This window comes from Erinaceus europaeus, chromosome 9 (assembly GCF_950295315.1).
Source record: "Erinaceus europaeus chromosome 9, mEriEur2.1, whole genome shotgun sequence".
NCBI lineage: Eukaryota > Metazoa > Chordata > Mammalia > Eulipotyphla > Erinaceidae > Erinaceus > Erinaceus europaeus.
In genome coordinates, this window is record NC_080170.1 from 88723826 (window position 1) to 88853898 (window position 130073).

The following is a 130073-nucleotide window of genomic DNA, read 5'->3' on the forward strand; positions in this document are numbered from 1 at the left end:
CAGCAGAAAACTACTGGAAGTTATTAGGCAATATAGCAAGGTGTCATGCTACTAAATCAATGTACAAAAATCAGTGGCATTTCTTTATGCAAACACTAAATCTGAAGAAGAAGACATCCAGAAATCACTCCCATTTTCTGTTTCAGCAAAATCAATCAAATACCTAGGAATGAAGTTGACCAAAGAAGTCAAAGACTTATATACTGAAAACTATGAGTTGCTACTCAAGGAAATAGAAACTGATAGCAAGAAATAGAAAGATATTCCATGCTCTTGGATTGGAATAATAAATATCATCAAAATGAATATTCTCCCCAGAGCCATATACAAATTTAATGCAATAACCATCAAAGTTCCACCAAGTTTCTTTAAGAGAATAGAACAAACACTACAGTCATTTATCTGGAACATGAAAACACCTAGAATTGCCAAAACCATCTTGAGGAAAAGAAACAGAAATGGAGGCATCACACTCCCAGACCTTAAACTATACTATAAAGCCATCATCATCAAAAGAGCATGGTACTGGAACAAAAATAGGCACACAGACCAGTGTAACAGAATTGAAAGCCCAGAAATAAATCCCCACACCTATGGACATCTAATCTTTGATAAGGGGGCCCAAAGGATTAAATGAAAAAAGGAGGCTCTCTTCAATAAATGGTGCAGGAAACTGGGTTGTAACATGCAGAAGAATGAAATTGAATCACTTTATCTCAACAGAAACAAAAATCAACTCCAAGTGGATCAAAGACCTAGATGTCAGACCAGAAACAATCAAATACTTAGAGGAAAACATTGGTAAAACAGTTTCCCACCTACATCTCAAGGACATCTTTGATGAATCAAACCCAGTTGCAAGGTAGACTAAAGCAGAAACAAACCAATAGGACTACATCAAATTGAAAAGCTTCTGCACATCCAAAGAAACTATTAAACAAGCAAAGAGACCCCTCACAGAATGGGAGAAGATCTTCACATGCCAGACATCAGACAAGAAACTAATCATCAAAATATATAGAGAGCTCAGCAAACTTAGCACCAAAAAAGCAAATGACCCCATCCAAAAATGGGCAGAGGATATAAACAAAATATTCTCTACAGAGGAGCTCCAAAAGGCTAACAAACATATGAAAAACTGCTCTAGGTCACCGATTTTCAGAGAAATGCAAATTAAGACAACACTAAGATACCACCTCACTCCTGTAAGAATGGCATACATCAAAAAGGACAGCAGCAACAAATGCTGGAGAGGTTGTGGGGACAGAGGAACCCTTTTACATTGCTGGTGGGAATGTAAATTGGTCCAGCCTCTGTGGAGAGCAGTCTGGAAAACTCTCACAAGGCTAGACATGGACCTTCCATATGATCCAGTAATTCCTCTCCTGGGGTTATACCCCAAGGACTCCATAACACCCAACCAAAAACAGGTGTGTACTCCTATGTTCATAGCAGCACAATTCATAATAGCTAAAACCTGGAAGCAACCCAGGTGCCCAACAACAGATGAGTGACTGAGAAAGTTGTGGTATATATACACCATGGAATACTATGCAGCTATCAAGAACAATGAACCCACCTTCTCTGACCCATCTTGGACAGAGCTAGAAGGAATTATGTTAAGTGAGCTAAGTCAGAAAGTTAAAGATGAGTATCGGATGATCCCACTCATCAACAGAAGTTGAGTAAGAAGATCTGAAAGGGAAACTAAAAGCAGGACCTGACCAAATTGTAAGTAGGGCACCAAAGTAAAAACCCTGTGGTGAGGGGTAGACATGCAGCTTCCTGGGACAGTGGGGGGTGGGAGTGGGTGGGAGGGATGGGTCACAGTCTTTTGGTGGTGGGAATGGTGTTTATGTACACTCCTAGTAAAATGTAGTCATAAAAATCACTAGTTAATTAATACGAGAGGGGGAAATTAATTGTATGTCTCGAAGTTTTTCAAAACACAAACTGAATCTTTTCAATATATAGGCTGTGTAATTGATATGCAGACTCACTCAAAAGCCTAGTCCAAGTATATTCGAAGCAACCAATATCACAGCTATATACAAGATACTGGGTACTGTACAGCAAACCCTAACAAAAGGACTTTTCAAAGTTAACCCAATTACCAAATAATGTGATGATAACATTAACTATCCATTGTCTTTTTGAACCCTAAGACAGCAGGAACCTCACATCTCCACTATAGAGCCTCTACTTCCCCCAGTCCTGGAACCTTTGGATAGGGCCCACTTTCCCGTATGCCTCTCCCAATCCATATCAAATAATATTGCATCTGCCGATTGCAACCTAATCAACACAACGATTGCCACCTCAACATGCTTCACTTCAGACTGTGTCCAGAGACTTCACATGTGGAATGACAACCCTTCAGCTTCATTACTCGGTGATACCTTTCCTATCATAGTATACTCTAATTCCATGTCAGGTGGTTCACTTTCTAACAAAGTCCCAAAACCTAGATATACACCAGTTTCTGTGAGAGAGAGCATATGTTCACACGTATCCGTAAACTACTGCAAAATATATACCTGAAAGCAGAAGTACACTAGAGTTTGCAGTGAGTACCGTGCTAACACTTCCTCTCCACTATTCCAAGGTTTGGGTCCATGATTGCTCAACAATTTGTTTGGCTTCATATCTTAACTCTCTTTTCAGTCACCAGGTTCCAGATGTCATCAGGATGCCGGCCAGGCTTCCCTAGACTGAATACCCCACCAATGTGTCCTGGAGCTCTGCTTCCCCAGAGACCCACCCTACTAGGGAAAGAGGCAGACTGGGAGTATGGACCAACCAGTCAATGCCCATGTTCAGCGGGGAAGCAATTACAGAAGCCAGACCTTCTACCTTCTGCAACCCACAGTGACCCTGGGTCCATGCTCCTAGCGGGATAGAGAATGGGAAAGCTATCAGGGGAGGATATGGAGATTGGGTGGTGGGAATTGTGTGGAATTGTACCCCTCCTACCCTGTGTGTTGGGCTGAGCTTCACTGATGGGACCAGGGATTCATGGTTGAGCTGTGCACAGTACCTCTTTATTCATGCAGGATGCAGCGCAATCTATACCAAGCTAGACTAAACTAAAAACTAACTAAAATGAACAATGTTGTCTTTATATATACTTCCCAAGTAGGGTGTGAATAGGATGTGACGCAGAGAGGGTGGAGAGAAAAGTGACTGGTGAAAATCAGGTTGTGACAAGGAGAGGATCAGGGTGTGACAAGGAGAGGGGGTGGAGCAGGTGAGAATTCTACCACTAAACCACCAATGCCCTGGAGGGAAGGTGGTGCTTTATGTAAATGTAAAAGTGATTTATGTAAATAGATAGCAGTGGTTATGTAAATAGAATACAGTAGTTATGTAAATAGAATGCAGTGTTAAGCAGGGGGTATTTAAACCAAATGAAACAGAAGGGGTTTTTTAAAGCAGAATTAGAAGATACCAACAATTACCAACACCTATGGTTTTGTTAATTTATCCTTTCTTAAATAAAAAAGAGGAAAAAAAAAGTGTTGTCTTTAGCCTTTTTGAATCCTAATTGCTCTGTTCATCATTTCAATATACTGTATTTCAATATATTGAGCATATTTTCCTCATTTTGAATTGTCAAACCTGAAATTAAAACTATCTAGATTATTCAACCATAAGGCCAATAATTTTTTAAAAACCATTTCATAAATTATTACTTCTCTCTGACAGTCTCTTTAGTACATGAGTAATAAAGGCTGCCAGAGAATTTAGTTCATTTGCTAAGCTGGTGAATAATTTAAATAGCTCCATAGTGTACTGTATTTTTAATTTGGAGATTAACAATTTACATCAAATACAATTATTGATGTATGGGTAAAATATCTCAATTTTCTGCAAGACACTTTCACCCCCAGCTTAGACTGGCATTCTGTATTTTATTGACTAAGTGCTTGCAAGCATTTAGCATTGCCTCTTTTTTTTTAATAATTTAATAATGATTAACAAGATTTTAAGATAACAGGGGTATAATTCCATACAATTCCCATCACCAGAGTTCCACATCCCATCCTCTCCATTGGAAACTTCCCAGAGACTTCCAAGAGACATGGCCATGGAATAACTGGGATTTAATCATCTCTACCCCCAAAACAACAAATAAATACAAGAGACTCAAATGAACTCATAACCTACAGCTGAGAGATCTGCAGTATCAGGTGAGTGCTTGCATGTGGTTGGAGGAAAAGGGGGTACGAGTTGAAGAAGAACACAGATCAGAGCTCTGGGCAACAAGGCACTGAGCTATGCCATTTTTGTGATTTTTCTTTAAGTGCAACAAGCAGCAAAGGTTGTTTCTAGTGCCTAAAGAAAAGAGAAAGGGGTTAAAACCTCTCAGTCTTTGACTAGTGTTTTTTTAGCCTTCTAAATTAAAGGTAAGGACACAACAAAAAGCAGAGCATTTGTGACCACAGACATCACAAAGCAACTACCCCTGCACCCCATCCCAACCACCACAGATCATACAAACAAGAGAAGCCTAAAGATCACAAAAACACCATCTGCTGGCCAGCAATAACCAGCACCATAAATGTGCAAGCTGAGAAACAGAACTAAACAGCTAACCAGGTCATATCAGCCAGACAGAAATGAAACAGAGGAAATCTAAGAAATTATAGATTTAGAGAGACACTGAGAGACAGACTACAGAAAGCTCATTATGAGGACTCTCCAAGAATCTAAGCAAGAATTGAAAGAGCATTCTACTATGGAATTAAAACACACAAGAGAGGCACTCAGAACAAAGTTCACTTCCTTCACTTAGGAAAACCTCAGATCATTCTCTTTCAAGAGGCAGAACAATCACCCAGATTTATAAATTCAAAAAGACCAACGCCAATGCACATTATTATAAAACTATCCAAACCCAACGACAAGGAAAAAATTTTGCAGGCTGCTAAAGAAAGGAAAGAAGTTACATACAAAGACAGAGCCATCAGCCTTTCAAATCTAGAAAGAACTTCAGTCAGAACTCACTAAGCAGTTAGGAAACCTGAAAGAAAAAATTCAAACAGAACTCCAGGGAATAAAAGACACTCGAACTGCAATCCATGCCCAAGTAGAAGGCTTAGGAAGTAGACTCACACACACATCCAGACGAGATAATTTCCAATCTAGAAGATACAGGTAGTCCACTATTTTAATTCAAAGTTGATGGAGAGGAATGGTTCAGAAAGTCTGCATGGGTGATTCAGTGGTAGAACACTCACCTGCCATGCCAGAAAAACTGAAGCAACTCTGTGAAATTGCAGGCTCCATCAAAAGATTGAATATAAGAGTGACAGGTATATCTGAGGAGGAGGACAAGGCCAAAGGCCCAGAGTCCATTTTCAGAGCAATTTTAGCTAAGAACATCCATCACTTAAGAAATCCTCAGGGGCCAGGTGGTGGCACACCTGGTTGAGTGCACATGTTACAGTGCGCAAGGACCCAGGTTTGAGCCCTTAGTCCCCACCTGCAAGGGCAAAACTTCACAAGTGGTGAAGCAGTGCTGCAAGTGTCTCTCTGTCTCTCTCCCTCTCTATTACCCTCTTTCCTTTTAATTTCTGTCTCTATCCAACAAATAAAGATTAAGAAAAAAGTTTTAAAAAATTGTTAAAAAAAAAAAAAAGGAATCCTCAGATTGGGGGCTGGGTGATAGCACAGCAGGTTAAGCACACTTGGCCCAAAGCACAAGGACCTGATCACAGTTCAAGCTCCTAGCTCCCTATCTGCGGCGGGGGGGGGGGGGGGGGGAGGTCACTTCACAAGCAGTGAAGCAGGTCTGCAGGTGTCTGTCTTTCTCTCTCCTTCTCTGTATCCCCCTCCTCTCTTGATTTCTCTGTCCTACCCAATAAAATGGAAAAAAATGGCCTCCAGGAACAGTGGATGAGCTGAGCTCCAGTGATAACCCTAGAGGCAAAATAAAAAGAAAAAAGAAACCATCAGATCATTCTCATTCAAAAGGCAGAATGATCACCCAGATTTATAAATACAAAAAGGCAAATGCTAAGGCACATCGTTATAAAACTATAAAAAAAACAATGACAAGGAAAAAAAATTGCCAGCTTCTAGGGAAAGAAAAGAAGTTACATACAAAGGCAGAGCTATAAGACATTCATCAGATTTCTCTTCACAAACCCTAGAGGTAAGGAGAGAGCAGAATGGCATATTCAAAGTTCTAAAGGAGGGGGAGTTCCAGCCACAAATCTTGTATCCTGCAAAATTATCCTTCAAATATGAGGGAGAAAAAAAACTAAAGGAATTTGCCACAAACAACCCCACCTTTCAAAAACTGCTGAACTGAGTCCCACAAGAAAGGAGGAAGCAAAGGAATACACATTCCAAGTGGAGTGAACAGCAGTATACTAGAAGTAAGAACACACTAAAAATAGGAAAGAACAAGCAAACGGGAAAGAATTAAAAGACAAAGCAGTTCTAGCAAGTGTTTGGTGATCAAGATCAATTTTAAAAAGACTTTTTTTTTAGGTACACAAAGCTAGTTATTACACTTATAATAACCACAAACTTCAGCAAGGAACAGAGATTTTAGACTGTGGAAAGCTATATTGGTTACCAAGGGCTTTGGCAGAGTGGGCACAGATTTTCAGTGACATATCAGAGAGGAAATAGATGTAAGTTCTCTAACTGCCAACCCCATAGCTCTAAGTACAAACGTTTGCTTTAGCCTAAGTAGCCAATACCTCGTATTTGTAAGATGATCAAACTCTAAAACTGGGCTTAAACTTCTCAAGGAGCTCTAAAAATATATGTGTGTAAACATCTAAATCAACTACAACTTTAGGCAAGACAGATCAAGACCATTTGGCCCTGTCAGTATCCAAAATACAAAGATGTTCATATATTACTAAAGGCCACAAAGCAAAGATCTAATATATTACTATAGATGCTAACTATTGGATTAGCATAAAAAACAAACCCCAACTAACCTGGTTTTAATAACAGCTGATTATTCCTATTTGAAATTCTTTCTAAAACTAAAAGAAACCCCTTGCATTCTCTTTGGGTCTTCATTTCTCCTAGTCCTAGAACCTCTAAGACTATGCCCACACTTCTCCATATTTCTTCTGTCTGATTCCTTACCACCATAACACCTATGGTGACCTCAACCAAATCACTACTAGTGCTGCCATCCCACATTATGCCACTACTGAATATTTACAGTGGACTACAACCAGAGATATGGAGCTTGAGATATCAACGTCACAAATCTTCAAACCTGGTAAGATCTTTCCTAACGCATGGGACTACCTACGTCCACTTTAGATGGCACACCATCTAACAAAGTTACAGATACTAGACACCAAGTTGCAGATACAACCATGATTACACCCTGACTTCTCTGGGCAGATGACCTCACCAATGTGTCATGGAGACTTGCCTCTCCAGAGCCCTACTTCACTAGGGAAAGACAGGAACAGGCAGGGGGTACGGATTGACCTGCCAATGCCCAATTCCAGCATTTAACAGAAGCAATTACAGATATCAGAACTTTGATCTATATTCCCAGTGAGGGAGAAGTGATAGGAGGAAGAAGATGAGAGGGCTCTGAACCCTAGCTCCATCAGGTCCCAGAGAGAGGGGATGAAAAAGAGAGAAATATTCTGATGTAGTAATAAGGTGACATGTGGGTTGGAGGGAAGAGAGGAGTGGACCTGGAAGAAAAAGGGGAGAAATATGTATAAATGTAGATAGATAGTTGTAGAGATGACATTTAACCCATATCTGCAACCTTGGGAGAACCATGGCGGTTTGCAGTGGGGGGACTTGGGATTCAGAACTCTGGTGGTGGGAACAGTGTGTAATTATAGCCCTGTTGACATGTAATTTTGTAAATCAATATAGAATTTCTAATACAAAAATTAAAAAATAAAAGAAATTTCCCTATTCTTTATCCCTCTGGGAGTATGGACCAAAATTCTTTGTGGGGTGCAGAAGGTGGAAGGCCTGCCTTCTATAATTGACTCTCCACTGGGCATAGACCTTGTCATTACCTCTTTTTATGTTTATACCATTCACTGAGAATGATGTTGGGATGTGCCATGTAGACCAGTTCACTGTTTACTTGGCATTCCTTAACTAGACTAAGACTGCATATACTTAGCCTTCATTTTACAGAGACTTCTGGAAATATCCCCAGTTACTGCAAATAATAAAGCAAATGTAACTGGATTTGGGAAATGGCACAACCCATAGAGCATGAACGTGTGCAAGAACCTGAGTCCACCAAGGCCCCCAATCCATTCCTACAGGGGTGAAGCTTCACAAGTTATATCTCTGTGGGTATCTCTCTCTCTCCCTCTCTTTATGCCCCCTCCCATTAACTTATGTCTCTATCAAACATTAAAAAAATAAAAGTTATTTAAAAAACTTAATAACTTATATGAAATTAGTCTCACCCTGAGAATTCAGAGAATCTTTCTCTATAAAATGTTTTCCTAGCATTTAGCAGCAAAGTCACAAGCTCCTCCACAGCCCCCCTTTCTCCCCTACCCTTCCTGCTCCCCACAAGGCCTAAAGCACTTGACAGCCTCTGACTCAGCCTCAAGTGTTTCCTTTTGAAAGAAAATCACTGATGAGTAGATTTGAGCTGATTGGAGTTACCTGCCTGGGGGAATAGCCCAAGAATTGAGAGCAGACAAGCTTTTCCCAAGATTTAAGGAAGTTGTTCTCCAATGTGGATAACTATCAGAAGCAGGTTTTGCTCTGAAATTAGTGATAAACGACTTAAAAGCAGGAGGACTGTTTTACTTCAGTGATTTTAAAAGAAAAAAAAATTGTGCTATTATGTTCCAAGACTATGTCAATCTTTCCCATGGAAGGAGGCAGAGTAGGAAGTAACTTTTCTGATACATGACAGCACGCTTACCATAAAAGTAAGAGAAAAGCAGGTAACACATTCGAGACTGTCACATGGAAAACTGGTGACAGAATGCACCATGGCTTATAAGATCAGGAATATTGATGTTCCTGACAAATCTTTAGAGATGCGGAGGGTAGAGAACATAATGAATTTAGGATTCAAAGGGGACCTGCCAGAGAGTGCCTTCATGATCAACTAGAATGGAAAACCACAAAACAAGACAAAAAAAAAAAAAAAAAAAAAAAAGCATGGAAAACCACTAGTTTGGTGGAAGTTGGGCAAGGACATTTAATATAAAAAGGTTACGGGGGTGGGGCAGGTGGTAGCGCACCAGATTAAGCGCAAGGACTGGCATAGGATCCCGGTTTGAGTCTCGTGCTCCCCACCAGGAGGGGGATCACTTCACAATCTTTCTCTCCTCCTCTCTATCTCCCCCTCCTCTCTCGATTTCTCTCTGTTCTATGACAGCAATGACAAGAATAATAATAACAATTATAAACAAAAGGAAAAAAATAGCCTCCAGGAGCAGTGGATTTGTAGTGCAGGCACAGATGCCCCAGCGAGGCCAGGTGGTGGCACACCTGGTTGAGTGCACAAGTTACAGATGCCCCAGTGATAACCATGGAGGCAATAAATAAATAAATAAATAAATAACTTAGAGGAGGGGCCCAGGAGGTGACGCACCTGATTAAGTGCACAGTGTGCAAGGACCCAATTTCAAGCCACTTGCAGTGGGAAAGCTTCACAAGTAGTGAAGCAGAGCTGCAGGTACCTCTGTCTCTTTCCCTCTCTACTTTCTTCTCCCCACTCAGTTTCTCTCTGTTTCTATTCAATAGTAAGTAAATAAAATTAAATAAATAAATAAGGCTTTAAAAATATAATAAAAGTTACATTTTTTTAAGAATTTTTATTTATTTACTCATGAGAAAGATAGGAGAGAAAGAACCAGCCATCACTCTGGTACATGTGCTGCCAGGGATTGAACTCAGAACCTCATGCTTGACAGTCTAGTGCCTTAGCCACTGCGCCACCTCCTGGACCACAAAAGTTACATTTTTAAAAAGTGACTTAGAGGAGTACAGAAATCACATCAGCCACATTATTTTAGTATGTCATTCAGGGCATGATATAGCCATTATTGAAATGAACAGGAATAGATTAATACCTTACTCATATTTTAAGAATCAAAAATCAGAACACATGATCTGATACATAAGAATTTACTTATAAGAATGTGGGTTTTAATGAAGAATAGGTCAGAGCGAGGCAGGTAGTGGCACACCTGGTCAAGCGCACATAATAACCAAGCATAAGGACTCTGGTTTCAGCCCCCACCCCCAATCACACCCTCTCCCCACCTGTAGGGGAGGATGCTTCACAGGCGGTGAAGCAGGTCTGCAGGTGTCTATCTTTCTCTCCCCCTCTCTGTCTTCCCCTCCTCTCTCCATTTCTCTCTGTCCTGTCCAACAACAATGACATCAATGGCAACCATAACAATAACGACAACAACAAGGGCAACAAAAAGGGGGTGGGAAAATGGTTTCCAGGAGCAGTGGATTTGTAGTGCAGTCACCAAGCCCCAGCAATAACCCTGGAGGCAAAAATTAAATAATTTTTTTCAAAAAGAAGAAGAAATGTCCTAGTTAGGATAGAAGAATATGTGTTTCTCTGCTCCCCCCCCCTTTTTTTTCAACTGCTCTGCGTGACAACACATGAAAGGTTCTGAAGCAGCAGTTGTGCTTCTGTGAAAGAGATCTAGTGTGTAACCCTGATTAACTCAGGATTCTCTCTGAGCAGTAAAGAAGAGAGAGCCTTCCAGAATGGAATAGCAGGTCTGAATTAGATCAGCAAATGTCTCTCACCCTACATGTAAACATCAACTGACTGCTTTCCTCTGAATTCCTCTTCTCACTCCAGTTATTCTAGTTCTAGCCACTGGATGGAATCTAGCACGGTCCTTCTCAAATTTTATGTTATCAAAGTGCAAATTTTTTTTCTTAATTCCCAATGCATACACTGGCAAAATTTGCAAAGTGAAAAAAGAGTACATAAATCTAAAAGCTAAATATTAATTTTGACAGAAATAAAATAGTTTGGCAAATATCAATGACAGTTTTTAAGAAAATTGGACAAATAATTCAAAAATTCTTGTGAGACTATACAAAAACGTTTTTTAAATGTAAATAGCCACATCACACCTGAGGGAAAAAATAAAGGAAAAAAATAAAGGAAAATGGAGTTATCATGATGCCATATTTCAATTTATACTAAATCAGTTGTAATTAAGACAGTGTGAAACAGAATAGAGAGCCCAAAGAGTCTGGCTCACTTAATAATGGCCTTTTTGGTCAATATCATACCACCTCATCAGCTGGGGCCCTAATCAGGGAATCTTTGGATTCCCACTCAAATATGATGGGCCTAGACCTCTAATGGGTCCCTCTCTTCTCCATCAATGGTCACATCCATCAAGAACATCATTAAAAACCCTCTTGCGGGTTTTCTCAGAACCTTGCCCTCATTATAAAGCAGCAGTGGTAGGGACTACCCCAATATCCAAAGGAAGGCTGGATCATCCTGCCCTGCCACTCAGGGAAGTCTGGTCCTGAAATGAGTGCAGCCTGCAAAGTTCTCAGAGGTTACATAAGCCCTGGTGCTAAATATATAAATGGGCCCTGAGTCAGGTGAATGGGGTAAACAGTTTATTTTATTCATAGTTTTTTTTTTTTCAAGAATGGGAGCTGCTCTTTGCCCTAACCCAACTTCCTAGCCTTTTTCTCTACTCTGACACCATTTTCTCAGTCAATATTTTTATCCAACTCCATGTTAGTTATCAAACTCAAGCAAAAAATACAATAGCCATGGGTCCCAAGGAACATGCCTAAAATGGGCTTCCTAGCTTCCTTCCACCCTGAGATCCCTAATCTCATCTGCTCTGTTTCTATTTTTTGTTTCCTGTCCACTAGTCATTTTGTCCCACTTTAAATCTTGCTGTCTTTCAGCCACCAACTTTCAGATGCTACCATAATTCCATCCTTACTTCCCTTGGCAGAAGACCTCACCAGTGTGTCTTACAACCTCAGAGCTCCAGAGCCCTACCCCACTAGGGAAAGATAGAGACAGGCTGAAGTTATGGATCAACCTGCCAATGCCATGTCTAACAGAGAAGCAATTACAGAAGCCAGAACTCCCACCTTGAGCACCCCCAAAAATAATTTTGATCCATACTCCAAATGGGGAGGAAATATAGAGGGAAAATGACCAGAGGGCTCTTAATTCCAACTCCATCAGGACCTGGAGAGAGAAAAGGGTAAAGGGAGGGACATTTGGATGTAGTCATAGGTGTATGTGTGACTTGGAAAGGAAGAGAAGACGGGACCTTTAAAAAAATGGCAAATATATAAAAATATGGACAGGTAGTTATAGAAATAATAGTTAACCCATACCTGCAACCTTAGGAGAACTGCTAAAGCTTACAACAGAGGGATTGGGGATTCAGAACTCTGGTGGTAGGAACAGTGTGGAGTTGTACCCCTGTTATCTTGTAATAGTGTAATCAATATTAAATCAATAATAACAAAAAAGGGCTGGGGAAACAGCATAATGGTTATATAAACTATTAAGCCTGAGGCTCTGAAGTCCCAGTTTCAATCCCCAGCACCACCATAAGACAGAACTGAGCAATGTTCTGGTCTCTTTCTCTCTCTTGGTTTCTTTCCCTTTGTATCTACTCTTTCTCACTAAAATAAACTAAATAAAAATAAAAACAGAATAGAGAGTCCAAAAATTAATCCAGACATACATAGATACCAAATATTTGACAAAAAGGCCAAAACCATTTAATAGGAAAAAGACATTCTGTTCAATAAATAATGATGAGAAAACTGGACAGCCACATACAGAAAGCCACATGTAGAAAGCTAGGCCACCAGTTAAAACCACACACCAAAATTAAGTCAAAATGAGTCAAAGACCAGAATAATAGACTTGAAACTATAAAATATGTAGAATACAACATTGGTGAAACACTTCAGATCTTTAATATCAAAGTTGTATTTAAAGACTGAGCCCCATCATCAAGAGAAACTAAATAAGATTTTTTTTTTTTTCTCCAGTGTTACCGTTGGGAGGCTCAGTGCCAGTATTACAAATCCACTGCTCCTAGTGGCCATTTTTTTCCCATTTTACTGAGATAAATTAAGGACAGAGATAAATTAAGAGGGGAGGAGGAACTAGGGAGGGGGAGAGAAAGAAAGACACCAGCAGACCTGTTTCCACTGCCTGTGAAGTGACCCCCTGCAGGTGAGGGGGAGCCAAGGGACTCAAACCTGGATCCTTGCACAGGTCTCTGTGCTTCATACTATGTGTGCTTAACTCAGTGCACCACCCACCACCTGGCCCCGAAAACAAGATTAAATATATGGGACTCCGCCAAACTAAAAAACTTCTGCATATGAAAAGCAAATTACACAAAGATAAACTGCTTACCCAGTAACTGGGAGAAGATATGTGTATATCACACATCTGACAAAGGATTGATATCAAACATATACAAAGAAATTATGCAGTTCAACAACAAAAGAATAGCCCAATAAGAAAAGTAGACAGAAGGTCTGAAATACAGGTTTCTAAAAATGACGAACATGGCAAACAGACATGAAAAGATGTTTCACTTCACTTACTAGAAAAGTGGAAATTACATGAAATTGAAAAAGAAATTAAAGCACAAACTGAAAACTATTGTCAAATGACTATCTGTATTTCTGAATTTTTACTTTCAATTTCTGTATTTCTTATCTCAGACTAGTTATAGAGATTGCCTATCTTCTTCATTTGGTAAATATATACTTTGAACCCTTCAAAATGGTCTTCTGGCAATAGGCGTAGTCCACATAAAAATTTCATTCAGTAATTCTGGATCTCAGGATTGTAAACTCAACAAATATACGTCTTGAGATACTCACATAGGAAAGGTGAGGATTATAGGAGGTATTGAAAAGAAGTCTAACTTCTAGTGGGAAACTTAAGTTGCAGTAGGGCTAGAAATAAATTACTATGAGAAGGTGAAGAGAAACAGATTTGTACGAGCTTGGAGAAGAAAATATATAGAAAATTTTGACCTTCTCTGAAAATAAAAGCAATCATTCTGAAGACATTAAAAAACTGAATAGTTAATCAGACAATGACTATGCTATATACGGAAATGGGCATTTGCTCAACAGCCTGAATAACCTGCTCAGAAAAAATAATAATAATAATAATTTCAGATAAAGCAGCACAGTCTTAATAACTGAATCCAACTCTGTTTTGGCAACTTCATTTATCTTTGGTCTACCACCAGCCTACCAGTAAGAGCTGTCAAATCTAGATCCAAAATATAATCTAAGTGTAGTCACTTCTCCCCCATCTGCTGTACCACCACTAGAGTCCAAGGAGCCCAGATTTGCTTCTGAATTGCTACAGTGGCCTCTTCACTGTTCTCTGCTTCCTATCCTCCTACAGTGACCTATTCTCATACCGCAGGGGTGGAGAAATATCAGGAACACACATCATGTGTGGCCCATGATATCACTGGGTCTGGCCCTGCCAGCCAAGGCAACCACAGACAGGACTCAAAATTCAGTAGACCCTTGACAAAAGAAAGAAAGAAAAAAGAAAGGAAGTTTCCCTACCCTGTCACACAGCAATCAGAGGGATATGTGTATCAAATAATCATTGCTCTCTTTAAGCTGCTGAATGATTTCAATTCCACTTAGAATAAAATCCAAGCTCCTATAGCATCTGGTATAGTCTCTTCCTGATTTCACCTTGTTCCACCCCTCCTATCATATACTACACTCTGGTGACCCTGGTCTTCTCAAATGTGCCAAACAAGTTCTTTTTTCAGACCTCTGCACCAGCTGTTCCTTCTGCTAAGAATGCTCTTCCCCTGGCCTTTACATAGCTGACTGCTTTTTGTCATTCAAATCTGAATGTAAATGTAAACACCTATTCTGTCTAGCCACCCCAATCACTGTCTTAACTAATTCTACCTCTCAGAATAATGTTTGCCATTACCTGAGACTTTCTTTTGTTAGTTGATTGTATCCTCTGACTTCATAAGAGCAGGGTTTTGTCTGTCTTGATTATTTTATATATTATCCCAATACCTAAAACAGTCCTAGTATAGAACAAGTGATCAATAAATATTTGCTGAGGAAAGAAAGGAAGAAAGGAAGAAAGAAAGAAAAGAAAGAAAGAAAGATAGGAAGGAAGGAAGAAAAAAGAAAGAAAGAAAAAAAGAAAGAAAGGAAGGGAGAAAGAAAGAAAGTGAATGAGTGAATGAGTGAATGGTGAATGAATGATTTGTCTGAAATTTTGGACTCTGAAGGAGAAACTATTCTCCCTTACCATCCTCTAGTTAACTAATACCTCTGTACTGTGAGGCCCAAATTAATTCCCAGCTTTTCTGGAAAGTCTTCATTTTCTATTCACATGATGTGCCTATTGCTCTTTCTCATACATGCTTTGGCTGAAGGATTCATTTGGGAATGATCATATACTACTTTGAGGCCTCTCTTGTGGCCTGATGCCTAGTCCTCTTAAGCTCTCCTTTGGCTTCTTAGTGTAACACTTATGCACAGCCTATCCCCCAACACACTTCTTTGTACTTTCCAGTGCCGTGAACACTGTAGAAACTCGATAATTAATTGTTGAATAATTTTAAGTGCACATCAGGTAAAATTAGGATAACATGGTGCTACACTGTGTAAGCTAGAGCCAACAGGGAAATGAGAGCAGAATCAAGACTTTCTCTAGGCTCAGATGAATTCTCTATTGATGTAAATGACCCATGTCCCATTGCTATTCTTTGTTTGTACTATTAAAAGTATATTTCATCTCTGTTTTCCACTCTAGGATGTATTCTGTGTTCCAAAGGCAATACTATGCATAGATTGGGACAGCATTCACTGAGGACAGGCTTATATGCCCAGTGGGCAGCCAGCCAGGACTTGCAGCTTGAATGACATTTTCTTACTTGGCAAAGAAAGAGTTGCTTTACCACCCCAGAGCTCAAACACCAGGTCACCTGCTTGGTGAATGCATCCTGCTGTTTCATTGATATTATGAAAAGAAAAAAAAACTCATATAGTAGTTGCTCCCCTAGAGTTTGTTTTATGATACTGGCTTTTCCTAAAGTATGTAAAAGAGCTAAAATAACGTTTTTAAGAGTGAATTTTCAAAAAGGGATCAGCAATTCCACAGGTTATTCCGGCTTTTTTCCCCATCTGCTGTGACAGCAGGTGTGATTTCACAAGCCCACTCCCATCAATCATCTTCTCCAACCTGTCTCTAATGCGTGACAAGGTGTTTATGTGTATAACATAGAAGCCGTCACTAGATCCTGTGAACAAATAAGGCTGTCTCTCAACAACATTCCTAAAGAAGACTTCCATGGTAACCTAGGTAATCGGTTCAGGTGGGTGATTCATTCAATGACTACAGTCTAATCTATCATGAGCCACAAATTCAAGGCCTTTCTAGTGTGAAAATGGAGTAAACAGTGGCCAAGATGGATAGTGCATTCTCTCTCTCCCTCTCTCTCTCTCTCTCTCTCTCTATCTCTCTCTCGCACGTGCTTGCATTCATTTTATGTTAACATCCAAGTTTTCTACAAGCATAATAGAACTGGTGAATACTGATGACCACCAACTTTCAATCTCTATGATCTAGTCAAGTCTAGACCCAAACACTTAATGTTTCTCTAAGGATAATAGAATTCATAAAATTGGTCTGGAGAACTCTGGTGAGACCATTCCTAGCTCATAGGACTCCTCAATTCCATATTGGGTGGTACAACTTCTAACAAAGCCACAGAACCTAGATATAGATCAGGGCCCATGAGACAGAACATATGTGCCCATGTACCCATAAGTTAGGGGGGAAATATACACCTTAAAGCAAAAGTGCACAATAGTTTGCAGTGACTCAAAACAGCAAGAAAGTGGAAAGGCCTTAAAAAAAAAAAAAAAAGACACTATAAAATGATACTTATATACTTTTCCCATATTTGGGAGCTACTCTCTCTCTTGATCCAGTTTCTAGTCCTATTTCCAACTCTGACATCATCTCCTCTGGATAATACTTTTGGTCCACCTACATATTAGCTGTCAGGCACAAGCAAAAATTAGTAAAGTTGTGGGCCCCTTGGAATATACCTAAAATAGACCTACTAGCTTTTTCCAAAATGGAGACCCCCAAAAGTCACCTGCTATATTCTTGCCTTTAGGTTCCTGACTATTAAACAATTTATTCTGCTTTATATCTTAATGCCTTTTCAGACACTAAGTTGCAGATGCTACAATGACGCCAACCTGACTTCCCTGGACAGATAACCTCACCAATGTGTCCTGGAACCCCACCTCTCCAGAGCCCTACCCTACTAGGAAAAGATAGAAACAGGCTGGGAGTATGGATCAGCCTGCCAACACCCATGTTCAGGGGAGAAGCAATTACAGAAGCCAGACCTTCTACTTTCTGCACTCCATAATGATCCTGGGTCCATGCTCCCAGAGAGATAAAGAACAGGAAAGCTTTCAAGGGAGGGGATGGGATATGGAGTTCTGATGGAAGAAATTGTGTGGAATTATATCTCTCTTATCCTATGGTCTTGTGATATTTTTTATTTTATAAATAAATTAACAGAAAATGGGCTGGAGAGAGAGCATAATGCTTCTGCAAAATATTTCCATGCCTAAGGCCCTGCAACCACAGGTTCAGTCCCCAGCACCACCATATGCCAGAGTTGAGTAGTGCTCTGGTCTCTGTCTCACTGTATCTTTCTCTATATATCTCTCTGATTAAAATAAATAAATAAAATATTTTAAAGGATTTATAAAATTATGGACAACTGAACCTAAAAATAATCCTGGAATGTATTCACGTCAACTTCATATTTTCCAGTAGGGAACTGATACCCAAAAGACCAATAAAATAGTCAAAGTCTACATAGTAAAAAAATATCAAGATTAAAACTCACCTCCAGCTCAAACTAATAATTTTTAGTTTCTTGCAATGGCTTTTACTACAAATGCACTGGGGGATGTTCTGGTACCATGATCTCTCTCCCTCTCTCTCTCTCTCTCTCTCTCTCTGAAAAACATTAGCAAGTTGCAGTGAAGTTGTACACATGTAAGACCCTCATATGAAACAGAAAGAGAGAAATTTGCTGGTATCTCACTTCAGGGTCGTAATCAGAATAGATATAAGCACTATTTGCCTACGCAAAAAACACCCCAATGTGAAAGAAACTTGGTGAACATGTGTACTTTTACATGACATCTTTTTAAAAATAATTATTATTTATTTTTATTTTTAATCATATCTTATATCTTTATTTATTATTGGATAGAGACAGAAATTGAAAGGGGAGAGGAGATAGGGAAAGAGACAGAGTGACACCTACAGACCTGCTTCACCACTTATAAAGTTTTCCCCTTGAAGGTAGGGACTATGTGCTTGAACCCGGGTCCTTGCACACTGTAACATGTGTATTTAACTAGATGCGCCACCACCCGGCCTCTAAAATAATTTTTATTTGTTATTAATAGTTGGTTACAAAATTGTAAGACACCACACATCACCAAGGTTCTATATCCCCACCCTCCAACCTCCCAAAGATAACCACAGTTATTCTCATAAGGTCTTTGCTTTTTGGTTTTTTTGTTTGTTTGTAGAGTTTCTGGTCTAATATCTAGATCTTTAATCCATTTTGATTTGACCTTGGTTCTCATAAGTCTTACAAACAGTTTGCTTGCTTCTGTTTTGTTTGGATTTTTTTTTTGGCAAGATCATGTAAATCAGATATCTAGATTCCACATATGAGTGAAGCTATCTGGTAGCTGTCTTTCAGCTCTTTACTGATATCACTAAGCATAATCACCTCCAGTTCTATCCATTTTCCCAAAGGGCACAATATCTTTGCTGATTGCAGAGTAGTATTCCATAGAACATATATCCCATAACTAATTTAGCCTGTCGTCCGATGATGGGCATTTAGCCTACTTCCACTCTTTGGTTGTTGTGAATAATGAAGCTATGAACATAGGGGTGAATATGTCCCTTCTAATTAGTGTTTCGGTGTCCTTTGGATAAATTCCCAAAAGTGGTATTGCTTGGTCATGAGGTAATTCCATCTTTATTTGTTTAATGACTCTCCATACAGACATTCAAAGGGGCTGCACCAGTTTGCATTCCCATAGCACTGAGCAGAACTCCCTTTTCTGCACAACCTCTCCAACACCTGCCATTTTCTGGTTTGTTGATGGAAGACATTCAGTGTAGTTTTAATTTGCATTTCTCTAATAATAAGTGAAGCGGATGATTTCTTCATGTGTCTATGGGCCATGTGTATCTCTTTAGAAAACTGTCTGTAAGGGAGTGGGTGGTGGTGCACCTGTTTGAGTGCATGTGTTAAGAAAGTGCACAAGGACCCTGGTTTGAGTCCCTGGTCCCCTCCTGCACAGGAAAAGCTTTGTGAGTGGTAGACTGCAAATGTCTCTCCCTCTCTATCACCCCTTCCCTCTCAATTTATTTTTTGGCTGTCTCCAAAAAAATAAAGAAAAAAAAATTAAAAAATTAAGTGGTCTAGGAAGTGACACAGTGAATAAAGCATTGGACTCTCAAGCATGAGGTACTGAGTTCAATCCCTGGCAGCACATGATGCCTGGTTTTTTATCTCCTTCTATCCCTATAATTAATAAATAAAAAATATTTTAATAAGAATAAATATAAAAAAATAAAACTGTTTAGTTCTGTGGCCCAGTTTTTATTGGGTTATTTTTGCTTCTTTTGTAGATATGCACCAACTCTGTATAGATATTTCATATCAGTCACTTGTTTGATATGTTGTACAAATATATTTTCCCATTTACTTGTTTGGTTGACTGGTTATCCTTGTGTAATTTGCTTTTGATGTATAGAAGATTTTTAGTTCCATGCAATCCCATTTATTTACTCTTCATCTCCCACACCTGGGGGTTAAGTCTTCAAATACATCTTTGATGTGAAGGCCCTATAAAGTTTCACCAACATTTTCTTCTAAAAAATTGTAGAGTTTCTGGTCTAATATCTAGATCTTTAATCCATTTTGATTTGACCTTGGTATGTGGTGTTAGGTGGTGGCCTAAATTCACTTTTTTACATGTGACTGTCTAATTTTTTAAATATTTTTAGCTTTTTTCTAATTTTTTTCTTTTAGTTTATTTATAGAAAGGAAATACTGACAAAACCATAGGATAAGAGGGGTACAACTCCATACAACTCCCACTACAAGAACTCTGTATCACATCCCCTCCCTCAATAGCTCTCCCATTCTTTAACCCTCTGGGAGTATGGACCCAAGGTAATTATGGGATGCAGAAGGTGGAAGGTCTGGTTTCTGTAATTGCTTCCCCGCTGAACATGAGTGTTGACAGGTCAATCCATACTCTCAGCCTGCCTCTCTCTTTCCCTAGTGGGGCAGGGTTCTGGGGAAGCAGAGCTTCAGGACACATTGGTAGGGTTGTCTGTCCAGGGAGGTCTGGTTGGCATCATGCTAGCATCTGGAACCTGGTGGCTGAAAAGAGAGTTAACATATAAAGCCAAACAAGTTGTTGACTAATCAAGAACCTAAAGGCTGGAGTAGTGCAGATGAAGAGTTGGCAGTGGGGGGAGGGGGGCTCCTCGTTTTGTAGATAGCTAACAGACATATTTTAGTTATATTCCAAAGGACCTGTGGCTATACTTGTTTTGTTTTTTGTGTGTTTGTTTGTTTGTTTCCCTGAGCCTGAAATCTGATATGCAGGTGGATCCAAGTTATTGTCTGGGGAGATGATGTCATGGCTGCATAAAGGACCAGAAAGGTGGGTCAGGGAAGAGAGTAGCTCGCAAATACGGTAAAGGTGTATAAATATTGTTGACAGTAAACCCAATTGTTTGATGTCATCTAGGGTCCATATTCAGCTTAGGAGCCTATGTGACCTCTGCATCCCTGTAGATCTGAGTTCACATTCTGTGTTCATGAGAACATTTCAAGCTATCCCAATATCAGGACCCATCTTCTTCAGGTATAGCATAGAGTATGCTGTCCAACCTCCCTTCAGAAGATGGAACATTCTCTATTGTTGTTGATCCAGTTGAGGGCAAGGTGCTATGGGGACCCACAACAGGGTCTGTTTTGTTGTTTATGATAGAGATGACCAGTAACAAAGGAGAGAGGGATTTATTTGATGTCTAGGCCCATCATGTCTGTTTGGGAGTCTCAGGACTCCCCAAATAGGGCCCCAGCTGATGGGATGGCCTGATAGTGACTAAAGAGTCATCGTTAAAGTATGTGGCTATCTAACTTTCCCAGTACCATCTATTGAATATACCTTCTTTACCCCCATTGAGAGGTTTTTCTTCCCTTTGTCATATATTAGGTGGTAGTATATGTGTGGTCTAAATTCTGGGCTTTTGATTTTTCTCCACTGATCCAAGTGTCCATTTTTATTCTAGTACCATGATGTTTTGATTACTATTGCTTTGCAATATAAACTCAAATTGGAAAGCATGATACCTCCTTATTTTCCTTTTATTCTCAAAAGTGCTTTAGCAATTCATGGCCTTTTGTGGATCCACAAAAATTTTGGACAAGTTGTTCAATTTGCTTGAAAAAATGCCATTGTAATGTCGATGTGGATTGAAATTGTAGATTGCTTTAGGTAGAATGGCCATTTTAATAATGATTATTCTTCTAATTCAGGAACAAAGAATGTTCTTACACTTCCATGTGTCCTCAATTTCTTTTAGCAATATGCTATAGTTTTCATTGTAAAGGTCCTTCACCTCCTTCATGAAATTCTTTATCTTTTTTGGTCTCAATTGTAAATGGGATTGAGTCTTTTATTTCTCTTTCCACTGATTACTTTTTTTGTATACAGAAATGCCACTGATTTGTTTGTATTAATTTTGTATCCTGCTACTCTATTGAATTTATTATTTCCAAGAGTGTTTTGGTGGAGTTTTGGGGTTTTCTAGGTATAATATCATGTCATCAGCAAAGATGGATAGTTTATTTTCTTCTTTTCCAATCTGTATGCCTTTCATATCTCTTTCTTGTCTTATTGCAACAGCAAGAAACTCCCGAACTAGTTGATAGTGGTAATATACTATGGAGATAGCGCACATACTTGTCTGGTTCTCCATTTTGGGGGGGAAATTTTTCAGTTTTTCTCCACTGAGAATGATGTGAGCTGTGGGTTTGTCATAAATGGCCTTCATTATGTTGAGGAATGGCTCTTCTATTCCCAGTTTCCAGAGGGCCTTTATCATAAATTGGAGTTAAGTCCTGTTGAATGCCTTTTCATCATCAATTGATATAAAAATGTGCTTTTTTAGACATCTAATCTTTGGTAAAGGGGCCCAAAATATTAAATGCAAGAAGGAGGCTCTCTGACAGGCTGGGAGTATGGACTGACCTGTCAACACCCATGTTCAGTGGGGAAGCAATTACAGAAGCCAGACCTTCCACCTTCTGCATCCCACAATGATCTTAGGTCCATACTCCCAGAGGGCTAAAGAATAGGAAAGCTATCAGGGGAGGGGATGTGATACAGAGTTCTGGTAATGGGAATTATGTGGAGTTGTACCCCTCTTATCTTATGGTTTGTCAGTGTTTCCTTTTTATAAATATTTTTTTAAAGAAATAAGGCTCTCTTCAATAAATGATACTGGGAAAACTGGGTTGAAACATGCAGAACAATGAAACTGAACCAATTTATCTCACCAGAAACAAAAATGAACTCCAAATGGATCAAGGACCAGGATGTTAGACCAGAAACTATCAAATATTTAGAGGAAAACACTGGTGGAAGATTTTCCCACCTAAACCTCAAATTGCAAGGAAGACTAAAGCAGAAATAAATCAATGTGACTACATCAAATTGAAAAGCTTCTGCACAGCCAAAGAAACTATCACACAAACAAAGAGACGCCTCACAGAATGGGAGAAGATCTTCACATGCCATACATCAGACAAGTGACTAATCACCAAAATATACAAAGAGCTCAGCAAACTTAGCAACAAAAAAGGAAATGACCCCATCCAAAAATGGGCAGAGGATATGAACAGAATATTCACTACAGAAGAGATCCAAAAGGCTAACAAACACATGAAAAATTGCTGCAGGTCACTGATTGTCAGAGAAATGCAAATTAAGACAACATTGAGATACCACCTCACCCCTGTGAGAATAGCATACATCAAAAAGGACAGCAGCAACAAATGCTGAGAGGCTGTGGGGACAGAGGAACTCTTCTGCACTGCTGGTGGGAATGTAAATTGGTTCAACCTCTGTGGAGAGCAGTCTGAAGAACTCTCACAAGGCTAGACATGGACCTTCCATATGACCCAGTAATTCCTCTCCTAGGGATATAATCCAAGGATTCCGTAACACCTAACCAAAAAGATATGTGTATGCCTATGTTCATAGCAGCACAATTTGTAATAGCTAAAACTTGGAAGCAAAATAGGTGTCCAACAACAGATGAGTGGCTGAGAAAGCTGTGGTACATATACACAATGGAATAGTACACAGCTGTTAAGAACAATGAACCCACCTTCTCTGACCCATCTTAGATGGAGCTAGAAGGAATTATGTTAAGTGAGCTAAGTCAGAAAGATAAAGACTAGTATGGGATGATCCCACTCATAAACAGAAGGTGAGAAAGAATAACAGAAAGGGAAACTCAAAGCAGGATTTGACTGACTTTGGAGTAGGGCACCAAAGTAAAAACCCTGTGTTGAGGGTGAGGATGGATGTTTGGCTTCATGGGGCTGGGGAGTGGGTGGGATGGGATGGGATGGGACACAGTCTTTTGGTGGTGGGAATGGTATTTATGTACACTTTTATTAATTTCTAGTCATATAAATCACTATTTAATTAATATGAGAGGGGAAAATTGATTGAATATCTCTATTTTTTTAATGCACGAACCATAGACTGAGTCTTTGATATGACGACCCAGGAACCAAACTTGTGGCGGCAAGGCAATTCAAATTTTTATTCATCAGAACACCCCAGAGTCAGGCGGTAGCACACCTGGTTAAACCACGTGGCGCAAACCACAATGGCCTGAGTCAGCCTCCCCTTCTGTCTGCCTCAAGCACTTCCCCAGACCAGACAAGGGAAGAGAAAAGTCAGAAACAGAAGTGGTTTGACAATACCATACATGGTTAGGAAATGGGTGGAGAAATGTGAAAGGGGGTGGGAATGGTAGGGGCTTCCTTATCAACTGTTGCTAGGGGTTTAACTGGTAGGATTAATAATACCCTCCAGGCTTGAAGGTAGAAAAATAATATATTAAATGAGCAGAATGGGTGGGGGAATAGGGTGGATGCCTTAAGTCATTTGTTAGAAAAAGCATAAGATTGATATGTAGATAATAAAAGGACATGCCATAGTATCAAGGAATGCAGGGTGGATCAGGGGAAGCTGGCTTAATGTTTCAAGGAATGCTGGGCTCCTGGAGGCAGAAAAACTCAGGGTGCTTTGTGAGGCAGGGAGTCTGATATGACCCTAAGGTCAAGCCCTGCCAGGCTCTACCACATCCTCACAATTTTCCTACAAGTCCTGATATTACCAAACAGACATGATGGGCCTAGACATCAAGTAAATCCCTCTCTCCATTGTTATTGGTCATCTCTATCATAAACAAAACAGACCCCGTTGTGGGTCCCCATAGGAACTTGCCCTCAACTTGGATCAACAACAGTAGAAAATGTTCCATCTTCTGAAGGGAGGTTGGACAGCATACTCTATGCTACACCTGAAGAAGATGGGTCCTGATATTGGGGTAGCTTGGAATGTTCCTACTCATGTGCACAGAATGTGAACTCAGATCTACAGGGATGCAGAGGTCACATAGGCTCCTAAGCTGAATAAGGACCCCAGATTAAATCAAATCAATTGGGTTTACTGTCAACAATATTTATACACCTTTCCCATGTTTGGGAGCTACTCTCTTCCCTGACCCAACTTTCTAGTCCTTCATGCAGCCATGACATCATCTCCCCAGACAATAACTTGGATCCACCTGCATATCAGATTTCAGGCTCAGGGAAAAAAAAAAACTAGTATAGGCACAGGCCCTTTGGAATATAACTAAAATATGCCTACTAGCTAGCTACAAAATGGAGACCCCTTCCCCCCAACTCTTCATCTGCACTACTCCAGCCTTTAGGTTCTTGATTAGTCAACAACTTGTTTGGCTTTATATGTTAACTCTCTTTTCAGCCACCAGGTTCCAGATGCTAGCATGATGCCAACCAGACCTCCCTGGACAGACAACCCCACCAATGTGTCCTGGAGCTCTGCTTCCCCAGAACCCTGCCCCACTAGGGAAAGAGAGAGGCAGGCTGGGAGTATGGATTGACCTGTCAACACTCATGTTCAGTGGGGAAGCAATTACAGAAACCAGACCTTCCACCTTCTGCATCCCATAATTACCTTGGGTCCATACTTCCAGAGGGTTAAAGAATGGGAGAGCTATCGGGGGAGGGGATGTGATACAGAGTTCTTGTAGTGGGAGTTGTATGGAGTTGTACCCCTCTTATCCTATGGTTTTGTCAGTATTTCCTTTCTATAAATAAATTAAAAGAAAAAAATAATAAAATGTGCTTTTCTGTATTTTTTTGTTGGTGTGATAAATCATACTGATTGGTTTGTGGATATTGAAACATCCTGGTTTCCCAGGGATGAATCTCACTTGGTCTTAGTGAACTATTCTCTTGATGTTGTTGGAATTGATTTGCCACATCCTGTTCAGGATCTTTGCATCAATGTTTATCAGGGATATAGGTCTATAATTTTCTTTTCTGGTAAAGATCCTTCCTGCTTTTGAGTATCAAAGTGATCTTCACCCCATAGAATATATTTGGTAATGTTTGCCCTTTTCCAATTTTCTAGAATAGCTTAAAGAGAATAAGTACTATTTCTTTGAAAGTCTTATAGAATTTTTCAGTAAACCGTCTGGGCCTGGGTAGATTTTTGACTACGAATTCACTCTCTAAAATTGGCTTGATTAAACTATTTACTTCCTCTTGGATTATACTGGTAGGTGGTATGATTCTAGAAATGCATCCATATCTTCTAGGTTGTCCAGTATACTTCCATAAATTTGTTCATAATGTTTACATGTGATTCTTTGTTATCTCCCCATCCTTGCCAGGCTAGCTTCACAGGCAGGAGAGAGATGACCAGGAACTCATGGCTGAGTGGGAATGCAATGCCTTCTTTATTGATCAGATACATCGCCTTTTATGTATCCCTTCACTGGAAGTGGCAAGGGGCAAAGAAATGATTAGGAGAGGGGGCAGAGCAAAAAAAGAGCACGAACAGAACATAGAAAGCTTCCATTTAACCAGTAGGGATTAAACCAATACCCTGCAGGCAGGGTGGGTCTCAGGCAAAACAGTGATTATGTAAATAGACCACAGCATCAAGCTATGCAGCAGACCTGATGTAATGAACAACACATCTTGTTGCAATTTTATCTCTCTCATTCCTGATTGATTTTATCACAGCTTTCTCTCTTTGGCATTTTGTGACTCTAGCTAGTGGTTTATCTATTTTACTTATCTTTTCAAAGAAGTGCTCTTGGTTTTGTTAATCTTTTGGATCATCTCTCTGGATTCTATCTCATTAATTTCTGCTCTGATTTTAACTTCTTCCTCCTGATGACTTTTTTTGTTTGTTTGTTTTCCATTATAATTCTTTTTTTTCTTTATTTTATTTATAAAAAGGAAACACTTACAAAACCATAGGATAAGAGGGGTACAACTACACACAATTCCCACCACCATAACTTTGTATCCCATCCCTTCCTCTGATAATAAAGTCTGGTAGTTGGTCTCTTTGTTTTCATTTTCTCTAAGTAATTTCCAGTTTCTCTTTTGATCTTCTCAGTGACCCAGGTATAATTCAGAAGTGTATTGTTTAGTCTCTATAGTTTTGATATATTTCTTTGTTTCTCTTTGTGGGTTTTTTTTCTATAATGAGGGGTACAATTCTACACAGTCCCCCACCATAAGATTTGCACATCCCATTCCCTCCATTGAAAGTTTTCCTATTCTTTACCCCTCTAGAAGAATGGAGCCAGGATCATCAAGGAGTACAGATGGTGGAAGGTCTGACTTCTGTAATTGTTTCTCTGCTAGATATGGGCATTGGCAGGTTGATCCATACTCCTAGCTTGTTTCTATCTTTCCAAGTGGGGCTCTAGGGAGGTGGGGTTCCAGAACACATTGGTGACCTCACTACCTCATGGTCAGAAATGATACTTCTTATGATTTCCATATTCCCGTATTTATTAAGGTTGTCTTTGTGTCCCAACACATGGTTGATCCTTGAGAAAGTTCACTGTGCACTTGAAAAGAATGTATACTCTTTTGGGGGTTAGGGGAATCAAGTGTTCTGAATCTATATCTATTAAGTTCATCTCATCTCTGACTTCATTTAAGGTCCCTATTTTCTTGTTGATTTCTTTTTGTTGTTGTTGTTCAGATGATATGTCTCTTGCTGTGAATGATGTGTTGAGGTCTCTAATACTTGTGCTGCTATTGATGTCTCCCTTAGGGTCAGTAATATTATTTTTATATTTTTTTGTGCACATATATTGGCAATGGTTATGTCTTCCTGTTGTGCTGATCCTCTGACCAATATGCAATATTCATCTCTGTCACTTTTCTTCTTCTTTGCCTGTAAGTCTAATTTATCTGATATTAGAATAGCTATTCTTGCCCTTTTGTTTGTATTGTTGGCTTGGAATAACTTGTTCCAGCCTATCACTCAGAGCTTCTGTTTGTCTTTCTCTTGGATGTGTGTTTCCTAGAGACACAGAATAGATGGATCTTGTTTTTTAACCCATTCAGCCACTTTGAATCTTTTGACTATTGAATTTGAGCCATTCACATTTAGGGTGATTATTGATAAATGTGGTTTGTTTATAGCCATTCTGGTTTTTATTTCAAAGTTGCTTTATGTTCTTGTTGACTTTTTTTCCTGATTGTTTATGTTTGTTATTTTATGAGAATGGTTTTCTATAACGGTCTTGCCTACTGGATAAATATTTCCTAATTATTTTTGTGATATATTTTGTTTTGTAGTTATCATGAACATTACATCTGCCTTACATTATCTACAAGAGTCTTTTTAAGTTGACTTTGGTTCACCAACAGTAGACTGTGTAGCTCTATTTTGCTCTCCCCTTTCCTGTGTCTGGTTTTCCCTGTTTTTGTGTTCCTAGTTCTATTCTACTACTGATCATCTCATTATAAGTTTGAATTCCTTTGCTTCATCTTTATATGTGGGACTTCTCTCAGTAATTCTTGCAATTCAGGGTTGATAGTGGCAAATTCCTTCAGTTTCTGAATGTTTGAAAAGAGCTTTATTTCTACCTCATATTTGACGGATAATTTGCAGGATACAGGATTTGTGGTTGGCAATTCTTATCTTTTAATACTTTGAATTTGCTATTCCACTCCTTCCTTGCTTCTAGGGTTTGTGATGAGAAATCTGATTAAAGACTTATGGTTCTGCCTTTGTATATAACTTTCTTCCTTTCTCTTGGAGCCTGCAATATTTTTTTCTTATCCTAGTTTTGGATATTTTTTAAATAATGTGTTTTAGATTCAAGAATTTAGGTATATTACCTTCTTTGATTTCTACATTTTGAACATTGCTCAGGTATGGAAAATTCTCTGTTAGAATTTTTTTGAATATGTTCTCTATTCTCTCTATCTTCTTTTTCTTCTTCTTCTTCTTCTTCTTCTTCTTCTTCTTCTTCTTCTTCTTCTTCTTCTTCCTTGGGGATTCCAATAACTCTAATGTTTGTCTTTCTGATGAAGTCTGCTATTTCTGAGAGAAGTTCTTCATTTATTCTAAACCTTTCCTCTCCAAGAGCTTTAAATTCACAGAGTGTGGTGGTTGTGTCTTCTAATGTTGATATTCTCTCCTCTACCTGATTAAGTCTACTTCTGAAGTCTCTTACCTCAATCTTAACAACATTCAAAGTGTTTGTTAGGCCCTGCATTTCTGTGGATTTTTTTTCCCTGTACTTTGTAATTCTTTGGTAAAATGATCACTGAGTTCTTGAAACTGGTTTCATAATTAGTTTTCTGAACTCCCTGTCATTTTTCTTAAATCTGTGTCTTTCTGGTCATTGGCATTTCTGTCATCGCTGTCTGTGTATTTCTCAGTTTCCTCATCTATTGTGGCTTTCATTGGTGCGCCTGCAGGAGGCACTGTGGCTAAAGTGTTTGATTTCATTGTTTATATATCTTGGTGGGGAAGGGGAGATTTTATCCTGAGTCACCAGGCCAGGTCAGTGTCCTTGATGTCAATATAGGGTCTCCCTGCTGCTGCTCCAGCCTCTGTGAGGCAATTGCACTAGAAACTCAAGAAGTCATTGTAGATTAGTAAGTTTTGAGGTAATTTTTAACAGGTTTTTTATTTGTTTGCTTGGTTCCTTAAATTTTTTGTTGTTTTTCATTTGTTTCTTTTTGCTAAAACTTGGACCTAGAAGTGGTTTGCCTCAGCTGCCAATCTCCTAATTTGGTGCCAGCTTTCTTTGAGCACTCATTCTTAGTTTTGAGAATTGTTCACTCACTCCCTTTCCATACACAAACCACATGTGCTGCTTATACTCATCTGTGGCTTAGGTGATTTTCTTTTTTCTTTCTTTTTTTTTTTAACAATTGTTTATTTAACTCAGACCTGGAAGGGGTAAGCCTCACTTGTCAAACTTCCATTCTGGTGCCAGCCATCCCTAATTATAGTCTTTAGTTCTGGGAATAGCTCCCTCACCCCTTTTCTGTCCACAATCCACACATGACTGTACTTACCTGTGGCTTGCTAAGTTTCCAAAGAGCTCCTGGTCATATTTTGTTGAGTTTTCATGTGATTTTTTTGTTGCTTTTCTGAGTTGATTGGGGAGAGCAAAATTCAGCTACAACTATTCCATAGCCATCCCACCAGAAGTCATATATGACACCTTTAAAACAGAAGATCTTGAATTAATTTGAGTGGAAAATCATGCCTCTCTCCCTCTCTCTCTCTCTCTCTTTTGCAGTCAGGGTTTTCACCGGAGCTTCAACTTCTAGAGGACTGTTTTTGTTTGTTTGTTTGATGCCTGACTTGATGGCTGGACTTATGTAGAGGAAGAGAGACAAAAAGGAGCAGAGATGCCACAGGAACACTCATAAAAAGCTTTTCATTTTCTATTGCGCCTCTATGGTGGCTAGGGCTGAAATTTGGATTTTGCACATGGTGAAGTGTGCACACTAATAGGTAAATTATCTCTCATGTCTCCTTCTCAAATCCTCTCTTTTTCTTAAATTTTTTAACTTTAATTTGATAGGACAAAGAAAAATTGAGAGGTAAGGGGAATAGGGAAGAAGAGAGACACCTATAGTACTGATTCACCATTCATGAAGCTTTCCACCTGAAAGCTTGAACATAGGTTCTTGTGCACTGTAATGTATACACTTAACTAGGTGCGCCACTGCTTGGTCCCACTAATCCTCTCATAATAGAAAATCAAATAGGAAGGAGGGAGAAATATGTGATTCCTTATAGTAATAACATCCAAATATGAGGGGTTTTTTTTAAAGAATCATTAAATTCTAATAGTACCAAATGTCTTTGTATAGATGGCTGTATTTATCTTGTTTCAAACCAGTCATTTTGTTATACTTAGTCATTTTTCTCCACTCTGGAAGTGACCATATTTCAATTATGGCAGTGCAGTAGGATATCTGGACATCAATGACAAGTTTGTAAAGGGGTTGTGGAGGGCAAAAACACTACTACTGAATACAAGATTATTGTCATTAACATACAAAGTTCTACAAGTCCTGTGTCTGCTGTGAAAAACAGAACTTCTTAGGATTAGAAAATGTAACCTGCAGAGAATGAACAGCAGATATACTTTATACATGCTGAGTATCTTAAAAAAACAGATCTGAAGATAAAGGAGTCCCTTTGTGCTCTAGGGCAAGGATCAAACCATTATAAAGGCACTTACGCCAGAGGCATGGTGTGTGAACACTCAAACCTCAACTTAAAGCAACAGTAATAAAAGTTTACAACTAATATTAGAGAGCTTTTCCCCCAAGGAAACTCTAAGGGGCTTTGAAATGATTTCTCACAAAATATATATACATTCATATGTGTGTATTTAGGTATTTTCACAGAGTACAGTATATTCTGTAATTGAATGTTGTCAACTATGAAAAAGTTAAAGTACATCTACTATATGAACATCCTATTATCCATAATGTCCCCTGAAACCTGTCTCACTCAAGAAAATATAGTTCCCTGGAGGACTCTCACATTCCCAGCCATTCCTACTCCTGCTGTAACACTTCTTCTCCATCTCCCTCATTCTCTAGTACCTGACATACAGCCTCATGACTTTCAGAGGGACAGTCTAAGAGAATTAAAAATAAAAATAAACTATTTAGCTAGTATTATAGCAGCATCTATTCTATGGGTGTGTTCCTTATACTAGTACTTCTGAAACTTTAGTGAAACAACCTGGGCATTTTACATAGATTTTAAAGTAAGTAAGTCTGTGTTGGGGCCAAAAGAACTCCTTTTGTAACAACTGTGACAGGCTGTTACTTAGAAATCCCCTTAGTCTATATTATGTAGCCTTAAGTTTTAAGTTCCCTTTTTCTTCTCTAGAAGTTAAATTGTTTGCTGAGTGGAGTGGAAAATTCCTTGCCCTTTCCCCCTTGAAGAACAGGACCTAATCAATAAGCCACTGGTTGTTTACCAAGACCCTGCAAACAGGCAGAGCTCATCAGGGCCTTTGCACTAGGAAATTATTTTCTAGGAAGGGGCAGCTGATGGCGGGGGGGATGGGGTGACCCCACCTGGTTGAATTTTATTGGCTGTGTGGTCTTGCAATGTTTGAATTTAGCCCGTGCTTTGCTTTGAATGGATCATGCTTCATGCTTAGTTTGAAATGATTGGATACCGCGTTTTCTATGGTATGTGATTGGATGTAGGCTGATAAGGTGATGTGTTCCCCCTCCCTGAGTGTAGTCTGAATTCCTATAAATTGTGTGGTTTGAGCCTTGTTCAGGGCCGAGCTTGGTGGACTGCTGCCAGTCACCATCTCGAATTCGTAAATAAACATCTTTTGCTTCCTTGCAGTGGATGGTGGTCTGATTTTGCTTGATAACAACAACTTTCAAAATGAAGTTGATGATGACTTTCAGAGGCAGGATTACAGAGTAGCAGTATCTGTGTCTCCCCTTCACCCCCCAATTAAGAATAACAAAGAAGATCACCTGAGAACACAAAACAAGACTGGGAATACTTTGGGAACCCACCAAGTCACAGGTGAATGCAGATGTGTGTGCCTTGTGGACAGAGAGGGGCCTAAAGAGAGATACCTGGGGTTGAAATCCCATATGTACTTAAGAGCCACTGGTAACCAGTCTGACAGTTTGCCAGTTGAGGCACCACCTCAGGCATGAGTTTTCTCAACAAATAAACTGCCGATGGGAGGAGAGGATCCCCCTAAAGTTTATCAAATGCAACTGTGGGTCTCCACTGCTACTGTCCCTTGGAGGCTGGAGCAGCAGTGGGAAGGCTCTTTACTGAAATTAGGAGCAGAGGCATGATCGGGCAACTCAGAAGACATACACTCCTAGTGGTCTGGAAGTGGGAGCCTTTCCACATTGTTCTCCCCATAAATTCAGAGATGCATTGAATAATTGCCTCAGAACCCACAAAGTACAAACAAGATTTTCTTTTTTTTTAGAAACTCCAGGGCCAAGGAGTGCTGCCCAGCTTGGCTCTTGTTGCTATCAGAGAAACCTGAATTGGGCCTGGGGCTTTGGACCCTTGGGGCATGGGAGTCTCTTTGCATAACAACTGTGCTATCTCTCCCTACTCTGTTTTATCTTTAGGCTAGGAGTGAGTAATTAGGCTAAAAAAAAAAATCTACTTGTAGTTAAAAAGTCCACAGGCTCCCATAGCCTACAGGGAAGATAAATAACAAAAGAGGGTTTAACAGCCACCTGCTTCACCACAAGGACTGAGACAACATTGAAGTAACAGTTAATTTCCATAACTGTGAACTCTTTAAGTTCCTTACTTAGACACATGTCAATCCAGGCAAGTGTGATCAGTGGATTGAGTAGTACTGAGAGAAGTACCTCATAACACACCATATACAATGGTGAAATCAAGAAGAAATGAACCAGGACAAAAACCCAGATAACCCAGCCCCCAAAGGTAGAAGCACATAAGAATGAGGACAAGATCCAAACACTAACTGAGGCATTAGTCACAGGAGTGAGGAAAGAGTTTGAAAGTAATGTCATCAGAAATGGGGAAACAGCAAATGAGGCTCTGAAAGAAAACACTATCTCGAGGTAATTAGAGAGCTGAAAGCTGAAATAGCTGAACTAAGAGCACAACTATCTGAACAAGCTAATACAGTATTTGAGCACAGTAACAAAATTGCTGAGCTATAGAAAACAAATGTATACTATGAAGACAAAGATCATGTGTTTATTTTTATACTTAACACTGCTACCTATGACTGAGTAGAGTGAATACCAATCTAATTGATGAGATACTTTGTTGTGTTACTTGCTGCCATTCTTTGGTTTAAAAAAAAGGGAGGGAAGATAAGATTTAAATCCTACACTAGATAATGATATTATTATTTAATAATAAGTAGTGTCTTCTTTTAAATAAATTTGTGGCAACATGTCTTAGTATAGAATACAGGGCTTTTTCAGATAATTTCCATTTATGTCAAAGCCACAGTGCCCTTGGAGATGAATAGAGGGCTAAAGTTGAAAAGAAGCAGTCAAACAGCCTTATTCACTTACTAAATTTGTCAAATTGTATTTAACTTTATAATTTGAGGTCTAATTCTAGTTTAAAACACACACACATTGAGGTACTGCTCTTTAGAGTAGATGGGTGTCCATGTAATTTGAGATCATCATGGTAATTAAATCTACCAGTTCACAGTAAGAAATGCTTGTTTTGGAGAGAGACATGAAAGTAAATTGTACTCTGTTCACAGAAGGAATTACAATTTTTTTCCCACGTTGCTTTAGTTTTTCCACACTGGCCCCATGAGTGTGAGCTCTAGGTAGATTTAAAGTGGAATAAATTACATTTAATAACTCCTGCTGAAGGAAAGAGCCCTGCAATGAAACCAAAAAACTGCTACCTTGGACCAATGTTTCAAAGACTAGAAGGGAATAGTTCCACCAAAATCTTACACTCACTGCTTTTCGGACAAAACCACTGAGCATGCTAAAAAACAATGCCTCTTAATTCTTTCTCTGTACTTTTCACTTCAAATTCAAAAGAAAAACTTCACTGATAAAGCACTGTGGCTGGTATATGAGTGTTCCAGTCATGTGTTGTTAAAATTCGGAGCTCCAGCAGGCCGGGCTAGTGTCACGGCGGTAGACAGAGACTCAAGGACACACGGCTGGGCAGGGAAGCTGTATTTCTTTATTCAGGAACAACGATTCATAAACTAAACCAAACTAATCACCAAACAGAACTCTGCTGCCTCCTTCCCCTGTGGCGGCGCCAACAACTCTCGAACTCTCCAACTCTCCAACTCTGTTACTCTGGAACTCTCTCAGGGTTCCTTGGGGCGGGGACAAGCGGGCCCGCGAAAACTAGCAGGACTGAACCAATTTTCTTGGCAGGGGGAGAGCTAGAACAAACCAATGTAAAGCATACAACAATTCCCCCTTTTCTTTTTAACTAAATGACTACAGTATCAGGGGTGTGGGGTGAACAGAAACCTATATCATACAGGCATTTTTTAAAAAAGAAACTGGCACAAACATGGAGAAACATGTAAGCGAGTAACAAGAACCAGTGTGCTGTCAAGGGAAGGCCTGAGGGAGCCATTTTTTGCCTCTGTGGGCAAAACTTTATCAGCTTAAAAAAAAACATTTCTTGCCTCTGGGGGGCGTACTTGCCTCGACAGGCATATTGTTGTATGCTTTACATTGGTTCCCTGCCCAGCCATGTGTCCTTGAGTCTCTGTCTACCGCTGCGATGCTAGCCCGGCCTGCTGGAGCTCCGAATTTTAACAACAGTCATGCTATTCAGATAGGATCTTGGGAGGAAGATGAAGAAAATGGTATGTATTTGTCTTGATTTCTGCCTAAGCATGTCTGTTCTGTGGGCGTTCTGGAGTTCTTCCCAGAAGGAAGATCTCAAATTCTTCAATGCCAACCATGAACATGAGTTTAATATATATAAAAGTGAAATTTGATCAGTATTGAGAGGATAAATGGAAAGTGCCAGGTTCAAAGGAGCAATTGCTGGACTTCACAGACACTGACATACTGAGGAAGAAACACCTCCTTTACACACACACAACACACAACACACACACACACACACACACACACCACCTTTCTTCTCATTCCCTTTGCCAATCCTTTCCATCTCAAGTGACAGGGAATCTAAGCTGACTAGACAGAGTTGACTCCCTAGATATGTGATTTTGGATATGTTAATTTCCCTCTAGTTTCTACAGAAGACTTGATGGGATGCTGTTGTTGTATTTATATAATTTATTTTACCACCGCCAGGTGCCACAAAATGCTTTCATGACAAATTCACCACTCCTGAGAGAAATTAAGAGGGAATGAAAAGATTGAGAGGGAGAGACACCTGCAACACTGATTGATCACTCATGAAGCTTCCTTCCTGCAAGAGGAGACATGAAACCAGGTCCTTGCACATGGTAACATGTAAATTCTCCAGGGTGTACCACCACCTAGCCCCTCAGCATAGGCTCAAAAAATTATTTTTGGTAGGATAGAGAAAAACTGAGAGGGAAGGGGGAGATAGAGAAAGAGAGAGAAAGAAAGGCACCTATTGCACTGCTTCACCACTTATGAAGCTTCCCCCATAGAAGTGGTGACCAGGGGGCTGGTCATGGCAATATGTTCTCTCAGCCAGGGAACCACTGTCTAGCCCTCACATAGACTTTTATTTATTTTTTTGTTAGTGTTTTAATAATGGTTCAGGAGATTATAAAATTACAGGAGTATAGTTCCACACCACATCTACCATGAAAGTTCCTCACATAGACTTTTAATAAGACTCTTCATTCCTCTTACTTTACCAAAGTAAGACATTACAGAAGTGCTGAGGAAAATCCTGTCAACAGCATTCATAGTTGCCTGGTAGAAATACAGCATGTGATCTTGACACAGAATATAGAAAAAAACTTTCCTACATAATTTGTGCATTATTAGTTAAGCATTATTATTAGGTATAATATATTTAATGTTAAGTAAAATAAACACAGGACACTTAAAGATAAAACTATGAAGCTGATAATGAACAATGATATGTCCCTGTTCACTCATTTCTTATTATTCTTTCATGCTAGACATACCTGACCTTGATAGTACCTGATCTCTTTCTACTGTGTGTGTGTGTCTCTGTCTGTCTTTATCTCTCTCTCTCTCTCTCTCTGCTCACTCTTTAAAGAGGCAGGGGTAGAGACAAAGAAAGGGAGAGAGATCAGAATAGTAAAGTTTCTTTCAAGGCAGTGGGGACCAGGCTCAAACTGGGATCACATATATGGCAAAGCAGTAAACTATCCAAGTGAATTATTTTGGTAACCTTCTAGTACATGATTTCTTGAGCCTCTAATCCAAGGGGAAAGGATGTTGGAAGTTCACACTAAAATAGGTAATTACAGCCTCAGAGCATGTTCAGTAAAGCCACATGATATTTAAGTCCTATAAGTCATAAGCAATCTTAGATATAACACATAAATTCTCTAAGGTTCTTTATTAATTTCTTAGGGATGAAAAAATAAATTACTATAAAATGGGCATTAATAAGTTAAGTTTTTCACAGTTCTGAAAGCTAAAAGTCCAAAATCAACATCTGGTGCTACCATGATGCCAACCAGACTTCCCTGGACAGATGATGACCCCACTAATGTGTCATGGAGCCCCACTTCCCCAAAGCCCTGTCCCACTAGGGAAAGAGAGACAGGCTGGGAGTATGGATCAACCTGCTAACACCCATGTTCAGCAGGGAAGCAACTACAGAAGCCAGACCTTCCACCTTCTGCACCCCATGACCTTGAGTCCATACTCCTAGAGGGTTAAAGAATAGGAATGCTATCATTGGAGGGGATGGGATATGGAGTTCTGGTGGTAGGAATTGTACCTCTCTTATCTTATGGTCTTGTCAGTGTTTCCATTTTATAAATAAATAAATTTAAAAAACAATAAAATCAACATCTGGGGAAAATTTAGTCTCCCGAGGTCTTGGCTTGATAATGGTCACCTACCTGATATGCTGTCTCATGGCTTTTTCTCTATGCATGACTCCCTGCTGTCTTTCTTCTTATAAGACCACTAGTAAGTGGATTAAGGCACTTTCAACTTAATCACTCTTTAAAACTCTTATTTCCAAGTAGAGTCACATTCTGAGATTAAGGTTTAGATAAATCTGGGATAGATACAATTCAATCTATAACAGTTTTATTTACTTTTTTTCTTCACTTTATTGGGGAAGTAATGGTTTATAGGATACATGGATACAACCTCCCAACTTCAAAACACTCTCACCCTCAATTTAGGATCCCAAACACCTCCTCCCCAGGCTTCCATTCCATTCCTTCCCCAAAGCTTTAGTGTAGTATACCACCCTCAATCTAAGTGTCAATCTGTGTTTTTCCTTTCTGTCCCTGTCTCCTGTATTCCACCTATAAGTGAAATCACCCAGTATTCATCCCTCTCATTCTGACTCATCCTACCAAACACTATTCCTTCAAATTCTATCCAAGGTGAGACAGAGATTGGGATTTTAGAGTTGAGTTCTAATTTCCAAGTCTTTGATGCATTTTTATCTGTTTTTTGTGCATGGTGTTAAGTTGTGGCCTGGTTTCATTTTTCTACATGTAAATGTCCAGATTTCTAAGCACTATTTGTTGAGGGAACATTTTCCCCATTGAGTGGTTTTGGTACCTTTGTCATATATTAGATGTCAGGACACATATGGGCTCATAGCTGGGTTTTTGATTGTTTCACTGATCCAAATATCCATTTATAATGCAAGTAGCATGCTATGTAAATCATTATTGCTTTGTAATATAAACTGAAGTTGGAAAACATGATACCTCCAATTACTTCCTTTTTACCCCAGTTTGCTATGGCAGTCTGTGGTTCTCTTGTGATTCCACATAAATTTTTGGGCAAGTTGTTCAATTTCTTTGAAGTATGTCATTATCATGAGCATTGTGTCTAACTTAAAATTTTATGACCGTTTTATTTAAGTTGGCTTTGGTTCACCAACATTGGTCATATTGTTCTGTCAATTTTAGCCTGCCCTTTTCCATGTTTTGTTGTTTCTTCTGTTATTTTTTGTGTTCCTGGTTCAATTCTACCATTAATCATCTCATTTAAGGCTGGAATTCCTTTGCTTTTCATGTAGGACTCCCTTAGGAAATTCTTGCAAATCAGGATTGGTGAGGGTGTATTCCTTCCTATGTTTGGGGAGATTGTTACTGTTCCTTATACTTGAAGAATAATTTGGCAGGATAGAGTATTCATGGCTGTCAGTTTTTTTTTAATACTTTGAATCATTCTTATATCATTCCACTCCCTTCTTGCCTCTATGATTTGTGATAAGAAATCTGATGAAAGCATGATGTCTCTACCTCTGTATGTTTGATTTTTCCTTTCCCTAGCAAACTGTAGTATTTTCCCTTGTACTTGCTTTTGGATAGTTTTACTGTTATGTGTCATGTTGTGGGCCATTTTGGATTCAGGAACTTGGGTGTTCATCCAGCTTTCTGGATATCTTTTTTGAATGTTTTACAGCTGTGGAAATATTTTTCTGCTATGATTTCTTGAATATGTTCTCTGTTCTTCTCTCCCTCTCTTCTTCCTCAGTTATCTCAACTCTCACATTTGTTTTTCTGATGGAGTATGCTATTTTACAGAGAATTGCTTCATTTTTCATAAACCATTCCTCTCCAACAACTTTGCACTTAGTATGGAATATGGAGGTTTTTCTATTATTTTTAAATTTATTTATAAATGGAAATATTGTAAATGTTCAAAAAAATTGTCACTAACGTGTTAACTCTCTAAATAACTTGAGTTTGTTTAAAGTTCAAAGTAAAAAATAGCTAAAAATCAATATATTTTAACTAAATTTGATCTGAAGATCCTGCTGTACATAGACTGCTACATGAGGTCACATAAGACGACCTTTAAACAAAATTATAAATATACTTAAACCAATTATAATCATCGAGTTATCAATTATAGTAAACTTTTAACTTGTTAAAAGTTTTTGTCTTCACAAGTAATTGATTACAACTATGTCAAAGCCTTCACATGAAGAAGCATCTGCTCATATAGTAAGATATTAAACTATATAAGAAGTTCCCCCATATACAACTTATATAAATTAATAACGACATTCACGTATTTTTCTACACTTAACTGGTGTATCTCGTTTTGCCACTATAGGCCTGCCTTTGTCAGTCAACAATTTAAAGACTTTTTTCCTTTATAACATCACCCATGCCACAGACATCCCTTACAACCCCCAAAGGCAAATGGTTGTTGAGAAGGCCCACCAAACACCTAGGCCCAATTAAGTAAAGAAAAAAAGAGGGATACATCCCCCCAATATTCAGTTGGCTAATGCACTAACTACATTAAACCCCTCTTAAGTCTATAAAAATTCGAACCAGACACCCTGCTAACCATGGGAAGCAGATTTGTTTGTGTTTCTTTCACAGGAACCCCTGGAAAATCATCTGGACCCCTGCACACTCTGACATCGCCCACTAGATGGTACGACTACAGCACCCCCCCGGGAACCAATAATGTGACCTGACATGATCTAAAGAACCTGATTCACAGACTCCAAGGACAGAACTTTCTTACTGCCTTTCGCCCATCACTGTCTGCCCTTCCTGCTTCTGCTTCACCTGTCATGTTTTGGCGGTTCCAGTTCACTCTCTACAGAGAAGCAAAATTCCGGTGGCTGACCTCCCCCATCGAGATAAATGTGCAGCGTTTCATCCCCTGGCATTTCTTTGCCTGATAGTTGGCATTGGACTGCCACTTCTATCAGACTTGCTGCCTCACCTTTGGACACTCCCTTTACACTGTTACTGAATGTAACAGTCCATGGACTTTGCAGCCAGATGTCTCGGGACTCTGCAATGCCAGATCACTCCTCTCGCCCCTCAGCCTATCAGGTCCCCACTCCTCTGCCTATCAGGCAGCACCCCCGTTCTGCCCATCAGGCAGCCCCTTTATGCCTACCAGGCCTCTCTTCAGTCTCATGCTGTCCCTTGCTACCCTTACTTATCGCTCCCTGTCTTATTCCAGTTCTTTTAAAAAACACCTGCACGATATCATTTAGGTTTCTGCCCAACAGGTTTCACCCCTAAACTACTATTCTTCTGTCAGAGATGGAGTCTTTTACAGACATTGACCCATTTAAATATGGCCATTGGAAAGAGGGAGATGTTGGGAAATTGTGAGGATGTGGTTGAGCTTGGCAGGACTTGAACCTGAGGAGTGTGTCAATCCTGTTAATCTCTCTCTCTACTGAGAGGTTGAACAAGGAGGGACAGTGGTAACCCCAAAGGTGTGCCTTGGCCTATCAGACTCCCTGCCTCACAAAGCACCCCGCATTCCTGATACTATGGCCATTAGATAAAAAGAAAGGGGAAGATGTTGGGCCTTAAAGCCACCCTCCCACCCCCTCTCTGCTCCGTGCTCCATTGCTGACACTATGGTCTATTTACATAATCATTGTTTTGCCTGAAAGATTCCTACCACGTTATCCCCTCAGGGTATTGCTAATTCAGTTAAAACCATCACAACAGTTGCTAAGGACGCTTCCACCTTCCCAGCATGCTTTTTGCCTCTCTCCACCCTCTTTCCTAGCCAATCCTGTTCCCAACTTGCCACTTCTGGTTTTTGCCCTATAAAGCCCACTGCTGTTCCTGGTTTCACTCTTTTTTCTCTTCCACATCCTGACCTGGAGGCAGCCATTTTGCTAGCTCCATGTGGCCTAAACCCGCTGTGCTCACACCAACTCTGGGGCATCTGCATCAATAAAGAATTGTATTACCATGCTGCCACGAGTTCCTCATCTCTCTCTCTATGGCGAAGCTAGCCTGGCACTCAAGATTATTTATTATCAGGGACCAAGTCAGGAGAGAGATAGTGGAAAATCTTTTCAGATACAAACCTCACAGTAAAATCTGTGAATCAGCTATTCAGAAGCAAAACACCCAAGATACAGCTGTGCAGCTTGTAGAGGCAAAACCTCTATGTCCTACATGCTGTGGCAAGGTGTTCTGCTGAAACAGCTTTCAATGTGCTACATGCTGAAGCTCACAAAATCTCTGAGGGTATGTGCAGTAAAGGATATCACTGTCTCTGACCATTTCCCAGTCTAGATTAGGGAATGAAAAAAATATCTCAAATCCATGAGACAATAATTACATAATTGTGTGAAGGATCCAAATTCATGAGAAATTTTGCCAAAATTTGCTGTATAAATATGACCCTAATAAACAATGTTTGAAGCACCTTTCCTTGAATGGTTCTGTTGCATTCCTTGAATAGTTCCAAATTACCTTGCCTCTGAGTGTTTTCATTTCCCTCCCCTCCTTTGTACACTTGTAGGGGCTGGACCTCACTGCAGAGTCAGCATCCCACAATTTATTCTACTTACTATGCCTCTTACATAATTCTTAATTCCATCCAAAGTGTCCTTCACATCCTGTAGCTCTGTTCATAGTTTTCTGGGTATTTTGTAGCTCTTTGGTGAAATGATTTCATAGTTCTTGAATTTGTGTCTGTATGTTATAGTTAGACTCTTTATTTGCCTCTATTGATTTTCTGAATTCAAACACTGACATTTTTCCAGGACTTTATGAGTTTGAACATTTTGATTTTTTTTCCCAAATTTTGGTTAAGCATGGTTTCTGCTGCTCAGCCAGTAGGTGGTGCTGTGACTATGTTGTTTATATAATGGGAGTGGAGTTGTGCATGTCCTTTTGGCAGATTTATTACCTGTGATGACAAAATAGGGTCTTGTTATTATGTTTTGATCTGTTCTCTGGCCTCTGGAAACCTGCTACCTCAGCCTGGGAAGGCTGCACAGTTTTAGTTTTAGTTTTGTTTCCTTGTTTTTTCCAAAAGCACTTAGTTCTGGAGCTCTGGCTTATAGTGGTATGGGGGGGGGGGGTTGAACCTGGAATTTCACAGTATCAGGTATGAGAGTCCTTTGAATAACCACTATGCTATCTACCTCACCCCAGTTCCAATTTTCAATCATGCCCTATCCTGATAGATTCCCTGCCTTCTTTGGGAAAGAAGCCTACCAAAATGATGCCAGGAGCCATCTGCTGGCTCTTAGGTCAAGCTGTTTTTGTTTTGATAGTTTCTCCTGCACACTTTTCTATGTGTGTCTGCACCCACCTGTGGCTAGTTGAATTTCTTCAGAAGTTCCAGGTATCTTTTTGTTGCCTTATCTAGTTGATTGTAAGAGTAGTTTTTCAGGGGAGTCAGGCGGTAGCGCAGCGGGTTAAGCGCAGGTGGCACAAAGCACAAGGACCAGCATAAGGATCCCGGTTCGAGCCCCCGGCTCCCCACCTGCAGGGGAGTCACTTCACAGGTGGTGAAGCAGGTCTGCAGGTGTCTGTCTTTCTCTTCCACTCTCTGTCTTCCCCTCCTCTCTCCATTTCTCTCTGTCCTATCCAACAAGAACGACATCAATAAAAAAAAAAAAAAACAAGGGCAACAAAAGGGAATAAATAATAAATTTAAAAAAAAATTAAAAAAAAAAAAAAGAGTAGTTTTTCAGTGGCTGCTCTTCCATAGCCATATCCCCAAAATGCTTTTTTAATTATGCCTTTTAAAATATTTATAAGGCAAAAAATGATTTGGAGACAGACCAGAGACACCAAAGCACTTCTCAGCTCTTGTATATCAGTGTCAGGGACTGAATCTGGGTTATCTGGGGTCCCAAAATGCTCTATAAAAATGAGCATCATAAACACTTATGTAAGGTGTTGACAAGAACAAGATTTAAAAATTTCTTTATTTGTATGTCACCATACAAATATATCACTGATAGCAAGCATCATTTTTACCATTACAATAATTATTGCATGATATTAGGTCAGTCTCCTATGAAATTTAAATATTTCATTTTTGGAAGAATTGTGGCAAAATGGTTAAGAAAACATACTCCAATTATCTGGGTATGTAGCTTAGTGATAGAGTACATGCTTAATAAGTTTGAGATCCTGGTTTTGATCTCCAGCACCAGAGATACACAGAGAGAGAGAAGGGGAGATAGAGAGTCATAGAGAGAACATGCTTCAGAATTAAGATGTCAGCATCAAAATTCTGGTTCCATTACTTGTTAGCTGTGTGACCTACAAGGATTATTTTAATTCCTCAAAGTATCAATTGCCTTATCTATAAATTAAGCATCAGAAAAATAGTATCTAGCTTACAAGAGCTGCTAAGGGTTGAAAGAGGGAATGTATTAAAATGACTGGTTAATTGTATATGTACAGTCCATGATGTTGTTGTTAATAACAGTGCATCTAAACCATAATGCTATTGCTTCTCTCTCATCCAGGAGAGATCTTCATCATAGTCAAGCTATGACCAGCTTGCCCATAGCAATCAGTGTAGAAGCTACCAAGCTCATCCACCTTACCTAGAGGGAGAATTTTTTAATAATTTTTTTATTTAGTGGTTTATATGTTTGCACTTAATAGGAATGTATATAAACACCATTCCCACCACCAAAAGACTGTGTCCCATCCCCACCCACCCCCATCCCCCACCCCCAACCCCCCGTCGAATTTTTTTTAATCAAGAAAAAAAGGGAATAGAACAGGAGAGACAGCATAATAGTTATACAAAAAGATTCTCATGCCTGAGGTTCCAAATCCCCAGACTCAGTCCTCTACAGAGGACTGAATCTTACTACCTTAAGTCAGAGTTGAGCAATGCTCTGGTCTCCCTATCTGTCTATCTATCTATCTATCTATCTATCTATCTATCTATCTATCTATCTATCTACCTATCAATATCTCTCATTAAAAATGCACAAAAAGAAAAAGAAAATAGTTTGCATTCCATAGTAAATTATTATAGGAACAGGTGGTAATTAATTAAACTTCTGTAAGTTTTAATGATTCTTCAGAAACTTTTGCTTATAAAAACATGAAAGTTAGTTTCAGATTATTTTAGCCAGTTCTAATGTTGACTGCTTAAAAAATCAAATATATATATATACATATATATCATTATCGTCAGAGAGGAAGAGAAAAAAATGAAGTGGCAAATGGATTTGTAAAGTTCTCTGAAAAATGAAGAGTGTTTCATAGCATAACATTTAACATTTCTCACTGTATTCGGCTTACTTTACCACTAGCTACATTCCATGCCTCAGCTTTGCTTCCACTGTAATATATTTTCTTTAACCTTTTTTTACCCAAACAGCTTACACCTCCGAGTTCAATTAGTCTGTCAATTATGTTTTAAATTGTACTGATTTCTATTAGCTACTTGTGATATCAATTTGTTGATCTGCTCCTCCTTCTGCACCAATCATTTTGACACCTACCAAAAGCTGGAAAGGCAATTAAATTGAGGAAGGTGAGTTATTGAAGAGAAATTAAAGGGTAAAACTAAAAGCAGTAGAAAACTAGGATTAAAAAGAACAGTGTGGGGGGGGGAATACACATGCACTAAAAAGCTAAGCACAGAGCATATAGAGACACAGAAAAGAAGAGAGGTAGGGAACAGATTCTGCTTCTACCTATTCCACCTCTCTTTCAGCACCAAGGACAGAGCCTCTGAGGGGTTGGCCCTAACTACATTCAGATCAAGGTTCCTCCTAAATCCTCTGGAGAAGCAGATGCACTCAAAACCAGCAATGAAACATGCAGTGATGTCTAGAAGTGAAGCTGGAAGAACAGTACATAAGTGATTTCACCTTAGAGGCAAAAATGGGTGCTTTTCTTTCTATTCATTTTCACAGTTTCTATGTCCTGGGAAAGGCAAAGTTTGCTTTGCTTGGGCATGTTGCTGTCAGTAGGTGGCTGCAGGAGCTGAGGTGCTGAACTCACAGAATTCAGAAAAAAAAATTAAGGTAAGTATTTTTTTTCATCTCTAATTTAGTACATAGTGTTTTCCTGAAGAGTAATTTAAGCAGTTTGGGGTTCTGTAGTTTTATAAGGATATGTATTAAAACTCAATATCCACTCTTGCATAAAAACCTAAAATCCAGAAGAAACCATTTTCAATTTTTTTCTCATTTCTGGACAATATAAACCTGTTCTCATTCTATTTTTTCCAAAAATTTGATCCTCGTGGGTTCTAGAGGCTATATCAGAGCAAAATTGAAAGATGGAAATAAAAAGCTGATACTATTCCTGGAATTGGTATGAAAGTTGATTGTATTCCTCTTAAGGGTTTTATTTAATTGTAATGGTTTCTCAATTTAAACTCCCTAACTCAGCACCCTGGTAATCTAGGGCTGAAGGTTTGGAGAGGTACCGTTTTCAATGATCTATTTAAAGTCAGGCTGTTTCCAAGTCAGAATCCAATTATTCCCAACAGAGACATGCAGTACTTGAGATTATGATTGTGTATGTTTTCTTTAATGATGGCATATGATTTTGAGTGTATTGCTGTTTAATTGTGGGGCTTTCATTACTTACTGTAGCTTATCAGGTCAGTGAAAGTTGTTGCAATTAGGTATTTGTTCCAGTTCATGAATTTAATTTAATCAAGTACTATCAAAATACATGCATAAATAATAATGCAGCATAAAAGTGAGACTTAGATTCTAAACTCCACACTCCTGTTTGAATTTTTTTGTGAAATCGTTTGTTTAATAGTTATTAAAAGGTCACTAAGATGTCTTCCTTTGGTAAAAGTAAAAAAAAAATAAAAATGACTGCTTGACATCATTAGAACTCTTAAAGTCAAAGAGAAGCAGATATGATATGAGATTCTTATTCAGACACGTGTTTATTTATAGCTGAACATTTTCAAGGGTCTTTATGAGCAGGAATATTAAGCAAGAAAAAATGCTTGCTATCAAATGAATATGTGATATTGAATCTGGTCAGAAGGCTACCTATTATGAAAAATGAACTAAAGAAAATACCAAATAGAATTTCCCAATATTAAATTCAATATCTAATGCATTGAAGTTTGCCATTGATTGGTATGTGCTTAACAGTTAATTAACTGAGCTATGACACTTCCCATTTTATTTCTAATTGCAGTGGTAGGATGCTTAGTTCCTAGAAATTGAGATGGAAAACAGGGGTGCTCTGTATTATGGGAAAGGTTTAATTATGGAAAATCTACATTATCTTAGCTACTTTAGGTACCAAAGGAAGCAGATATTTTCCCTTGTACATTTGTCAACCATGTAAATGTACTCACATACTTAAATATGCTATGTATCTCAGTACATGTGTGAATCTTCATCAGGAAAAATAAACTAGACAGCGATTTGAAAGAATAAAGTGCCATAGAAATGCTAAAGATTATCTTTTATAATGATGACAATGTAACTCCCACTGGTTCTTTGTGCAGTATGCACCTGCATTGACTTCACTGAGCATGGTTGGGTGATGTGTATAAGATTCTCTGAACAAGCAAGGCTTTAAAATTAATCCCAACTCAGATATGTCTCCCTTACCCTAATCATAAAGTGTGTAGTAGTTAAGAACATAACTTCTGTTCTTAACAAGAACTGGAGAGAGAATTCGGTGTCTGAACTCAAGATGGGTAAGGTCCTGGGCTTGCCCCTCAATGCCACATAAACTGAAGCAACTCTCTGGTTACCTCGCTCCCTTTCTCTCTCTCTCTCTCTCTCTCTTAAAAGAACATGAGTTCTTGAACCAGATCTTGAGTTGAAGCCAGGCCATTTACTGGTTTTTCACTTCACAAGATACTTAACCTTTATGTTACTTTTTTTTTAACTGTAGAAAGAGGCAGAGACAGAAAGTGAAAGAGACTATAGCATCACAGCTTCCTTCATTATTGGAGGCCATGCTCAAACCTGGGTTGTGAACAAGGCAAAGTAGCGCACCTTCCAACACCAGGAACAAGTGAAATATTTCACCAAATCACACACACACACACACACACACTTTTTTTTTTTTCCATCAATGTGCTACTCATCTCTGGCTAACAGTGTCGGGGATTGAACCCAGGACTTCGCAGCATCAGGCATGAAAGTTCTTCCCTGCCCCTGTTACTTACTTCCTTCATCTGTAAGAATCAGGATAATAGCATTTCATCAGGTTGTTATAAGATTTAAATATGATAACGCTTGTGAATTTAGCTGTAATCCCTAATTTTCAGATAGCAATTCTTCAGTGAAGCTCAGAACTAGAAAAACTCTCGAGACTTGAAGTCAGAATGTAACTGAGTAAAAAATTAAGAGGCAGCAAAAGACAAGTATCAAAGACACAAAATAATATTTTACAATGACACTATCATGTTATTGGGGTATTTTGTTTTGGGAATAAGAATATTCATCTCTACCTTGAAATTAGTTTCATATCAACTTCCACACCCATCACAGACACATAGAAGTCATGGATTTGGGATTTAGAGAGCCCTAGATTAAAACTGGGCTCTCCACATACTGGGCATCAATATCTATCATCAGGGATAATATAAGTGTTAAAATGAGGGAGTCGGGCTGTAGCACAGTAGGGTAAGCGCAGGTGGTGAAAAGTGCAAGGACCGGGCATGAGGATCCCGGTTCGAGCCCCGGCTCCCCAACTGCGAGGAGTCACTTCACAAGCGGTGAAGCAGGTCTGCAAGTGTCTATCATTCTCTCCCTCTCTCTGTCTTCCCCTCCTCTCTCCATTTCTCTCTGTCCTATCCAACAACAACAACAACAATAAAACAACAAGGGCAACAAAAGAAAATAAATAAATAAATATTTTTTTAAATCTATTTAAAAATGTTAAAATGAGACAATACATGTGAGTGCCAGGCACACAGCCATAGCCAAGGGGAAGTAACAACCATTGTCTTCAGAAGGTTGAGAACTCAAGATACTTTTATTTGTGTTGCATTTGTTTTCTTCTTCTCCCCCTTCTCCTCCTCCTTCTTTTCTTTTTCTTTTTTTTTCCATTAAAACCCTGTAAATCCTAATATGTATCTTCCTAACAAACTCAATAGGGACCTGGTGTGGAACCAGGTACCAAAAAGGCACTTCACAAACACTCAGGCAAACTACATAGCTCGGCACAGAAAGATCGAATAACAGTAAAGCAGAACACATGCCTTAGTTGATAGAGCCCTAACCATTCTGCTCCTCTGCTTTTTAAAGAGGATGCTAGAATAAAGTATAGAGAGTGACTAAATCACTGTAAGAAATCATTGTAAGGAATCCAAAGGCTCATTAAGATATTTCAGTAGTGTTATATATAATGAATCTTAAAACTAAGACCAGCAGTAATCTAGCACTTACCGTCTCCACTTTCACTTCCTATTCACTCTAAATCACCAACATTCTTTGTGAAGTCATTAGTATCCCCTACTTTGCAAGTCCATTAGATACTCTAACATTATAGCTTAGTTGACCCTTTTACCTATCTGCACATTCCTTTAACTATAAAAGCTGTAATATTTCACTAGTCAACCCATATCTGTGATCTTGGGAGAACAACTGCAATTTCCAGTGGAGGGGATGGGGACACAGAACTCTGGTGGTGGGAATGGTGTGGAATTACACTCCTATTATCTTGTAATTTTGTAAGTGAATATTAAATCACTAAAAAAATTAATTAACAAAGTGAACCTGGAGCTATGGGTTTCACTCAAGGTTATTCTGCCTCCCTCAAGTGTATTAGGACTATATGGCCATATTTAGTTATCACAATGTATGGAAGTGCTATTGGCCTTTGATGTCTATATGCCAAAGATGTTAAATGTCCTGCAATGTATGGGACAGTTCCATACAACAAAGAACTACTCATTCTAAACTATCAACAGCACCCACACTGAAACTCTAGGCTGGTAACGTCATGATTTTTTATGTTTATATTTTCACATGTGTTTATTGATACGCTATGAAACGAGCTATTGTGAGAATAAGACAAATCTGAATGACAACAGAACCAATGTATATTGAATAGGAGGAAGATGATAGAATTTGATTCCCTGGAAATAACCATGTCTAAAACCAGGAGTAGGATCCTTTGATCTTCCCAGATACCTGAATCAATACATTTTCTTCTATTCTTTCTTTTTTTTCTCCAGGGTTATTGCTGGGGCTCAGTGCCTGCACTACAAATTCACTGCTCCTGGAAGCTATTTTTTTCTTTTTGTTGTTCATTATTGTTGTAGTTATTATTGTTGCTCTTATTGCTGTTATTGTTGGATAGGACAGAGAAAAATCGAGAGAAGAGAGGAAGCAAAGAGGGGGAGAGAAAGATAGACACCTGCAGACCTGCTTCACCGCTTGTGAAGACCCCCAGCAGGTGGGGAGCCCAAGGACTCAAAATGGGATCCTTATGGCAGTCCTTGAGCTTAGCGCCCCATGCACTTAATCGCTGTGCCACCACCCAGCCCCCATTTTCTTATATTCTTAAAAGAAAATAGAGTTACTGATACCTGTATGCCAACAGAAAACTCAGGATCCCTGCATTATTCTACCATCCATTCATTCAAATAAAATTTATTGAGCCTTTAAATATAAGCTATGGGGCCAGGTGGTGGCGCACCTGGTTGAGTGCACATGTTACAATGGGCAAGGACTTGGGTTTGAGTCCCCCACCCCCACCAGCAGAGGGAAAGTTTTGCAAGTGGTGAAATAGGGCCGCAATGTGTCTCTCTGTCTCTCTTCCTCTCTACCCCCACCTCAATTTCTTGCTGTCTAATAAATAAAGATAATTTTTAAAATAATTTTTAAAAGTAAGTTATAATAATACTTCAAATGATCTATGCCGGACATTATACTTTCTGATTCTCAATGAGAACAATCTCATCCCCCAAAAAACATCTAACAATGTCTGACGGCTTCTTGGTTGTCACAATCTATGAAGAGATGTGTGCTTCGGACTTGAGCAGGGAGATGTCAGAGGTGTTCCCAAATACCCTGCAATGTACAGGACTAATCCCGCAACAAAGAATTATCCAGCCCAACAGTTTCAGGTCTTTACATATAAAATTGTATTTGATCTTCACAGTAACCCTAGGGAGTGGGTATGACCATTTTGTTAATGAGGAAACTAGACTACCTTTATTATAATTACTTAGAGTGGTTATTACGTTAATGACTTCCACTGGTTCTTTGCTTTTCCCTGTCTGAAACCAGTTTGATATCTGTTAATATTTCTGGGAAAGGGATAAAGAAAAGAGAAAAGCTTTGCTCAACAATCTGTTACATAAGTATGGCAGGTTGTAAAAAAAAAAAAAAGAAAGAAAGAAAAAAGAAAAAGAAATCCAATAAAAGAGAAAGTTGAAGCAATTAGCTGAGAGGTGGAAAATAATCTAACATCCTTTTCTGCTTTCATCTCCCACACCCACAGCTCATCAGGAACTGCCTATGCCTATAGTCTCTCAATATTAAATTTATCCCAAACTACTGCAAAAGACCAGAAGTACAGTGCAAAAATGTGTGATTCTAACGTCAGGCTAAGAATTGATTTTTAGCGTTGAGATTTTTCCCTTCACATAATTAGTCACTGACACAGAGCTACACTATTTTTAAGAAGTTGTCAACTGTCAGCAGAGTTAGAAGTCCAATAAGATGATAACTAGTATTTCTCAAGATATCGTGTTTCCCTCCTAATATACAGGTGACAAGAAACTAAGACTCCATTTGCCAACCCAAGGAAAGAGTAATTTCTGGCCTCTGCTTTCCAAAGAGGCCCAATGCAGAGGGAAAGGCATTCTGGGCCTGAACCTGCCTCAAAGGTGCAAATATCCTTGAATAATCAGAAAGCATTGTATTATTTCAAAAGCTCTTGGCAGCAGCAGTGGTATCTCCAGGGTAGCGGCTGCCCTTCTTCGTATAATGATAAAATTATAATTATTATCAAAAATTATTATTATGTTTTAAAATAAATTGAATTCAAATGGTGTGCCAAGATAAAGAACAATTTTTTAAAACACTTCTCTGAATTCATTCCAAGTTGGTCGCCCCTTGTAATCATTTGTTCATTTTAACACTTTCATGTTCTGGCTGAAAGCTGATTAATCATAATAATCGCCACAATTAGGCGAATATCCTAATCAAAGGAGAGCTGCATAAACCAGGACTGAAACCAAGTCCTGCACCAAATCAGCCTCTGTCTCTCTGCCAGGCACTGAGAGAGAGTTTTCATGGAGGCCCACATGTTCCATGTCTAAATATTTTATTTTTTAAATTGTTTACAAAGGAGTTCATTCAGTATAAAAACAATACACATGCATGTGTCAATAACAGAAACAAGTAGAAATGTGAAGGCACTAAATTAACTTTTCCAACAGCCTTAATCCTCATTTTGCAGTAAATTGTTGCCTTTTTTATTATTTTTTTTTACATTTAATAGGGCAGAGAAATTGAAACGGGAGAGAGGGAGACAGAGAGACATCTGCAGAACTACTTCACCACTAATGAAGCTTGTCCCTACAAGTGGGGACTAGGAGCTTAAACTCAGGTCTTTGTGCATTGCAATGTGTGTGTATTCAATCACCTGATGCCCAAATTTTATCTTTTTAATTTTTTTTAAACCAAAGCACTACACAGCTTCAGTTTACCATGATGTAGGATATTGGACCCGGGACTACAAAGTCTCAGGCATGAAAGAATTTTGCATAACCATTATGATATCCCCCACTCTATTTTTATAATTTTTAAAAGTTATTTATTTATGAGAGAGAACCAAAGAGTCACTTTGGCATATGCAGTGCCAGGGATTAAACTATGAACCTCCTACTTGAGAGTTCAGTGCTTTATCCACTGTGCTACCTCCTGGATCACAAACTTTTGTCTTTTATATAAATAAGATATGTATTTATACACATCTTTAGTATAATATTTGATCACTACAATGGGCACTTGTTTCCACATCTTAGCTATGATAAATAATTCTATGGATATAAGTCTTTTTTTTAAGATTTACCTAATTTATTTCACATTAAATAGGCAGAGAGTTTCCCATGAGAGAAAAATCAGAGCACCACTCTGTACATGTGATGCCAGGCATCTCAGAAATCTCAGACATGTGAGTCCTAGACTTCCACTTGAGCTATCTTTCCAGCCACACATCTAAATCTTTGAGTCAATGATTTCATATTCTTCAGATAGATACCCAAAAGTGGGATTTCTAGATCATGATACACAATTTTTAATTTTTTGAGCAAGCTCCATGCTGTTTTCCAAAATAATTACACCAATTTATATTCCTACCAACAGTATGCAAAAGCTCCTTTTTCTCTGTTCTTGCCAATATCTTCTTAATGTAAGGCATTTTCACAGATTTGTGATAATATCTCCTTGTGGTTTTGAGTTGGATTAACCTAATGATAAATGATGATGAGCATTTTTTCATATGCTTGTTGGCTGTCTACATTTCCTTTCAGGAGAAGTGTGTGTTCAGTTCCTATGTCCATTTATTTTTGTTTATTTACTTATTGTTGTTGTTGAGTTGCATGGCCCCTTTATAACTTGAATAGTAACCCCTGACTGGGTGTATGGTGTGTAACTCTCCTCTCATTCACCACGCTGTCTTCTTTTTACTACCAGAGTTATGGTGTGTCTATATCATTACACTGTAACCAGCAGCCATCTTTCAATGGAAAGTGAGATACAGAGATAGAGAGGGAGATAAAGACAGACATAAGATGAGACACCTGCAGCACTTGCTCCCTTCACATAGGGACTGGGGACTCCAAATCGGGTCCTTATGCATGGTGATAGGTGCACTTTACCGGGTGAGCCACCATCCAGCCCTAGATGAAGTGGTTGTCTTTTATGTTCTTTCACTACACAGAATCTTCTTAATTTGATGTAGTCCCAATTGTTTCTCTTGTTGTTGGGGTCAAATATCAAAGGCATCTCTAATGTTAATATCATAGACCATAGCACCTGTGTTTTGGGGCTTTTTGTTTTGTGTTTGACTTGTTGGTTTTTTACCAGAATACTGCTCACCTCTGGTTTATGGTGGCACTGGGAATAGAACCTGAGACCAGGACCAGGAGGTGACACACTTGGTAAGGTGCTCACATTACAGTTCACAAGGACCCTGGTTCAAGCCCCTGGTCCCCACCTGCAGGGGGAAAGCTTCATGAGTAGTGAAGCAAGGCTGCAGGTAGCTCTCTGTCTCTTCTTTTATCTCCCCCTCACCTCTCAATTTCTCTGTTTCTATATAATAATTAAAGAAGAAAAGAACCTGAGACCTCTGCTGCCTCAGGCATAAAAATCTTTTTTGCATAACTATTATACTATCTCCACAGCACCACCACCACCTATATTTTATTCTGCATATTGTATGTTTTCAAGTCTTCAAGAAAAGATTCATGCATTTTATCTACTTTTAATTCATATTTGTGTATAGAGCTAAAGAGTAATCCAACTTCTTTGATTTGGTATATATCTCTCCAGTTTTCTATCCACCACTTGTTGAAAGAGATTTTTCTCCATTGTATTTATTGTCACTCCTTCTCTTTCTTTTATGTCTTTTTTGTTACAAATTAAATGTCAGTGTATGTATGAATTTATTTCTGTACTCCCAACTCTATCCCATTGACCTGTGTTTCTGTTTTTACTTTGATATCATACTATTTTTATGAGTGTCACTTTACAATATAATTTGAAGTCAAGTAACAGGATGTTTCTATTTTTCTTTTTCTCCTCCTTTTTTTTTCAAGATTACTCTACCTATGCTCAGAAAGATAGCTTACTGGAGCCAAATAAAGCAGGAGCAGAATGGAAGAGATTGATATCAAGAGATGTGAGAACCATCAGAAGAATCATTCTTCCCCTGATTGACTTCCTCCAACCAAACTAACCTCTCTGTTTCCCTTTCAGAGTCAAGCCTTATCTGCCTTTGTATCCGATACCAGATGTTCAAACCATCCCCACCTCCACCCCCACCCCCCAGACCTTCCTCATGTCCTCCTGTTGATTCAATTGCCATCTTCTCCATAAGGGCTGCCTGATTGTCTTCAATTTAAAAACTATACTGAACACACTACTAACATATTGACAGATACAATATTTTCCCTTTCCTTACCCCCTTCATTGATTTATTTTTCTCTAAAATAAACATTATCATTGAACATAGTATATTTCCCATGTATCTTATTCATTTTCTGTTCTAGAACAAACAGCTTTATGAGAGCAAGGACTTCTATCTAGCTCTCTCTTTTTTTAATTATCTTTATTTATTGGATAGAAACATCCAGAAATTTAGAAGAAGGGCAAGATAGAGAGGGAGACAGAGAGACACCTGCAGCCCTGCTTCACCTCTTGCAAAACTTTCCTCCAGCAGGTTGAGGACAGGGGACTTGAACCCTGATCCTTGCATATTTGCAATATGTGCACTCAACCAGCTGTGCCACCATCCAGTCTTCAGGGCTGCTATCTCTTTCATTCATTGCTTTATTTCCAGTGTTTAGAATATTACCTGGTATATTAGAAGAAATCAGTATGTTTATACTGAAGCAATAAGTAAAAGATATGTCCAAGCCGCCAAACTCCAAAAAATCTGACTTACTGACACTGTTATCTCTCCTCCCAGGAAACATCTTAGGGTCACAATTCTCCCTCTAGGATATGGCTCCTCTGAGCCAACTGAGTGGCCACATCAACTCCACATGTGAGGCAGAGAACTCCACAGCCCCGAGCCGTGCCCGCCCTCATGCCTACTATGCTCTCTTCTACTGCACTCTCATCTTGGCCATCATCTTTGGCAATGGTCTGGTGTGCGTGGCTGTACTGAAAGAACGGGCCCTGCAGACCACCACCAACTACCTGGTGGTAAGCCTGGCCGTGGCAGACCTACTAGTGGCTACCTTGGTGATGCCCTGGGTAGTGTACCTGGAGGTGAGTGGACTCCAGTTATGGCCTCTCCATGTAGTCATGCTTGTATCTTTCTCCCCTGAGCTGCTAGCTTTCTAGGCTCAGATGCTCCCTACTGTGACCCAGAGATGAGGGAAGGGTGGGATATCCCTGTCATTCTTCATTTTACAAAGGCATCCAGCATCCCTTGTCTACATCAAAACTGGGAAACTAGGAATGATTCTGTTCCCTGGTCTCCAGCATCCAGGTGGCTAGATTTGAGTGAGAGTTATTGATCTAATAGGGATTTGCCCAAAAGTGGGCCAGATTTACTCATTTTTTTATTATTTTATTTTTATTTTTTGCCTCCAGGGTTATTTCTGGGGCTTAGTGCCAGCACTACAAATCATTGCTCCATCATTTTTGTGTTTTATTGGATAGGACAGAGAGAAATTGAGGGGGAAGGGGAAGAATGAGAGGAGGAGAGAAAGATAGACATCTGCAGACCCGCTTCACTTCCTGTGAAGTGACCTTTCTGCAGGTGGAGAGCAGGGGCCCAAACCGGGACCCTTCTGCTTTGTACTATGTGGGTTTAGCTGGGTGCACCATCGCCTGACCCCCTCCAGGCTTACTTTCCATGTCAGTCATGCCTCAAAGATTTGGAAGATTGGGAGAAACAGTCTAGTGGCCATCTCCCTCAGTATTTTCTATTAAAGTAGGGGTGGGGGGCATATAGGAGGGACAAGAGGACAGCACACTCTCAGGTGTGGGGAGGGTAAAGAATCTGTTAGTAAATATATATATATATATATATATATATTATGAATTATAGGAAATGACAGTAAGACCAGTCCACAAAATTGATAAATTTCTTGTGATGGCGCAGTTCCCCTTTGACTTGGTTCATTCCTCCTGAATACCAACTCTCCATAGACTCTGCTACCGAGGGAAGAGGGAACAAAAAAAACCTTCAGATTTGTATTTTTGATGCCTCCATTAATAGTATATAACCTGTGAGTCAGATAATGAAGCAGGCCCTGGAGAATTCTCCAGAAGAGAAACATTTCTCAAAAATGAAAGTATTTTTCATTTTAAAGTACAAAACAGAGTCAGAAGGTAATCAAGACAAAACATCCACTTGCTAACAAGGAAAATGGGGTGCCTACACCTACTCAAAACCCTGATACTCTTTTTTTTTTAATTTATGAAAAGGAAACAATGACAAAACCACAGGATAGGAGGATATAACTCAACACAATTCCCACCACCAGAACTCTGTATCCCATCCCCTCTCCTGAGAGCTTTCCTATTCTTTAACCCTCTGGGAGTATGGACTCAAGGTCATTGTGGGATGCAGAAGGTGGAAGGTCTGGCTTCTGTAATTGCTTCCCTGCTGAACATGGGCATTGACAGGTCGATCCATACTCCCAGCCTGTCTCTCTCTTTCCCTAGTGGGGCAGGGTTCTGGGGAAGCAGAGCTCCAGGACACGTTGGTGGGGTCGTCTGTCCAGAGAATTCTGGATGGCATCATGCTAGCATCTGGAACCTGGTGACTGAAAAGAGAGTTAACATATAAACCCAAACAAGTTGTTGACTAATAATGAACCTAAAAGCTAGAATAGAGCAGATGAAGAGTTGGGGGGTCTCCGTTTTGTAGATAGCTAATAGGCATATTTTAGTTGTATTCCAAAGGGCCTGTGGCTATACTAGTTTTTTCTTTCCCTGAGCCTGAAATCTGATATACAGGTGGATCCAAGTTATTGTCTGGGGAGATGATGTCATGAGTAGGAACAATCCAAACTGCCCCGATTTCAGGACCCATCTTCTTCAGGATGGAACATTCTCTACCATTGTTGGTCCAAGTTGAGAACAAGGTCCTTTGGGGGCCCACAGAGGGGTCTGTTTTGTTGTTTATGATAGAGATGACTGGTAACAATGGAGAGAGGGATTTATTTGAGGTCTAAGCCCATCATGTCTGTTTGGTAATCTCAGGACTCCCCGAATAAGGGCCCCAACTGATGGGGTGGCCTGATAGTGACTAAAGAGTCATCATTAAAGTATGCCAGTCTCTTGCCCTTATTCAGCTTTTGCAGTCCTTGCTTTGATAAGGTTAGCTTTGGGGTGAGTGAGGGAAGTATAATAGGAAGTAGGTAAGGAGGGTATCTAAGTCTAAGTAGATACTATATTTCATTATGAACTTTATATTGACTCACTACAGACTATTGTGCACTTTTGCTTTCAGGTATATATTTTGCCCTAATTTATGGAGACATGTGAACATATGCTCTATCTCACGGGACCTGGTCTATATCTAGGTTTTGGAACTTTGTTAGGAAGTGAAGCTCCTGGAATGGAATTTGAGAATCCTATGAAAGGAAAGGTCTCACCTGAGTTATGAGGTTGAAGGGTTGACATTTCATGTCTGATGTCTCTGGACACAGTCTGAAGTAAAGCATACCAAGGTGGCGCTCATTGCATTGATTAGGTTGGGATCAGCAAATGAAATATCATTTGGTATGAATTGAGAAAAGCATGAGCCCCACCCTAGAGGTTCTAGGACTGGGGAAATATAGACTCTATAGAGGAAGTGGGAGGTTCCTGCTGTCTTAGGGCTTAAGAAGGCAATAGATGTGTAAGGATCCCAGTTCAAGCCCCCAGATCCCCACCTGCAGGGGAGTCTCTTCACAGGCAGTGAAGCAGGTCTGCAGGTGTCTATCTTTCTCTCCCCCTCTCTGTCTTCCCCTCTTCTCTCCATTTCTCTCTGTCCTATCCACCAACAACTACATCAATAACCACAACAATGTTAAACAACAAGGGCAACAAAAGGGAAAACAAATAAATATAAAAAAATCAAAAAGAAGGCAATAGATAGTTATTGCTATAATCATTATTTGGCAATTGGGTTAACTTTGAAATATCCCTTTATTAGGATTTGCTGTATCATACACAACATCACCATAATTTATGTCCTTTGACATTATTTGTATATAGCTGTGACACCGGTTGCTTCTGTTCTCCCTGGTCTAAGCTTTTAAGAGAGTCAACATATCAAAGACTCAGCCTATGGTCTGTGCATTAAAAAGTTTGAGACATTCAATTAATTTCCCCCTCTCATATAAATAGTGATTTATATGACTAGAAACTAATAGGAGTGTACATAAACACCATTCCCACCACCAAAAGACTGTATCCCATCCCATTCCCCCTTACCTCCCCACCCCTACCAAACATCCACTCTCACCCTCAACCCAGGGTTTTTACTTTGGTGCCCTACTCCAACCCTGGTATTCTTATCAGGAAAACATGCAATTACTAGAGAGATTTTTTAAACACTTAATATACTATTAATACTTCTCCTCTGCACTCTGCATAATTCTAAAGAGGTATCCAATGAAAGATTAAAATGATGCTATGATTAAGAGAAATTAAAATTCATCAAATTAATATCTCAGTTAATATTAATAGTGAAGGTGACAGTTAATTAAGTATGACATATCACAGGAGAGCAAAAACCTTGAACACTGCTGCCTATACTGGTATCCATATGAAAGAATGACTGAGAAACTAAAATTAGACTTATCATCTCAATGGAGACACATAAAGGGGGGGGAATCAAGAAAACAGAACAGAAAAGTAAAGTGAAGAAAAGAAAAGAAGGAAAGCATCTAGCTTAATTGGGATAGACTTAAAAGGAGTGTGTGTGTGTGTGTGTGTGTGTGTGTGTGTGTGTGTGTGTATGTGTGTATGTGTGTGTGTGTGTGTATGTAAAATGTTTTTTCTTCTCAGGTTAATTGTGATGAAAGTCTTGTATTTATCTTCATGTTTTGTCAACCGGATTATGCTGAGCTATCTTTGAAATCAAAGGCTATGCCTTGGTCCTTTTGTACTGTAATCCAAACACAGCTGGCACATAATATGTGCAACATAAATATCTGATATATGAATGATCAGATGGATCTACTCTGCAGTATATGCAGTAGGCAGACGGCTCCTGCTTATACCATCTGCAGCTATATCTACTATTATGACTGTTTTTCACATCCAATAATAATGATACTGATAAGGAGTCAGAAATATATATGTACATATGATATTCTTAAGAGCGAGTTCAACTTTAAGTACTATAACTTAATATGGCCTAGTCAATGATTCTTCCATATGCAGCATTATCCACAGGCAAAGGCAAAACTCTAGACCTCCAGTGTGAGTACTGTACCATTTACAGCAGGAGGAAATAAATCTGTGTCTCAGAATTTTTAGTAGACGAATCAAGATGTACTTTGGCTAGACTGGCTTATGGTATGAGCTTTTCCTCTTATCACTGGGCACAAGAGTTACTTTAGTGTGTGCTCTGAGGTATTTTTCCCCCATGTAATATATCAACTGCTTGGGAATCTTATAGTTTCCCAAAGGAATGAAAAACAAAAACAAAAACTGGGAAGGGTCGGGAGGGAGCTTTCGCTGGTAACATTCTCCTTGTCTCTTTGTTGAGGTACATAGGCCCCTAGCCTTAGTACTGCATACCAAGAGGCTAGCAGGGCCAGTCACTGACTCTCTTCAGTTTTCTTATGTGTATATCCATTGTATGAACTCATAAACGTTCTCGAGCCTAACCTAGCAGACAAATTCAAGATAAAAATCAGGCAGATGGCCGCATAGTAGGTTATATTCCAGAGGGTTTAGGTCTGGCTAACTCTTTAATTCAATTTGCAGCATTTTCTAGAAAACTTTTTCTGTGCCATACCAAATAGTTCAATCTCAGATTCCCTCTCAAGTTTTTAATTTCCTGCTCTGGAAGCTGAAGTCAGTTTGGAGCTCCCTCTTCAAGCACAAACATCCCATTTTGTTCCACTCAGTTCAGCACCAATTTTATGATGTTTGATGCACTTATATCAGGACTGAAATGCAGTATAACTAGCCAAGGAAACATTTAGAATACTAAAATAAGAGTCCTTGGGTTTCAGTGTGGATAGGGGAAAAGATTCAAAGTTTTAATCATGTAGATAGGTCGGAAAGACCAGGACAGTTTCAAGCAGTGAAACTTACCACAGAAAGAATTATCAAGGCCAAGTAGTGATGACAGGAAAGAATAGTTGTTTTTTGGTTTTTGGGTTTTTTTTTGGGGGGGGAGGAGGAGGTGAAGAGCTATTGGATCTTACGATGATACTGTTAAAATGAAAGATATGGGGGGTGGGGCGGTAGCACAGCGGGTTAAGTGCAGTTGGCCCAAAGTGCACAGACTGGCGGAAGGATCCTGGTTCAAGCCCCCAGCTCCCCACCTGCAGGGAAGTTGCTTCACCGGTGGTGAAGCAGGTCTGCAGGTGTCTATCTTTCTCTCTCCCCTCTCTCTCTCCTCCTCTCTCAATTTCTCTCTGTCCTATCCAACAACAATAACAGCAATGACAATAATAATAGTGACAACAAGGGTAACAACAAGAGCAACAAAAATGGGAAAAATAGCCTCCAGGAGCAGTGGATTCGTAATGTAGGCACTGAGCCTCAGCAATAACCCTGTATGTAGGCAACAACAACAACAAAAATGAAAGACAGGGCTTTTTAAAAGGAGGGTTTCCGCATAGTTAAAAAGAGAGAGAAAGAAGAAAAGAAAGGAAGGAAGGAAGGAAGGAAGGAAGGAAGGAAGGAAGGAAGGAAGGAAAGAAAGAAAAAAGGAAGGAAGGAAGGAAGGGAGGGAAAGAGAGAAAGAAAGAAAGAAAGAAAGAAAGAAAGAAAGAAAGAAAGAAAAAGAAAGGAAGGAAGAAAGAAAGAAAGAAAGAAAGAAAGAAAGAAAGAAAAGAAAAGAAAAGAAAGAAGAAAGGAAGGGAGGGAGGGAGGGAGGGAGGGAGGAAGGAAGGAAGGAAGGAAGGAAGGAAGGAAGGAAGGAAGGAAGGAAAGGAAGGAGAAAGCAATTGGAGATCTCCCCACTGGAAAGCCAAACCAGGAGATTCTCAACATTTCTTCACTATATTTTGAATTTTTGTAACAAGCATAGACTACTAAAGCTGGAAAGGCTTGAGATGATTTATGCTGTCATTTCTCAAGCCTGATCTAACCACAAGAAATTCCTGGCCACATCTTAGTTAAAGGAATTCTCTGGGGATGGGCACCAGAATCTGCAACTTAAATGGGCTCTGCCATGATTTCTGGGCACTGGAACTTGGAGCACTTCTGAGCTTAACTTCATGACAGAAAACTACTTCCTAAAAATACAGATGAAAAAATCATGTTAAGTGAAATAAGTCAAAAACAGAAGGATGAATATGGGATGATCTCATTCAAAGGCAGAAACTGAAAAACAAGATCAGAAGAGAAAACACTAAGCAGATCTTGGACTGGAGTTTTTGTATTGCAGCAAAATGAAAGACTTTGGGGGGGGGGAGATTACAGGTCCCAGAAAAGGATGAAAAAATAATAATAATACAGACTAGCATTTGATCCATGGCATCACATGTGCCAGAATGATGCTCTGGTTCTTTCTCTTCTATCATAAATAAATTTTAAAACTTTTGGATAATAATAATAAACACAAACTTGGGCCAGAAAGATAGCTCACTTGAGTAGTGTGGTCCCTACATACTAAAGGAAGTTTCAGTGCTATGTTGTCTTTCTGACTCTGTGTCTGTCTTTTTATTTGAAAAAGTTAGCCTGGAGCAGTGAAGCTCCAGGGACAACAACAGAAACAGACCATTGGATCTACCAAATAGGAATTATCAGGGGTGGCTCCATAGTAACTGAAATCAAACGCCCCCTCCTTCCCCCCAATTCTTAGCCCACTCCCAGCCTGATAATTTGTTATATATTGTTATATAAATACATGGGTCTCTGCTACAAATTAAGTTATAGGAACTACCAATCTGAAGCATGCCCATTTCAAAGATGATGGACTTGGGAATCAGAAAATTGAAAAATCTGGTTTGTTTGTTTTTTTGTTTGTTTGTTTGTTTTTTGTGGTTTTCACAAATTCATAACTCCTAGTGGCCTTTTTTTCCATTGTTGTTAGACAAGACAGAGAGAAATTAAGAGAGGGGAGAGACACCTGCAGACCTGTTTCACGGCTTTGTAGCGATGCCCCTGCAGTTGGGGAGCTGGGGGATAGAACCAGGATCCCTGCACCAGTCCTTGCGTTTCATACTATGTGCACTTAATGTGGTGTGCTACTACTCAGCCCTTGAAAAACATGTTTTTACTAACTTGTCTTGCCCCATAGCACCTCACCCAGTAATAACAATAATAATAATCCAGAGATGGCAAACAAAAGTGAAATGATGAGGTTATTAGAGTAACAATTCCATTCTTTTCCCTTGAGAATCTCCCCAAAATAACTAAAAATGCCTCACTCAGAACAATAGTTCCTAACCTGAGGTGTTGGAAGGTGGCTCTTCACTATATATTGATTTAAAAAAAAAAAAAAACTACTTCTTTATTTTCACTAAGTAGATGTATAACATTTCTGTCATTTTTTATGGAAATAGGGTCTCATGCATGCATGATTTCACCAATATAAATTTTTTTTTTCATTTAGGTAGAGAGATAAGGACAGTGAGTAAAGAGAAAGTGAGAAATCCCACAGTACCAGGTAGTGATCATTGTAGTGATACCTGGGACTTGAACCTGGGTCACATGCATAGCAATGTAGGCTCCCTACCCAGTGAGCTATCTCTCTGGTCCTCCTTCAATTATTAATGTATGCATCAACTCATAGCAGAAGAAATCCTTAGAGTCACCAGTGGAAATTACTGAGTTTTCTTTTTTTCACATAACATTATAGTTGTTATAGACAACTTGAAATAGCACTTACATTCATTAGAAACATGGAAATTATAGGAATTTTGAGCCTGCCACTAGGTCTTGTTATTTAATGTATTATTAAAGAAGCATATATATTTTTAAAAAATACTTTGCAAACTATATTTCAGTATAATTGGCATCTTCTGTGACCCATTGAATTTTACTGCATGTACTTAAAAGCAATCTTTTGAGAAGAAGATCCTAAGATTAAAGGATTCCTGGAACAAAGAATGCTTATGGACCTTGTTTTAGGGACCATCATTTCTGAAGGCAAGGGCAGTTTCCACCTTTACCTTCACCACCTCAACCAGTGTTTCCAAAACCTCCCACACAGTAAGAATCATCAGAGTGATTTATGATTCAGAGTGGGGCCTAAGAATCATTTTGTTTAACAAGAGCCTTAGGTGATTTGGGAAATGCTGCTTATAATCAGTAAATTTGGGGAATGCTGCCTTGGGCTGTGTCTGTTGAAAATCAATAGCCAACTTCTGTACCTGAAGATATACTCTTGCTCACTGCCACCTTCTGTATTGCCAAGGGGAATTAGTGACATTCATTAGCAAGTGAGAGTAACACCACCTGGCTGCTGTTTAATTCTGAAGTGAGTTATTCATTAGAATTTAAAAGAAATTTAGAATTATGTCTCTAAAGAGCCTTAAGTCAATCAAGTGTTTTTTTCCCTACTTTAATTTTAAAAAATCGCTTTACCTTTTATGTTATCCCAACACTTTGTACTTATCTTACTGTCAGCATTTATCACATTGTATAATATTTATTTATTTATTTATTAGTGTCTATCTCCTACACCCATATCCATTCACCCACTTCTTCCTCTAACATGCACACACTTTATATTCTGAGACTCCGGGGACAGAAACAGGTTTGTTTCATTGTAATACATCCACCCAGCAAAATAATGGGGACTCAGTTAATAAGCCAGGGGGATAACTCATCTTTGGAGCACAGGACTTTCAGCCTGAGGCCCAAAACTTGATCGAGGTACTGTCACACACCAGAGCTGATAGTCTCTCTCTCTCAAAAAAATAAATATTTTAAAAATGTGAAATATTTGGATTGATAGATGGATAAATGTCCTTCTGTGACATTATGAAACCTGTTAGCTTGAGGAGTTCTGTGTCACACTAAGAAAGAAGAAACAGGGAATTGGGCTGTAGAGCAGCGGGTTAAGCGCAGGTGGCGCAAAGCACAAGGACCGGCATAAGGATCCCGATTCGAACCCTGGCTCCCCACCTGCAGGGGAGTCGCTTCACAGGCGGTGAAGCAGGTCTGTAGGTGTCTATCTTTCTCTCCTCCTCTCTGTCTTCCCGTCCTCTCTCCATTTCTCTCTGTCCTATCCAACAACAACAACAATAAAACAACAAGGGCAACAAAAGGGAATAAATAAATAAAATAAATATTAAAAAAAAAGAAAGAAGAAACAGTTGAATTGTTGTGTGGAAAGCAGAAATGTTACACATGTACAAACTATTGTATTTTTTTATATTTTTAATTATTTTTATTTATTGGATAAAGAGAGGCAGAAATCAAGAGGGAAAGGGGTGATAGAGAAGAAGAAAGACAGAGAGACACCTACAGCACTGCTTCACCACTCACAAAGCTTTCCCCCTGCAGGTGGGCACTGGGGGCTCAAACCGAGGACCTTGTGCACTGTAACATGTGCGCCCAACCAGGTGCACCACATCCCGCCCCCCCAAAAATATTGCATTTTATGTTGACTGTTACCCATTAATCTCCCAATAAAGACATTTAAAAAAAGAAGAAGAAGAAAGGAAGAAAGAAAAGAGAAGAAAGCAACCAGGTTTGGGCATAGTATTTATTTAGAAAAGGCACCCAATAAAATGGAATATGGGCTTGACCTCAGAAAATGAGAAAAGGCCTCACTGAAAGTTCCATAAATAGAAAATGTATGTAGTTAGGGAAAGAAAGAAAAAAAAAAAAAAGGAATAAAGACTTGAGGAGATAGTACACCCTCAAGAAAGGAAGGGCAGGCTAGAAGTCTGTATGGAGGTGAAGGGCTTCTGGATATATTCAAATTCTTGCTTGAATCCCCCTTGTCCATGACTGTCAACCGATACTTTGTGCAGTTTGGCTCAGCCCTTGTGCTTTGCACAGGTGAAGGTAAGTGGGCACCGTGTCAGGTCACAGGTCATTGGTCTCATCAGCCATCTTGTCTTCATGCTGACTCAAGGCTTAATTCTCCATCTTCTTGGTTATGTGATAGACACATAAACAGTAAATTAAGACTGCTGCCTATACAAAATAATAATAATAATAAACTGCTGCCTCTAAGATGGGTGGATCTGAGGAAGGAGGAGAGGTGATTACTTGCTTGTTTACAGCTCTTAGAACTAGTAAGGAAGTAATCTGCTTCAGCATGCCTTAGAGCAATGCACTTTAAGCATTTTTATGTTAGTAGTGCTTGAATGCAGTGACTTGAGAAACTGCTTTGTTACAGACCCAGACAAAGTAAAGCAATTGATGGGGGCTGGGCAGTGGCACATTTGGTTGAGTACACACATTACACATTTCCATGCACAAGGACCTAGGTTCAAGTCCCCAGTTCCTACCTGTAGGAGGAAAGCTTCACAAGTAGTGAAATGGTGCTGCAAGTCTCAATCTCAGTCAATCTCTCTCTCTCTCTCTCTCTCTCTCGCCTCCAGGGTTGTTGCTGGGGCTCAGTACTGGCACTACAAATCCAGTGCCCCTGGTGGAAATTGAGAGAGGAGTCAGAGACAGAGAGGGAGAGAGAAAAACACATACAGACCTGTTTCATTATTTGTGAATCAGAGCCCTTGCAGGTGGGGAGTGGGGGCTCAAACCTGGATCCTTGCGTGGGTCCTTGCACTTCTTGCTATGTGCACTTAACTGGGTGTGCCACCGCCTGGCACCTCCTCTTCTCTATCTTCCCTTTCCCTCTCAATTTCTCTGTCTCTATCCATTGAAAAATATATGCATATACACAATGGAATACTACTCAGCTATCAAAAGTGGTGAATTCACCTTCTTTAAGCCATCTTGGATGGAGCTTGAAGAAATCATGTTAAGTGAGATAATCAGAAGCAAGAGGATGAATATGGGATTATGTCACTCATAGACAGAAGTTGAAAAACAAGATCAGAAGGGAAAACACTATGTAGAACTTGGACTGGAGTTGGTGTATGGCATCAAAGTAAAAGACTCTGGGGTGAAGGGAGGGTTCAGGTCCTGGAACATGATGGCAGAGGAGGACCTAGTGGGGGTTATATTGTTATGTGGAAATTTTATGCATGTACAAACTATTATATTTTACTGTTGACTGTAAACCATTAATCCCCCAATAAGGAAATTTTTTAAAAGATAAAAAATTATAAACAAAATAATAAAAAACTTAAAAAGAAAAGTATATGTATATATGCATGTGTATGAAATATATATATATATATATATATATGTGTGTGTGTGTATATGGAAAACAATTAATAATGACTGTATATTCTCTCAGAAATGTCACCTTGGTCCTTAATTCCTTACTGGTGATATTCAGTATGTCTAACACTAATGTCAACATTCTTCCTTCCTCTTCCCCTAGCTAGCTAGCCAGCCTGCTAGACTTGAGCTAAACTGTATATGTCTCAGAAGCAATTTATCAAAGTGCTGAACTTTGAGAGGAAAAATAGAGCAATAGTTAAAATCAAGGATTTGATAGTCTAGCTCTTTTTACTAGCTATGCATTCGTAAGCACATTAACTATCCCTCTGAGTCTCCATTTCTTTATTAATAAGTTGTAAATAATATTTATCTCACTGGATTGCTATGAGATAATGTGAAAGAAAGTTTAGCATGTTCTTGACTTCTTGTTTTTTCTTAACAGCTTATTTATTTACTAACTTGAAGGAAAGAGAGTAGAAAGAACCAAAGCACATGCAATACTGGTGATCAAACTTGGGCCTTTATGTTTTTTTAAGTCCAATACTCTCTGTCACTTATCACTGTTATTATTATTATTATTATTATTAACCACTTACTTTTATTTGATGTGGGGGGGCTTCACTTAAAAAACCCAAAAACAGTATTTCCACTATATACTCCACCAATTAAAGACTCATTTTAATGAGTAAACTCCAGGGAAGGTAAAGTGATGGCACCTTAGTGGGAGTAACTTTAATCAGCTAGACAGATTGGGTTTTTTTGTTTGTTTGTTTTTCTTTTTTTTTTTTCTTGACACATAGCTGAGATCAAAGAGAGAATGGGAATTTTGATGGCAGAATCTGAAACTGGAAAAGAGAGTCAGAATGGGGTGGAGCAGTAGGGGTCTGGAAGCCAGAGGACTGCTTGAGGGCTTTGGCCAGTAAGAGCTAAAAGAAGGCAAATACTAAAGAAATTTCCCAGGAGTATAGTTTCTTGAGGCCTAAAGTCAGCAGCCACCAGTTTCTTTTGCACTGTTTTTTATTATTGTTGATTTTAATTTTATTTCGGTTTTTGCAGTCCTGTGATGGAGACAATCAGAAGATGGCGTCTCTTTCCCTAGTGGGGAAGTAATGCAGTCTGTAATACAAAATAGCTGATGAGTATGTGGTTTTCTCCTTTCCCCTCATGTGTACCCATTTACATCTCCTTCCAACAACCGGCTTGCTCTATTCTAGCAGGGTCTGTTAATAGTCTACCTTCCAATGTTCTGTCTGCTTTTACTAGCCATGCCTCCTTGGGCAAAGTACTAAACCACTCTAAATCAGTAATAGAATGTCTGTGAAGTGCTTTGTATAACACCAGGCATTTAATGAACACTCAACAAATATTTTTCATTATTATTATTACTACTACTACTACTACTACTACTACTACTACTACTACTACTACTACTACTATTAAGACATCAGAGACTATTCATTCTTCCGAGATGAGACGAGATCGGGCGTGTTCAGGGTGGCATGGCCGGAGACAAGACTACTCATTCTTTTGTGATACATTTGTATGTCATGGATTCAGCAGCAAACAAGTAAAAGCTCTCATTCTTACAATTCTGACTAACAGTCACTTAATCTCCTACAATCTAAGTGTTTAATTGGTCTTCAAAAGCTTTTAAGAGGGAGTTGGGCGGTAGCACAGCGGTTAAGCACTGGTGGCGTAAAGAACACGGACCTGTGTAAGGATCCCAGTTCAAGCCCCTGGCTCCCCACCTGCAGGGGAGTTGCTTCACAGGCAGTGAAGCAGGTCTGCAGGTGCCTTTCTCTCCCCCTCTCTGTCTTCCCCTCCTCTCTCCATTTCTTTCTGTCCTATCCATCAACGAAGACATCAATAACAACAATAATAATAACTACAACAATAAAAGAAGGGAAAATAAATAAATATTTAAAAAAATAAAAAAGCTTTTAAGAGCACAAAGTGGCCCTGGAGGTGGTACAATTGATAAAGTAATAGCCTCTCATGTGTGATATCCTGAGTTCAGTCCCTGACATATCATGTACTAAAACAGTACTCTAGTTCTCCCTTTCTCTCCTCTTTTCTCTCAGAGTTAGACAGACATATAAATCATCTTTAAAATTATGACACATAGAAAAATTAATTTTTAATAAGCAAAAGTTTCAGAGTTATAGAAATTCCTGGAATGGGTCATGTGGGTTTGTTACCCATGTAGAGCAAATTCTTCATAAGTCTTGAACTGTATTAGCAATACTAAAATCTCATGGGATCTAGTTATTTTATTAAGAATGCCTTAATTCTCTAGTTATCTTTTGAGTTGTTCAAGGACAGAATCTGAAGAGCATTTTTAAAACTTCTGAAAACACATAAAATGCCCTCCTTCTTGAACTGCTAAGAGTTTCATAAGTACTTGTTTTATGAGAGAATGAAAGAGTGAACAAATGAGTCCACAGAAAGCACTAGAATTTCTCTTTTTTTTCTATTGTTTTTGCATTTTTTTATTTTAAAATATTTTTTATTTATTTTGGATAGAGACAGAAAGTGAGAGGGAAGGGGAAGATAGAGAGGGAGAGAGAAAACAACTGCAGCACTGCTTCACCACTCATGAAGTGCCTCCCATACAGGTGGGGTCCAGGGGTTTGAACCTGGGTCATTGTACACTATAATGTGTGCGTGCATCACCACCTAGACCCCAGTTTCTAACTGCTCTAACAATAATGTCTCACCTATCCTTCCTTCTCAACATACTACGGAACTTGACAATTTGGGAAGTGAGAGGAGTGATTCTTCTGTAAATTTAAGACACAAGTTGCATAATAAATATATTTTAATGAGATTTAAAGCAGAAAATGCAACTTTTGTAAGTTTTTATAGCATACAACTCTCCTGTATACTGAGCAAAACCATGTTTTATTCTCAACCTCCCTTAAGTCACTGTTATTATAGCTATATATCTCCCTTTTAAAAATATTTTCATTTTTAGAATTCCTATAGTTCATATTAGGCCTTTGTTTATCTAGAACTAAATATTTGAACTAAAAGAGAGAAAATAAATCCGCAACCAAGTGACCATAAAGTGATGACTTCATCACTGGTTAGTGCTTTTCATTGTTGCTTTTAAACAAAATATCTTTGGTCAGAGTTTTTCAAAACACAAGTTAGAGATGACCAAATATAGGAGTAAAACTGAAGGCTTAAAAAGAATTGACACAGAAAATTCTCAGAGACGAGGAAGAACAGGAAACTTGTCAGAACCCAACTTTAGTGAGATACAGTAAAGACAAACAGTAAAGTAACAAGGTCACCCAACATGGTTTTGGAATGATGAAAACTAGATAAAGGAACAACATATTTGAACTATGTCTGTCTTTCCCTTTACCTGCTTTGCCTTCTTTTCTTTTCAATAGCCATTAGGCCTTTCCGGTGGGGGTATCATGAATACCACTTAAGCCAGGCACCAGGCATAATAGGTTTCTCCTCTAGCCTCATGGCCCTCAATCAAGAATTGCAGTTCCAGGCACAAGAATTTGGCAAATGCACAAAAGTCTCAGGGTCTAAGAATGGCTTTTGTGGTCATCCTGGAAATTAAAATTTCCTTGAAACATGTCTTTCATCCAATTGAATTATGTAAAGATAATATTAATAAGATGGAAATGGGGCCAGAAAGATAGCTCACCTGAGGTGGTGTCTGCTTTGCCTCAGGAGCAATTCAGGTTCAAGTCTGAACCACGTTGCAATGGGAGAAGCTTTGCTGTTATGCTGTCTCTCCCTTACCTCTTCTCTCTACCTCTGCCCCCTTTCTATGTGAAAATGTTCACTGGGGGCTATTATGCAAAAGATTTTCATGACTAAGGCTCAGAGGTCTCAACCCTGGCGATCAATGGGGTGACAGATGTCACAGCCAGATCGCCCTCACGTCCAACTCACATCCGGCTCTGAGATCTCAGGTTCAATCCCCATCACCAGAGCTGTGCAGTGCTCTGGTATCACTGTGTATCCTTCTCTCTGTATTTTAATTTTATTAGTAAATACATAAAATATTTTTTTAACTTGGCTGAGAGAAAGAGTATAAGATGGGCAAGTGCTAGACAGTAATTTAAAGTACCTACATCCTTGACTTTTCATAAGTGTCCCTCAAAGGAAAGTATGGAACTCAGAATGAAGATGTAAATTTATAAGGTCAAAACCATTCCCACTAACCCTGTGAGTGTTACAGTATAGCTGGGCTCCGTCCTCTAGACCCAGTCTCTCCATTCAATTCTATGGAACTAGGACCCAAGATTAAACTTGAGACTTCATGCTTTAGAATCCAACATTTTATACACTGTACTGTCACCCAGAAATCAGATATTTTTATGAAAAACATGCTCTGGACTTATTTCTTGGGAACCTGGTGAGTTCTCTACTGGGTGGGGGGCCTTTGAGAGTAGTTTTGGCACAGTGTTCATGCTTGGCAGTCACTTTAGTTATTCTAACTGCACATCTGTCTTACACACAATGAGTTTCCCTTGCCTCTTGAGTATGAACTAGATCAGTCATTCCCAAACCTTGGTCAGATGAAACCATTTATTTTAAAATAAAGATTCACGCACCCCAGATTCAGAGATGGGTCTTTGCAGAAGGGTTTTGAAATATTCATCTTTGAAGACCGACCACCCCACTGTGGACCACACCTTGAATGTCAGTGGATGGTTTTTAAGACCACTAACATTCTAATACTCTAAAAATACATAGTCAGGTAGCATGGTGTTCCCTCCACATCTCTTCCCGCAGTAATGAAGCATTCACTAACAGGGAAAGTATGTCAGCATCTGTACAAGGCAACCTAGGAAGGTAGTAGATTTCATTGGGTTGTCCCTCTGCTGAGGAAACACTAACATCTTAACCTCTGATGTCCAGGTAACAGGTGGAGTCTGGAACTTCAGCCGTGTTTGCTGTGATGTTTTTGTCACTCTGGATGTCATGATGTGTACTGCTAGTATCCTGAACCTCTGTGCCATCAGCATTGACAGGTAGGTCTAGGATTCCCCTTTCAGGCTTAGGAGAGAGGAGTCTAAATCATGTGCTCAAGAGAAACCACATAAGGAGCTGCTTTTGCCATATTTGAAGCAAAGGCATTGACTGAAGACATGGAAAGGGGGTCATTGCCAAGTGAAATTTACCACTCGCACGTTTTTTTCTCTTTTCTCTTTCTTTGCTTCTTTCTTTCTTTTTTTTCTTTCTTTCTTTCTTTCTTCCTTCCTTCCTTCCTTTCTTTCCTTCTTTCTTTTTCTCCTCTCTTTTTCATTTAAATTACACTTTTCAAATGAAAAGACAGCCCTATAATAGGAGATAAGAATTATACCATAAGATTTCCCAGTCTTTTTTCCCCATCTCCTCACCCAGGTCCCTAAAGAGGATTCTGGTTTTGCTTTTCCACAATTCTTTATAGTTTTGTGATTCCTAATGGGAAAGAAGCAGGCAGGAGTGTGAATGAAAGGTGGACTGCATAGGAGAAATTTTCTCTTGTTAGTATTGTGTTTGGTTCTTGTGAAGAAAAGGAGAAAGTAAGTAAGAGAAGCAAGAGAGAGCAGGAGAAAACATGAGACTGTTTAGTAAAAGGAGAAATAAGAGAAGTAGAAAGGGGAAGGCCATTTAAGAAAGTATGGCTATGATTTATTTTTTCCTTTCATAACATTTTAGGAAAATAAGTAGAGGATGATATCTTTTTATTGGTGGGGATTAATGGTTTATAGTAAACACAGTTGTTTGGTACATGTGTAATATGTATCAGTTTTCTGCAATACACTTTCACCCTCAGGCTAAGTCTTCCTCCATCATCATGCACCAGGACCTGAAAGTTCCACACCCATCTACCCCCAGAGTCCTTTATTTTGGTGCAATATATCAAACCCAGTCCAAGTTCTACTTTGTGTTTCCTTTTTCCATTCTTATTTCTCAACAATAATGATATATATATGTGTATATATATATATGTATTTTTTTATTAATTTACAATTACTTTTTGGTGCTGGAGGGGGTTTCTGTGATCTGGAGTCTATTCTTCACCTGTAACTTCATTTTCTCTATGTGAGAGTGCAACGCCCTGGTGTTATGCTCCTCTCTCCTCCTGCCTTTTCCTAACAAGAGACTTAGATTTGCTACATCATCACACACATGAAGAACCCTGGGGAAAGAAGATCTCTGTCAAGTCTGTAGCCTGTGCTGCTAATCAAGAGTCTCCACCCTCCCCTTTTTGAAAACTCTCCCACTTAACTCCTCATCAATCCCTTCTATTTTTACATTCTTTCTCCCAGTGATAGCATTTATTCATTCCATAACTCTAAGGCACAACCGCAAATGAGCTCTACCTATTATCGAAAATCTATCACATTGTATTAAGATGTCTTAGCCTACTTCATTAGGTATTATTATTATCTTCCATTCTAGCTTCTTAATGAACTAATTTACCCAAAGGCTGTCAGTAAGTATGGGACACTGTCAAGATTTGAACCCTTGTCTCTCTTACTCCAAGCCAATGACCTTCGACTTTGGGCTAAACCTCTCATTTTTCTCCTGACTTCCAGACCACATTACTGCCTTAATATCCCATTATCTCAAGAATACAATATGTTGTTTTTTAAAAAAAATATTTTATTTATTCCCTTTTGTTGCCCTTGTTTTTTTATTGTTGTGGTTATTATTGTTGTTGTTATTTGATGTCGTTGTTGTTGGATAAGACAGAGGGAAATGGAGAGAGGAGGGGAAGACAGAGGGGGGGGAGAGAAAGATAGCCACCTGCAGACCTGCTTCACTGCTTGCGAAGTGACAGCCAGGGATCGAACCAGGATCCTTAGGCCTGTCCTTGCGCTTTGCACCATGTATGCTTAACCCACTGTGCTACCACCCCATTCCCGCAAAATGTTTTAAAACACAAACTATCAAGAGCTTTTGACCATCCTTTGTGGATCATCTTTTATTGCTAACATCATCCTTCTATGAAATGTAGGGCTTTGACTCCTCTTTCTTCCTCAGCGCTACATCTAAGCAGTCAACGCTTATAAACTTCCCCACCCCCACCCCAGAAAAAATAGTTTAGCCTATCTTTCCTTTCTTCTTATGCCTACAAGAAGATTTTATGTTCTTATTAACTCTGCTCTGAATTTCTGGTACAGTCTTCTAACTAGTCCATGTTGAGCCGGGGGGGGGGGGGGTTGGGGCCTACACCTGGTTGAGCACACATGTTACAATGCACAAGCAACTAAGTTCAAGCCCTAGTTCCCACCTGCAGGGGGAAGGTTTTGCTAGTGGTGAAATAGTGTTGCAGGTGTCTCTCTTTCTCTCTATCTTCCCCCTTTCCTCTTGATTTCTCTGTTTCTATCAAATAAATAAATAAGAGAGAGAGAGAGAATGTGCCCACGATGCTGGAATTAACACCATTAGAGTACGTGTTTTAAAATACAAGTATGTAGAAAAGGGAGATAACACAACGGTTATGTGAAAGACTTTCATGCCTGAGGCTATAGGGGTCCAAGACACCCTACAACGAGAGCTGAGCAGTGCTCTGGTGGGCAATATATATATATTGGAAGGAGGGAGGGAGAGAAAGATGTATTTAGATACATGTAAGTATGATTGCATAATTCTGTAAATATGTGAAAAAAGAGTTAATTGCACACTTTAAATGGATGAATTATGTGGTATGGAAATTATATCTCAATGAAGCCACCAAAAAAAGTGGACTTTATAATAATTTTAGCTTCTCTGGAACAGAACTCCTTTTACAATATTTAAATTTCTAAACATAAATGTACATGTTTTCTTTCTTTTTTTTTTAAGATTTATTTATTTATGATAAAGAGGAAGGAAGAAAGAGAGAGAGAGAGAGCGCCACAGTAGTGGTCTGGCATATGTGATGCCAAGGACTGAACTCAGGACTTCATGCCTGAGGATCCAACATCTTATTCACTATGCCACCTCCCAGGCCACTACATGTTTTTTATACATTAGGAATGAATGCAATGCAAATAATGAATACATTATTTACAGAAGTAGTGAAGTACATCTGGTTTGTCTTACTGTTACTTCCACCAGCCCACCCCAGAATATTTTCTGATTTAAAGGTGTTTTTATTAGAGAGAGAGAGAGAAAAGAGACCAGAGAATCACTCTAGCACAAGGGATTCTGGGAATCAAACTGGGACTTCATGTTTGGGAGCCCAGTGCTTTATCCACAGAGCCACATCCAGGTCCTACCTCAGACTCTTGTTCTAGGGCTGGCTCCTTATTACCTATGTATCTCCCTGCTGTGACCATTACATTTGATTAAAGACTATGAAAGTGAATTGAGTGACCCCCTACCTGGGAGTAGCTGAAGTTTATACCACATCTATGTGCTTTTGGAAAGGAGGATGAGGAAAGGTCAGCCTTGGGAGGTGCCAGAGAATTAGGCCCCTCCCAGTTTCATAGGTGCCAGCCTACTCTACTCTCAGTATATGCTCAGCCTATATGCTCTATGCACATGCCCACTTCCGCACACGGGTCTGGAGTGGGTATTTTTTATAGTACCTCACACAAGGGTGTAGAAACCAAATCCAGCCCATCCTTCTACCCTTGTGTTGGCCTCAAGAAGGTGCTTCTATGCAAATTTACCAGTCATGAGAGGGTTCTTTTCTTTTTCTTTCTTTCTTTCTTTTTTTTCTTCAGGGTCCCTTTTTCTAATTTTTGCAAGAACACAATTATGCTAGCAGTAGCCATGCTTATCACACACTTCTATTTCCATCTATTCAAAGACAACCCATAAAAATAAACCTGGAGTTGACTTTTCCGTCCAACTTAAGAAACTCCCAGGACACACAACACACACCTACCTGAAACCCGAGAGAGAGAGAGAGAGAGAGAGAGAGAGAGAGAGAGAGAGAGAGGAGAAGCGTGGCTTCAGACTCCCATGGAGAAGGAAGCTCTCTTCCCAGCCTGCATTTCTGTATGAACCACTCCTCACCAAACCTCAAAATGGAGCCTCCTCCCTATTTTAGGAATGAAAATAAGCATTGGAAAATCTGTCTCCATTATTCCTCACAGCAGTGTGCTGTACACAGCATTAAATTCTGTTCATGTAATGCCAAATAACTGATCAATTCATTAAAAATGCAGTCATTCATGCAGACCTTTGGTCTTCACACAATGCCACTCACCAGCCTGACAAACTTGACCAAATGGATTCAGCATTTTTTGGTCATGAAGCCCTGGTCTATAATAACAGGGTAGTGAGAGATAGGAAAGAAAAGGAAATGATAAAAGGGATTTTGAAAGCAAGTAATACTATTGTCATTAGATTCTTAGGCATAGCCCTGGATGCTTGGATTAATGCCTTCTTTTCTTTTTTAAAAAGCAGAGTGGGTGAGCGAAAGCCCCCCATGCTCTTGGCTCCTTGCCTCCCCACAGGCCAGCCCCCTCCCACCACATCCAAGGTCAGAGCTAACTTAGGGAGAGGGTTGAGAAAGTGTCAGAGGAGGAGGACACAACTGAGAATTAGAGTCCTCCCTAGGAGCCTGGGAATAATGCAACCAAATTCATTCACCAGGGAGTTCTTTAAGTGGCTCTCAAATGGCACCCATCACACAGGCAAGCCTCCGCGTCTTTGCAGAGAGCACAATAGGTACCAGATGAGTCACAGGCACCTTGGATTTTTAGTTTGCATCTAAATAAGCACTTTATATTTGCAAAGGGCTTTCCAGCCATTTGCAAAAAGCTTTCTTCAGCAACAATTCCACAAGGGGAGTCCACGGAACTAAAGATTTATTGAGCCCCTGTCTGACCAAATAAAAGGTGGTGAAAAGCAGCCCTCACAGAGCTCTGGGGCTCATTAAACCCAGGCAGGGAGTTAGACTCTGGCCCTCCTACCCAGCCCAGCCTCTACCCTCCAGACTCAGCTTCCTGCACCTCGTTCCCACCCACACACCTTCCATTCTGGAGCAGGGCTGTAGGTGAAAGCTGAATTCTGCAGCGGTCCTGATCTATCTGGTAGAATAACAGTCTACAAACCCCAGTCACAGACTTGGGAGTCAAGAGTGGGGAGTGAGAGGGAGGGGTTAACTCATTTGTACAGAAATATTATATGGGTTGCACTGGGTCCTGTAGCCTCGGGGGCAGGTAGGCTTGGGCTAGGCCTCTAGCTTCTACATTCCTCCCCCACTCTTTGATCAGTTGCGGTGAGCAGTCCTTCCTGGGAGAAGGTGGGGGTGAGTCAGAGATGGAGGGGCCTCTGGTCAGATCAGAAGCCCACCTCTTTGGGTACCAGTTTATTTGGGATAAATAGGGTACATTTCCTGTGTCTTCAATGCCCTGGATACCTAGTTGTTAACCCCCCCCAACCCCACCACACACTTGCTTGAGTCTAAAAACAACACAATGAAAATGGCTGCCATTGATATAGCATGCACTAGGTGCCAGGCACCAAGAACTTTTCATTACCGCTAACCTCATGACACCCCAGCAAGGTAGGTGTATTCTCTCTCCTTCTTCTTCTAGTGTGCCCTTCTTCCGTAGCCAGTCAACAGCATCAGGTTGAGCCTGATGTAAAGTTTCGAGACCTCCTTTGAATCTGGAGAGGTGGCAGTCGTTGACTATGTGGGTCATAGTCTGTCTGGAGCCGCAGGGGCAGTTCAGGTCGTCTCTGGCTCCCCAGCGATGGAACATAGCGGCGCACCGGCCATGGCCTGTTCGATAGCGATTGAGGAGAGCCCAATCATAACGTGCCAGGTCAAAGCCGGGTTGATGCTTGCAGGGGTCTGTGATGAGGTGTTTGTTTTTTACCTCAGCTGACTGCCAGCTCTGTTTCCAAGAGTCTGGAACAGAGAAGTTCAGTGTAGGCGTAGGGGACCAGATTGGGTGACGAGACGTCAAGCGTTGGACAGGGTGGGTGAAGATATCCGCGTATATTGGCAGGTCCGGTGGAGCGTAGACGTGGGAAATGAACTTAGATGATGCCGCATCCCGACGAATATCTGGCGGGGCGATGTTGCTAAGAACTGGCAGCCATGGAACCGGGGTGGAACGGATGGTTCCAGAAATTATCCTCATGGAGGAATATAATTTGGAATCGACCAAGTGGACATGGGGGCTACGGAACCATACTGGGGCACAGTATTCTGCAGTGGAATAGCATAATGCCAGAGACGATGATCATAGTGTGGAAGCGCTCGCGCCCCATGAGGAGCTGGCCAGTCTTGCAATGATGTTATTCCTCGCGCCCACCTTTGCTGCAGTTTTTATGAGATGTTCGTGAAATGACAGAGTGCGATCGAGAGTAACGCCAAGATAGACTGGCTGGGCTTCATGCCGGATTCTCGTATCGCCAAGCTGCACATTAAGCTCACGCGAGGCCGAGGCATGGTGTAGATGGAAAACAGATGATACCGTTTTTGCAGTGCTAGGGATTAGTCGCCATTTTTTACAGTAATCAGATATCAGAGACATATCTTTCGTGAGTGTTTCCTCGAGGATGTCAAACTCTCCTTGAGAAGTAAAGACTCTGAGGCGGGGAGTTGGGCAGTAGCGCAGCAGGTTAAGTGGACATGGTGCGAAGCACAAGGACCAGCATAAGGATCCTGGTTCGAGCCCCAGGCTCCCCACCTGCAGGGGAATTGCTTCACAGGTAGTGAAGCAGGTCTATAGGTGTCTATCTTTCTCTCCCCCTCTCTGTCTTCCCCTCCTCTCTCCATTTCTCTCTGTCTTATCTAACAAAGATGACATCAATAACAACAACAATAATAACTACAAAAACAATAAAAAGGGCAACAAAAGGGAAAATAAATAAATAATTTTTTTAATCAAGATTTTAAGGCTAGACTGGTATGGAGAAAATGAAGATTCAGTCAGTGACTTTCCACAACACACTGTATTTTATAGAGATGCTTGGGCACTGCCTGGCTAAAATCTTGGCCTTATCAGATAACACCAATGTTACCTTAAGCTTATCTCCTCTGGACCTTGGTTCCCTTAGCTGTTTAATGAAAATAATACCATACTAATTGCTATGAGGACTGAGTTAATATTTGTAAAGTACCTCATGTACACTTGATTCTTATAAAATGTACTTGTTTGATAAATAAAAGCAATAATTGTCTTTGAATGTTTAATAGGTACCATGCATTGTACTAAAAAAAAGTTCACACAGAGATAATCTCACATAATATCCCTAACAGCCCTATTGGCTGTCATCATCCCCACTGCACAGATGTGGTAACTGAGTCTAGAGAAGACAAATCTCTGGCCCACTGCCACATAGTTGGGTACAGAGCTCAGATTCAGGAACTAATCAGTTTGGGACTTCCCTATCTTGCATAGTATGCCAGACTTGCCAGCAATGGCAGCGTGCAATGTCCACAGGTCAGCTGGGCACACATGGAATAGCCAGTGGGGACAGCACTGGGGCAGGAGGCAAAGAGCAGAAATGTCCCTGGGTCAGTTTCCTGCTGAACAACAAGCTCAATCCCACTCTCTCCGGAGTCACCTGAGTTTCTCAGACCAATTAAGCCAGAGACCAGAGGCTAAGGTAGCCAGTTTGATTGGGAAACTAGGACCTCTGCTGGATTCCAGGAACCTGGGAGCACCTAGTTTACTCTCCCTGCCTCCACATCAGGGCCTGGCCAGCCTCCAGGTGAGCAGTGAACTTCTCACCCCGCAGAGATGACAGAGTTCTTGCTGCATTAGGGTGCCCTCCGGTGGCAAATTTCAGAACAGCCTCTCTGTTTCTACCTGCCAAAGCTTACATGCTTCCTAGGGGGAAGACCCTGGAAGCAAACCAGGAGTCCTGATTTGTTCTAAATTTTTAATGATGTTTAAAGATAATAGAAAGAAAAAATAATAATGTAACAATGTAGTGTTGTCTCACTTCTTACCTAAGTCTACAAGAATTTTTGACAAAGAAATAAATTTATTTTTACTTTTAGAGGCAGAGAGAAATTGAAAGAGACCACAGCACCAAATTTTGCCTAATTGGGGTTGGAACTGGAACTTGGGTCTTACACATGGCAAAGCAGAACACTACTGAGCTGACTGTATCTCCAGCCCTTGACACAGAAAGATTTACTACTGCATACTTTCTCAAACTTGTCTAGTCTTAAAATGCACTTGCCTGTTAAAAATACATGCCTCTGGTTTCCACTCTAGAAGTGCTCACTGAAAATATCCGGGAATGTGGACTGGGAATATGTGTTTTAACAAGACCTCCAGGTAGTTAATAGAACCAGGTTTAATTGGGGAAAATCAGTTCTGTGCACCTGCTCTCCAAGTACAAACCACCTTCCTATGGTCTCTTTCCTGAGAACACTCCTTATGCACACATGATCTCAGAGCCTTGCCACTACCCCACCCCAGGAGGGAGCAGGCATCCCACCGAGATATTGGCCTCAAGGATAGGAGGCCTGGCAGTGTCACAACTGTATGTGGTGGCATCTTGGATTCATCATGTAACCTCTCTCTGTCTCTAATTCCTTTATAATAATATAATTCCTTTATAGTAATGGAATGAGCATCATTGTACTGGAGGCAGCTTCCAAAAAGTTGTTGAGCCTTGAAGTATATTTAGGAAAGTATGTAACTCTCCATGATGTATCTGAAATCAGCTCATGGTGCCTAGCAAGAAATGGCTGGCAAAATTTGGGGGATGTTTGAAACCCATTTTGAAGTCTGATGGTGGCTTTGAATGAACAATGATGGGAAAATTTATATCCGAAAGTGATGTATAACATAAATAGGGGCTTATTTTACTGAGGGAGCTGATTGTTCGCTATTTATCAGCACAGGACAGAATGAATAGGAACGCTGGGGTCTTTGACAATGAAGGACAGGATTGAACCCAAATGCAGCTCTGGACAGGAGGGAGGGTTCTACTGTTCCTCCCTGGTCCTCATTAGCTCTTCTGCCACTGGAGACTCACCCTGTCCTCCACAGTCTCAGGGGATACTGCCGAGGACCAGGTCCTGGTTGTATACTTGACTGGAAGCTCCAGTTCACTGGCCTAAGGAAACTAAAATCCTGAGAATGTAAGAAGTATGGAGGAATGCCAGGTGCAGCTTGCCCTGCTCTTTTAATGACAAGGCAGGGGTTCAAGCGACGATTTGCAATGGATGTGCATCAGGAGAAAAGATCTGGGCTGTCATGGACCTCCTTAGGGGTTCTTGGTTTTGATTTTGATTTTTATTAACTAAATAGGGTTTGGATTTGACCCTAACTAAATAGGGTTTGGATTTGATTTTTATTAACTAAATAGCTCTGCTTCTCCATCTGGAGAACGAAGACACCTCTGTCACACATTATGGTGCCAAAGTCAAGAAGTGCAGTGCCTGCTCTCAGAACAAATGCTCAGATGCTCCCTTGGGGATACAAATGTGAACAAGTGAACTGTAAGGCTAGAAGCGCAGGGAGCAGAGATGATTCAGACAGGGCTGACACATACAGGCAGAGCATCAGGGAGCACTATTCCATTCTGCTTGGCCCAGGATCTATCCTCTCCTTCTTCAGCCCCATGCAGAGGGGCATAACCCACTGAGGGGCTATGGTGTCTCCTGCTTTGAGTTTAGGCTCAAGGTTCCCTAGTCACTGAGAAAGCAAAAGAAAACTGAACTCTTGTAGATCAAGGTCTACACATTAAATTTCTTGAGCCTGGTTGAGATTATCATTGTATTCTAATGGCAAAGGAGGCCTTTGGAGTCCACAGTATAATTAATGAGCAGCTTCTTATTACTTGCTTTGTGCAAGGGCCTATCTGGAATACAACAGTGTGATGATTTGCACCACCAAATACATTAAATCATATAGGGGCTGTCTTCCCTCAGCTACAAGGGTAATTCAATTTTAAGGCAAGACAACAAACAGAACAGCAAAATGATTGATTGGCATGGTAGTGTTAAACATCCAGAGCCAGATATCTCTGTGAGGTAGAATTGGGAAGGTTATAAGAAAGATGATTCGGTAATAATGGAAGGCCAAACTGAACTACACGGGGAAGGAAAAGCAAGAATGGATTGAACAAAGACAGCAGATGAGTTTGACTAGAGTTACAAACAAGTGACAGGGACCAATAGGAGATCAGGCTGGCAAGGTACATCGAAGGCGTGTTGGGGAAAGGCTGTGTTTGACCTAGTAGTGTAGGGAACCACTGACAATGTATTTGTTTTCTGTAACTGTATAATAAGTTACCACAAATGTTATAGTAATCTTACATACTCATGCTATATCCATCTTCCTCCCTCCACGCTCTCCTCCCGCCCCCCCCCCCAACCACACACACACACACACACACACACATTTTCTGCAGATCAGAGGTTTTCTGTTCAGGGATTCTCAAAGCTAAAACCAAAGTGTAATCTAGGTTGTGTTCTCATCAGGGACTTGGAGCTCACTTCCTTCCTTCTTTTATTTATTTGTTTATTTATTTATTTACTTATTTATTTGACATACATACCCAGAAATTGAGAGGGAAAGGGGAAGATAGAGGGAGAGAGGCATGGGCAGTCCTGCTTCACCACTTGCAAAGCTTTCTCCTGGCAGGTGGGGATTGGGGGCTTGAACCCAGGTTTTTGAGCACTGTAATGTGAGCACTCAACCAGGCACGCCATCACCAGCCCCCGCTCATTTCCTTTATGATTGTAAGACTCAAGTGTCTAATTTCTTGGTTGTTAACCAGGGACTATTTTCAATTCCTGTAAGCCTCTTGCCACCTCTGGACATAGGCTCTTTCCCCAAAAGTAGAAATTTTTTTCTTCAAGACCAGCAGGTTAAGTTTCCTATGCTTGGAATCTCCCTGCATTCAGCAAAACCGTATTTAACATATTTAATTAGGTTAGGCCCACCCATCCAGAATAATCTTCCTTTTAGTTAACTCAAATTGGTTAGTAAACTAATCACAAAATTGTTATTATATCATAGTCAGCCTGCATTCAGTGGGAGGGGGTAGCACAGGGCAGAAATCTTGAGAAAATCAAAATCCTGCCTATCAGAGAGCTTTTAGCTGGGACTGGAGGGCAGCATAATAAAATCTGTTTTAGGAATCTGGCAGCAGGAGTCCAGAGAAGAGACTATGGTCATCACAGAGAATAGTTAGGAAAGAGACGTGTGGATAATTGAAGAAGACAATATTCTGGACAAATGTACAGAACCTGCCATCCATCTACTAGTGTTCTTCCCCCCCCCCCCCCGTTTTATAGTTGACACACACTTAACTGCACTTATTTCCCTGCCTGCTCTGTATGTTTACCTCTCTTCATAGCCTCCATTATTCTATGCCATGTCACTCAGTTTATTTCTTTTATAATATGTTTCTTTTTTCTTTCTTTCTTCCCTCCCACTCCCCCCCCACTCCTTTTTTTTTTCTTTCATCTCTGGGACTTAACTGCTCCAGGCTGACTTTTTCAGATAGAGACAGAGAAAAAGAGGGAAAGAAACCACAATATCAAAGCTTCCTACAATGTGGTAGAAACTGAAATTGAATCTGAGTCACACTCACGGCATGGCATAGGAATCCACTATCCAAATGAGTTATTTTGCCAGCCCTGTTAAGCTATACTCATTGCTATCTATCTTCTCCAGTCAACCCCAGTCAAATAAGGCAGGGGTAATTTCCAATTTGAACATCTTCATATTTCCAAAATATGATGTGGCATATAGTAGGGACCCAATAAATATTGAGTTAGTCAGTCAATGCTTAAATGAATGAGTGAACAAATGTTGTAAAGGGGTAAGCGTAGAGTCAAAACCCAAGTATTGTATGGGTGTCTTGAAGAAAGACAGGACACAGAACCAGATTAAGAGTGGCATTAGGGACACCTATTTTAGATAGCTTGAGTTTGACAACAGTTGTCCAGGTAAGTTCAACAGGCAGATGGAAATGTGTGTGAGGAGTTGTAACATATAAACAATAATGTCCACTCAGATAAGAAACTATGAGTTTACCAGGTTAAAACATGTACAGTAGGTTGAATGGGTTTTTTTTTTTTTAAGTTAGATGTGTTTGTCACCAGGGTTATCACTTGGACTCAGTGCATACATGACTCCACTGCTCCTGGCAAGTGTGTGTGTGTGTGTGTGTGTGTGTGTGTGTGTGTCCAAAGTATTGCTTAGCTGTAGCTTATAGTTGTCCTGGAAGTTGAACCTGGAGCCTCAATCACGATAAAACCATTATGCTTTCTCCCTGACCCTAGACTGAATATTTGTGCCCCCCCAAATCTATATGTTGAAAAATTAACCCCCAAAGTGATGGCATTAAAAAATGGGAGCTGGAGGCCAGGCAGTAGTGCAGCGGGTTAAGCACACATGGCACAAAGCACAAGGACAGGAGTAAGAATCCAAGTTCCAGCTCCAGGCTCTCCGCCTGCAAGGGGGGTGCTTCACAGGCGGTGAAGTAGGTCTGCAGGTGTACCTGTCTGTCCCCCTCTCTGTCTTCCTCTCTTCTCTTGATTTCTCTCTGTCCTGTCCAACAGCAACAACAACAATAAAAACAAGGGCAACAAAATGGGAAAAACGGCCTCCAGGAGCAGCGGATTTGTAGTGTAGGCACTGAGCCCCAGTGATAACCCTGGAGTCAAAAAAAAAAAAGGTGGGGGGAGAGCTATGGGTATTGATTGGGTATTGAAAGTAGTGCTCTGATGAGTGATATTAGTACTACTGTGGGGAAAAAAAGATCCAAAGTTGTTCTGTTGTCTACTGCCATGTGAGGATATAACATAAAAACAGCCCTCCTGATGCCAAAAAATGGACATTCCTCACCAGACATCGTATAGCTAACTGCCAGGGTCTTTCTCTTAGACTTTCCAGTCTCCTAAACTGTGAAAAATAAATGCGTGCTTAAGTCACCCCATCTATGGTACTTTTTTATATATATATATAGTAGTCTTAATGAAGCAATACAGCATGAAAACTAGACTTTAAGGGTCTGGGCAGTGGCTCACTCACAGAGCACACATGTTCCAATGCTCAAGGACCCAGCTTCACTCCCTTTATCCCCACCTGCAGGGGAAAAGCTTCACAAGCACTGCTTGAAGCAGTGCTACAAGCATCTCTCTTTTTCTCTCCCTTTCTAACTCCCCCTTCCCTCATAATTTCTCTGTCTCTATTCAAAAATAAATATATAAAATTAAAACATTATTTAAAACTGGATTTTAAAGTAAGCTTTCCTTGGATACTACTCAGCTTTGCTACCTGGAATAGCTGTCATTATGAGGGTTAAAATTTATAGTTGAAGACAAACAAGGTAAACACCTTTGGGGGCACAATTCTACAAGTATATATGGGCTGAGGAAGAAAACAGAATTATTATGCAAAAAGACTTTCATGCCTGAGGTACCAAAGGTCTCAGGTTCAATTCCCAGTACCACCATAGGCCAGAGCTGAGCACTACTCTGGTGAAAATTAATTAATTCTATCAGTATCTGAAAAACCACAGAGGAGAGTGAAGGCACAGTCCTCCTCTTCATTCCTTCTCACCCTGTCTCTTCTTTTCCCCTTCTTTTTGCAGGTACACAGCAGTAGTCATGCCAGTTCACTACCAACATGGCACAGGACAGAGCTCCTGTCGTCGCGTGGCCTTCATGATTACAGCTGTCTGGGTACTGGCCTTTGCCGTGTCCTGTCCTCTCCTCTTTGGCTTCAATACCACAGGTAACAGTGAGGGACCAACTTCTAGTCACCTGCCCATGAGATTCACAGCACACCTGAATGGTTGGGAGGTGTTCAAGATTGAAATTTTCCAGCACCTGGTCAGTAAACTGTGTGAAATGAGGATACCACAGATGGCAAAGTTTTGTCCTTTGTCGATTATAAATGAAATGTAAAACAAAACAGGAGTAAAAATACGTCCCAATTAGTGAAAAGTCTGGCTTCTTTTGAAAGAAATATCATTGTTTTAATTTAAAGAAGTATGCCAGTTTAAAAACAAAAGGAAAAAATACTAATAATTCAGGTGAGGTTTGGTAATGAAAAGATGACAATTCACATTGGACTTGCAATGCAAAAAAGAAAAATCATAAAAGCCATTAAGTAGTATATATGCTTCCAAGTTTTTACTCATTAAAAATCACTTTGGGTGGGAGTCGGACGGTAGCGCAGCGGGTTAGGTGCAGGTGGGGCAAAGCACAAGGACTAGCTTAAGGATCTGGGTTCGAGCCCGTGGCTCCCCACCTGCAGAGGAGTTGCTTCACAAGCAGTGAAGCAGGTCTTTAGGTGTCTATCTTTCTCTCCCTGTTTGTTTCCCCTTCCTCTTTCCATTTCTCTCTATTGATAACAAAGACAACGACGACAACAACAATAATAATAACTACAACAATAAAACAACAAGGGCAACAAAAGGGAATAAATAAATAAATATTTTTTTAAAATCATTGTGGGTGCCGAGTGGTAGTGCAGCGGGTTGAGCGCATATGGTGAGAAGCCCAAGGAGGACTGGCTAATGATCCCAATTCCAGAACCCGGTTCCCAACTGTAGGGGGGTCTCTTCACAAGCCATGAAGCTGGTCTGCAGGTATCAATCTTTCTCTCCCCCTCTCTGTCTTCCTCTCCTCTCTTGATTTCTCTCTGTCCTATCCAACAATAATGACAACAACAATAATAATAACAACAATGATAAACAAAAGAAGGGAAAGAATAGCCTCCAGGAGCAATGGATTTATAGTGCAGGCACCAAGCCACAGTAATAACCCAGGAGAAAAAAGAATAATTTTTAAAAATCATTCTAGGGGCTGAAAGATGGCTCAGTGGGTAAAGCTTACATTTTGCAATGTATGAGGCCCTGGATTCAATACCCAGCAGTATATGGGAGCACAAGAGTCAACACCAAAGGGAACTCCTTGAAGGGTAAAGCAGCAGCACTCTGGTATTTCTCCCTTGTCCTTCCATTTCTCTGTCTCTCTTCTCGCACCCTCTTTCTTTCATTGCCTAAGTATGTAAGATGTTAAAGTAATCCAGAGAAATTTCTCAGGAGGTGTAGCAACAGAGCAGCAGCAGCTGTGTTTCTCTACTCTCCTCTCCCTGGTCAACTAGGAATACCAAAGGACTGCAACAAGACAGGACTAGAATGATTTCAGGAACCCACCAAATTACCAGTGAGTGCAAATACGTGTGGCTAGTGAACAGAGAGGAGCCTAGGGGGAGATTAAGTGGCTGGTAACAGTCCGGCAGTTTACCAGTTGAGATGCCACCTCCAGTCTGTTTCACCAACAAAAAGACAGCTGAAGGAAGGAGAGAACTCCCCTAAGACTCGCCAAATGCAACTGTGAGTCTCCATTGCTACAGCCCTCAGAATCTGGAGCAGTGGGGGGAAGGCCCTGTGTTGACACCAGGGGACAGAGAACTAACCAGGAAACTCAGGAGAAGATCTATAGCTCCGTGGCCTAGTGGTGGGGCTGTGAGAGTCTCTTTGCATAACCACTGGATTATCTCTGCCCCACCCTGCTTTATCTCTTGTTCAGGAGTCAGTGATTAAGCTAAGAAGCCTACTTATAGTCTAAAAGCCCTTTGGCTCCAATAGCCTACAGGGAAGAAAAAGAACAAAAGGTTTTTAAGCCACTGTGCTCCAATCAGGGATTAAAATAATATTGAAACAACTGTCATATTATATGTTAAATAATATTGAAACAACAATTTCCACAACTGTGAATCCTTTAATTGCCTTACTTAGACACAAGTCAATCCAGGCAAAAGTGATCAGTAATTTGAAAAGTACTGAGAGAGGGACCTCATAATATACTATATAAAATGGTTAAACCAACAAGAAGAAATATTGGAGTCCAGAGAAATTTCTCAGCAAAATTGCCAGATCCTTGGTTCGTTCCCTGGTATTGCATAAAGAAGAAGAATCATTTAGGCATTTGGGAACTAATATAGATTCCTAAACTATTAGAGGGTGTATTGTTTAGATTTGTGCACACAAAGTTTGGGTTGTGATTGCTGGTTGGTGACACACCTTTGATTAAGTTGAGAGGCAGGTGGATAGCATGTATATCTGAGATGGCAGTTGCTTTAATGCTTGACATTGATTCAGACTTACACCTTATATGGTACCTCTTCTGTGTCCGTTATTCAGCCCCAGGAATTCTGGGTGTTTAATGAAAACTGTTAGCACATACAGAAAAACCATAGGTACAATAAATCCTCAGTTAAGGTTACAGATAGGTTCTCAGGAACTGACCTTTAAATAAAAGATATATAATGAAACCAATTTTGCCTTAGATTAATTGACGTATTGGTACTGGAACATGAATAGACACACTGACAAATGGAATAGAATTGAGAGCCCAGAAAAAAGCCCCCTCACCTATGGACATTTAATCTTTGACAAAGGTGCCCAGACTACTAAATGGGGAAAGGGGAGTCTCTTTAACAAATCGTGTTGGAAACATTTGATTGAAACATGCAGAAGAATGAAACTGAACCACTATATTTCACCAAACACAAAAATAAATTCCAAGTGGATCAAGGACTTGGATGTTAGACCAGAAAATGTAAGATACTTAGAGAAATATATTAGCAGAACTCTTTTCCACATAAATTTTAAAGATATTTTCAATGAAACAAATCCAATTACAAAGAAGATTAAGACAAGCATAAGCCTATGGGACTACATCAAATTAAAAAGTTTCTTCATGGCAAAAGAAAACAATACTCAAACAAAAAGACCCTTCACAAAATGGGAGATCTTTATATGCCATATGTCAGACAAGAGTTTAATAACCAAAATATATAAAGAGCTTGCCAAATTCAACAACAAGAAAACAAATGACCCCATCCAAAAATAGAGGATATGAAAAAAAATTCACCACAGAAGAGATCCAAAAGGTGAAAAAAATGCTCCAAGTCATTGATTGTCAGAGAAATGCAAATAAAGACAACAATGACATACCACTTCACTCCTGTCAGAATGTCATACATCAGAAAAGGTAACAGCAGCAAATGCTGGAGAGGTTGTGGGGTCAAAGAAACCCTCCTACACTGCTGGTGGGAATGTAAATTGGTCCAATATCTATGGAGAACTGTCTGGAGAACTCTCAGAAGGCTAGAAATGGACCTACCCTATGATCCTGCAATTCCTCTTCTGGGAATATATCCTAAGGAAGCCAACACACCCATCCAAAAAGATCTGTGTATACATATGTTCTTAGCAGCACAATTTGCAATAGCCAAAACCTGGAAGCAACCCAGGTATCTTAACAACAGATGGGTGGCTTAGTAAGTTGTGGCATATATAAACAATGGAATATTACTCGGGAATTAAAAATGGTAGTTTCTGAGTTGGGGCAGTAGCACAATGGGTTAAGCGCACGTGGCTCAAAGCGCAAGGACTGGCATAAGGATCACGTTTCCAGCGCCCTGCTCCCCACCTGCAGGGGAGTCACTTCACAAACGGTGAAGCAGGTCTGCAGGTGTCTATCTTTCTCTCCCCTTCTCTGTGTTCCCCTCCTCTCTCCATTTCTCTCTGTCCTATCCAACAATGACATCAACAACAATAATAATAACCACAACAATGATAAAACAACAAGGGCAACAAAAGGGAAAAAGAAAAAAGCCTCCAGGAGCAGTCAATTCATGGTGCAGGCACCTAGCCCCAGCAACAACCCTGGAGGCAAAAAAAAAAAAAAAAAAGTGATTTCACTGTTTTCAGCCCATTTTAGATTGAACTTGAAGAAATCATGTCAAGAGAAATAAGTCAGAAACAGAAGGATGAATGTTGGTATGCTTCTAAATTCTGCTTCTAAGACCCCTTCTGTTTCATTGGTTTAATTCCCCCCTGCTTAACACTGTATTCTATTTACATAACCTCTGTTAACTAAGCACCACCTTGCCTCCAGGGCATTGGTTTAATCCCCACTGTTTTGCACGCTTTTTCCTTCTCCCCACCCCCTATCCTACATACATCCTCTTTGGACCTAACTCTTCCACCTCAGGAGGTATAAGGACAAGATTGTGATTAGAGATAGTTTAGATTGTGCTGCGTTCCACATGAATAAAGACTGAACTGCGTACCACTCAGCCATGAGTCCCTGGTCGTCTCTCTCCCACCCACGAAGCTAGCCCGACAGATGAATATGGGATCATCTCATTCACAGGCAGTTGAACAACAAGATCAGAAGAGAAAATACTAAGCAGAACCTGGACTGGAGTTGGTGTATTGCACCAAAGGAACAAGTTTCTGGGGTGGGGGTGGGGTGGGGGAGAGTACAGGTCCTAGAAAAGGATAACAGAGGACCTAGTGGGGGTTGTATTGTTATGTGGAAAACTGAGAAATGTTATGCACGTACAAACTATTGTATTCACTGTCAACTGTAAAACATTAATCCCCCAGGAGTCTGGCGGTAGAGCAGCAGGTTAAGCAGACATGGGCGCAGAGCGCCAGGATCAGCATAAGGATCCCAGTTCGAGCCCCCGGCTCCCCACCTGCAGGGGAATGGCTTCACAGATGATGAAGCAGGTCTGCAGGTGTCCTTCTCTCCCCATCTCCATCTTGTCTTCCCCTTCTCTCTCCATTTCTCTCTGTCCTAACAACAACGACATCAATAACAACAACAATAATAGCTACAACAACAATAAAAAACAAGGGCAACAAAAGGGGAATATAAATAAATAATTTTAAAATATATTAATTCCCCAGTAAAGGAAAAAATAAGTTTAAAAAAATATTTTAAAATGGTGATTTCACTGTTTTCAGCCCACCTTGAATGGAGCTTGAAGAAATCATATGAAGTGAAATAAGTCAGAAACAGAATGATGAATAGGGAATGCTGTCATGCAGAAAATGAAAAACAGAATCAGAAGAGATTATTTGACATAAATAAGAGTTAAGTTCTTATGGCATATTTCAAGCCACAAAAAAAAAAATATCATCAAACTTGTAGTTTTTTATAAAGACCCAAAATATTTCTAATATTAAATGGTAATTTACAGTTGATCATTCATTCATTTTTCTTTGCATTTTTACATTTTTATTTATTTTTTGGCTAGAGACCGAGAGAAACTGAGAGGGAAGGGATAGGTATAGAGGGAGAGAGACAGTGATGCACCTATAGCATTGCTTCACTGCTCACAAAGCTTTCCCCAAGCAGTTAGGGGCTGGGGGCTTGAACCCAGGTCCCTAAGCATTGTAGCATCTGAGCTCAACCAAGTGTGCCACTGCCTGACCCCCACTCATTCACTTTTCCACCTATGTGTTTCAGTTCAAGGTCACAAGTGACCAGAGCCTGTACCAGAAGCTCAGGGTGCTGTGTGATGCCCAACTTTTAACAGGATGCCCTTCTGTTGCAGGGTGCACATACACCCTAACACACAAACACACACACTCTCAAAGGTTGAAATAATTGAAACAAGCTGATGAACCTAGCATGCACACCTTTGCGGTGTGGGAAGAAACCAAAGTTACAGAAAGAAACTACACAGACCTGGGAAAAACCTATGAATTCTCCACAAAGACAATGTCCTGGCCAGGAAGTTGTTTTTGTTGTTGTTGTTGTTTTCATCAACATTATCATGCAGTGAGTTGAATGAAATGACATTATTCAAAGACCTGCTTTACTGACAATAAACATGGAATGTTTGCTAAAAGAAAACAGACTCATGTTCTAGTGTGCATCTGGAGTTCCCACTTTGTCCAATTGGGTTAATCTTTTCAAATTCTACTACCCTACAGGTTCATGAGTTTCCACTATATACATACATATACACTACTCGCACAGTGCTGTGTTTGTATATATAGATATTATTGAACTGTTTGGAAAAGTCACAACGGATTGTTCTATGTTTTCCTATGCAAAAATGCATTATTACTTTTCTGACAACCCAATATAATGTACTACACTGAAAACAGGCAAATCTAATTTATAGTCTTCAAAGGGTCATTTTCAGGACACTGATTTTAAATCAAGACACATTTAGAAAGAAAAATAGAAGCTTTGGAGTCAGAATACCTAGATTCAAACTCCTGTTCCGCCACTGTCTCCTTGAACAGTGTCTCCTTGAAGCTAACTGCTCTGAAGTAAGGTTCCTTATTAATAAAGTTTGGACACTATGAGCTGGGGAGATATCATAATAGCTATGCAAAGGACTTTCATGCCTGAGGGACCAAAGGTCCCAGATTTAATCCCCAGTACCATCATAAGCCAAAGCTGAGCAGTGCTCTGGTAAAAAAAAATTAATAATAATTAATTCATTAAGATAATAATATAGTGGAATGTAAACTTGGACAAATTCAAATATGTAGATGTAGACTACATATTTAGTCTTATATATATATATTTTTTATATGTGCCTGCTTGCAAATGAGCTGTGTTTCATGTTACTTTTGGATTTTTATGCAATAAATAACATGTGCAATATATGACATAGACATTATACATCTTTTTCTTAAAGATCTTCATCATTTTTAATGAGAGATACAGAGAGACATCAGACTACTGCTCAATTCTGGCTTATAGTGGTTCCAAGGATTGAAACTGAAAACTGAAAACCTCCAGCATGAAAATTATTTACATAATCACTAGGCTGTCTCCCCAGTCCAAGCACTATACATGACCTTCATGAAACTATGAATACCTTTTATTACTTGGGAGATTTTTTAAAACAAATTTTGACTTTACATAATTGTCTTGGTATTCACGGATTTTAAATTTTAACCCTATTTATAATGTAATTCTAATCATCCACCTTCATGGAATTTTTTTTTTCAATTAAGTAAAGATTAAACTAGGGTAACAGAGGACCAGGAGGAGCCCTGGCACCACATGGAAATACATGGATGACGAGGCAATTAACATATGTAGAATTGCCAAGCGCATACCCCCTGCTCAAGGTCAGGTTTCCCCGCCATATCAAAGGTTAATTAGCCAAGTTATCCAACAAGTGTTTGCCTCATTAATTCTGGATGTTTCTAAAATATTATGCTATTTTCATCTTTGCAGTACTCTTTATCACTGGTTACTTTGTTATAGTCAGTGAGAGTGTATACACACACATATACCAAAGCAGCATTTTTTTTTTACATGACTGTAGAGACTAACTCTGGAACTAAACTAATTTATTTTTTTTGATGACTGTTAAATGTGCTTCTCAGTTTGATCTGATAGTTACACCACTTTCTCTATCTTAGTTTCTATATGACAACTGCATTCTAAGTTGAATTTTTAGTATGGGAAAACTTGCTACCACTGCTACAAGGCACTGTTTCCCCCTAAGCAACAAAGAATCCCCACCAGCATCTGCTGGGCTGAGTGGTTCCTCTTACTCATTCTTGAAGGCTGGCGGGGGCGATCTTACTCACTGTCAGACACAGACACACTCCTACACCCTGGTAATAGTTATAATAGTCTCAAAATCTGATATTAGACAGAGTTCCCGGTTAATGTCAACATCTAAAGTGAAGAAGAATGATGAGCTAATTACAGTGTTACTGCCACCATTAAGATCATTATTGTTCCAGAAACAAAACTTATAAAAATTTTTCCAAAAGGACTTTAAAAATTGAATTAAGAAGAAAAAAAAAAGCACACATGACTTAGGATGTAAACTCTTTTTTCTTTCTTTCTTTTTTTAAGTTTTATTTTTATTGATGAGAGAGAAAGAGAGAGAACTAGAACATCACTTTGGTGTGTACAATGCCAGGGATTGAACTCAGGACCACAAGTTCAACACTTTACCCACTGTGCCAACTCCTGGGCTACTCTCATTGTACTCTTTAAATTTATTTGTAAGACTAAAGTTCACTCTCCACTTAATCCTGTATTCACGTGAACTATGAGTACTCCAAAGATGAATTATATCTCCTACCTACAGGGAGCTGGTGGTGCAGCTATCTAGGACCACATCCTTCACACACACAGTTTAGCATTTGGGCATGTGTGCTAGCACACAAAAGTCAAAAATAAGAGGGATTCTGACAGAGAACTTGAGGAAGTCTCCAGGATGAGGGAGCACTTGAACTGGGATAGGATGAGGGGATGGGTGGAACCAGGAACCCATTTCTCTCTCTCTCTCTCTCTCTTCTCTCTCTTCAATGGTACAGAGAGAAATTGAGAGGGGAGAGGGAAGTAGAAAGTGAGAGAAAAGATAGACACCTACAGACCTACTTCACCACCTGAGAAGGGTCCCCACACCAAGTGGAGAGCGGGTGCTCCAACCCCGGTCCTTGCACAGAGGTCCTTGCGCTTAGTACTATGTGCACTTAACTGAGTGCACCATCACCCAGCCCCTGGAAACCATTTTTCAGAGCTACAATTAGTAAATAAATCACTTTTTTGTGCTCCCCACACAAGTCTTACACTTGACAAACTGCTTGGTTTTCTCCCCCTCTCCCTTTCACTCACAGGGGACCCCAGTGTCTGCTCCATCTCCAACCCTGACTTCGTCATCTATTCTTCAGTAGTGTCCTTCTACTTGCCCTTTGGAGTTACTGTCCTCGTCTACGCCAGAATCTATGTGGTGTTGAGACAGAGAAGACGAAAACGGATCCTCACTAGGCAGAACAGTCAATGCATCAGTGTCCGGCCTGGTTTTCCTCAACAAGTAAGTGTCCTGGAGGGGCAGAAGGGACACCAAGCCCAGCCCTGTATCTTCCCAGCCACATGTCTAGCAATGCATGTTTCTGCCTGTACGGCCACACCAAGGACACTCACCTGACACCCACCTTCTACTCCACTGGTATTGGCTATGCTTTAAAGTTAGGAAATCCAAGCTCAAAAGGGCACTCACTCATCAACTTATCTCAGTTCCACATGACTTGACAAGATGATGAATCATTTCTGAGTTTTGTTCCCTTCCTTCAAAGCCTTTCATTGCCCCACCCCTAAGACAGCCAGCTATTGAGAGGTGCACAGGGTTTGAAGTTTCAGTGTGGCAGATGTACCATGCACAGCCAGTAGGTCCCCAGGAACTGAGTTCTTGGTCAAGCTACTCACATCAATAATTATATGGGGATCCATCAAAATCTCTTCACCTTAGTAGGCCTACCTCTGGACCCAAGCTGGCCAGCTTGTGAAGAGGATATTGGTGATACATATTTTTAGCTCTTCCTACGTTCTAAGAATGAAGGTCACTTGCCTCAGCAATCTCCCAGTTGTCTGAGCTGTAAACACTGCTTATCCCAGTGCCTGGTACATGCTTCAAGATGTAGTTGAAGCCTAAGTGGAGGAATGCTAAACACTTGCTAAGGGAGAACTGCAAGAATGTCATACAATGTTTGCTTTCATAGAGTTTAGAACCTGGAAAAGCAAATCAAGCATACTCCCACTCACCTGAAAGTTAATAAATAGCCTAAAACTGGGGCCAGGCAGCAGTGCACCCAGTTGGGCACACAAGCTACCATGCGCAGAGACCCACATTCAATTTTCCAGGCCCCACCTGCTTCATGAGTAGTGAAGCAGTGCTACAGGTGTCTCTCTTTCTCTCTCTCTCTCTCTTTTTATCTCATCTTCCCCTCTCAATTTCACCCTGCCCTATCAAATAAAATAAATACAATACTTACAATAAATACATACATAAATAGACTATAATTGAATGGGGTATTTGTCAAATGTGAATTGAAGATAATTAAACATCAAAGTACTAAATGCTGTGGAGTTGATAAAAAGAGAGAAGTTGGGAGTCAGGCGGTAGGTAGCACAGTGGGCTAAGCGCACCTGGTGCAAAGTGCAAGGACCGGCGTAAGGATCCCCGTTCGAGCCCCTGGCTCCCCACCTGCAGGGGAGTCGCTTCACAGGTGGTGAAGCAGGTGTGCAGGTGTCTGTCTTTCTCTCCCCCTCTCTGTTTTCTCCTCCTCTCTCCATTTCTCTCTGTCCTATCCAACAAAGAGCGACATCAATAACAACAATAATAACTACAACAATAAAACAACAAGGGCAACAAAAAGGGAAAATGAATAAATAAGTATTAAAAAATTAAAAAGAGAGAAGTCAAGTTTCTCAGAAAAGGACATTATAGATGGAGTAAAAACTAAATTTGATTTTTTAATATTTATTTATTTGTTTGTTTGTTTAAGAGAGCATCACTCTGGTCCATATGAAATCGAGAAGTAAGCTGTGCCACCTCCCAGACTGCCTGAATTTGATCTTAATGACATTCCAATTCGGATCAATCAGTGGAAGATGACCAAGTGAGAGTCAGACTCTCAAAGTTGATGTCCCAAGTTTGAGTAGAACACAAATTTTGGGTCTCATGAAATAAGAAGTCAGGACTTGAAGGTGGACTATAAACATATTGTGTTCAAGGAATTTTGAGTATTCTAACTATGTAGAGCTAACCCACATCTGTTTCTCCCTTGCCCATCTTAGTCTTCCTGTCTGAGACTACATCCTATTCGCCAGTTTTCAATCAGAGCCAGATTCTCATCAGATGACACAGGAAAAATGGTAAGTAGCCTATGCTTTTGATGTTGGAAAAGAATGAGACCTTTTTCTCAAGATGCTGCCTTGACTTGATTCCACTTCCACCCCAAAACTGAATCTATCCCTAACTCCATATTTGTATATATAACATATGACACATATCAGATCCTACCTGATTCAGGTTGTTGAATGTGAGAAAACGTAGACAATTTCATGGTGGCTGTGATTCTTGCCTTTTTAATCTAAGGCAACTTTGCCTCCCCAAGTAAGTCTAAGACAAGGGTCTTAAATATAAGATCAGTATTCCTCCCCCTGAAATTTTCAGTCAATTAAATATTAATAACAGGCCTTTTTAAGAAAGCCAGGAACCAGAGATGAAGACAGCTCACTATGTTCAAAACCCAGCAATATGGTGTTTCTTTCTCTCTCTGGGAAAACTGAAACTGTACATGTGACTCTGCAAAAAAAAAAAAAAAGGCTTTGAAAACCTATAGTGATGAATCGTGTCCAATCTTTGCATATAGTTAATTACTTACTCATCATGCAGGTCTCTTGCTAAACACGATATGTATATGAGGTTTTTAATTGCAGCAGATTCAAGGTCTAAGACAGTTTCAAGGCCAAAAGGAAAAAAATCAGTGACTAGAAAGGAGATGTGGGGGCTAGGGACAAGCCAGGATGCACTCTTTTGAGCACACACATTGTCAAGCACAAAGACCTAGGTTCAAAGCCCAGATCCCCAGCTGCAAAGGGAAAACATCACAAGTGGTGAAGCAGTGATGCAAATGTCTCTCTTTCTCCCTCTCTAACTCCCTTTTCCCTCTCAATTTCTCTCTGACTTGTTAAAATAAAATTATTTATTTTTTAAATGGCCACCTGGAGTGGTAGAATCATCATGCAGGCACCAAACCCCAGTGATAACCCTGATAGCAATAAAAAAAAAGTTAAATTAAACAAAAAATAAAAGAGACATTGGAGAACTGAGAGACTGGCATTGGCAGGAGTAAGAAGTAGGTTCTGTGTACCATCTGCGAGTGGAGGACTCTGCCAGCCAGACCCACAGGAGTCCAATATTTCTGTATGCTAGTCATAGGGTAGTGATGAGGGTTATACAGAGAGAGCTTAAAAACACACTCATTAACAAATAATCTTGGAAGAACCATTTTCCTTCTACAGACTAAATTTCTGCATCTCTAAAATGAAAACATAGTACACTACAATCTGTGTTCTCAAATCTGAGATTTCATAAGCACTCTCGAGAATTTGTCCCCCCACCACCTAATTTAAGAAGTTATACTTTACACATTACACATTGTCACTTTTATAAGATCACTAGACGCCAGCGCAATCATAAATGTAGTCTTGGCTATCAGTGGTTACTCAGATAAGCTACAAATGCTTGTATTAATTTTTATAAACTTCCATCAAAATGAGATACAAAAGTTTTTAAATATATCTTGCTGTAAACCATAAAATATATCTGTAAACTATAGTGTTAACAATACTATTTCACGTTAAATTCATTCATCACTTTACATTCATTTATTCAATAATATCTCTGTGTATAGTATCTGGGTATCAGGGGAAACTCCTTACACTAAAGAAAGAATAATGAAGGTCCTTGCTTGCTGGCACTGAGAAACATACAGAAAAATAATTAAATTAAAAGATGTCCATTAGCTTACCAATTTAATAAGAAAGCCTAAGCACAGCTTTATGAGATTCTGTTCTAACCTAAGAAAGCATATGATTAGAAAACCCAGAGCACTGGACATTGACTGTTGCTACTTCCAGAGGAGTTCTGGTCTCCTTACTTCTCCAGCCCCATATGAGGGTCTTAGGTAAGAATCTCCAATTGGCTGGCCATGCTTCAGATGCTAACCTTTCAGCTTTCCAGTAAGAAACAGGGGGAGGGGAGAAGGAAGGCACTAAGTATCTATAATAGTTTTCATGTCTTCAGTAATGGGCATTGAGACATCCTACACATACACAGCATTGTATAGCATCTGATTCTTCAAACATGAAAAGAAGTTCAGACATACACACACACATTTTCCCCAAATACCAGATACATCTACATATATCTTTCTATTGTCAAGGTCTACTTATCCTAAACCCATCTCCCTCTATTTCGTATCAGTCAGATGAATGAGACTCAGAGATATTTGACTTGTTCAAGCATATGTCTACCAAGTAGGAAAGCTGAGATGAAAACACTGGATTTTCTTTTCTTTCCATTTTCTTTTACTTTTTATTGTGATTTTTTTCCTAAATAAAAAGCTAGATAGACAAGCATAACAAATCCTTCAGTACCCATCAGTCAACTTCAGCAATTAGCAATTCATGGCCAATCTTATTTCATCTGCACTCCCACCTACATTCACACACTCTCTGCTGAATTTTCATGAAGCAAATCCTAAATTGCATTTCAACTGAAAATATTTCAATAAGACTCTCTGAAGCTTACAGACTCTTTTATAAAACACATAACCACGGCATCATATCACACTAAACAAAATTAATGATCATCCATTAGTATCATGAAATATCCACCCAGTATGCATATTTTCCCCAAATGTCTTAGATTCTTCAAGATGTATTCACTTTTATGAGAGATAATGAGAGAGCCAGACAACCACTCAAGTATGGTATATGGAGATGCCAGAGAATGAACCTGGATCCTCCAGGGTATCTAGTGTACAAATCCTGTCTTCTAACACTGATATATCTCCCAAGCCCCATAAACTCCTTATAATCAGCTTATTTAAATCAAAATTGAAATAAAACCTTGCCACCCAGGATGATAGCACAGTGAATAAAGTGGAGGGTTTTTTTTCTTTTTCTTTTTCTAAGATTTATTTAAGATTGAGGAGAGAGAAAGAAAAGAAGTTGACATATTGCTCTATTTGGGGATCTCATGCTTGAGTGTCCAGTGCTTCAACTTTGAAAAATATATATTTTATTTTTTTAAAATTGGCCATAGGGAGCAGTAAAGTCATGTAGCCCCAAAGATAAACTTGGTGGGGGGGGGGGGGACCCTCAGTTCTGAAATTGATAAGTAGTAGTGGTGGTTGCATTGTCATTGTGTTTACTTGATTTTATGCCTTTATTTGTTTTGTTTTGTTTTTTAACAAAACACTCCTCAGTTCTGGCTTATGGTGGTGCTGGGGATAAAACGTGGGTCTTTGGAGCCTTGGCTATGAAGGTCTTTTTGCATAATCATTGTGCTGTCTCCCCTACCCATCACTGAATTTATTTATTGAAGAAACTAAGTCAATTATCCTAGTTTTCCACATTCCAGATTTTGCTGCTTATTTACAGTGGTATTATTTAGTGTCTTTTCCCATATATCCAGTTCTAACTGAAAAAGGTCAGACTACAATATTATAATACCCTCCTCAAGGGACTATTGTGATTCTTCAATGTTCTGTGTGTAGTAGTGGTTTTTTGTTTGTTTTGTTTTGTTTTTGTTTTTGTTTTTTGTTAACTATAGAGTCCTAAGAAAAATCTCATTTGCCTTGATTTCCTTTGGTTCTACCATCTGTATCCTCTGTGAGTTTCACACAACAGTGATTTCCTTTTCCTTCTTCTTGCATTCTCTCTCTTTTTTTAATTGTTGTAGTTATTATTGTTATTGTTACTGATGTCATCATTGTTGGATAGGACATAGAGAAATGGAGAGAGGAGGGGAAGACAAAGATGAGGAGAGAAAGACAGATACCTACAAACCTGCTTCACCACCTGTGAAGCAACTCCCAGGCAGGTGGGAAGCCAGGGGCTCGAACTGGGTTTCTAAGGCCAATTCTTGTGCTTTGCACCACATGTGCTTAACCCACTGTGCTACTGCCAAATCCCTTTCTTTCTTTCTTTTCTATTTTTGTTATTTTGTCTCCAGGGTTATCCCTGGGTCTTCGAACCCACTGCTCCTGGAGGCCATTTTTCCCACTTTCTCGCCCTTGTTGTTGTCCTTGTTGTAGTTGTTATAGCTGTTGGATAGAACAGAGAAGTTGATAGAGGAGGGGAAGACAGAGAGGAAGAAAGACACCTGAAGGCCTGCTTCACCGCTTGTGAGGTGACCCCCCTGCCGGTGGGGAGCCAGGGACTCGAACCCGGATCCTTACTCCCGTCCTTGTGCTTTGCACCGTGTGCGCTTAACCAGCTGCGCTACCATCCAGGCCCCTGCATTCTCTTTCTATTCCTTATAGGAACACTCTGAAGATAAGCAATATCCCCAAAAATGCCAGGATCCTCTCCTGTCACAGCTTCAGCCTCTCTCCCCTAGCCGGGCACACATGGAGCTAAAGCGCTACTACAGCATCTGTCAAGATTCGGCCCTGAGGCGACCAGGCTTCCAAGATGGGGAAGGAGAATTGCAAAAAGAAGAGAGGACTCGTAACTCCCTCAGCCCTACCTTGGCTCCCAAACTCAGTTTAGAGGTTCGGAAACTCAGTAACGGCAGAATGTCTACGTCCCTGAAGCTGGGCCCCCTGCAACCTCGGGCAGTACCTCTACGGGAGAAGAAGGCAACCCAGATGTTAGTCATTGTGCTTGGTGAGTTTGGGTCATGCAAGTTGGGTTGAGTTGGGTTAGGTTAGGTTAGGCTAGATTGAGTTCAGCAGAAATGGTACTAAGAAAGGAAGATACTTGTGGTCCGGGAGGTGATACAGTGGATAAGGCATTGGACTCTCAAGCATGAGGTCCTGAGTTCAATCCCTGGCAGCACATGTACCAGAGTGATATCTGGTTCTTTCTCTCTCTTCCTATCTCTCTCATTAATAAATAAGTAAATAAATAATTTTAAAAAGAAAGGAAGATACTAAGAACCTGCTACTGTTTAATTACTAAGATAACTACATTTAACAGAAACTGAAAATCCAATGGCTATAATATTTGTAACTGTTATATAGTGTCACTGAGAAGGGTTTATGCGTAATGGCAATTCTGGTTGAAAAAATGAGTAAACCAAAATTTTTTAAGTTGAACAAGTCACCTAATTCAGCTGTGTATATTGTGTTGCCAATAATGTAGATAATATATTGGTATATTTTATTATTATAAAGGGTAAATCATGCGATGAACAGGAAAATAATGATTTAATGAAAATGTATGGCACACGATGAGTACTTAGTAAATGCTTACTAATTTTAAATATTAAGTGAGTGACTGGGGAGAGCATGGACTTGCATGCATGAGGCTACAGGTTCAGCCCCTGAATATGCCAGAACATGTTCTGCATCCTTTCCCTCTCTCTTCCCTAGAATAAGTAAATCTTTAAATAAAAGAAATGTTAAATGAAAAATTAAGGGTGCAAGAAGAACAGTTAATATGGAATGATAACATATAAATAATTTTTAATTACGATGGAAAAACTAAAAAGATTATCCTAGGTGTCAGAAGAGACTGTCTTTTGGGTGGTGGCCAGTTATTTCTTCTGTTTTTCTTTATATGCTAAGATTTCTACATAATTTTAATTTCTACATAAGATTTCAAAATAAAATCAGGGCTAGTTTTTACAGTATAAAATATTTAAGTGATTAAATTAAATATTGATAAATCACAATACCATGTAGGATTAATGAAGGCAATTTGTACTTTTTTTTAGTCATTTGTTGGGACAATTCTCAACCTTCTCCCCTTAAGGACTTTATCAGAATGCCTAGAGTTCATCTCCTCAACAACAGGCAGTATATTAACTACATCCTCAAGGTTTTCTTCCCTATCTGCACTTACGATCATGCCATGTACATGGATAGACTACTGCATTGAACTGGAAGTAGAGGATGAGGAAGATAGCATAATGATTATGAAAAAAATTTTAGTGGTCCGGGAGGTGGCGCAGTGGTAAAGCTTTGGACTCTCAAGCATGAGGTCCCGAGTTCGATCCCCGGCAGCACATGTGCCAGACTGATGTCTGGTTCTTTCTCTCTCCCTCTATCTTTCTCATAAATAAATAAAATATATTTAAAAAAAAAAAAAAAAGAAAAAAATTTTAATGCCTAAGGCTCCAAAGTAGCCGGTTCAATCCCCCAAGCCACCATAAATCAGAGTTGAGCGTTGCTCTTGTTAAAAACAAAAACAATAATAAAACAACTTGGTTATTAAATATTTACTAATAAATATTTTAATGAATTAGAGGTATAACGTATTAGCAAAGAACTACCCAAATATCAAATTAGAAAGCTTACTTAGGAAAAAAAAAAAAACAGAATGAATCCAAAATGTTTGTATGTGACTGTATTTAAAAATAAATAAGGTAATGCTGGGTAGTGATGCAAACAGTTGAGGACATACACTACCATGCTCAAGGACTGGATTCAAGCCCTTAGTCCCCACTCGAAGGGGGAAGCTTCACAAGCAGTAGAACAGTGCTGCAAGTGTCTCCGCACTCCTAACCCTCCCCCCCACCTGCTGCCCATTTCTTTCTTCCCCCTTCTCTCTGTCTCTATCCAAAAATACATCAATAAAAACAAATAAGATAAAAATGTGGCTTATCAAATCTGCTTCATGGGGTTTGGTATAAAATTAAATGAGTACGTAAAACTTCAGCAATAGACAACCGTGAATCATTTTCAGGTTGCAGGAAAAGAATTAAGCAAACTTCTTACTCAGTTTCTTTCTTCCTTTGAAACTTAGGGACCTTCATTGTCTGTTGGCTGCCATTCTTCTTGACCCACGTTCTCAATACCCACTGCCAAGCATGTCATGTGTCTCCACAACTTTACAGTGCCACAACATGGCTGGGCTACATGAACAGTGCCCTCAATCCAGTGATCTACACCACCTTCAATGTCGAGTTCCGCAAAGCCTTCCTCAAGATCCTGTCTTGTTGAAAGAGGAAAGGAAGAACTACTTTCTGTGTCCACCTCTAGTCACCAGGTTGTTGGGCAGCTGGCCACAACCTGCTCAGACAGACTGTGCATAGCCCTTCCTTCTACTAGGAAGAAGATTCTTACAGCTAAGGCATACTTGAGTGGCATGCATAACCCAACTGTCCTCCAAAATAGAATGTTCTACCTCCCCTGCTAAAATCTGACTTCATTCTTCATTCTGACAGACTTTAAGTGATAAGCAATAATTCAAAAGGAAGCTGGTGAAACATCTCTCTCTCTCTCTCTCTCTCACCACACACACACACACACACACACCACACACACAGTTGTCATCAGAAGCATGATTCATGAAATGCTAATGCATGAAAGGAAAAATGAACAGATCTCCTAATTCTCAACTTGCCAGGGGTCCTGGAAATCTCAGCCAGTAAGCCATCCTGCAGAGCAGTCACTGTTTCTTCCCTCAAACCTCTAATTAACTGTCAGGATAGCCTTGTATTTGTATGGGTGCATTCTCTTTTGGCCATTCATTTCTCCTTCATTGTATCCTTAAATAGAATTGAGATGGCAGTGCTTCTACCTCTTTGTAGAATCTGGATGGCTACATTTGGTGAGAGAAAATCCTCACACTAACATATGCATTGTCCCACATTGGGACCTGGGTTTCATTTTCCAAACCTTGCCAGTTCTGTCTTTTAGCTCTAGCTAAAAAGCTCTTTGATTCTATTCCATTACTCTCAGATACTGAGAGTATCAGTTGACACTCTTGATGACAGACAGATAATCAACTCCAGAAAAATCTAAGATGGGGATGTGATGTGAGAAAGAAGAGATAATAATTCCCACTGCAGGATCAATTTATGAACACTGTGGTTCAGAACATGCCTTAGCTGTGGTTTTCATAATACTATAAATTTTTCCCTATCTTGGTCATTTCCATCTTCTGCTGAAGAGAGACCCCGTACTTTCAGTCTCTGAAACTCAGTGAGTAGTGTATATACAGTGCTAGTCAGGGAGGGGAAACAGCAGAATGGTTATGCAAAAAGACTTTTATGCCTGAGGCTCCAAAATTCCAGGTTCAATCCACAACACCAAACCTGGGGAAATACCATAAGCTAGAGCTTTGGTAAAAGCAAAAACAAACGAATGACCTTCCAGATTCCAGATATGCATATATATATATATTGAGAATATGACAGTTCCTACTCTCAATAAGCCCACCACTGTCTGGCTGTCACTTGTTGAAAAGTGGTAGGGACTTACCTATACTGCCAGAGGACCTTAAGACCAAGGACACCAGGCAAAGTAACTGTCATAAGCCATTCCATGGACATCTTTGTAAAACTCTAGTGTAACTCCTAAGCTTTTCCACTCCCACAACTAAAATTAAAAGTATAATAGAAACAATTTGTAAATGTCATTAAAAATTGCATTTAGAAGGATTCTAAGAGTCTCACCTTTCTGCCCACAGAAGCTGTTTTTATTGATTAGAGAATCAAGATACAATTTATGAATAGTTTATGAAGCATGACCACCTTGAACTTCCATACATTTCCTGTGAAGTGTTGTTAGTATATAGACATGCAGATACTTGTTGCAATGTTGTTACAACTTGGAAGTACACAAGAACTTTATAAGAAATCTAAGGCTTCCCATCTAAGGCTTTCCCATTTTTATTCTTCTAAACATTGTTCAAGAAGAAAATATATACCCTCAGTGACTCACTTACTTGTTACTCCTAAATGCTTTTATTGCCAGAATTTCAAATGTTATTGTCTATAACAATGTTTATATTATAACTTGGTAGGAAAATTCTGCCTGCCTACTAGGTAGTTCTTAACTTTGTGAAATCTAGCTCAGTGGGTTTATGGGGCAGGGTACAATTAAATATCTGAAGAAGTAAAGGTGCATGATTACTAGATTTTTTTTCATGAAAAATACATAGCAAACAGGTACTACAGTAAGGTTTTTAAAACGTATGGATTTCCATATCAAAATCAGAGTCCTAAAAATAGAAACATAAACAGCATCTACATTAATGAATTTGTGAGCAGTGGGGGTAAATATCTTCTCTTTTCTTTACCTCAAATCACTCAAGCTTTAGAATAGCCTTAGTAAAATAGATTCAATTAAAAAAAATATTTATGTATTAATGACAGAGAGGGAGAGAGAAACAGAGGGTCACTTTGTCATAAGGAATGCCTGATATTGAACTCATGCTTGAGGACCTAATATTTTATTCACTGTGGCACCTCCTGATCCACAATAAACTCAAGTCTATAAATGAAGAAACTCAGGCAGAAAGAGGTTAAGAGATTTGCCAGATTCAAGTCCTGGTAGCACATGGGAATACCACAGCACCTGGACAAACTGGCACCATGATATATATATATATCATGATATATATATATATATATATATATATATTTCTGAAATAAAAGAATTAAAATTTGTCCCACCCAAAAAGAAAAAAAAAAAGGAATGGTTATCCCAAAGCTCTGAAATATTGGGTTGTCAAAAAAGTCATAAACGCATTTTTGCATATAAAATATGTTGTGACTTTTCCAACAACACAATAATACCTATGACAGCTAATAAGAAAGTAAAAAAGGAAATTGCTGCCAAGTCATATACCATATGTGGCAGAGCTTAGATTCAAATGTACATTCAAATGTCCATGCAGTTAATCATTATGAAATATTGCCTCTCATTAGAGGGGCAAAGGATTGGGGGAGAAAAGAATGAACCAAAACCATAGTTTCTGAGGTGATAACTCACTTAGATAGTGAGTGTGATTTGTCATGGGCATGACCCAGGTTTGAGCAAGGGCTGTACCTCACTGATGGAAGCTTCAGTGCTGTGATGCCTGTCTCTGCCTCTCCATCTCTGTATCTTTCTACTTGAAACAGTTGACCTGAAGTGGTGAAGCCCCGGTGAAGAGAGAAAAATACATACAATCCCTGGGAGAACTTCTCTTTTTCCCACACACTTCTACCCTTAGACTTCCTACGGACCCAACCAAGCCATTACTCCCAGTCTCTCATCATATTCAACTTCTGAAAGTCTCATGGGAAATTTATAATCAATTTCCTTTTTAAAATATTCTATTTTTTGGATAGACAGTGAGAGAAGCTGAGAGGGAAGGGGAAAATAGAGAGGGAAACAAAGATACCTGCAGTCCTGCTTCAAGGCTAATGAAGCTTCTCCCTGTAGGTGGGTATCGGGCTTGAAATCTGGTCCTTGTGCATGCTACTACGTGAGCTGCCACAACCCAGCCCCTAAAGTAAAATTTCATTTTATTTTACTGTTTTTATTTTTACCAGAGCATGGCTAACCTCTGACTTTAGGTAGAGCTGTGGATTGAACCTGGAACCTTTGGTGCCTCAGGCACAAAGGTCCCTCTACATAACCATGCTATCTCCCCAGTCTAGTTAAAGTAGAATGTTTATTTATTTGTTTATTTATTTACTCACTTTTTAGCAGAGCGCAGCTTAGCTCTGGCTTATGGTGATATAAGGGGTTGAATCTAGGACTTTGGAGCCTCAGGCCTGCAAATCTTTTTGCAAACCTTTATGTTATCTTTCCTGCCTGGCATATTTGTAATCTATATTGTAATCCTAAAATAGTCATTAAAGAGTATTTTGTTCTCCTATATTTGCAAAAGAGGAAACCAACCAAGGCCCAGAACTGCCCTGTACTTGATTAATGACAAGCAAGCACTCAAGTATGCTGAATCCTACATTTGGGCTATTTCTACTTTACTAATCTCCCAGAGAAGCCTATAAAAACTAAGTCACCAATGAATCCTGGAGCCCTGCTTCCCCAGAGCCCCGCCCCACTAGGGAAAGAGAGAGACAGACTGGGAGTATGGATCTTTCTTGCTTATGAAAGTTGAATAGGAGCAAAAGAGGCAGGCTGGGAGCATGGATCGACTGTCAACACCCATGTTCCGTGGGGAAGCAATTACAGAAGCCAGACCTTCTACCTTCTGCACTCCATAATGACCCTGGGTCCATATTCTCAGAGGGATAAAGAACAGGAAAGCTATCAAGGGGGAGTCAGACGGTAGCACAGCGGGTTAAGCATAGGTGGCCCAAAGCGCAACCATCAAGAGTAAGGATCCCGGTTCTAGCCCCCAGCTCCTCACCTGCAGGGGCATCACTTCACTGGCGTGAAGCAGGTTTGCAGGTATCTGTCTTTCTCTCCTCCTCTCTGTCTTCCCCTCCTCTCCGTTTTTCTCTGTCCTAGCCGAAACGACAATAATAACTACAACAATAAAACAACAAGGGCAACAAAAGGGGAAATAAATAAATATTAAAAAAAAAAAAGGAGAGCTATCAAGTAAGGGGATGGGATATGGAGTTCTGGTGGTAGGAATTGCGTGGAGTTGTACCCCTCTTATCATATGGTTTTTGTCAGTGTTTCCTTTTTATAAATAAAATTTTTTTAAAAAATGTCATACACATGGAAAGAGAAAATCTTTGTCATCTCCACCATTAAGTTGAGAAATTCCTTTCCCTTAGACAGTGTCTATTATCTTAATCTCAGACAACATCTCCTTCCCAGAATATTTTTCTGATCCAGGAAAAGTCTCTTACTGGAAAGAGACTTTAATCTCTCATTTTTATTTCTTCATCCATTCTACCTCTTCCATTGATGAAGTTCCCACCATAAACCAGCACATTTAATTTCAAGGCTCACAACTTTGTTTTCAACATGACCCAAAATTCCAGTAGAAATGTTGACCTAAGTGAAGCAGAACATGACTCTTGGGGGACAAACCAGTTCTAGAACCTAAAGAAGCCTCACTGCTGCTCATATTTGTATGGAATATAATAAACTTTGGAAATCCAAATAGATTACAACCAAAATTCAACTGCAAACCTGAAGTAAACACTTCCTTCTTTCAGGGCATCATCCTTTAAAACCCCATTTATTACTCATTTACTGAACCAGTAATCCACTGATATTCATCGATCACCTTCTATGTGTTAGGCATGACACTTAGGCTAGGAAACATAAATAAGGATGAAGTGGTCTCTACCCTAAAAAGCATAAGGTCAACATCTATGTCAAGTACAAGACCTATAGTCTAGTAGCAGAGTTTATGTAAACAGTGGTGACCAGGCTGTGTGTGTGTGTGTGTGTGTGTGTGTGTGTGTGTGTGTGTGTGTGTGTGTGTATGTGTGTGTGTGTGTTTTACCAGAGCATTACTCAGCTCTGGCTTATGGTGGAGCAGGGGATTGAACCTGGGACTTTGGAGCCTCAGGCCTGAGAGTCTCTTTGCATGACCATTATGCTATCTACCCCCCCCAACCAGCTGTTTTCTATAGTAAAAGAAATCTTGTTGTCTAGAAGTCTAATACTTAGTATTGAAAACTCCAAGACAAGTATTGTCAGGGTTGAGACATCATTTAAAAATAGTTGGGGGGGGGCTAGTGGTGGTGCATTTGGTTGAGTACACATATTACCATGCTCAAGGACCCAGGTTCAAGTCCCCAGTCCCCAGTCCACAGAAGCATTACTGCAGGTGTCTCTCTCTGTCATTTCCTCTCTGTATCTCTTCCCTCTCAATTTCTCTCTGTCCTGTTACATAAAAATAATGAATAAATACAAATTCAAATTAAAAATAAATAAATAAATAAATTTAAACAGAAAATAGGTAGGGGCATTGGACTCTCAATTCTAAGGTCCCAAGTTAAATCCCCAGCATTTTATGTTCCAGAGTAATGCACTGTCTCTCTTACCCACTTTCATAAATAAATAATTTTTCAAAAAAAATTAAAATACGGGGTCAGGCGGTGCACCGGGTTAAGTGCATATACTAGGAAGTTCAGGGAACTGCACAAGGAGTTCAAGCAGCTGCAAGAGGGTCAATTCACCAGCAGTGAAGCAGGTCTGCAGGTGTCTATCTTTCTCTCTCCCTCCTACCCTCTTGATTTCTGGCTTCCTTTATCTAAAAAATATAATAATAATAATAATTTTTAAAAAGAAAAAATAATAAAATAAAAATGTTAATTTTCCATCAGGCTGTGGAGAAAAGACCCTAGACTCAGATCAGGAAAAGAAAAAACATCATAACAGTCTCCTCTGTCTCTGCTCAGTTGGCAGTGACTGTCACAGAAAACATCCCACCTCACAGATAACACAACAGCATCCATTCGTGGCTTACTTACCTATTCTGAGCTACTAATGAATTGTGCCAAATGCAGAATTCAATGGAAATTCTTTGTTCCTCTCTACTAGAGAGTAAATGGCTAGTTGAATGGTTGTGGAGTCAGATGGTTAAAACTAAAGCAGTCTAGAGAGTTGTGTGAGAAACTAAGGGAGGTCAAACAAAGAGATTTGTTTTCCTGAATACCTGGGTCAGAACCAAACAAAGAAGTAGAAAGGCTAAAGGATTCATTCACAACTGGCTATTTCCTGGAGGTCCTGACTCCCAGGCCAGTGTTCCACATTTATTTGTTAACTGCTGACATCAGAAAACTGAAGGGGGGTGGGGGGAGGGAGCCTAATTTGAATCAACACACAGCAAGCAGAAAGAGGATGACAGGCAATTAACTTGATTCCTCCTTTCTACCTAATTCTCTCCTCATCAGCTTACAAAGGGAGTGAGTTTCCATGACTACCTCCTGACATGGAGACTTGGTAAAGGGTGATGTCAGTGTCAGCTCAGCTCTGTAGCACACACTGGCAGAGGCAGAACCAAGTCTGTGCCAAGCACAAGGCCGGGAACTCTTGCTCCACCCACCCTCACCTCAATTAATCACCTAGTTTCCACCACTGTGCATCAAGTCCTGCAGTATTGCAGAGTCTGTTAGTGCAGGAAGGGAAAAGAGAGGTGACACCAGGCCTCTGAACACAGAAATCCCCCAGAGAGGAGACTGAGCTGACTGCAAAGTGGCTCTAACCGCCTAATGGGAAAGACAATGGGCAGAAAGGAGTCATAGGGGTGTGGTAATTTACATAAAGTAGGTATGGTTGTGTGATTACACCCCCTGGAACCTTATACTTTTATGAAACCCTCTAAATTACTAATAAAAAAAAAAGAAATGTATATGCCCCACGCAAAAAAGTCACAGAATTCCAGATACAATTCTGTGAGCCTCAGTTTCCTCATTAAAATGAGGGACTTAGAGATCTGCCCTCCCTTATAAATTAGATAACACCATGTATTAGAAGTGTTTCATCAACTGAAACTCTAATAATTGTGAGAAAACACTATGATCATTATTTCCCCTGCAAATGTCTGCTTCTATCACACCACCTTGGTTCATAGTTCACCTTTCTTTCTCTTCACTGATTCTCAGCAAGTCTCAAGTTACTAGGCACAGTCTATTCAGCCTCCTCCACAAAATTTAATTTTTCTTTTCTCTTTTGTTCTTTAAATGTTCCAGACATACTTAGCTGAATCTGTAATCGTATTGCTTGGCAAATTGGTTACCTCTAGCAGTGAACAATTTCCCTGCTCAAACAGCCAAGTACCCAAGTAAGATATGATCACACACCAGGCTGGCAACAGATACTTACTTGCTAAAGGTGATGTGGGTCCTCTGTTGCTCTCCTGGCTTAGAATGAGGAGCAGAAAACTATTTCCATTTCTCAAGATTCTCTGTTCCTAGACTCGTGCAAGCCTAATAGCTCTTTATCTCTTTGCATCCTGCCTGTATGAAGTGCACTACATAAGGTAGATTCATTTTCTAGCATTGACATAACAAATTACCACACACTGATTCAAAGCAGCAGAAAGATTCTCTGATAGTTTTAGGAACTAAAGGTCCCTAGTCAAAATTTTGACATGTTCCCTCTGAAAGCAGCAGGGAAAGATCCTTCCTTGTTTCTTTCTAGCTTCTGGTGGTTACTAGAAATTCTTGGTGTTTCTTAGCTCATGGTAGCATAATTGTAATCTCTGCCTCTATCTTCACATGGCATTCCTCCCTGTGTGTGCATATTCAAATTTCCTTCTTCATATAGATCATTGAATTAGTCTACCTCAATCCAATATGATCACATTTATTTGATTATATCTACATAATCCTCATTTCAAAATAAGTCATTTGTACAGATACTGGAAGGCAAGTCTTCAATATACCTTTTGGTAAGAGCACACAAATAAATCCATAAACTATGATGAGAAGGGTAAGGCAAAAAAAAAAAATCTTGATGACTTACCTGGTAGGGTGAGTCTGAGGGACACAGTCACTTTCTCAGGTCGTAACTACTTATCCATGTACCTTCAAAATAAAATTAAACAAGGGGATACAAAGAGACACCTTAGTAAATCACCAAGAACTAAATGTATCCTTTCTGGTACTCACTATAGAATAATTTCTCCGAATGAATAAGACTCCATTAACCTTGCTAGGATGCAAGGTTGCCTGTTGGTTTCCTGGCAAAAAAAAACAACCTCCAAATTATTAGGTAAAATTCATAACTTAAAGCTAAAATAAATCTTATTTAATTTAAGCAACACAGTCAGTCCTCTTTTAACAATAATAAAATTTTACTGGGTGGGGGAGACAGCATAATGGTTATGCAAACAGACTTTCATGCCTGAGGCTCCTCAGTCCCAGGTTCAATCCCCTGCACCACCATAAACCAGAGCTATGCAGTGCTCTGGTAAAGAAAAAGAGAAAAGTAAAAAAAAATAAAAATAAAAAAAGAAAGAATATTTTTAAATATTTATTTATTTATCCCCTTTTATTGCCCTTGCTGTTTTATGGTTGTAGTTATTATTGTTGTTATTGGTGTCGTTGTTGTTGGATAAGACAGAGAGAAATGGGGAGAGGAGGGGAAGACAGAGAGGAGGAGAGAAAGATAGACACCTGCAGACCTGCTTCATAGCCTGTGAAGCGACTCCCCTGCAGGTGGGGAGCCAGGGACTCGAACCTGCAGTCCTTGCGCTTTGCGCCATGTGTGCTTAACGCGCTGAGCTACCACCCAACTCCCAAGAAAGAATTTTGTATTCAAAAAGTTAAATATAACATCACAATATCAATCATACAGTAATTCCACTCTTATGCATATAATCCCAAGAATTGAAAAGCAGTATTCAAGCAAATATGTACACATAAATATTTATAACAATTTAATGACAGTAGCCAAAAAGTTTAGAAAGGTGACTAGATAAGAAAATTGTGGCATAGACATACAATGAAATATTATCAACTACAGAAATGAATGAAGTGCTTGATATATACTTTATTGTTTATGAACTTATACTAAGTGAAAAAAAAGGCAAGGGCTAGGGGAGATAGCAGAGTGGCTATGCAAAAGGCTTTCACTCCTGCGGCTGAGATCGCAGGTTTAATCCCTGGCACTACTATCAACCAGAGTAGAGCAGTGCCAAAAAAAAAAAAAAAGTTAAAATAAATGAATATACAAATAATTGTGGGTTTTTTTGCTTCCAGGGTTATCGCTGGGGCTTAGTGCCTGTATTATGAATCCACTGCTCCTGGATGCCATTTTTCCCATTTTGTTGACCTTGTTGTTGTGCTTGTTATTGTTGTCATAGCTGTTGTTACCTTTGTTGTTGTCATTATTATTATTGTCATTGCTGTTGTTGTTGCTGTTCTCTGGATAAGACAGAGAAAAATCGAGAGAGGAGGGGAAGACAGAAAGGGGGAGAGAATGATAAACACCTACAGACCTGCTTCACCACTTGTGAAGCAACCCCCTGCAGGTGGGGAGCCGGGGGCTCGAACCGGGATCCTTACACCGGCCCTTGCGAAAGAAAAAGAATCCAGACAGAAAATCCCAGACAGAAAATTGTATAATTTTGTTTATATGAAACAGAAAGGTTTTGGTACATTTCATTAGCTAGCAGCTTCTAGCAGGTATGATATATGATAGAAGCAGCAACTATGTGAGTCTGAAGTGATGCTTAAGTCATTACAGAGTGTCAATTCCTATCAAGATGAGCCACAAGATGTTAAGAGTCTGTTATAATAAACTTGCCTTTAAGAAGCTGATTTTTATCCTCAAGAATTGGGCAAATTGGGAGCTTATTGCTGGTGTCTGTTGTTCACAGTATATATAGTGAATAGTGGTGGTAATCATATCAACTGGGAACCTGTATTTCAGTGCCATCCTGGCTAGAAAAATGGAATACTGTGATTGGATTAGTCTTAGACTAATTTTTTGAAGAGAAATAGATAGAGATTATTGATGTATAGTGGGTAAAATCTAACCTGTTCATTTTTGTGAAAACCCTTCAACTTCCAGACACCTCTCCCATTAACCGTAATCCTGTGTGGGTTACTAGTAGACGTGGGAGAACCTGTCTGTATAGCACTTTATTTTAATTCCCTGGTACTTAATCCCTCTAACTTTGGAAATTTAAATTCATTTTGAGAAGCCCTATGTTTTCTTACCTGTTCACCTAGGTGAGACTTCAATTCTCATTTCACCTTCTTTTCAAAGTTGAAAGGTGGTGTATCCTGAAGTCCCTTTCCTTTGGTTCCTGCCTTGGAAGATTGTCTTCATTTCCCCAGGCTCCCTAGGGAGTCAAGCTAGATTCCATCTTCTGTTTTCATGAGAAATCAACTCAGACTAAGCAACTAATAAATTTTACTGGAATTTACCCATGATATGAGCAGAATAGAGAAGGAAAAATAGGCTAGATCATCACTTTCTAGCCTTATGTCTATATATCTTCTTACTGCCTTTCTCCCATATTTGGACTGGGTGCTTCCAAGTCTTCCAGACCCTAGGAATCTCCATTCCTTGTCCAAGTGGATGAATATCAAGAAGCTTGTTCTACATGATATCTAAGAGATATACTGTCTTCTCTATAGTTTTGTATCTTGAGGAAGACAGAAACAAAATAAACAACAACAAAGCAAGAACCATTCCATCTCTGCTAAAATGATGCCACCTTACACAAAGAGCAAGTAGTCCCATGTTTGTATTCCTTACACTAAGAAGTCATTTATAGTCCTTACAGAAGCCTTAGGCACTTTTTGTAAAGTTGGGTTTATTTCTGACTTTAGTCTCCATTATTCTGTTCTTGAAGGCTCATGACAATCTTTTGTGTTAAGCTTATCTATAATCCCTTCTCCTTGTCTTTTGTTCACCTCTTTTTACAAACCTGAGCCCTGCAGCAAGCTCCCTGTACAACCACCTCCTTCTTCAGATGTCTTCCCTTTATCACTGGATTATTTCCTATTATTTTATAATCAGGACTTTATTGTTTAAATCTCCCACCTCCCCTAAGTCATATTCCTTTCTAAAGTCTCACATCACAGAATCACACCTGTGGTAAAATACTCTTTTGAAGTGAAGAATTAATTTGTAATGCAAATAATTACCTCTTTATTTATCTCATTTTCAAGAGAGAATTTTCATAACCACAAGTTAGGAGCAAATTACTTCACACCTTTTTCCTCCCCTGTCACTCATTCTCCTTTCCCTCCCACTTTTGTCTGTCCATTTCCCCTCAGGTTATAATCCTGCTCCTTCCCTCCCCTACCCCACCCCCCATGTAAGTCAGGTTTCTCTCTCAGATTCCACTTTTGTTGAACTGAAATACTTTTTTTTTTTTTCCTTCTGTCATGAATTAGAAGAAAGTCTTCACTGTACCAAGCAAACTCATCTGCTACCTGCCTCCAAAGAAGATTGAGAGTGGAGCCCATGGAAGTCAATCTTCCTACAGGCACACTGCTATATCTGGCTGCAATGCCTGACTCTCCTGCTTCTTTCAACTTCTGTTAAAGTTCACCTAAGGGAGTAGGGCTATAATGCAGTGGGTTAAGCTCACATGGAGCAAAGTGCAAGGACCGGCACCAGGATCCCCATTGGAGCCCCCCACTCCCCACCTGCGGGGGGGGGGTTGCTTCACAAGCAGTGAAGCAGGTCTGCAGGTGTCTATCTTTCTCTCCTCCTCTCTGTCTTCCCCTCCTCTCTCCATTTTTCTCTGTCTTATCCAACAATAACGACATCAATAACAACAACAATAATAACTACAACAATAAAACAACAAGGGCAACAAAAGGGAATAAATAAATATATTTTTTAAAAAGTTCACCTTCGTCAGCTAAAAAACTGTAAGGAGTAGTATTCTCTATGCCTCAGGTCCCTTGGGATTCAAATGAGGTCAATGATCTCTGTCCTTTCTACTCTTCAGAGTTGTTAGAAAAAAAATTCATATATAAGAAAATATAAGTTGTAATATCTATAAAACAATACCTACTAGTAATGCTTTACATTAGATGTATTACCTGAACATAGCAAAACTTTTTGTTTTGTTTATGTATTTATTTATTTTTACCAGAGCACTGTTGAGCTCTGGCTTATGCTGGTGTAGGGGATTAAACCTGAGACCTCTGGTGCCTCTATCATAACAGTCTTTTTGACATAACCATTACACTAGACCCCCCCCCTTTTTTTTTTTACCAGAGCACTGCTCAGGTCTGCCTTGTGGTGGTGCAGGGAATTGAACCTGGGACTTTGGAGCCTCAGGAATAGAGTCTCCTTTAGCACCAAAAAAGCAAATGACCCCATCCAAAAATGGGCAGAGGATATGAACAAAACATTCACCTCAGAAGAGATCCAAAAGGCTAACAAACATATGAAAAACTGCTCTAGGTCACTGATTGTCAGAGAAATGCAAATTAAGACAACATTAAGATACCACCTCACTCCTGTAAGAATGGCATACATCAAAAAGGACAGCAGCAACAAATGCGGGAGAGGTTGTGGGGACAGAGGAACCCTTTTACATTGCTGGTGGGAATGTAAATTGGTCCAGCCTCTGTGGAGAGCAGTCTGGAAAACTCTCAGAAGGCTAGACATGGACCTTCCATATGATCCAGTAATTCCTCTTCTGGGGTTATACCCCAAGGACTCCATAACACCCAACCAAAAAGAGGTGTGTACTCCTATGTTCATAGCCGCACAATTCACTATAGCTAAAACCTGGAAGCAACCCAGGTGCCCAACAACAGATGAGTGGCTGAGAAAGCTGTGGTATATATACACAATGGAATACTATGCAGCTATCAAAAACAATGAACCCACCTTCTCTGACCCATCTTGGACAGAGCTAGAAGGAATTATGTTAAGTGAGCTAAGTCAGAAAGATAAAGATGAGTATGGGACGATCCCACACATCAACAGAAGTTGAGTACGAAGATCTGAAAGGGAAACTAAAAGCAGGACCTGACCATATTGTAAGTAGGGCACCAAAGTAAAAACCCAGTGGTGAGGGGTAGACATGCAGTTTCCTGGGCCAGTGGGGGGTGGGAGTGGGTGGGAGGGATGGGTCACAGTCTTTTGGTGGTGGGAATGGTGTTTATGTACACTCCTAGTAAAATGTAGTCATATAAATCACTAGTTAATTAATACGAGAGGGGGAAAATTAATTGTATGTCTCGAAGTTTTTCAAAACACAAACTGAATCTTTTCAATATATAGGCTGTGTAATTGATATGCAGACTCTCTCAAAAGCCTAGACCAAGTAGATCAGAAGCAACCAATAGCACAGCTATATACAAGATACTGGGTACTGTACAGCAAACCCTAACAAAAGGACTTTTCAGAGTTAACCCAATTACCAAATAATGTGATGATAACGTTAACTATCGATTGTCTTTTTGAACCCTAAGACAGCAGGAACCTCACATCTCCACTATAGAGCCTCTACTTCCCCCAGTCCTGGAACCCTTGGATAGGGCCCACTTTCCCGTATGCCTCTCCCAATCCATATCAAATAATATTGCATCTGTCGATCACAACCTAAACAACACAACCATTGCCACCTCAACATGCTTCATTTCAGACTGTGTCCAGAGACTTCACGTGTGGAATGACAACCCTTCAGCTTCATTACTCGGGTCAGACCTTTCCTTTCATAGTATACTCTAATTCCATCTCAGGTGGTTCACTTTCTAACAAAGTCCCAAAACCTAGATATACACCAGTTTCTGTGAGAGAGAGCATATGTTCACACGTATCCGTAAACTACTGCAAAATATATGCCTGAAAGCAGAAGTGCACTAGAGTTTGCAGTGAGTACCCCCCTAACACTTCCTCTCAACTATTCCAAGCTTTGGGTCCATGATTGCTCAACAATTTGTTTGGCTTCGTATGTTAACTCTCTTTTCAGTCACCAGGTTCCAGATGTCATCAGGATGCCGGCCAGGCTTCCCTAGACTGAAGACCCCACCAATATGTCCTGGAGCTCTGCTTCCCCAGAGACCCACCCTACTAGGGAAAGAGAGAGGCAGACTGGGAGTATGGACCGACCAGTCAACGCCCATGTTCAGCGGGGAAGCAATTACAGAAGCCAGACCTTCTACCTTCTGCAACCCACAGTGACCCTGGGTCCATGCTCCCAGAGGGATAGAGAATGGGAAAGCTATCAGGGGAGGGGGTGGGATATGGAGATTGGGTGGTAGGAATTGTGTGGAATTGTACCCCTCCTACCCTATGGTTTTGTTAATTAATACTTTCTTAAATAAAAAAAATTTTAAAAAAGAATAGAGTCTCTTTGCATAATCATTATGCTATTTACCCCCCACCCTCAAAATTGTTATTTTTTATATGAAGCTGAGCTGTTCTTCAAAAGAATTTTGAGCTAAGGACACTGAACACTGGGTTTTTGTTTTTGTTCTTGCTGGGCTTTTTGTTTTCGTTTTTTAGTTTATTGTTTGTAAAGCTGAAGCCATGTGCATGTGTGCATGCTTGTGCAATTTCACCCCCTGACACACATGTAGCCCCTACCCCATCCATCTCCAGCAGACTTTCACATTTATATGAAAGACAAGGAAAGGCATAAAGTGGAGAGGCACCATAGCACTAGAGCTTTCCCTGGTGCTTGGTATCATACATAGAGTACAGGGGTTTGAACCAGGGCCACACACATGGCAAAGCATACATTCTACTCATTCTACTCAGTGAGCTATCTCTCTAGTCTCTTGCATACATGATTTCGCCATTCCCTGAGTGCCTTTCTATGAGGTTGGGGCCAAGGGGCTAGACATCAGAGCACTGGGAATTCCTGCTTCTTGTGTGGTGCAAGGGCTCAAAGGCTCAACCCTGGCACATACACAAGGGGAAGTACAATGGATGAGCTATCTCTCTTGTGGGGGATGGGTAGTGAGGTGGGGTGTGTGAGTGGGTGTGTTGATTAGCAATTACCTAATCCCTATGCATGGAGAAAGAAAGGAAGGATTTCTGGAGATAATATTATTATCCCCTACTATTAAGTGCTTTATTTCACTTTTAACAGACTATAGCGTCTACCAGACTGATATAGAAAGAGGGGATTGGAAATAAGGGCAAGGTTTCCTTAGATTTGCAAATTGGGAACATAGGGGCTGGATAGTGGCAGCACATCTGGTTGAGCATACATATTATAATGTGCAAGGACCGGGATTCAAACCCCCAGTTCCCACTTGCAGGGGGAAAGCTTTGAGAGTGGTGAAGCAATGTTGCAGGGATCTCTCTGTCTCTCTCCATCTCTATCACTCCCTTCCCTCTCAATTCCCGGCTATCTCTATCCAATAAATAAAGTTTTTTTAAGTTTTTTAAAAAAAATAAAAAATAAGAATTGGGAACAAGGGATAAGTGAATTTATTCAATGTAGAATGCAAGTAGAAAGGAGGAAGATTGTTCTATTAGATAAAATAGACTAAATATGGTTTGGTAAAATGAGTGAAAAGTTACAGGTGAGAAGTGACAAATTCCATGAGCGATCCTTTCAATGCCAAAAGAAACCAAGATGTCTCCCTATCCACCTTGGCACTCACACCCTACACCATCACCTTTCAACCTTTTTCAGGTTTCACCTCAAGGAGATAAAATAAAAATGTCAAAACTCTTATATCTTTCATTATTTTCCTTGATAGCCAACATGGGGTGGAAATCAGAAGGTAAGTTTCAGTTCAGAAAAGAAGAAGACTGTCGGTTGGAGCCAGGTGTTGGGTTGCGACGCGGAGAAGAGAGAGAGAGGGAGGAGGTCCGGAACAAATGGGGTACACAAATCTTTATTATAGGATCAGGGAGGGGGGTGGCTCAGGCCACGTGGAGTCAGCCGACAATGGCCGTCCCTGCTACCTCACCACCGGGCAGGAAGTAGAAGGAGAGAGAGCCGAGAGCCCAGACAGAGCCAAGGGGGAGGGGAGTGAGAGAGCTTTTACTGGGCAACAACCAGGGGTGACGTGTGGGGGCAGAATTGAAGGGGGGCACTGTTAGGATTTCGCGGAGCGTGGTAAAACCTGGGGGCAGAGACTGCATTAGAATAATTCCTCAGCATCAGAAGACGACTTATCCTACGGTCTTGTCAATAAACTACTCCTAATATTTAAGAGAGGGGAGCGGAAACATCTAATGGAGAGAAATACTTAACCCTGCAACTATGGAGCAATTCATGATATATTTTTAGATACGTTATATTTATTTTATTGGATAGAGACAGAGAGACAGTGGGAATAAAAGAATAGTAGAGATGGAGAAAGAGCAACACCTGTAGCATTGTTACATCACCTGTGAAAATTTCCCCCTGTAGAGGTTCAGAAGGTTGGGGAGGGGGCGACCAGGGACTTGAACCTGGGTCCTTGCTCACAGTAATGTGTGCTTTTAATGGAGTTCTCCACCACCTGGCCCTCCATGAGATTTTTAACCCATGAAATTATAAATATTGTCTTCTTAAATTATTTATTTCGGTTTTGAAAAAATATATTTAAAATGCCAAACATTCAGAAAATACTGCATTTAATAGTCTCATCAAGTGTTAACATTTTGTTGTATCCATTACATATCTCTTAAAAAGAAAACATACATAGCAAATACACTTAAAGTAATCATACTTGCATCATTTATCCTTTCTGTGTGCAGAAGGAATTACTGTCTAGCACTCAGCGTTTACCATTTCCAGCAATGCCTAATGCTTTGCCATTTATCCATATACACACACAGAAAATAACCTCACCTTTCCACTTACTGTCAACAAATGGAGAGCAATGTCTTATATACTGAAGACAAAGCCAGGAGACATAGATAGTGAAATCAGGTTTAGTTGTTATTAGTCACTTCTGACCCTAGAAGAGGTTATAACACTGATCAGAATAACTCCTATGGCTTTGAAGCTGAAACCCAGTTATGGGCTGTATCTCACCCATGCTGCCTCTGTTTCTCTGCATCACCTTTGTTGCTAAAGGAAAAGATTGTGTGTGTGTGTGTGTGTGTGTGTGTGTGTGTGTGTGTGTGTGTGTGTGTGTTGGGGGGGAGGGGAAATTGTGTGGAAAGAGGAGGGGGAGGTGGGGGGAGACTGAGTGGAAAGAGGAAGGGGAGGTGGGGGGGAGGAATAGAAATTTCGACTGCTCTCAGACAAGAAGGCAAATGTTTAAGCCAGTGTTCCTGAAGGATAAATTCAATAAATGGAGAAGCATGAATCTTCAAAGGGAAACTAAAACTTAATGAGAATACCAGAGGTACTACAGTGAAGTAACCACTTACTCATGAAGCATGACCCTCCTTCAGATGCTAAAACTTTGGGGCCCCAGGTTGTGTCAAAAAGAGGTAAGGTTCCCTCCCCCAGCCCCACCTTATCCCCATCACTTACATTGCTGCATAGTAAGTCAGCAAATTTTGTGAGTGAGAGAGTGAGTGAGTTTGTGAGTGAGTGAGTGAATGGGTGACAATAATAAATTATCCTTTATAATCAGGAACCTCACAAAAATAGCACAGGCAAGTCTGGGGGCAATATTTAGACCACTTTATTAGTGGCCCAGAATATTATTCCTTTCATAGAATTTTTCTTTTTTTCTGCCTCTAGAGTTATCACTACAAATCCACTGCTCCTGGTGGCCATTTTTTTTCGTTTTATTGGACAGAACAAAGAAATTGAGAGGGGAGAAAGATAGGGAAGGTGAGAAAAAGAGAGAGAGAGAGAGGTTGAGACCTGCAGACCTGTTTCACCTCTCATGAGGCTTTTCTCCTAGAGGTGGAGAGCCAGGGCCTAGAACCTGGATCCTTGCATGGGTTCTCGCATGAGTACTATGTGCACTTAACTGGGTGCACCGCTGCCCGTCCCTATACATGTCCTCTTTTAAATGACCAAGTCAACGGTGAGAAATAGCCCAGTTGGTTGTAGCCTTTTCATTGATGTCTATCAATGCAGTCTGACTACAGACCCCTGACTTTTACATGTCTATATGACTACAACCATGTCTTGTTTTTCTTCAAAATTAGCTTAGACTTTCCAGCCCCTTCCTAAATCTCCCATTCCCATTATAGCCACATTGTAAACTCAGACTTCCTGGACAAAAGCCCCTTCCTCAATCTGTCTTTCCCAGTATAGTCACATTATCCTGCCAGAATCCCCTTCTTAGCACTTCCTTCCCCTTTACAGTCCCCCATCTCCTTTTCCTGAATGTGGTTAGGTTGTGAGCCAATTCCCTCTCACCAAAGGGGAAGAGGACAGGTTTTTTCCATGTCCAGTAATGCATAAAAAGACTCTAAAGATTGCCTTTGGTGTGCTTGCTGGTATATATATATATATATATATATATATATATATATATATATATATATAGACTTTTGCTTTGCTCATGACTCTCGGTGTCTTAGTCCTTGTTTTAAGACACAGACAGAGTGCGTTTTGCACTATTTCCCACACAACTATTTTCCCTAGTGTGCCCATAAATAGGTTCACATTCATCACACTCCATGTTCTTCTTTTGGGCCAAAAAACATGGTAAGAAAAGCATTTACATTTTGATATCATAGTACTTTGCCTGTTCCACTAGCAAAGTGATTACTGTGCTATTTAGACCTGTTTGTTTTCTCCACTAAGCTGGGATTTTTTTTTTTTTAAGCAAAAACCTTGACATTTTCATCTTTGAATCTCACCACTCAGCATTAAATGCAGGGCATAGTAAATAGGTAATACATGCTTGTGAAATGAATAGGTCATCCATCAATAAGTATTTTTGACATTTTTCACAGGCGAATTCTATTAAATGGTAGCAACTTTAATATGTCTAAAGATTTATTTATTGACTTATTAATAAGAGAGAAACGAGTCTCTCTCTTGCACATGCAATAGTAGGGCTCAAGCTTCGAACCTCACACTTGGAATTCTGGTGCTCTAACCACTCCCAAACCTCCTGCACTACACTTTTGTTTAATTTTAAAATTTATTTTAATTACCTATGAAACAGGTTTTCCCATGAAACAGAGAAAGGAGAGAAAAAAAACAACCCAGTGTACACTCTGGTACACGCAGTATTGCACAGGGAGCCTCTGACTTACAAGCCCAACAGAGCGCTAGTTGAACCATTTCACCAATCACTTGACTTCTCAAAATATTTTTTTTTATTTTTTATTTTTTATTTTCCCTTTTGTTTCCCTTCTTGTTTTACTGTTGTTATAGTTATTTTTTGTTAGTGTTGTTGATGTCGTTGTTGTTGGATAAGACAGAGAGAAATGGAGAGAGGAGGGTAAGACAGGGGGAGAGAAAGATAGACACCTGCAGATCTGCTTCACCACTTGTGAAATGACTCCCCTGCGGTTGGGGAGCTGAGGCCTGGAACCCGGATTCTTAAGCGGGTCCTTGCGTTTGGTGCTAAGTGCGCTTAACCCACTGCGCTAATGCCCGACCCCCCAATATTTTTATTTTTAATGTTTTATTTATTTATGGTAAAGAAGAGAAGACCAGAGTATCACTAGCACATGTGATGCCAGGAACCCTACTGAAGACCTCATGTTTGTAGATCTATTCTTTTTTTTTTTTTGCTTCCAGGGTTATTGCTGAGGCTAGGTGCCTGCACTAGAAAGATAGACACTTGCAGACCTGCTTCACCACTTGTGAAGTGACCCCTTGCAAGTGGGGAGCCAGGGGCTGAAGCCCAGATTCTTTTTTTTAAAGATTTTATTTATTAATTAATGAGAAGTAATAAGAGAGAGAGAAAGAACCAGACATCATTCTGGTACATGTGCTGTTGGGGGATTGAACTCAGGACCTCATGCCTGAGAGTCCATTGCCTTATCCACTGTGCCACCTCCCGGACCACTCAAACCCAGATTCTTAACGCCAGTTAAGCTTTGTGCCATGTGCACTGAACCCGGTGCGTTACCAGCCGGGCCCCCAGGTCTATCTTTCTAACCGCTGTGCCACCTCCCAGCTTGAAATATATTTTTTCAGGGCCAGGTGGTGTTGCAGCTGTTTAAGTGTACATATTACAGTGCACAGGGACCTAGGTTCAAGCCCCCAGCCCCTACCTGCAGTGGGAAAGCTTCACAAGTGGTGAAGCAGGACTGCAGGTATCTCTCTGTCTCTCTCCCTCTCTATCTCCCCCTTCCTTCTCAATTTCTGGCTGTCTCTATCCAATAAATAAAGATAATAAAAATGTTTTCAAAAAAGAAATATATTTTTTCATTTTTAATATTTATTTGATAAGGACAGAGAAACTGAGAAGAAAAGGGGAGAGGAGAGAGAAGCCAGGAGCTATACTTCGTGCTATGGGTGGGGACTGAGGGCTGGAGACCAGGTCCTTGGGCATATGTTCTAGCAGGTGCACCACTGCCCACCCCCTGCAATATCTATTTTTATTTATTTATTTTCTTATCCAAGCACTGCACAGCTATGCTTTATGGTGGTACCAGGGATTGAAACTGAAACCTCAGAGCCTCAGGCATTGAAGTCTATTGCATAACCACAAGACTATCTCCCTACCTATATTACCTATCAAAGTTAGAGAGAGAACTAGATGTGACGTCAGTGGTCAAATTTAGAGAAACCTGTTTTTAAGTGCAAAACTCTAGCCACTGTGCCACTTCTTGGGCTACAAGTATGTTTTTATTTATAGTTTACCAAAGCACTGCTCAACTTTGGCTTGTGGTAATGGTAAGGATTGAACCTGGGACCTCAGTCTCAGGCATGAAAGTGTTTTCATAGCTACTATGTTATCTCCCTGCCCTGCTGCTTTTTAATTTTTAATCTCTAAAAAAGAAGAGTCCACATGTGGCCTCATAGCCAGGATCTTGTTACTGACATCACACAAGGACAGGTTGCTTTTCAATCACTGTAAGTCAGATGCCCTTACCCTCATAAAATTATAACCTGCATTACTTAACAGATAAATGCATGGACTTAAGAAGTGATCTTTTATCAGAAGAGAAAACACAAGTAGAACCTGAACTGGAATTGGCGTATTGCACCAAAGTAAAAGACTTTGGTGTGAGTGGGGGAGGGGGGAATACAAGTCCAAGAAGGATGACAGAGGACCTAGTGGGGGTTATATTGTTATATGGAAAACTGAAATGTTATGCATGTACAAACTATTGTGTTTTCTGTTGAATGAAAAACATTAATTCCCCAATAAAGAAATTTTTAAAAAGAAGTGTTCTTTTATGATATTTTCTAAAATTGAAAGCACATATAGAAAGCTATCATTATGAATATTTATGGAAGATATAAAACACCAAGATTTCATCTCCTTTTTTTTTTTCTTCAAAATTGCTTAAAACCACCAGTGAACAAAAGTGAAAACACCCACTAGGGAAAGATAGAAACAAGTTGGGGGTATGGGTAGACCTGCCAATGTCCATGTCCAGCAGAGAAGAAACTACAGAAGCCAGACCTTCCACCTTCATCACCCCGCAAAGAATTTTGGACCATATTCCCAGAAGGGTAAATGTTAGGGGAAGATGACCAGAGGGCTCTGAACTCCAATTCCATCAAGACCCAAAAAGAGAAGAGGGAAAAAAAAAGTGGGGGGGAAGGAAAGCACTTAGAAGTAGTAGATGTGACTTAGAAAGGAAGAGAAGGGGAGTCAGGTGGTAGCACAGCGGGTTAAGTGCAGGTGGCACAAAGCACAAGGACTGGCAGAAGGATCCGGGTTCGAGCCCCCGGCTCCCCACCTGCAGGGGAGTCGCTTCACAGGTGGTGGTGCAGGTCTGCAGATGTCTATCTTTCTCTCCCTTCTCTGTCTTCCCCTCCTCTCTCCATTTCTCTCTGTCCTACCCAACAATGACAACATCAATAACAACAACAATAACTACAACAATAAAACAAGGGCAACAAAATGGAATAAATAAATATTAAAAATTTAAAAAAAAAAGAAAGGAAGAGAAGGTGAGACCATAGGAAAAAAATGGGCAAATATATAGAAACAGAAATAGATAGTTATAGAAATAATACTCAACCCATATCTGGGATCTTGAGGGAAATAGAAATAATACTCAACCCATATCTGGGATCTTAAGGGAACTAATGCAGTTTCCAATGGAGGGACTGAAGACAGAACTCTTGTGGTGGGAAAGGTGTGGAATTATACCTCTGTTGTCTTGTAAGTTTGTAAAGCAATATTAAACCAGTAATAAAAAGTTAAAAAGACATATTCAGAATTAAGTATAAACATAATTATGAGCTCTACATATAATTTTAACATTTAGTTTTAAAAATATGACTTGTGGATAAAGTTGTCAGTTATGCTATTTTCTGTACACATCAGTATGTTCTATGTAAAAGTAAAATATTTTTAATATTAGAAAATGGTAAAAACACAAGTGGCATGACTCTGTAGAAACTTACTTGTTGGACTGCCCCTTTCCAAAGAGAGGCTGCGTCAGCCTACTGTGCAACTCAAGGAAGACTGGTCCTGAAATGAGTGCATCCTAGAATGTTCCCAGCTGTGACCATGCACTGCGAGTTCAGATTGACAAGGACTCAGAGGTTATACAGGCTCCGCGCTATATATGAATATGCGTGGGCCCTGGAACAGATGAATGTGGTAAACAGTTAGATGCATTTATATATTCTCTTCTAGTCTGGGAGCTACTATTGGCCCTAATCCAGCCTTCTAATTCTATTCTCAACTCTGACACCATCTTCCCGGACAATATTTCTAGTCCACCTCCATGTTAACTATAAAGCTCAAGCAAAAGTCACTAAAGTCATGCACCTACAAGAACACACCTGAAACAGACTTTCTAGCTGCTTACCATCCTAAAGCCCTTATTCTCACCTGTACTGTTCCTACTTTCTGGTTCCTATTTATTAGACATTTTGTCCTGTCTCAAACCTTACTGCCTTTCAGACACCAGATGAAGATGCTACTATAATCCCATCCTGAACTTCATAGGCAGATGACCTCACCAATATGTCCTGGAACTTCACCTCTCCAGAGGCCTATCCCACAAATGGAAGGTAGAAAAAGGTTGGAGGTATAGATCAACCTGTCAACAGCCATGTCCAGCAGAGAAGCAATTACAGAAACCATCTGCATCCCAAAAATAATTTTGATCCAGGAGTCGGGCCGTAGCAGAGCGGGTTAAGCGCACGTGGCGCAAAGCACAAGGACCAGCATAAGGATCCTGTTTCAAGCCCCCGGCTGCCTACCTGCAGGGAAGTCGCTTCACAGGCGGTGAAGCAGGTCTGCAGGTGTCTATCTTTCTCTCCCCCTCTCTGTTTCCTCCTCCTCTCTCCATTTTCTCTCTGTCCTATCTAACAACAACGACATCAATAACTACAACAACAATTTAAAAAGGGCAACAAAAGGGAAAATAAATAAATAAATACTAAAAAAAACTTAAAATAATAGTAATAATTTTGATCCAGAGGGGAGAAATATTAGGGGAAGATGACTAGAGGGCTCTAAAACCTAATTTCATTAGGACCCTGAGAGAGAACAGCAAAAAAGAAAAGACATTTGGAAGCAGTGACATTAGGTGCAGCTGTGACTTACAAAGGAAGGCAGGACCATTGAAAAAATGAGCAAAAGGGTCCAGGTGCTGTCACATCTGGTTAAGCACATATATTCCAGTATGCATGGAGCTGGGTTCAAGCTGCAGGTCCCCATCTGCAGGGGGAAAGCTTCACAAGTCATGAAGTGGTGCTGCAGGTGTCTATCTCTTTCCCTTTCTATCTCCCCCTCCTCAATTTCTCTCTGTCTCTATCCAATAATAAATAAGTAAATAACATAAAAAAGAAAAAAATGAGCAAAAATAAGTATAGATAGTTGTAGAAATAATAGTCAACCCCTATCTATGACTTTGGGAGAACCACTGCAATTTCTAATGGACGGAATGGCGACACAGAACTCTGGTGGTGGGAAAGATGTGGAATTACACCCCTGTTACTTTGTAATTTTGTAAATCACTAATAATAATTATAATACCTACTTGTAAAGTAGTAAACAGGTTATGGTCAAGAGAAGATGGTTATCCCAGTTCAAGCAAAAGAGTAAATGCATCCTTCTGCAGCCAGTTCTGTTCAGGCCCTCAAAAGGATGGGTGATGCCCACCACATTCATAAGGGCAGTCTCCTCTACTTAGCCTACAGATTTCAAATGTAAATCATCTCTTCTGGAAGCACCCTCAGACATACTCCCCCAAATTACTATTTTACTAGTTCTCTGGGCTTCCCTGAGCCTCATCCAGTTGACAGACAAAGCCAGCCATTGCAAGTACATGATGGAGGAACTGATTTTAGGAGCAGTTCCATGGTGACCTGGGAGGTAGTACAATTGTTAGAGCACTGGACTTCCCAGCTTGAGGACCTTTGTTTGATTCCTAGCATTGTATGTGCCCGAATAGTGTTCTGGTTCTTTTTCTCTCTCATGTTAAAAAATAAATCTTAAAAAGAAAAAAGAAAAGGAGCAGCTGCAGGGAGGCTGACAAGAATAGAGATACAGAAAAGATGTGGCCAGGTGGTGGCATACCTGGTTGAGCGTACATGTTACAATATACAAGGACCTGGGTTTAAGTCCTTGGTCCCCACCTGCAGGGGGAAAGCTTTGTGAGTGGTGAAGCAGGTCTGCAGGTGTCTCTCTTTCCCTCTCTATCTCCCCCTGCTCTCTTGATTTCTGGCTGTCTCTATCCAATAAGTGAAGATAATGAAAAAGTAAAAGGAAGGAAGAAAGAGAGAAAGAAAGGAAGAAAGAGAGAGATGGAAAAAAGCTGTTGCTGAGAAAAGAAACCTAGACACCTATTCCAGTCCCATCTGTCACTCCTACCTACTCCGAGGCTTGGGTCCATAAAACAAGGGGACTGGGTAGATGATCTGTAACATTCCTCATAACTCCAAAATTACATTCTCTGGGTCGCCAAGGAATGCTCTTTCTGACAAGGATAAAGGCTAAGTTAATTTTTCCCCTTTATACAATTTAAAATGTCCTTTTGCTTTTCATTTATATGTAAATGTATGAGCATTGACCAAAACAAAATTACCATCTCTCATTCACTCCTCATCTCTCTCATCATTAAAATGCAGCTGCAGATTTCTAGGACCAAAAAGGGAAAACAAAAGTTACTAAAAATCGTCCTCACTTGCCAGTCCTCAAGTTCCAGGGAGTTAACTATGGGAGGTCCAGAGGGCTACCAGGAGAAGTGATGACACAACAATGGTTTGTTTAGCAAAGCCTCCAACTTCTAGTCTTTGTTCTTAAAGAACAGGCACTTTGTCTAAGAAAAGGAAAAAAAGAGAGAAGAAAAAAGACACAATTTAGAGAGGTCAAGGGGTAAAACAGAAAAATCCCGGGCTTCAACATCATCATACCCAAATCAAAAATCCTATGTTGCCTGCTTTGTATGCTCAAACAAATTGCCCATTTGAGCCTCTTTTTTTTTTTTTTCCTCTTTTATTGCAACAATACCAACCTGAGAGTTTTGCTACAAACCAGTAAAGGAAATGTACAAAAGTACAGGAAGCAACCTGGGAGCTAGTACTGTGGGTAGAGTGTTAGACTTGCATGTGTGAGATCCCCAAGTGGACCCCCAGTGCCACATATACCAAAGTAATGCTCTGATTCAAATAAATATTTAAAAGCAGGAAGTACTGAAAAAATACATAATTAGTACAAGAATGAGACAAGCAATGTGCTAGGAGCAGGGAGCACACTGAGGGAGTGTGTTGGGGAGAAAACTAGTCACATATTCCTTCCTATAAGGATTTCAGTGAGTGGACACAAATGTTGTAAACTAGGGTAGCAATGCGAGTGCAGACAGGTGAAGTATTGATGAATGATTGATTACTTCAAAGGCTAGTAGTCTTCTTGGGAACGAAGGCTTTCAGAATTGAAGATCTGAGAACACCAAATGTCCAATACTTTTGCTGGTGCCTCTATGAGGCAGGCAAGCCTGAATAGAAACCAGTTCTCTTCCAATCCTGAGGATTTTAGGAAAGCGATGATCATAGATGAAATGAAAGATTTGGTTCTTCAACTGGACTTCGAAAAATAGTAAGATTAGGATATGACCACTGAGAAAAATTGGGAAAGCCCATAGCAGTTGGATAAATTCAGATAATAACAAAAAGATAAGCAACCAGCCTGGCTTTTGACATGTTGGATTTGTAGTAATAACTGAATATTGAAGTAGAAATAGAAAGTTAAATTTTTTCAACATGACTGGAAGTAACTTTTCTACTGAAAGATGAAACTGGAGAATCTAACCAAAATCAAATAAAAAGAAAAGAATGGACACACTTTCACACTCTCTTCATTCCTTTTTGATGTATAATTACCAGGTGGGGAATTGAGTAGATTAGCAGAGATTACATATGTTTTGGGCAGGTTTTAAGGGGGAAGATAACAGAATAGCAATATTTAACAAATATTACAAAAATTTATTAATCTAAGTGGGGCAGATAGCATAATGATTATGCAAAGAGACTCTCATGTCTGAGGCTTCAAAATCCCAGGTTCAATCCCCTAGACCACCATAAAACAGCTGAGCAGTTCACTGGGAAAAAAAGGGGGGGGGTGGATCAGGCAGTAGACAACAGGTTAAGGCACATGGTTCAAAGCTCAAGGACTGGTTGAAGGATCCCCGTTCAAGCCCCTGGCTCCCCACCTGTGGGGTGGGGAGTCATTTCACAATCAGTGAAGCAGGTCTGCAGGTGTCTATCTTTCTCTCCCTCTCTCTGTCTTCCCCTCCTCTCTTGATTTCTCTCTGTCCTATCCAACAACAATGACAGCAGTAACAACAACAATAATAACCACAACAACAGTAAACAACAAGGGCAACAAAAGGGAAAAAATAGCCTCAGGAGCAATAGATTCATATTGCAGGCACCGAGCCCCACCAATAACCCTGGAGGCAAAAAAAAAAAAAAAAAAAGGAAGAAAGGGAGAAAGAAAGAAAGAAAGAAAAAGGAAGGAAGGAAGAGAGAAATTTGTTAAACCAAAATAAAAATAAATGAGAAAGGAAAGAAAAATACTGTAAAAATGTGGGTACTCTAGCTTTGGGGAGTGAGGATTGTACAGTACTTGTATCTACTACGTAACTGGATTTTATGAAAGGATTTATGGCTGACATACATGATATTGGGATAGTTCTAGCAATTTACTAATAATTTCTTTTTGCCACCCAGTCTTCATGCATATGTAATTTCACTATTCCCAGTGGACTCTTTTTTCTATTTCTTAGAGAAAAAGAGGCAGAAAGTGGAAAGACACCACAACACCACTCCACCATTCATGATGTTTTGTGGTGTTCCCATGTGGTGGCCAAGAGCTTGAACCCAAGCCCTTGCACATGGTAAAGCACACATGAGCTCTAATTAGTGAGCAATTTTCCAGCCCCCTCTAAGAAATACTTAAATGGTTTGGAAAGATAAAAGGTGCACAGAGCGGTGGCCATCTTCCCATACAGCTGTAAAAATTCAGAGAAAACTTCACCAGGCAACTGGGTTTCTAACACTCAGCCTTGAGGTCAAAGCTTGCTTAATTGTTTCATAA

The 130073-nt window shown here is 39.9% G+C and overlaps 1 protein-coding gene across 1 annotated transcript; it reads left to right on the forward strand.

Annotated features, from left to right (window-relative positions):
- Positions 1–54783: 54783 nt before the first annotated feature.
- DRD3 (dopamine receptor D3) lies at positions 54784–102647 on the forward strand. Its single transcript, XM_016185251.2, has 7 exons — positions 54784–55065; positions 71125–71237; positions 84721–84863; positions 93547–93743; positions 95507–95584; positions 99766–100111; positions 102194–102647. The coding sequence occupies exons 1-7, from the start codon at positions 54796–54798 to the stop codon at positions 102388–102390; spliced, it is 1344 nt and encodes a 447-aa protein (XP_016040737.1). The 5' UTR covers positions 54784–54795; the 3' UTR covers positions 102391–102647.
- The last annotated feature ends 27426 nt before the right edge of the window (positions 102648–130073 follow it).

Excerpts from the sequence above, each read along its gene's own strand:
- DRD3 (XM_016185251.2), top strand. The coding sequence starts at position 54,796 with ATGGCTCCTCTGAGCCAACTGAGTGGCCACATCAACTCCACATGTGAG. Across the intron at positions 71,238-84,720 it reads TGTGCCATCAGCATTGACAG|GTACACAGCAGTAGTCATGC; the intron begins GTAGGTCTAGGA and ends TTCTTTTTGCAG. Across the intron at positions 93,744-95,506 it reads GGCCTGGTTTTCCTCAACAA|TCTTCCTGTCTGAGACTACA; the intron begins GTAAGTGTCCTG and ends TGCCCATCTTAG.